At 37.6% G+C, this 144,179-nt stretch overlaps 1 protein-coding gene across 3 annotated transcripts; it reads right to left on the bottom strand.

Moving 5' to 3' along the window:
* Positions 1-56,459: 56,459 nt before the first annotated feature.
* Skint3 (selection and upkeep of intraepithelial T cells 3) lies at positions 56,460-124,683 on the bottom strand. 3 transcript variants are annotated; one of them, NM_001102474.2, is made up of 10 exons: positions 124,484-124,683; positions 121,112-121,192; positions 102,825-103,172; positions 101,028-101,309; positions 97,940-98,047; positions 86,857-86,964; positions 79,240-79,374; positions 76,609-76,734; positions 66,539-66,663; positions 56,460-58,789 (listed from the first exon to the last, which is right to left on the bottom strand). In NM_001102474.2, exons 2-10 carry the CDS (start codon positions 121,185-121,187, stop codon positions 58,721-58,723), a joined length of 1,377 nt encoding a protein of 458 aa, NP_001095944.1. In that variant the 5' UTR covers positions 121,188-121,192; positions 124,484-124,683; the 3' UTR covers positions 56,460-58,720. The 3 variants fall into 3 exon arrangements, with proteins under 3 accessions (NP_001095944.1, NP_001335283.1, NP_808246.1); NM_001348354.1 differs by lacking the exon at positions 102,825-103,172; NM_177578.4 differs by lacking the exons at positions 86,857-86,964; positions 97,940-98,047.
* Positions 124,684-144,179: the final 19,496 nt, after the last annotated feature.

Below are 144,179 nucleotides of genomic sequence, written 5' to 3'. Positions count from 1 at the left end.
CAAATGCATAAGGGACATACAGATTTGGCGGGATATGTCCGTCTTTGCACAGACATCGGGCCTACATGCGAGATCTCGCAGGGAACCCATGCGCAAGCAATGTTCTCGAGGAAACAAGGGAATAATGCATGCTTTAAATGTGGAAGTTTGGATCATTTTAGAAGTAATTGTCCTAAGAACAAGGGTGCTGAGGTTAGACAAACAGGCCACGCCCCAGGAATATGTCCCCGGTGTGGGAAGGGCCGCCACTGGGCAAAAGACTGTAAGGTCAAACCCAGGAAATGCAAGACGAGACCTCTATTCCACTGTCCATGTAGTATTAACCCCAGAAGTGGGAGTCCAAACTCTGCCTACCGGAGTCTTTGGACTGCTACCTGTAGAAACCTGCGGCTTTCTCTTAGGACGAAGCAGTTCTATTGTAGAAGGCCTGCAGATTTATCCAGGTGTTATAAATAATGATTATGAGGGAGAAATTAAAATCATAGCCGCTTTCCCTCATGGTGTTATAACTATACCCTCTAATCAGAAAATTGCTCAATTTACTTTGATCCCTTTATGCCAGTCATTGTATAAATTCTTTGAAAATGAGGAAGGACAAAATAACTTTGACTCTTCTGGCATAAATTGGGTGAAATCTATCACTAATCAGAGACCTAACCTTAAATTGATGCTTGACGGAAAAAGCTTTGAAGGATTAATAGATACCGGGGCCGATGTAACGATTATAAGAGGGCAGGACTAGCCCTCAAACTGGCCCTTGACTGATTTCTTGACTCACCTTCAAGGAATTGGGTACGCCAGTAACCCAAAACGTAGTTCCAAATTGCTAACCTGGAGAGATGAGGATGGGAAATCAGGAAAGATTCAGCCGTATGTTATGTCAAGTTTGCCTGTAACCCTGTGGGGAAGAGATCTGTTGTCACAGATGGGGGTTATTCTGTGCAGTTCTAAGGAGATGGTGACTGAGCAGACATTCAGGCAGGGACCCCTGCCTGGTCGTGGACTAATAAAGAAGGGACACGGATTTAAGACTTTTGAAGATCTCAAACCCCACTCTAACATAAGAGATTTAAAGTATTTTCAGAAGCGGCCACTATCTTGCCTGCATCCCATGCCGAAAAAATTCAATGGCGTAATGATATTCTAGTGTGGGTAGATCAGTGGACTTTACCTAAAGAGAAAATAGAGGCCATTTCTTTGCTAGTGCAGGAGCAGTAAGAAGGAGGACATTTGGTGGAGTCTCATTCTCCCTGGAATACACCCATTTTCATTATCAGGAAGAAATCAGGAAAATGGAGACTGTTACAAGATTTAAGAAAGGTTAATGAAACCATGGTACTTATGGGAACTTTACAACTAGGGCTCCCCTCCCCAGTAGCCATTCCTAATGGATATTATATGATTGTTATAGATTTGAAAGATTGTTTCTTTACCATCCCTCTGCATCCAGAGGATTGTGAAAGATTTGCTTTTAGTGTTCCTTCTGTAAATTTCAAGGAATCCATGAAAAGATATCAATGGACAGTTCTCCCACAGGGGATGGCTAATAGTCCCACCTTATGTCAAAGGTTTGTGGTGAAAGCAATTCAGCCTGTTAGACAACAATGGCCAAATATTTATATAATTCATTTCACAGATGATGTCTTGATGGCGGGAAAGGACCCCCAAGATTTGCTTTTGTATTATAAAGGCTTACAAAAGGCCCTAGCTGATAAGGGATTGCAAATTGCTTCCGAAAAGATACAAACTCAGAATCCTTATAATTATTTGGGTTTTAGACTCACTGATCTAGCTGTTTTTCCCCAAAAGATTGTTATTTGTAGAGATAACTTAAGGACCTTAAATGATTTTCAAAAATTGTTAGGTGATATTAATTGGCTTCGCCCCTATTTAAAGCTTACTACAGGGGAGTTGAAACCCTTATTTGATATTCTTAAAGGGAGTTCTAATCCCACTTCCCCTAGATCCCTAACCTCAGAAGGATTGCTGGCCTTACAGCTAGTGGAAAAGGCTATTGAAGAGCCGTTTTTCACTTATATAGATTACTCCTTGCCGCTGCACCTGTTAATTTTTAATATGACTCATGTGCCTACGGGACTGCTTTGGCAAAAATTTCCTATAATGTGGATACATTTGAGGATTTCTCCCAAACGTAATATCTTGCCATATCACGAAGCAGTGGCTCAGATGATTATCACTGGAAGAAGGCATGCATTGACTTATTTCAGAAAAGAGCCGGATATCATTGTTCAGCCTTACAGCATAAGTCAGGACACTTGGCTGAAACAGCATAGTACAGATTGGTTGCTTGCACAAATAGGGTTTAACGGAACTATAGACAGCCACTACCCCCAAGATAGGTTGATAAAGTTTTTAAATGTACATGATATGATATTTCCTAAAATGACATCTTTACTGCCTTTAAATAATGCTCTATTGATTTTTACTGATGGCTCCTCTAAAGGGCGAGCTGGATATCTTATTAATAATCAACAAGTTATCATAAAGACTCCTGGTCTCTCGGCTCAGCTAGCTGAATTAACAGCACTACTAAAGGTCTTTCAGTCTGTACATGAGGCTTTTAATACTTTTACTGACAGTTTATATGTTGCTCAGTCAATACCCTTATTGGAAACCTGTGGTACGTTTAACTTCAATATGCTGTCAGGATCTTTATTTTCAGAATTGCAAAACATCATTCTCGCCTGGAAAAATCCATTTTATATTGGCCACATACGGTCTCACTCTGGTCTTCCTGGGCCTCTGGCCAAGGGTAATGATCGCATTGACAGAGCTCTAATAGGAGAAGCCTTAGTTTTGGATCCTGTTGCTTTGGCCCAACGTGATCATGAAAGGTTTCATCTCTCTAGACATACCCTAAGGTTCCGACATAAGATCACTAAGGAGCAAGCAAGAATGATTGTAAAACAATGTCCTAAATGTATTACATTATCTCCAGTGCCACCTCTAGGAGTCAACCCTAGAGGCCTTATGCCTAATCATATTTGGCAAACGGATATAACCCATTTTGCAGAATTTGGAAAACTAAAATATATACATGTTTGCATCGATACCTGTTCAGGATTTCTTTTTGCTTCTCTGCATACAGGAGAGTCTTCAAAAAACGTAATTGATCATTGCCTACAAGCCTTTAATGCCATGGGAATGCCTAAACTTATTAAGACAGATAACGGGCCATCTTATTCTAGTAAGAACTTTATTTCATTCTGTAAAGAATTCGGTATCAAACATAAAACTGGAATTCCTTACAACCCCATGGGACAAGGAATAGTTGAACGTGCTCATCGCACCTTAAAGAACTGGCTTTTTAAAACAAAAGAGGGGCAGCTATTTCCCCCAAGGACACCAAAGGCCCACCTTGCCTTTACCTTATTTGTTCTAAATTTTTTGCAAACTGATATTAAAGGTCATTCAGCAGCAGATCGCCATTGGCATCCAGTTACTTCTAATTCTTATGCATTGGTAAAATGGAAGGACACCCTGACTAACGAATGGAAGGGTCCAGATCCGGTTCTAATTTGGGGAAGGGGCTTGGTTTGTGTTTTTTCATGAGATGAAGATGGAGTGCGGTTGCTGCCAGAGAGATTAATTCGTCAGATGAACACAGATTCTGACTCTTCTGAAGACTAAATTCCTCTTGTGCTTAGAATTCAGCTGGGAACGGAAGCTCCCAGAAAAGCTGTTTTCCTGCTACTCTCTGAGCCTGCTACCCAACAGGAGGCTGGAGATTAACCTCAGCTTTACTATTTGCATTTGAATAAAGTACCCGAACTTCCCCCAAAAGAATATCTGCTTTTCTACTTTCTCACTGTTGAGATTTAGTTTTTCAAGCAGGTTAATCAACATTCTCCAGCCAGACCAGCGGATGTGCATCCCTGCCCCCTAGAGCGCACAGGTGGCAGCTGCTATCTTCATTCCCAGGACATTCCAGCATGTGGCCTTCGGTCTGATTTGAAATTTAGGTTTACCAAGAGGGCTAGAAGAGCAGATAAAATATTGGGTTTTATTTTGATAGATGGGCTTAGTCCCTTAGCTGGCCTCTGGCTTTTCACCCTTGCTGTTACTGCAAGGTGTCCTTAGTTCCTCAGGCTATGGGAATAACAGGGATAAGGAGGAACGGCTTCCAGCTCCTATTTTAGCCACAAATCGTGGTGTTACTAATGACATAATTCTTGCCTAGGCCTTGCTAAATCTGAGGTTGATAATTCTCCTTTAGGAGCTGCACAGTATTCAGAACTGTGTATACTGGTTCGTGATCATACGAATACTGTATGGGTATTGCTTGGTGCAGAGAACTACTGCAGGGGAAGGTCCAGCTTGACCATTTCTGAGTTTCCTCTGGGTTATACCCGGTTTAAAATGGAGGTTGGTATCTAATTTTGGCTAAAAACCAAAAATATCTACGGCTCTGCCTCCCCTCCCCAAAAGATACCAAGAGCCACAGGTGTGGGTTGTGACAGCACCCATGGGAGGAATCAGGTGAATGTCCACACAAGCCAAGGTTAAAAGCCCGCTCATCTACGGATGAGAAAATCATTTGATCACCTCAGTTAAGTGTTGCCTTATTAAACTTAATTAATAGGGGGTAGAGATGTTGGAGACCGTACTGTCTTCACTGCCTCCCACCCCAAAATAAAAAGTCAATTAGCCTTGTACTACGGAGCCAGTCGTCACTCCCCTTCTCCCTGTTTCCCGCCTGTCATCCAAAAATGCGGAGGAATATCAACTCAGGGTTATTCTTAATATAGTGTATTTCAAATTTGTTCAGTCAAACTTAGCCGGCGTTCCAATGCCCTACTTAAAATTCAACTAGGAAGTTACCTATTCAGTACTAATTAGCATTATAAAGTCAGAGCCTACAGCTCCAGGCTTTTCTGTTAGTTGTTTACTAGGATAGAAAGAACAGTCTTAACCAGATACAGTTTACCATAAGAAAAGTTAGGGAATCCCACAGAGACAGGTTTTTTTCTTTAGCCCTAGAATTAAGGCAGAACTATTGAGCATAGATAAATTTTTTGCCTCAGGCCAGCTTTTTCTTTTTTTTTTTTTTATTTTTTGATAACAAAAGGGAGGAGATGTAGTCTCCCCTCCCCCAGCCTGAAACCTGCTTGCTCAGGGGTGGAGCTTCCTGCTCATTTGTTCTGCCATGCCAACTGCTGGAACCTGCCGCTTTGCTGTTCCGAAGCCATCATGTGCTCACCCTGCTACTTGGACCCGAGATTATTTGGCAGGAATTGGGTCCCCTCCCCCTTCCTTCATAACTGAGTGTTGCAACAGTAAAAATTGAGCTTTGATCAGAGTGAGTTTGACTCTCTTCTTTCTTCCGCCCAGTCTAGTTCCTCTCTTGCAGCCCCAGTTGCCATCTCAGTCGAACCGTTCGTTGCGAGCTGCTGGCTGGCCGCAACATGTTATAATAAAAATTCAAAAAATTAAATTTTAAATTTTGGATGAAATCTTTAAGTTTTATACAAGTTTATGTTGTTGCTCTTCTTCATTGAATGCTCTGTCCCATGGAATTCCATGATTTGTCTCAAATTTGTGGATTTTTCAAGCCATGTTCCTAAAATGTTACAAGAATAAAAAAAATCGAATATACATCTTTATTTTTTCTTAACTTTGAAATCCCACTTCAGACTTTTTGAAAAATCAATATTTTTTAATTGTCATACAATGGTTAGATATTTGACATTTGGATAAGATTCTATCTTTTAAAAATTAACTAGGATTATTCTCTTTTTTTAATGTAGCAAGAAAACTTAAAGCAACATTGAACAGATCATAAAAAACATATTGTCAAGGGTGACAGCAGACTACGTAAACAGAAGCATTCAAGTGCCAAGGCAATGGTCTGGGGCTTCTTTTATGGAATTCTAAGCAAAGATAGACTGGCTACAAAGGGACACAATTTAGAAAATTTTCTATTTTGATATATTATACAACATTTCTCAACTAAACATTTCCCTTCCCATAATGCATCTGGTTGTAACTATATGCATACCCCATTGTATCTACATAGTAACCTACAAACTATCTAAAGCCATATGAACATTCATACTCTAATTAGAACAAGGATTTCCTATCTCTGATTCTAAGTAGATTTTAATTGATTATCAAGCAGAGTGATGAGAAGCACAATCAAAATATTCTCATTAGATGATTCAGTAGGTGGTGAAAACAAGGCATGATATTACCTATTATTTTCAAGATTAAACAAGTTTTTCAACAAACAGAAATCTCACAAACATAAATATAGACTAAGAAAAATCATGTAACATTAGAGCTATAAGATTTGGAATTGATTCCTGAATACAGATTAGTAAAGATATGATTATTATGTATGTTTATTAATATTCCTTCTATAAATGTTAATTTTTTCAAGGTAAATAAATACAAAATATCTATAGATGGATCAAATTCCATCTAAGTTGCACAATACAATGCTCTGAAAATCTTTTGAAAATGTGAATGTCATTGCCAATATTTCTATAGTTCTCCAGTCTCTCAGTTTAGTTTTAAAAGAGGAGGGACATGAAGAAAATGAAATGTACAACCATGCCATAAGAACAAGGTTAAAAGATAAGGTTAAGATCTAGAGCAGACCTGGGGTGCTGTCTCCCCATCCATTTTTACAACACCCAGAGGAAGCCCAATTCCCAGGTGCTTTGGCACATCTAGGATAAGAGGTGAGGCCACAACATCTGGCCCAACACCTGGCATAACTGTGATTCGCACAGGAACCAGAGAAGCAGGAACACCTATCTAATCATAGGCATACATTCCTTTTCACTTGTACCTGTTCCTGGAGCAGACCTACATCTCTGATCCCCAGAAATAGTTGGACTTCCAGGAGTTCTGACACAGCTAGGATGACAGAAGCAGCATGCTCCAGTCAGAGACAGCATTAGAAAACCTGTTGCTCCCATGATCCAAGCTGTGTCAGAACTCCTGGGAGTTCAGGATCTTGTTATGTAACAGCTCCTGGGAATCAAGCTTTCTCTAGTTGTGGCACAGATGGCTGGGGATATGTGGACTTTTCAAGCCACATACCTAAAATATTGCAATTAAAAAAAAAGTGTGGTGGGAGAACTGTGTTCCAATGTTGTCAGGTAGAATTGGCAAAAAACAAGCACAAGACCATAAAAACAGAAACCAATACTACCTGACAACATCAGAACATCTCCCACCACACAATTTTTTTTTTATTCTTACAACATTTTAGGTACATGGCTTGAAAGGTTCACATATGTGAGACAATCCCTGGATACCCCAATACACGAGAAAAGCAAAATTCAGATCTAAAATCCCATCTCATGAATATGATAGAGTACCTCAAAGAAGGACATAAATAATTCCCTTACTGGCCAGCGGAGTTGCCTGACACCCGCAAGGGCCCACACAGGATTCTCCACGGGATCCTAAGACCTCTGGTGAGTGGAACACAGCGCCGGCCCCAATCCAATCGCACGGAACCTGAGACTGCGGTACATAGGGAAGCACACTGCCCGGGCCTGACCCGGGACAAAAGCCCCTTCCGCTTCACTAGAGCCGCGGGCTTCCTGGCCAGCGGAGTACCTGGCGCCCGCAGGGGCCCACACGGGATTCTCCACGGGATCCTGGGACCTCTAGTGAGTGGAACAAAACTTCTGCCAGGAGTCCTGTTCGAACACCAGATATCTGGGTACCTTCCCTGCAAGAAGAGAGCTTTCCTGCAGAGAATACTCTACCCACTGAAACCAAGGAGAGTGCTACCCTCCCAGTTCTGCTTATAGAGGCTAACAGAGTCACCTGAAGTACAAGCTCTTAACAGAGACAATTATAACAGCTAGCTTCAGAGATTACCAGATGGCGAAAGGCAAACGTAAGAATCCTACTAACAGAAATCAAGACCACTCACCATCATCAGAACGCAGCACTCCCACCCCACATAGTCCTGGGCACCCCAACACAACCGAAAATCTAGACCCAGATTTAAAAACATTTTTCATGATGATGATAGAGGACATCAAGAAGGACTTTCATAAGTCACTTAAAGAATTACAGGAGAGCACTGCTAAAGAGTTACAGGCCCTTAAAGAAAAGCAGGAAAACACAGCCAAACAGGTAGAAGTCCTTAAAGAAAAACAGGAAAACACATCCAAACAGGTAATGGAAATGAACAAAACAATACTAGAACTAAAAAGGGAAGTAGACACAGTAAAGAAAACCCAAAGTGAGGCAACGCTGGAGATAGAAACCCTAGGAAAGAGATCTGGAACCATAGATGCGAGCATCAGCAACAGAATACAAGAAATGGAAGAGAGAATCTCAGGTGCAGAAGATTCCATAGAGAACATCGACACAACAGTCAAAGAAAATACAAAATGCAAAAGGATCCTAACTCAAAACATCCAGGAAATCCAGGACACAATGAGAAGGCCAAACCTACGGATAATAGGAATTGATGAGAATGAAGATTTTCAACTTAAAGGGCCAGCTAATATCTTCAACAAAATAATTGAAGAAAACTTCCCAAACATAAAGAAAGAGATGCCCATGATCATACAAGAAGCCTACAAAACTCCAAATAAAATGGACCAGAAAAGAAATTCCTCCCGACACATAATAATCAGAACAACAAATGCACTAAATAAAGATAGAATATTAAAAGCAGTAAGGGAGAAAGGTCAAGTAACATATAAAGGCAGGCCTATCAGAATTACACCAGACTTTTCACCAGAGACTATGAAAGCCAGAAGAGCCTGCACAGATGTTATACAGACACTAAGAGAACACAAATGCCAGCCCAGGCTACTATACCCGGCCAAAATCTCAATTACCATAGATGGAGAAACCAAAGTATTCCACGACAAAACCAAATTCACACAATATCTTTCCACGAATCCAGCCCTTCAAAGGATAATAACAGAAAAGAAGCAATACAAGGACGGAAATCATGCCCTAGAACAAACAAGAAAGTAATCCCTCAACAAACCAAAAAGAAGACAGCCACAAGAACAGAATGCCAACTCTAACAACAAAAATAAAAGGAAGCAACAATTACTTTTCCTTAACATCTCTTAATATTAATGGACTCAATTCCCCAATAAAAAGACATAGACTAACAGACTGGCTACACAAACAGGACCCAACATTCTGCTGCTTACAGGAAACCCATCTCAGGAAAAAAGACAGACACTACCTCAGAGTAAAAGGCTGGAGAACAATTTTCCAAGCAAATGGTCTGAAGAAACAAGCTGGAGTAGCCATTCTAATATCAGATAAAATCGACTTCCAACCCAAAGTTATCAAAAAAGACAAGGAGGGACACTTCATACTCATCATAGGTAAAATCCTCCAAGAGGAACTCTCAATTCTGAATATCTACGCTCCAAATGCAAGGGCAGCCACATTCATTAAAGACATTTCAGTAAAGCTCAAAGCACACATTGCACCTCACACAATAACAGTGGGAGACTTCAACACACCACTTTCATCAAGGGACAGATCGTGGAAACAGAAACTAAACAGGGACACAGTGAAACTAACAGAAGTTATGAAACAAATGGACCTAACAGATATCTACAGAACATTTTATCCTAAAACAAAAGGATATACCTTCCTTTAAGCACCTCACGGGACCTTCTCCAAAATTGACCATATAATTGGACACAAAACAGGCCTCAACAGATACAAAAATATTGAAATTGTCCCATGTATCCTATCAGACCACCATGGCCTAAGACTGATCTTCAATAACAACATAAATAATGGAAAGCCAACATTCACGTGGAAACTGAACAACAATCTCCTCAATGATACCTTGGTCAAGGAAGGAATAAAGAAAGAAATTAAAGACTTTTTAGAGTTTAATGAAAATGAAGCCACAACGTACCCAAAACTTTGGGACACAATGAAAGCATTTCTAAGAGGGAAACTCATAGCTCTGAGTGCCTCCAAGAAGAAACGGGAGAGAGCACATACTAGCAGCTTGACAACACATCTAAAAGCTCTAGAAAAAAAGGAAGCAAATTCACCCAAGAGGAGTAGACGGCAGGAAATAATCAAAATCAGGGGTGAAATCAACCAAGTAGAAACAAGAAGAACTATTCAAAGAATTAACCAAACGAGGAGTTGGTTCTTTGAGAAAATCAACAAGATAGATAAGCCCTTAGCTAGACTTACTAAAGGGCACAGGGACAAAATCCTAATTAACAAAATCAGAAATGAAAAGGGAGACATAACAACAGATCCTGAAGAAATCCAAAACACCATCAGATCCTTTTACAAAAGGTTATACTCAACAAAACTGGAAAACCTGGACGAAATGGACAAATTTCTGGACAGATACCAGGTACCAAAGTTAAGTCAGGATCAAGTTGACCATCTAAACAGTCCCATATCACCTAAAGAAATAGAAGCAGTTATTAATAGTCTCCCAGCCAAAAAAAGCCCAGGACCAGACAGGTTTAGTGCAGAGTTCTATCAGACCTTCAAAGAAGATCTAATTCCAGTTCTGTACAAGCTATTTCACAAAATAGAAGTAGAAGGTACTCTACCCAACTCATTTTATGAAGCCACTATTACTCTGATACCTAAACCATAGAAAGATTCAACAAAGATAGAGAACTTCAGACCAATTTCTCTTATGAATATCGATGCAAAAATCCTCAATAAAATTCTTGCTAACCGAATCCAAGAACATATTAAAGCAATCATCCATCCTGACCAAGTAGGTTTTATTCCAGGAATGCAGGGATGGTTTAATATTCGAAAATCCATCAATGTAATCCATTATATAAACAAACTCAAAGACAAAAACCACATGATCATCTCGTTAGATGCAGAAAAAGCATTTGACAAGATTCAACACCCATTCATGATAAAAGTTTTGGAAAGATCAGGAATTCAAGGCCCATACCTAAACATGATAAAAGCAATCTACAGCAAACCAGTAGCCAACATCAAAGTAAATGGAGAGAAGCTGGAAGCAATCCCACTAAAATCAGGGACTAGACAAGGCTGCCCACTTTCTCCCTACCTTTTCAACATAGTACTTGAAGTATTAGCCAGAGCAATTCGACAACAAAAAATGATCAAGTGGATACAAATTGGAAAAGAGGAAGTCAAAATATCACTTTTTGCAGATGATATGATAGTATATATAAGTGACCCTAAAAATTCTAACAGAGAACTCCTAAACCTGATAAGCAGCTTCGGTGAAGTAGCTGGATATAAAATAAACTCAAACAAGTCAATGGCCTTTCTCTATACAAAGAATAAACAGGCTGAGAAAGAAATTAGGGAAACAACACCCTTCTCAATAGTCACAAATAATATAAAATATCTTGGCGTGACTCTAACTAAGGAGGTGAAAGATCTGAATGATAAAAACTTCAAATCTCTGAAGAAAGAAATTAAAGAAGATCTCAGAAGATGGAAAGATCTCCCATGCTCATGGATTGGCAGGATCAACATTGTAAAAATGGCTATCTTGCCAAAAGCAATCTACAGATTCAATGCAATCCCCATCAAAATTCCAACTCAATTCTTCAACGAATTAGAAGGAGCAATTTGCAAATTCATCTGGAATAACAAAAAACCTAGGATAGCAAAAAGTCTTCTCAAGGATAAAAGAACCTCTGGTGGAATCACCATGCCTGACCTAAAGCTTTACTATAGAGCAATTGTGATAAAAACTGCATGGTACTGGTATAGAAACAGACAAGCAGACCAATGGAATAGAATTGAAGACCCAGAAATGAACCCACACACCTATGGTCACTTGATCTTCGGCAAGGGAGCTAAAACCATCAAGTGGAAGAAAGACAGCATTTTCAACAATTGGTGCTGGCACAACTGGTTGTTATCATGTAGAAGAATGCGAATCGATCCATACTTATCTCCTTGTACTACGGTCAAATCTAAGTGGATCATAGAACTTCACATAAAACCAGAGACACTGAAGCTTATAGAGGAGAAAGTGGGGAAAAGCCTTGAAGATATGGGCACAGGAGAAAAATTCCTGAACAGAACAGCAATGGCATGTGCTGTAAAAGCGAGAATTGACAAATGGGACCTAATGAAACTCCAATGTTTCTGCAAGGCAAAAGACACCGTCAATAAGACAAAAAGACCACCAACAGATTGGGAAAGGATTTTTACCTATCCTAAATCAGATAGGGGGCTAATATCCAACATATATAAAGAACTCAAGAAGGTGGACTTCAGAAAATCGAACAACCCCATTAAAAAATGGGGCTCATAACTGAACAAAGAATTCTCACCTGAGGAATACCGAATGGCAGAGAAGCACCTGAAAAAATGTTCAACATCCTTAATCATCAGGGAAATGCAAATCAAAACAACCCTGAGATTCCACCTCACACCAGTCAGAATGGCTAAGATCAAAAATTCAGGTGACAGCAGATGCTGGCGTGGATGTGGAGAAAGAGGAACACTCCTCCATTGTTGGTGGGATTGCAGGCTTGGACAACCACTCTGGAAATCAGTCTGGCGGTTCCTCAGAAAATTGGACATAGTACTACCGGAGGATCCAGCAATACCTCTACTGGGCATTTATCCAGAAGATGCCCCAACTAGTAAGAAGGACACATGCTCCACTATGTTCATAGCAGCCTTATTTATAATAGCCAGAAGCTGGAAAGAACCCAAATGCCCCTCAACAGAGGAATGGATACAGAAAATCTGGTACATCTACACAATGGAGTACTACTCAGCTATTAAAAAGAATGAATTTATGAAATTCCTAGCCAAATGGATGGACCTGGAGAGCATCATCCTGAGTGAGGTAACACATTCACAAAGGAACTCACACAATATGTACTCACTGATAAGTGGATATTAGCCACAAACCAAGGATTCTCAAGATATAAGGTACAATTTGCTAAACACATGAAACTCAAGAAGAATGAAGACTGAAGTGTGGACACTATCCCCCTCCTTAGAATTGGGAACAAAACCCCCATGGAAGGAGTTACAGAGACAAAGTTTGGAGCTGAGATGAAAGGATGGACCATGTAGAGACTGCCATATCCAGGGATCCACCCCATAATCAGCATCCAAACGCTGACACCATTGCATACCCTAGAAAGATTTTATTGAAAGGACCCAGATGTAGCTATCTCTTGTGAGAATATGCCGGGGCCTAGCAAACACAGAAGTGGATGCTCACAGTCAGCTATTGGATGGATCACAGAGCTCCCAATGGAAGAGCTAGAGAAAGAACCCAAGGAGCTAAAGGGATCTGCAACCCTATAGGTGGAACAACATTATGAACCAACCAGTACCCCGGAGCTCTTGACTCTAGCTGCATATGTATCAAAAGATGGCCTAATCGGCCATCACTGGAAAGAGAGGCCCATTGGACACACAAACTTTGTATGCCCCAGTACAGGGGAACGCCAGGGCCAAAAAGTGGGAGTGGGTGGGTAGGGGAGTGGGGGTGGGTGGGTATGGGGGACGTTTGTTATAGCATTGGTAATGTAAATGAGCTAAATACCTAATAAAAAATGGGAAAAAAAAAAAAGAAAAAAAATAATTCCCTTAAAGAAATACATAAAATTGAACATAGTAGTACCAAAAAATCCAGTAATACCTCGCCTGGGCATATACCAAGAAGATGTTCCAACTTGTAATAAGGACACATGCTCCACTGGGTTCATAACAGCTTTATTTATAATAGCCAGAGGCTGGAAAGAACCCAGATGTCCCTCAACAAAGGAATGAATACAGAAAATGTGTTACACTTACAAAATGGAGTACTACTCAGCTATTAAAAACAATGAAATTAAGATATTATTAGACTAATGGAAGGGTCTGGAGGATATCATCCTGAGTGAGGTAACCCAATCACAAAAGAAGTCACTTGATATGCACTCATTGATAAATGGATATTAGCCCAGAAACATAGAATACCCAAAATACAAGCTACAAAATACATGAAACTCAAGAAGAAGGAAGACCAAACTGTGAATACTTCATTCCTTCTTAGAATGGGGAACAAAATACCCATGGAAGGAGTTACAGAAACAAAGTGTGGAACAGAGCCTGAAGGAATGACCATCCAGAGCCTGCCCCACTTGGGGATCCACCCCATAAACAACCACCAAACCCATCACTCCAACCTCGATCAGTCCAGGGCACCCCGACACACCCAAAAAGCTAGACCCAGATTTTAAAGCATATCTCATGATTATGGTAGAGGACATCAAGAAATATTTTCATAACTCACTCAAAGAAATACAGGAGAGCACTGTTCAACAGATAGAAGACCTTAAAGAGGAAGCACAAAAATCCTTTAAAGAATTGCAGGAAAACACGACCAAACAGGAGATGGAATTGAATAAAAGCACCCAAGACCTAAAAAGGGAAGTAGACACAATAAAGAAAACCCAAAGTGGGGCAACACTGGAGATAGAAACCCTAGGAAAGAAATATGGAACCATAAATGCGAGCATCAGCAACAGAATACAAGAGATGGAAGAGAGAATCTCAGGTGCAGAAAATTCCATAGAGAACATCAGCACAGCAATCAAAGAACATGCAAAATGCAAAAAGATCCTAACTGAAAACATCCAGGAAATCCAGGACAGAATGAGAAGACCAAACCTACAGATAATAGGAGTAGATGAGAATGAAGATTTTCAACTCAAAGGACCAGGAAATATCTTCAACAAAATTATAGAAGAAAACTTCCCAATCCTAAAGAAAGAGATTCCCATGAACATACAAGAAGCCTACATAACTCCAAATATACTGGACCAGAAAAGAAATTCCCCCTAACACATAATAATCAGACCAACAAATACACTAAATAAAGATAGAATATTAAAAGCAGTAAGGGAAAAAGGTCAAGTAACATATAAAGGCAAGCCTATAAGAATTACACCAGATTTTTTGCCAGAGACTATGAAAACCAGAAAAGCCTGGACAGATGTTATACAGACACTATGAGAACACAAATACCAGTCCAGGCTACTATACCCAGCCAAACTTTCAATTACCTTAAATGGAGAAACGAAAGTATTCGATGGCAGAACCAAGTTCACACATTATCTTTCCATGAATCCCACCCTTTAAAGGATGAAAAGAGAAAAAAAAAAAAAAAAAACAATACAAGGACAGAAACCACATCCTACAAAAAGCAAGAAGGTAATCCCTCAACAAACATAAAAGAAGACAGCCACAAGAACAGAGCGCCAACTTTAACAACAAAAATAATAGGAAGCAACAATTACTTTTCCTTAATATCTCTTAATACCAATGGACTCAACTCCCCAATAAAATGACATAGACTAACAGACTGGCTACACAAACAGGACCCAACATTTTTCTGCTTATAGAAAACTCATCTCAGGGAAAAAGATAGATGCTACCTCAGAATGAAAGGCTGGAAAACAATTTTCCAAGCAAATGGTCTGAAGAAACAAGCTGGAGTAGCAATTCTAATTTCTAATAAAATCGACTTCCAAGCCAAAGTCATCAAAAAAGACAAGGAGGGGCAATTCATACTCATCAAAGGTAAAATCTTCCAAAAGGAACTCTCAATTCTGAATATCTATGCTCTAAATATAAGGGCAGCAACATTCGTCAAATAAACTTTAGTAAATCTCAAAGCACACATTGCACCTCACACAATAATAGTGGGAGACTTCAACACACCACTTTCATCAATGGACAGATAATGGAAACAGAAACTAAACAGGGACACAGTGAAACTAACAGAAATTATGAAACAAATGGACCTGACAGATATCTACAGAACATTTTATCCTAAAACAAAAGGATATATCTTCTTCTCAGCACCTCATGGGACCTTCTCCAAAATTGACCACATAATTTGTCACAAAAAAGCCTCAACAGATACAAAAATATTAAAATTGTCCCATGCATTCTATCAGATCACCATGGACTAAGGTTGTTCTTCAATAACAAAATAAATAATAGAAAGCCAACATTCATGTGGAAACTAAACAACAATCTTCTCAATGATACCTTGGTCAAGGAAGGAATAAAGAAAGAAATTAAGGCCTTATTGGAGTATCATGAAAATGAAGCCACAACATACTCAAACTTCTGGGACACAATGAAAGCATTTCTAAGAGGAAAAATCATAGCTTCCAGTGCCTCCAAAAAGAAACTAGAGAGAGCAAACATTAGCAGCTTGACAACACACCTAAAATCTCTAGAACAACAGGAAGCAAATTCACCCAAGAGGAGAAGACTGCAGGAAATAATCAAACTCAGTGGTGAAATCAACCAAGTGGAAACAAGAAGAACTATTCAAAGAATCAACCAAAGGAGGAGTTGGTTCTTTGAGAAAATCAACAAGATAGATAAACGCTTAGCCAGACTCACTAGAGGGCACAGGGACAGCATCCTAATTAACAAAATCAGAAATGAAAAGGGAGACATAACAACAGTTCCTGAAGAAATCCAAAACACCATCAGATCCTTCTACAAAGGGCTATACTCAATAAAACTGGAAAACCTGGATGAAATGGACATGTTTCTAGACAGATACCAGGTACCAAAGTTAAATCAAGATCAGGTTAATGATCTAAACAGTCCTATATCTCCTAAGGAAATAGAAGCAGTCATTAATAGTCTCCCAACCAAAAAGAGCCCAGGACCAGATGGGTTTAGTGCATAGTTCTATCAGACCTTCAAAGAATATCTAATGCCAGTTCTGCACAAACTATTCCACGAAATAGAATTAGAAGGTTCTCTACCCACCTCATTCTATGAAGCCACAATTACTCTGATACCTAAACTACAGAAAGATCCAACAAAGATAGAGAACTTCAGACCAATTTCCCTTATGTATATTGATGCATAAATACTCAATAAAATTCTCAGTACCCGAATCCAACAACACATTAAAACAATCATTCATCCTGACCAAGTAGGTTTTATTCCAGGGATGCAGGGATGGTTTAATATACGGAAATCCATCAACGTAATCCAGTATATAAGCAAACTCAAAGACAAAAACCACATGATCATCTCTTTAGATGGGGAGAAAGCATTTGACAAAATCCAACACCCATTCATGATAAAAGTCTTGGAAAGATCAGGAATTTGAGGCCCATACCTAAACATGATAAAAGCAATCTACAGCAAACCAGTAGTCAACATCAAAGTAAATAGTGAGAAGCTGGAAGCAATCCCACTAAAATCAGGGACTAGACAAGGCTGCCCACTCTCACCCTACCTATTCAATATTGTACTTGAAGTCCTAGCCAGAGCAATTAGACAACAAAAGGAGATCAAGGGGATACAAATTGGAAAGGAAGAATTCAAAACATCACCTTTGCAGATGATATGATCGTATATATAAGTGCCCCTAAAATTCCACCAGAGAACTCCTAAGCCTGATAAACAGCTTCAGTGAAGTAGCTGGATATAAAACTAACTCAAACAAGTCAATGGCCTTTCTGTACACAAAGTATAAACAGGCTGAAAAAGAAATTATGGAAACAAGACCCTTCTCAATAGTCACAAATAACATAAAGTATCTTGGCGTGACTCTAACTAAGGAAGTGAAAGATCTGTATGATAAGAACTTTGAGTCTTTGAAAAAAGGAATTAAAGAACATCTCAGAAGATGGAAAGATCTCCTACACTCCTGCATTGGCAGGATCAATATAGTTAAAATGGCTATCTTGCCAAAAGCAATCTATAGAGTCAATGCAGTCCCCATCAAAATTCCAACTCAATTCTTCAACGAAGTAGAAAGGGCAATTGGCAGATTCATCTGGAATAACAAAAAACAAGGATAGCAAAAACTCTTCTCAAGGATAAAAGAACCTCTGGTGGAATCACCATGCCTGACCTAAGCTGTACTACAGAGCAATTGTGATAAAAACTGCATGGTACTGGTATAGCAACAGACAAGTAGGCCAATGGAATAGAATTGAAGACCAAGAGATGAACCAACACACTTATGGTCACTTGATCTTTGACAAGGGAGCAAAAACCATCCAGTGGAAAAAAGACAGCACTTTGAACACCTGGTGCTTGCACAACTGACGGTTATCATGTAGAAGAATGTGAATTTATCCTTTCCTATCTCCTTGTACTACAGTCAAATCTAAGTGGATTAAGGAACTCCACATAAAACCAGAGACACTGAAACTTAGAGAGGAGAATGTAGGGAAAAGCCTCGAAGATATTCGTACAGGGGAAAAATTCCTTAATAGAACAGCAATGGCTTGTGATGTAAGATCAAGAATCAACAAATTGGACCTCAGAAAGTTGCAAAGCTTTTGTAAGGCAAAAGACACCATCAATAAGACAAAACGACCACCAACAGATTGGGAAAGGATCTTTATCTATCCTAAATCAGATAGGGGACTAATATCCAATATATATAAAGAACTCAAGAAGGTGGACTCCAAAAAAATCAAATAACCCCATTAAAAAATGGGGCACAGAGCTGAACAAAGAATTCTCACCTGAGGAATACCGAATGGCAGAGAAGCACCTGAAATTTTTTTCAACATCCTTAATCATCAGGGAAATGCAAATTAAAACAACCTCACACCAGTCAGAATGGCTAAGATCAAAAATTCAGGTGAGAGCAGATGCTGTCATGGATGTGGAAAAAGAGGAACACTCCTCCATTGTTGGTGGGATTACATGCTTGTACAACCACTCTGGAAATCAGTCTGGCATTTCCTCAGAAAACTGGACATAGTACTGCCAGAGAATCCCGCAATACCTCTCCTGTGCATATATCCAAAAGATGTTCCAAGTGGTAAGAAGGAAACATGCTCCACTATGTTCATAGCAGCCTTATTTATAATAGCCAAAAGATGGAAAGAACCCAGATGCCTCTCAACAGAGGAATGGATACAGAAAATGTGGTACATTTACACAATGGAGTACTACTCAGCTATTAAAAAGAATGAATTTATGAAATTCCTAGGCAAATGAATGGACCTAGATGGCATCATCCTGAGTGAGGTAATCCAATCATAAAGGAACTCACACAATATGTACTCACTGATTAGTGGATATTAGCCCAGAAACTTAGGGTACCCAAGATATAGGATACAATTTGCTAAACGCATGAAACTTAAGAAGAACGAAGACCAAAGTGTGGACACTTTGCCTCTTTTTAGAATTGTGAACAAAACACCCATGGAACGTGTTACAGAGACAAAGTTTGGAGCTGTGTCGAAAGGATGGACCATGTAGAGACTGCCATATCCGGGGATCTATCCCATAATCAGCTTCCAAATTCTGACACCATTGCATACACTAGCAAGATTTTGCTGAAAGGACCCAGATAGAGCTGTCACTTTTGAGACTATACCGGGGCCTAGCAAGCACAGTAGTGGATGTTCACAGTCACCTATTGGATGGCTCACAGGGCCCCCAATGGAGGAGCTAGAGAAAGTACCCAAGGAGCTAAAAGGATCTGCAATCCTATAGGTGGAACAACAATATGAACTAACCAGTACCCCCCCTCCCCGTGCTCTTGTCTCTAGCTTCATATTAGTCAGAAGATGGCCTGGTTGACCATCAGTGGAAAGAGAGGCCTATTGGTCATGCAAACTTTACATGCCTCAGTACAGGGGAACGACAGGGCCAAGAAGTGGGAGTGGGTGTGTGGAGGAGTGGGTGGGGGAGCGTGTGGGGGACTTTTGGGATAGCATTGGAAACGTAAATGAAATAAATACCCAATAAAAAAAGAACACTAAAAAAAAAAAGAAAAGAAAAGAAAGAAAAGACATGTGGAACTTGTGGCTCTAGGTATACCTGTAGCAATGGATGACCTAGTGGAAGACCATCCTTTCAATGGGAGGAGAGGCCCTTGGTCCTTTGAAGGCTCTATGCCCCAGTATGGGGGAAATCTGGGACCAGGAATGGGAGTGGGTGGGTTGGGGAGCAGGGGGAGGGGATATGGAATTTTCAGAGGGAAAACTAGGGAAGGGGATAACATTTGATATATAAATAAAGAAAATATCTAATAAATTTTAAAAAAGAGAGAGAAATACAGAAAACCACAGTTAAACAGGTAAAAGACCTTAAAGAGGAAATATATAAATCTCTTAAAGAAATATAGGAAAACACAATAAAATAGGTGAAAGAATTAAACAAAACTGTCCAGGATCTAAAAGTGGAAATAGAAACATTAAAGAAAACAAAAAGGGAGAAAAGCATGGAGATGGAAAACCTAGGAAAGATATCAAAAGCCACAAATACCAGCATCAACAACAGAATACAAGAAACAAAAAAGAGAATCTCAGGCATAGAGGATATCATAGAAGATGTTGACAGAACAGTCAAAGAAAATACAAAAAGCCAAAAGCTCCTAACTCAAAATTTTCAGGAAATCCAGGACACAATGAAAAACAAAATTAGTAGGTATAGAAGAGAGTGAAGATTCCCAACTCAAAGGGCCAGCAAACCTCTTCAACAAAATTATAGAAGAAAACTTTGCTAATCTAAAGAAAGTGAAGCGCATAAACATACAAAAAGCCTACAGAACACCAAACAGATGGGACCAGAAAAGAAATTCCTCCCCACACATAATAAGCACAAAACATATAGAACAAAGAAAGAATATTAAAAGTGGTAAGGGGAAAAAGGCAAGGTAATATACAAAAGCAGACCTATCAGGATTATACCCCACTTCAAAAACAGGAACTAAAACCTAGAAGGACCTGGATAGATATCTTGCACACTCTAAAAAAAACCTACAGATGCCATTCCAAATTACTATTTTTACCAAAACTCTTAATCACTGAAAATGGAGAAAAGATATTTCAAGTCAAATCCAAAACACCAGCCCTATAGAAAAACACTTGAAGGAAAACTCCCACCCAGAAAGGATAACTATATCCAAGAAAACACAGAAAATAAGTAATTCCATACAAGTTAAAAAAAAAAGGGAAGCATACAAGCACACACAAACACACACTCTCTCTCTCTCTTTCTCTCTCTCTCTCTCTCTCTCTCTCTCTCTCTCTCTCTCTCTCTCTCTCTCTCTCTCTCTCTCCACCATCAAAGTATCAGGAAATTGTAATTACTGGGCATTAATATCTCTCAACATCAATGGACTTAATTTCCCAATAAAAAGACACAGGCTAACAGTATAGATACAAAACAAGATTCATCATTCTGCTGCATAAAAGAACACATCTCAGCCATAAATATAGACATTACTTCAGAGTAAAGAGCTGGAAAAAGATTTTTCAAGTAAACAGACCCAAGAAGAAAGCCAGATTAGCCACTCTAATAAAATAAAATAAAGTAAACTTTGAAGCAAAAGAAATGAAAAGAGATAGGGAAGGATACTTCATACTCATCAAAGGAAAAACCTACTAAGATTATATCTAAATTCTGAACATCTCTGCCCAAAACAGGGCACTCACATTTGTAAAAGAAACATTGCTGAAGTTTAAATCACACATTGAACTCCAATAAATCAGATGTGGGGAGAGACAAGAGGGTTGACCAGAGGGCCAGGACAATGAATGGAAATCTGCAGGTGGTGAGGGTAGGGAATGAGGGGGCATCTATATGTGTCAAAGATCTGAAAGGCAAGAAGTTACCCAAAAATCTTTGGGGGTAAACTTAGCTGAGATTTACACAGTGGGAATATGGGACCTGAAAATGCTACCTCCAATGGGAGGAAGCTCACTAGAGTTGTAGGGACACTAATTCACCCACAAAAACAAATTTCCACCCAATATTTATTTTATCTACAGGAAATACAGGGACAAGTATTGAGCAGAGACTGAGAGAATGACAAACCAATAAGTGGCCCAACTTGAAATCCATCCTATGAGCAAGCAACAATCCCTGAAACTAGTAATGATACTCTGATATGCTTGTAGACAATCCTTTGAGGGGCACTATTCAACAGCTAATAAAAACATATGCAGAGACTCAGAGCAAAACATTGGATGGGACTTGGAAATGGATATGGAAGACTTAGGGGAAGATTTTAGGTCCTTGAAAAGAATAGGATTTCCACAGCAAGACCAACAGAGTCAAGTAACATGTAATCTTGGAGGCTCTCAGAGACTGAATGAACAACCAAACAACATATATATCCTGGACCTAGGCCCCCTACAGATATGTAGCAGATGTGCATCTCCATCTTCACTTGGATATCCCCAAAACTGGAACAGGGATTATCCCTAAATCTGTTGCCTGTCTGAACAGTACCCTTCCATATCTGGGTTGCCTTATCTTGTTTCAGTGGGAGAGAATGTGTCTAGCCTTGCAGAGACTTTACATTTCATGGTGGGGTATGGTCAAGGGGGCCTCCATCCTTTCAGAGGAGAAAGAGGGAAGATATGGGCTGAGGGAGAAGGGGAAGTGGAAGGGAGTTACAATTGGATGTAACATGAATAAATAAATAGAAAAAGCAGAGACAAACAACTCAATCAAAATATATATCTGAAGAAAGTGTTAAAAACAAGAAATCAAAATAAGTAAATGTCCACAAAGGGTTTTCATGTTTAGGAATTAGGTGGACACAAACTAAAGTGGCTTTAAGATTTTATCTCATACCATTTAGAATGGCTAAGATCAAGAAAACAAGCAATAATGAATGCTGGTGAGGATGTGGGTAAATTGGTACCCTCATTCACTTTTGGTGAAAGAGCAAACTGGTCCAGCCAGTGTGGATGACTCTTATAAAATTAAAATAAATTTACCACATCACCAGGCTTTGGCAGTTCTTGGCATATGTCCATTGGATTTGACTATAAATAGCATAGACATTTGCTCAACAATGTTCATTTCTATACTATTCACAATATTTAGGAAATGGGAACAACCTATATGTCTTTCAACATATTAGTGGATAATGAAAATGTGAATATATATATATGCAGAATGTTATTCTACTATAAAGATATATTAACATTTAAACAGTGATTTAGTGACTTTCAGGTAAGTGTATGGAACTAGAAGAAGGTAAGATATAGACCCTGAAAGACAAATGCTACATATTCTCTCTTCATCTGTGGTGCCTAGCTCCAAATCCTCAGAAATGAATATGTAACCTAAAGTAACTTCAGAAACAAAGAAGGAAAAAAAATAAAAAAGATCATGGCATGGGCTTCAGATGAGAATAGAAGTATACAAATGATATGGGGGAGGAAATGGAAAAATGGTGAGGAGGAATTTAAATAGGGAAGGAAGAGTAATCCATATGGAACAGTGGAGAAGAAAGGATAAATAACACTAATATTTGAAAGGCCATGAAGAATCATGCTTTCTTACATTTACCTAAAACTACAACTAATATATTTCCTATGTATATCTATATCTTAAATGGAGATGCTACAAGAGTTGACAATGCTTTTCACAAGAGTCATAGAACATCTATGAAAGCCCTCAGCATCTGGCAAGGGAAACCTTATTTTCAATTGTTCATTATGGAAGTCCCAAGAGATCCTCAAACAATATAGACTACTGCTATTTCCTTTGGTTGTCTCACAGAAGTTGAAGAAAAAACCCTATTGGTAGAGAGATAATGTACTTTGGACATATGACTCAGAAGATTTGAGCTGGAACTAACTTGAATGTATCCTCCCTGTGGAATAACATTGATAGAGCCTGAAGGTGCTATGTGAGATGCCACAGGAGAAAACAATACCCTTTTGCAGCCATCATATCAATGAACTATAGTCATGACTAGAAAAAAAACCATAATGTGCAATACACATCTTGGCAGTAATCACTGGCTCTTTAATGGATTTAAGGCCCACTCACTAAGAGGAAAATCATACCTAGTATTGGAAATTTAGCCAACCACACAGGGCTAGTGAGGTCATAGATCTTACATGAGACTCTACCACTGCTATTTTACTATACCTGAATAAATCATAATTTCATTCTAACTGTTTCTGTGCACAGAGATAAGTGTAGATCTCACCATTCATCAAAGTTGTTTTCCTTTGCTTCAGAGGACCATTACAGAAAACTGGCAAAACATATAAGACAACTGATTATGGGATTCTAATCCCAAATAGATATATCTACAACATAACCCCAATATCTAAGGCTTAGAATATTTTAGAAATGTGCAATAGTCAGAGGATCTGCTCTAAGATTGTATCTCCTAGAAATGACGGAATAGCTATACAATTGACACCACAATATAGCTGCATAAACATTACCAGAACAATGACAACACTAATAATCATGCTGTTGTGGAAGGCAAAAATCTACAAGGACCCAGCTCTAGACAGAGAACTTCCAGCAACTAATGACTACTAAGAAAAGAATAATTAGTCTTTTTTGAGGATGAATTTCCTAATTGGTTACCCAATACCAAGTAGTCAGCCCTCAAATCATAAATATACAAGCAACACCAAATGTACCAAACAGATTTTATTTTTATATGTACACACACGCACACACACACACACACACACACACACACACACACACACACACACACATATATATATATACATGTATATATATATATATATATATATATATATATATATATATATATAGAGAGAGAGAGAGAGAGAGAGAGAGAGAGAGAGAGAGAGAGAGGCCATCGATTTGAGAGGGATTAGGAACAATCTAGGATAGGCTAAAGCTAGCAGATGGAATTCCTGGAAATGTCCCACAGTTTTTTGTTTGTTTATTTGTTTTTTGTTTGTTTGTTTGTTTGTTTTTGCATGGTGTGCAATGGATACGCTCTATGAGACAAGGTCCCAAAGAGCCTTCAGCTCAGAATTGCTTCTTGCAGCTGATATGTCTTTCCTGTCATTATTAAATTGATATAATAATCCCTGGGCATTAGCCTACTCTATTGGGAAGATTTACGCAGCACAAGGAAGGTCAAATAATGCTATATTGACAAATACAAGATTTTTTAATTCTTTTTAAAAATTCATTAATTTAGTTAATAATTTTCCTTATTCACTTTACATCCTGTTCACCACCCACCCACCTGGTCATCGTCTCCTATAAACCTTTCCCCATTTCTCTCCCCTTCTCCTCTATCTTGGTACACTACCACTTTGGCACTTCAAGTCTCTGGGAGGTTAAGTACTTCCTCTCCCACTGAGGTAAGACAAGGCAGTCCAGCTAAAAGAAGAACATATCCCATATATAAACAGCTTCTGGGGTAGCCCCAGCCTTAGTTGTTTGGAACCCACATGAAGATCAAGCTACGAATCTGTTACATAGATGTGGGGAGGCCTAGGTCCAGCCTGTTTATGGTCTTTGGATGGTGGTGCAGTCTCTGAGAGCCTCAAGGGTCTAAGTTAATTGATTCTATTGGTCTTCCTGTGGAATTCCTATCTCCTTAGGGGCTATAATCCTTCCTCCTATTCTTCCATAAAAGTCCCCAATCTCAACCCTTTGTTGGGCTGTGTGTGTCTGTATCTGTCTGAGTTGGTAGGTGTATGGAGCCTCTCAGAAGATAGTCATACTAGACTCCTGTCTGCAAGAATAACAGAGTATCATAAATAGTAAAAGAGATTGAAGCTTGCCCATGGAATGTGTCTCAAGTTGGGTTGGTTATTGTTTGGACATTCTCTCAGTATCTGCTTCATCCCCAATCCCTGCACTTCTTGTAGACAGGATAAATTTTGGGTCAAAAGTTTTGTGAGTTGGTTGGTGTCTCTGTTGCTCCACTGGAGTTTCTGTCTGACCACAGAAGACAGCCTTCCCAGGCTCCATATCCCTAATGCTGTGGGTCACAGTTAAGAACTCTCCCATTAATTATTAAGTACCTCCCCATCAAAGGTCTCTGTCTCTGTCTCTTCCTGCAGATGTCCCCTATGCTCCCCTCCATAAGTTGCAGAATTCCATTTATTCTCATGACTATCTAGCTATGTTCTTGCCCCTCCCACACCTAACCCTAACCTACCCTAGTCCTATCATGATTCCCTCTCCCACCTAGTTACTTCCATCTATCTGCCTTCCAAGTCATTCCATTTCTCCTTCCAAGTGAGACTCAATAATCCTTGCTTGTGCCCTCCTTTCTATTCAGTATCCTAGGCTTTGTGGAGTGTAACATGTGTATACTGAATTTTATGGCTAATATTATTTTATAAGTGAATACATACCAGGCATGTCATTTTGGAACTGGGTTACCTCACTCAGGATGATATTCTTAAGATTCATCCATTTACCTGCAAAATTAATAATGCCTTTGTTTCTTTTATAGTTGAGTAGTATTTTATTATGTAGTTATACCACATTTTTTTATCCATTCTTCAGCTGAGGGACATCTAGGTCGTTTCCAGTTTCTGGCTATTATAAGCAAAGCTACTATGAATATAGTTAGCAAGTGACTGTGGGAGGGTAGAGCATCTTTTTTTTAGGCATATGTCCAAGAGAGATATAGCCGGGTCTTGAGATATAACTATTACCCATTTTCTGAGACACTGCCAAATAGATTTCCAAAATAGTTGTACAAATTTGCACTCCCACCAGCAATGGAAGAGTGTTCCTCTTGCTCCACTTCCTTGTCAGCATGTGCTATCACTTGAATTTTTTATCTTAACCATTCTGATATGTGTAAGATTTGTTTGATTTGCATTTCTTTGATGACTAAGGATTTTGAACATTTCTTTTTTTTTGTAGTTGGATATTTTCTTTATTTACAATTCAAATGTTATTCCTTGGGGAACCCTCTATCCCATCCCCCTCCCACACTTATATGAGGGTGCTCCGCCACTCACCTACCAACTCCTAACTCCTAGCCCTGGCATTCCCCTACACCAGGGCAATTAGCCTTAACAGGACCTCTCCTCCTCTCCTCCCACTGACACCTGACAAGCTCATCCTCTGCTACTTATGTGGCTGGAGCTATGGGTCCATCCATGTGTACTCTTGTGTTGGTTTAGTCCCTCAGAGCTGTGGGAGATCTGGTTAGTTGATTTTGTTCTTCTGGGTTGCAAACCTCTTAAGGTACTTCAGTCCTTTCTCTAACTCCTCCACTGGAGACCTAATACTCAGTCCAATGGTTGGCTGTAAGCATCCTCCTCTGTAATTGTCAGGCTCTGGCAGACTCTCTCAGGAGACAGCTATGTCAGGCTCCTGTCAGCGTGTACTTCTTGGCATCCACAATAGTATCTATGTTTTGGTGATTGTATATGGAATGGATCCCCAGGTGGTTCAGTCTTTGAATGGCCTTTCCTTCAGTTTCTGCTTCACACTTTGACTCCATATTTGCTCCTGTATTTTGCTACCCCTCCTAAGAAGAACTAAACTACTCACATTTTGGTCTTCCTTCTTCTTGAACTTCATGTGGTCTGTGCATTGTATCTTGTGTATTCCTAGCCGTTGGGCTGATATCAACTTATCAGTGAGTGCATACCAAGTGTGTTCTTTTGTGATTGGGTTACCTCACTCAGGATGATATTTTCTAGTTCCAAACTTTTGCCTAAAAATTTCATTAAGTCATTCCTTTTAATAAATGAGTAATACTCCATTGTGTAAATGTACCACATTTACTGTATCCATTCCTCTGTTGAAGGACATCTGGGTTCTTTCAAGCATCTGGCTATTATAAATAAGGCTGCTATGAACATGGTGAAACATCTGTCCTTATTATATGTTGGAGCATCTTTTGGGTATATGCTTAGGAGTTGTATAGGTGAGTCTTCAGGTAATACTATACCTATTTTCTGAGGAACCGCCAGATTGATTTCCAGAGTAGCTGTACCTGCTTGCAATCCCACCAATAATGACTCCAGAGAATCAAATAACCCTATTAAAAATGGGGTACAGAGCTAAACAAAGAGTTCTCAACTTAGGAATATCAAATGGCCAAGAAGCACCTAAAGAAATGTTCAACCTCCTTAGTGATCAGGGAAATGCAAATCAATATCCACAAACCAGTCAGAATGTCTTAAGATCAAAAACTCAGGTGACAGTAGATGCTGGTAAGGATTTAGAGAAAGATGAACATTTCTTTAAGTGCACCTGAGTCATTAGAGATTCTCTAATTAGAAAATTGTCTGTTTAGCTCTGTGCTTCATTTTTAAATTTGTTTATTTTGGTTGTTGATATATAACTTCTTGAGTTCTCTATAAATTTTGGATATTAGCCCTCTGTCAGATTGAGGGCTGGTAAATATCCTTCCCTAGTCTCTATGATTTGCCTTATTGACAGCGACCCTTTGCCTTACCAAAGCTTTCCAATTTCATCAGGTCCCATTTATAAGTTGTTGATCTTAGCACCTGCACCATTGGTATTCTATTAAGAAAATTGTCTCTTGGACAAATGCTTTCAAGGGTATTTCCCATTTGTTGTCTATGAGATTCAGTGTGTCCAGTTTTACATTGAAGTTCTTGATCCCCTTGGACTCAAATTTTGAGCAGGGTATTAAATTTGGAATGCAGCTTGGCGTTAGTGTTGCATGCCTTTAATCCCAGCACTTGGGAGGCAGAGACAGGCAGATTTCTGAGTTCGAGGCTAGCCTGGTCTACAAAGTGAGTTCCAGGACTGCCAGGGCTACACAGAGAAACCCTGTCTCAAAAAAACAAAACAACGAAACAAAACAAAACAAAACAAAACAAAATTTTGGATCGCTTTTCATTCTTCTACATGTAGAAATGCAGGTAGACCACCACCATTTATTAAAGGTACTTTCTTTTATTACATTCTATGGTTTTGGCTTCATTATCAAAAATCAAGTGTACATAGCTATGTGGATTTATTTCTGGGTCTTTGATTCTATTCCAAAGTTCATTTTGTCTGTTTCTGTATCAATACCATGCAGTTATTAATCACTATTGCTTTGTAGTACAGCTTGAGGTCAAGGATGATGATTCCTTCCAAAGTTATTTTACTACTCAGGATTGTTTTGGCTATACAGTGTTTATTAATTTTCCATGTGATGTTGAGATCTATAAAAATTATTTTGGAATTTTGATAGGGATTACATTGAATCTGTAGATTGCTTTTGCTAGGATGGCCATTTTCACTATGTTATTCCTACCTCTGATGAGCATGGACAATCTTTCCATCTTCTGTTATCTTCCTGAATATTTTTCTTCAGGGTCTTTAAGTTCTTGTTATACAGATCTTTCTCTTGCTTGGTTAGAGTTACACCAAGAAACATTACATTTCTCATGTTTACTGTAATGTATGTTCCTTCCCTAATTTTCTTCTTGGCCAGTTTATCATTTGTGTAAAGGAGGGCTACTGATTATTTTGAGTTAATTTTGTATTCAGCCACTTTGCTAAAGCTGCTTATCAGGTGTAAGAGTTCTCTGGTAGAATTTTTGGGGAGGTCACTTATGTATACTATCATATCATCTACAAATAGTGATTCATGATTTCTTCTTTTCTAATTTTTATCCTCTTGATCCCATTTAGTTTTCTTATTTCTCAGGCCTGAACTTCAAGTACTACATTGAATTGATAGGGAGAGTGGGAAGCCTTGTCTTGTCTCCGATTTTAGTGGAATTTCTTTATATTTCTCTCGATTTAGCTTTATGTTGGATATTGGCTTGCTATATATTGCATTGTTTATGTCTATGTATGTGCCTTGCACCTTTCTAATACTTTTTACATGAAGGAGTGCTGTATTTTATCAAAGGCTTTTCAGCATCTAATGAAATGATTAATTGTGTTTTTTTTTTTTCCTTTTAGTTTTTTTTTTTCCTTTGGATGCTGGATCACCTTGATTGATTTTCATATATTGAACCATCCCTACAACTTTTGGATGAGACCTCCTTGATCATGATGGATGATGATTTTGATGTGTTCCTGGATTCAGTTTCAAGTATTTTATTGAGTATGTTCGAATCATTGTTCATAAGAGAAATCACTCTGAAGTTCTCTTTCTTTGTTGAGACTTTGTGTGGTTTAGGTATCAGTATAACTGTAGCTTCATAGAATGAGTTTGGCAGTGTTCCTTCTGTTTCTATTTTGTGGAATTGCTCTAGGAATATTAGTATTAACTCTCCTTTGAAGGTCTGGTAGAATTCTGCACTGAAACTTTCTGCCCCTGGGTATTTTTTGTTTGGGAGATTGTTAATGATTGTGTCTATTTCTTCAGCAGGGTTAGGGCAGTTTATACAGTTTACCTCATCTTGATTTAACTTTGGTAGGTGGTATCTGTCAAGAAAAATCATTGATTTCACTAAGATTTTCCAATTTTGTGAGGTACAGGCTTTTGAAGTGAGACCTAATGATTCTTTGAATTTCTTCATTGTTTGTTGTTATGTCTTATTTTCATTTCTGATTTTGTTTATTTGGATACTCTCTCCATGTCTTTTGATTAGTTTGGATAAGAGTTTATCTATCTTGTTCATTTCCTCAAAGATCCAGATCTGGTTTTCATTGACTCATTGACTCTTTCTATTATTTTCTTTGTTTCTAACTGATTAAATTCAGTCCTGAGTTTGATTATTTCTGCATTCTACTTGTCTTTGGTGTGTTTGCTTCTTTTTTCTAGAGCCTTCATGACCCATCCAGCAGGTCCAGTTATTTGAAGGTCTCAAGGGGACCTTCTCCTAAGAACCAAATGGGGGGAGAGAAAGATGGACACCAAGTGCAAGAACACACAGAAGCAGTCTGAGTAGCATCAAGGTGTCTCTGTATTCAGCAAGGCTCAAGGCTTAAATGCACAAGCAAAAGAGGAAGTACTTCTCAGCAGAAGGGATGGGCAGCAGAAATTTTTCTTTTGGCAACTACACAGGGAAGCAGGAACTTGGTGGTATCAGGGTACATCTTGTGGTCAGGACATCTGGTGGTGACTTAGGGCTGGAACATTCTGTGGTTGTTCTCAGAACGGTGCGTTGGTGACCTGCTTTTGACCCCCTTTTCTTCTCGGGGGGAGAGGCCCAATTCAGAAATCAAGACAATAGAGTTGTCTTAATAGCTCCCAACACCTTCAGGTATACTATTAAATGGCTGCCATGATAACTTTCTAATTCTTTATGAAGTCACTTAGTGCTTTGAAGTTTCCTCTTAGCACTGCTGTCACTGTGTCCCATAAATTTTGGGTATGTTGTACTTTCATTTTTATTGAATTTTAGAATGTCTTTAATTTCTTACCTGACACAAAGATCATTGAGTGGGCAGTTGTTCAATTTTGATGGGTTTATAAGCTTTCTGGTATTTCTACTATTGTTGAAGTCCAGATTTAATCCATGGTGATTTGTTATGATACAAGACATTATCTGAATTTTCATGGATTTGTTGAAGCTTGTTTGTGACCATAATGGAGAAAGATGTGACAATTTTGGAGATGGATCCATGAAGTGCTGAGAAGAAAGTATTCTTTTGTGTTTGTATGTAATATTCTTTATATGTATATTAGGTCCATTTGATCATAATGTCTGTTAGCTTTATTATTTCTCTGTTTAGTTTTTGTCTAGATGACCTGTCAAATGTTGAGGGTTTGATCCTGAAGTCTCCCACTATTAAAGTGTGGGGATCACTGTGTGATTTAAATTTTAGCAATGTTTCTTTTACAGATGTGGGTTCCCTTGTATTTGAAGCAGAAATGTTCAGAATTGAGATATCATCTCAGTAGATCTTTCCTTTGATGAGTATGAAGTGTCCTTCCCTGTCTCTTTTGATTGATTTTGATTTGAAGTTTATTTTATTAGATATTTGAAAGGCTACTCCAGCTTGCTTCTTGGGTCTGTTTGCTTGGAAAAAACTTTTTCCAGCTCTTTACTGTGAGGTAATGTCTATATTTATGACTGAGGTTTGTTTCTTGTAAGCAGTAGAAATATGGATTCTGTTTTTGTATCCATTAACTTAGCCTGCACTTTTTTATTGGGAAATTAAGTATATTGATATCAAGAAATATTAATGCCAAGTGATTGTTATTTCTTGTTACTTTGATATTGGTGGTATTAGTGTGTGTGTGTGTGTGTGTGTGTGTGTGTGTCTTTGTTGGTATAGAATTACATATTTCCTGTGTTTTCTTATATGTAATTATCCTCTTTGCATTGGAGTTTTCCTTCAAGTGTTTTCTATGGGGCTGGGTTTGAGGACAGACATTGTTTAAATTTGGATTTGTCTTGAAATATCTTGTTTTTTTCATCTATGGTAATTGAGTATAGCACTTCGTATATTACTTTAACTTAGCTTCTGTGGATTTTTAGATGTTGCAAGATATTTGTCTAAGCCTTTCTAGCTTTGAGTCTCTTTTGAGAATTTCAATATAATTCTGATAGGTCTGCCTTGGTATGTTCTCTTCTCTGTTTCCCTTGGTGCTTCTAATAATCTTTCTTTGTTCCCTAGATTTTATGTTTTGATCATTATGTTATGACAGGATTTTCTTTTCTGATCCAGACTATTTGGTATTCTACAAGCTTCTTGTATGTTAATAAGCATCTGTTTTTTAGGTTGTTAAAGTTTTCCTTTATAATTTCATTAACAATCTTTTCTGGTCCTTGGAGCTGGGACTCTTTACATTCTTCTATTCCTATTATACTTAAGTCTTTTCATGATACCTCAGGTTTCCTGGATATTTTGTATCAGGAATTTTTTAGAGTTAAAAATTTCTTTGACTAATGTATCAATTTCTTCTATTGTATATTCCGCACCTGAGATTCTCTCTTCCATGTTTTGTATTCTGGTGGAGATGCTTGAATCTGTTGTTCCTGTTACCTTCCCTAAGTTTTCCACCTCCAGGATTCATTTTGATTGTATTTTATTTATTAGTACTATTTCCACTTTTAGGTCTTGAACTATTTCATTCATTTCCATCACCTGTTTGATTGTATTTTCCTGTATATATCTAAGGATTTATTTATTTCCTCTTCCAAGTGCTGTATCTTCTTTGTAAGATTGGATTTAAGGGGCTCCACCTGGGCATCTATTCCATATAGTCACCACACTCAGACACTATTGTAGATGCCAACAAGTTCTTGCTGACAGAAGCTGGATATAGCTGTATCTTGAGAGGCTCTTCCAGTGGCTAATGAATACAGATGTGGATGCTCTCAGCCAACCATTGGACTGAGCACAAGGTCCCCAATGAAGAAGCTAGAGAAAGGACCTGTACTGGCTAGTTTTGTGTCAACTTGACACAGCTGGAGTTATCACAGAGAAAAGAGCTTCAGTTGAGGAAATGCCTCCATGAGATCCAACTGTAAGGCATTTTCCCAATTAGTGATCAAGGGGGAAAGGCCCCTTGTGGGTGGGACCATCTCAGGGCTGGTAGTCTTGGTTCTATAAGAGAGCAGGCTGAGCAAGCCAGAGGAGGCAAGCCAGTAAGGAACATCCCTCCATGGCTTCTGCATCAGCTCCTGCTTCCTGACCTGTTTGAGTTCCGGTCCTTACTTCCTTGGTGATAAACAGCAGTATGGAATTGTAAGCTGAATAAACCCTTCCCTCCCCAACTTGCTTCTTGGTCATGATGTTTGTGCAGGAATAGAAATCCTGACTAAGACAAATTGGTACCAGCATAGTGGGGGTATTCCTATGACAGCCTGGCCATGTTTTGGGGAGGACTGTGGAAGGACTTTGGAACTTTGGACCAGAATATCCATTCAGTGTTAAGAGCTCTGTCGAATGCTGTGTAGGAGCTTGGAAGATAATGTTGAGAACAGTGCAGAGGATGGAGGCCTGGGTTGTGAAATTTTAGAGGGAAGATTAAAGACTTTTCAGGGCCATTGCTGTTTTGATTGTGAAGATTCTGTAGTTCTGGTTAGCTGGGGCTGAAGAATCAGCTGTGATTAACAAGATACCAGAACTACTAAAGTGAAAACTTTGCATTACTGGGACTATTGATGCTGGTTAGCTGGAGCTAAAAAATTAGCGGTGATTAAGAAGAGACCAGCATCGTTGAGGTGACATCTTCTGGGAAGTGTTTTCTGAAAGCACAAAGAGGCTGTGTTCCAGAGATAGCCAAGGTTGTACTCCTGCTGCAGTGGGACTTGGTAATGTGTAAGGGTCACCCAGATGGTACTGGTTTTGAAGGCATGAAGGGGTCATGCAGAGCAGCTGAGGCTAGGCACTCTGAGAGGCCATGGAAGGCCAATGGTGAAGGTGCAGCCTCAGTTGCAATTGACGGCCCAGGACTGAAGGGGTCATGCAGTATTTTGGAGATGCCAGTACCATGAGATGACCACTAAAAGCAGCAGCAGTGGAGTACAGGCATCTGGAGCCTAGAGGATGACACGTGTGCTACAAAGGGCATGGCTGAAGAAGTGACCCAAGCCCTTGGAGGAGCCCAGAAGATTGTGAGTTGGAACCCAGACATTGGATGGTTGGAGATTGATTTTTGCTTTTGATTGTGACTGTGCCCTGATATTTTCCCTCTTGAAGGAAGAAACTATTTTAGTGGAGCCCACAGTTAAGAGACTTTTAATTGTAAAAAGACTTTGGAGTTTTAAAAGAGATGGATATTTTAAAGAGATTGAAATTTTAAGAATATGTAAAGACTGTGGGATGTTTAAAGTTATTTAGACCTTGGGGATGAATAAGAATGTAAGGGTTGAGGCTTACTAGTGATGTGTTTGTGTGTCAAGTTGACAAGGGGTCAGTTGTACTGGCTAGTTTTGTGTCAACTTGACACAGCTGGAGTTATCACAGAGAAAAGAGCTTCAGTTGAGGAAATGCCTCCATGAGATCCAACTGTAAGGCATTTTTTCAATTAGTGATCAAGGGGGAAAGGCTCCTTTTGGATGGGACCATCTCAGGGCTGGTAGTCTTGGTTCTATAAGAGAGCAGGCTGAGCAAGCCAGAGGAGGCAATCCAGTAAGGAACATCCCTCCATGGCTTCTGCATCAGTTCCTGCTTCCTGACCTGTTTGAGTTCCGGTCCTTACTTCCTTGGTGATAAACAGCAGTATGGAATTGTAAGCTGAATAAACCCTTCCCTCCCCAACTTGCTTCTTAGTCATGATGTTTGTGCTGGACTAGAAATCCTGACTAAGACAGGACCCAAGGAGCTGAAGGGATTTGCAGCCCCATCGGAGGAATAATATGAACCAACTAGTGCCCCCAGAGCTCCCAGGAACTAAACTATCAACCAAAGAGTACACATGGAGGGACTCAGGGCTCCAGCTGCTTATGTAGTAGAGGATGTACTTGTTGATCATAAATGGGAGGAGAGGACCTTGGTCCTGTGAAGGCTCTATGCCCCAGTGTAGGAAAATGCCAGGGCCAAGAACTGGGAGTGGCTGGGTTGGTGAGCAGAGGAAGGGAGGAGGGGATAGTGGTTTTCAGAGGGGAAAGCAGAAAAGGGTATAACACTTAAAATGTAAATAAAGGAAATATCTAATAATAATAAAAAAAGGATTGGATTTAAAGTCATTTTCTTGTGTTTCAGATAGCCAAGGCCTGCTGTCATAGGATATCTATGCTCTAAAAATGTCACACTGCCCTAGCTTTTGTTGATTGTGTATTTTCAAGAAGCTTTAGCTATCCTGGTGGCCTTGGTTCATGGATGTTCCTGTTGTAGTAGGTAGTATGTGTGTGTGTGTGTGTGTGTGTGTGTGTGTGTGTGTAAACCTCGATGGTACTTGTCTGACAGGCCTCTGTGATGGATATCCTTGGTTTGTATGGTTCAAAATATATGTCTGTATGTTTCAGGAGCTGCTGGTCCGATGAAGTAGGGCAGAGAAGTGGTGGGAAAATGTAGGATTCCCCTGGGATATCAGTCTGCTCAGGGCAGCTCTGCCTGCTCCAGAGGACTCAGGAAGCAGAGAAGCTGGGTAGGGGAAGGGAAGCTTACCTGTATTGCTTGGTCTCAGCAGTTCTGATGAAGGTCAGAGGAGCAATTACAGGGGAATGGAGGTCCCCCTGGGCTATCAGACTGCTCATGGCATCTCTGCTTTCTAAGGAGAACTCAGCAAGGTGGGGAGATGGGTGGGATGAGGGAAGCTTACCTGTATGATTTAGTCTCAGCAGTTTTGTTAAAGGTAGTAGAATTGGTGGTAGAATAGAGCCCCCCCCCCAGATAGCACGCTGCTCCAATTTCTTAACTCCTAATAATGATACATAAGAATTCCTAAAATTATACTAGTAATTGTTAAGCCCTTTATAAAAGGACTGTTATTAAAGCCCTCTCTGATATGAAACCTGCAATTAGAACTCTGTCTGTCTTCCCATGTCCCTATTTAATTGATTCTGAGATAGAAAGTAGTCATTTGCATCTTAGAACATACTCCAAGAGGTTGTAAAACAATTAACCAATGGTCATAAAAGGGAACTGATGATCTAGGTGCAAGTACAGAAGATATAATACTGATTGGATTTATCTATACAAATCTTCAATGATAATTTAGTCAAAAGAATTATTTAACTCTCCTTCACTTGTGGAGTTAGTGTCAGAGAATTATTCTTTAGTCAAATATTTACTCTTAATGGAAGTATGTGTAAATATCTCTTGTAAACTTCGTATGCAAATCATGCTTTGAATTTATGTTTGAACTTTGGTGAACCTTTGTAAAAGGGTTGTTTATAAAAACATGTGATCTGTTCCTTTAGAAAAGGTACAAAAAAAAAAAGAAAAAAGAAAAAAAAAACAACCACAAAAATCTAGGCACTATTACATTACAGACATCTACAAATCGGAGCAGTAGGAGAGAGAAATTTAAAGAGCATGAGTCTGATAGATTTTTCCCCCTTTTACTTTCCCTTAGAAATAAAGAGGACATTAGGGCAGGAGCAGAAGAAGAGAGCAACATGTAGTATGTAGAGAGAAAGAGGGACAAAGAAGGAGCTGCAGAGAGAGCAGAAACAGCAGGCAGGCTTCTCTACACCATAGGACAGAACAGGTCTTTTCACAGCAAGACAGGCTTAGTGTTACTAAAGAAGATTGTTGCATGGAATAATAAAAAGCAACCCATGCTATCACCAGCTATGTTGTAGTATGATATTTCCCTGCCCCCAGGGTCCCTATGTTCCCCATGTGGAAGCCTATCTTTCTGCAGATCCTGCTTGCGTTGCCAGCCCTGTGGTTAGCTGTCACTAATCCCTGTAACATGATAAAATAAAAACTCTAGAGGACCAGGCTTGGTGGCACACGCCTTTAATCCCAGCACTCGGAAGGCAGAGGCAGGCAGCTTTCTGAGTTCGAGGCCAGCCTGGTCCACAAAGTGAGTTCCAGGACAGCCAGGGCTATACATAGAAACCCTGTCTCAAAAAAAAAAAAAAAAAAAAAAAAAAAAAAAAAAAAAAAAAAAAAAAAACACATTCTAGAGGCTTGTAATTTATCAGTCAGATTTATATCAGTAAATTCTCAACCCACATAAGACCCACACAAAGAATTTGAAATTCATTTGATAGAAACACAAGCTGCACACCTAGATGGGGCAAATACAGTGTACTTTCTATTAGATTCCATCTTGTCTCCTCATCTGTGCCCAACTGCTGTCTCTCTGTACTTGTCTCTAAAATTCTCAGCTCACCTTTTATTTTTCTACTGTCCAACCATAGGCTCTAGCCTTGTCTTGTGTCTGCCCTCACCTACATATAGACAGGCTTAATTCATTTACCAATAAAAGAGTAGAAGCTCTTTCTTTCCCTATGTAGCTCATTTTTTATACAGAATGAATAAGTTATTTCTTCATTATCACTTGGGCTTTTGCTATGTGTGTGTGTGAGTGTGTGTGTGTGTGTGTGTGTGTGTGTGTGTGTGTGTATGCAAAGGTTTAGTTGCTAGGGCTTTTTTCTCTCTGGCCAAGAAGCCTTACCTCTCATTTGTTAGGCAGTAGGGAGGTTTGGGATAATAAACTTTCTTTTTTTTTTAATTAGATATTTTCTTCATTTACATTCCAAATACTATCCCCTTTCCTAGTTTTCTCTCCAAAAGTATCCTATAGCCTCCCCCCACACCCTGCTCCCCAACCCATCCACTCCTGCTTCTTGGCCCTGTCATTCCCCTGTACTGGGGCATATATCTCCTCCCATTGATGGCTGACTACCCCATCCTCTGCTACATGTGCAACTAGAGACACAAGCTCTGGTGGGTACTGATTAGTTCATATTGTTGTTCCTCATGTAGGGTTGCAGACCCCTTAAGCTCCTTGGGTACTTTCTCTAGCTCTTCATTGGGGGCCATGTGTTCCATCCAATAGATGACTGTGAGCATCCACTTCTGTATTTTCCAGGCACTGCCATAGCCTCATAAACTTTCATTGAACCAGAAGAAGAGAGTCACACACAGAAGGAAAAAATTTGGCACAAGCAAATATGTATTAACTCATATATTCATATACAAACTCATACATATAAGTTTATACATCTTCACACATTTCAGTTGGTCCCACCTGCTTACTTATTTCATAATTACATTCTTACAGATATGCACACATGAGGTGCTAAATACTAGAGACTCTCCTCAGAGGAACTCAGGCAGGTCAGCCAGCTACCACTGCAAAGTAACTTAGAATCAAGACAATTACTATTATATTAAAAAGAAATGCTAATTTCTTGTAAGACGAAGTTTTGCCCCAGTCAATCCTTTCCTGCCCCCAGCTACTTTCAAGAGAGACCAGAGCTCCAGATCTGGCCTCTGGCAAGTAGTAATAAGGGATGGACATAAGAGGGACTAGAAGTTAGAAAGTGAAGAAAAGAAATTAGACAATTATGTTTTATCAGAAAATGCTTTACATTGAATTATAATTAAAATTCAAGAAGGTGTCATAAACAGTTTGGTTGTGCTTGAAGAAAAAGTACAACAGAAGAAGCAGAAGTGAACTATTTGCTGTCCTCAACTGTCTTGCATACAGCTCTCCCTTTCTTTCAGATGAGGTCTATAGGGACCCAGGAACATCCAACTTAGACCCCTCCCAGAAATCCCTTGCTTTCCAGGTCCACCTGGAGCACACTCAACAGAAGTAAGTAGAGATCCATTTTAATCTCACCTCTGTTACTTTGTTGTTACCTCTCTGACCAAGACTATTAACAGCTTGCAACCAAGCTCTTTTAAATGACAACAAACATTTATCACCCTATGAACAAACAAAACCCATCTGCATCATTTTTTGAGAGTCAGAATCTTTTTCTTGAAATTGTGCCCTGCTTTTCCAGGGCATCTCTCTCTCTCTTTTTTTTTTTTTTTTTTTTTTGAGGCGGGGTGTCCAAAGAAAATTGGGATATTGGATAGTCTTAAGAAAGTTGGATGTAACATTTGTTGTCCAGTCTCTGTGTACTGTAAAAGTACAGGGCCTCAGTGAAGTCCTACTTGGAACACTCTGAGAGGCTTAACTGATTGGATTTAGCAACTATGAAGCTTTCCCATAAGCAAGTATTGATGAAACAGCCATTGAAATACTCTATGGCTGAATGAAGGAAGCTGGAATAAATGTTCTTCAGTGTCTCAGCATCTTTTTCAGCAAACTGAAGGCAAATCTTCTCAGGGTTAATTTTCTGTTTTTTTTTTTTTTTTTCTGTGTGAAAACATAAAATTTCATAGGCAATAGACATTTCTGCATTAATAGGTGTATGGAATGTGTGGTGTGCATAATGAGCTAAATATAATTCTCTGTTCTTTGAGCAGCCAAGTAATCTGCCTTATTTTATAAGTTAATTTGGACAGCATTACCAAACTACAATATAAATTGTTTATCTATGCCATTTGAAAGGATGGTATAATTAGTCCTGAGGATTCTCTAGCCAACAAGATATATTGGCCATGTTTAACCGAAATTCTGTCTTGAGATCTTTTCATGTCTCAGCTAGTCTCAGAGCTATTCCCATACAGAGGGAGCAGCAATATATGTTACCTGTTCCCATGTAGAGGGATCAGCAGCAATACATATTACCTGTTTTTTTTTTTCTTCTTAATTTCTTTCTTCCAGTCTTTAGATAGGATCTTCATGAAGCCCCCCTTGGTCAAATCTGATTTTTATTAATTTTGAAGCAATCCAGTAGCCAAACATGACTCCTAGAGGTAGGGTAAGAACACCAAACCACCCACAAAACCTTCAACCCTAAATGTGTCATGCCTACAAGATATGTAGGGGCAAAGGTGAAATGGAAATCAAGGGTATGGCTAACCAATGACTGGCCCAACTTGAGACCTACTCATGGGCAAGAACCAATCCATGACACTACTAATGATACTCTGTTATGCTTGCAGACTTAAGCCTACAAAACTATCTTCTGAGAGCTCCACTCTGCATCCAATGGAAACAGATACAGAGACCCATAGCCAAGCATTAGCTAGAGCTCTGAGATTCTTGTGGAAGAATTGGGGGATGGATTAAGTGACCTGAAAGAGATAGGGGCTCTATAAGAAGGCCAAAAGAGACAACTAACCCGAACCCTTGAGTCCTCCTAGAGGCCAGAAGCACCAATTATCCAGAAACACCAATCAAATAGCAAGCTTCAGCTGGACCTAGGCTCTGTGCACATATGAAGCACTTGTATAGATTAGTTTTCATGAGGGTCCACCAACAACTAGAGCAGAGGCTGTCCCCGAAAGTGTTGCATGTCTGTGGATCTTGTTCCCCTATCTGAGCCACACTGTCTAGCCTAAGTGGGAGAGGTTATGCCTAGCTCAACAGTGACATGATGGGCCACAGTATGATACCCAGAGGATAAGGGAAGTGGTTGGGGAAAGAGACTGTATGAAGGAAAACTGAAAGGAGGGGGGCTGTGATCGGGATGTAAAGTGAATAAATAAATTAAATGGAAAAAGAAAATTAGTAAACAATAATATAAAAAGCGACTACAAAGAACCAAAGAAATAAAGAATTGGCACTTTTCAAAATTTTATCTTTAGTTTTGAGAATTTTACACATATACATACACATATATATACTTACATCCATATCTATAGAGAAATATGATCATATATTTTTCTATTATTCCAAACTCTCTTTTCTTTCCCCCATAATTTTATATCTTTTAAAATAACCCACTCATTCCAGTTAGAATTATCCATATTCACATTGGTGCAGGGTTATAAAATGAAGAACAGGAAATCAATCTGTCACGTCTTCAAAACAGAATGACCAGTTCCAGTATTTTGACTGCCTTGATCTTATACAGGTCTTGTTCTAATAATCATACCTGTGGTAAATTAATGAATATAATGTCCTTATCCAGATGACATCATTCTACAGCACTCTTTCCACCACCCACCTCTTAACATTTTTTCTGCCCTTTGTGTGATGTTTCTGGAGCCTTGTTGTTGGCATTTAATATAAATGTCCTCATGGGGCTAAATACTCAGTCTCTGATGGTCAGAAATGTAGGCAGGCAACCATCTCTCCATTGACTATTGTCCTTTGGGGAAAGAAAGCTTTATTGACCAAAACTGAGAGGCATCAGATCTACTGGTCTAAACATAAATATTTAGAAAGTAATTTGACAGCATGACCACTTAGCAAAATAATTGCAGGATCTACTCTGAAATCTCTGACCTCCCTAGCCATGGGCTTTTCACCAGGTTTACAGTACCTGCAAAAAGTTCTCCCTTGCAAATCACACCCTACAAATAAGACTCAATTCCAAATAGAGAGCAATTGGTTGTCCAATAATATTCTTGTCACTATTGTAGCAGTAGGCATACCTAGTTAATTCGCATTCAATAACAGGCAAGTAGTTGAGATGAGAATGGGTTGAAAACATAGAGATCATAAAAATCTTCTGTGATTTAAAGGTTTCCTATGTTATAAATAAATTAGAAATAAAGAAAGAAAAGCTACCCCCTTAAAATCTGTTAACAAAGAAAAAAATACTAAGAGAAGTCCATTAAGCGTAAAGGCATCCTAGAAAGTCTGATTTAACTTGCACATTATATTTTTCTATATAGAGTCAATGGGTTAATTTTGAAATGTAATAAAATGATATCTTCTCTCCCCGCCCCCAGCATGTCTCTGTGTACATGCATGTTTATTTGGCTATGTTTATATTAAACAACTAATAATAGAATATCATTTAATTACATATTTTGTTTAGAAAAGTCTATTCTAAAATACTTTTTTAAAATATCAGAAATATCAAATTTTCTATGTGTCTTTTTCAGTTATCTGAAAAGTTTTACATTCTTTAATGCAAGCTGTGTGGAACTAAAGAAATAAAACAATAAAGAGTTATAAATGAGGCATGCTGTGATTCCAACACTGGGGAGCTTAAGATAGGTAAATTCAAATCTAATTCAGTTTGAATTATATATTGATGTCTTGGCCACACTGGTCTATATAACATGACTGGGTATTAAAACATGAAAAAGGGGGGGGGGAAGGGATGTCAAATGTATGTAATTGAAAGATATGACTTTCTTTCTTTCTCTTTCTCTTTCTTTCTTTCTTTCTTTCTTTCTTTCTTTCTTTCTTTTCTTTCTTTCTTTCTTTCTTTCTCTCTTTCTTAAAACAGATTATTTATTTATTTCAGTACATATCTCTTCTTTCTGTTTGTTTTCCAATAATTTAATTTTTTATTCACTTTAAACTTGGTTCACAGCCACCACCACCCCCACCCCGTCCCACTCCTGCCCTTACAAATTCCTTCACCCATTATCACCCTTCCTGTCTTCTCAGAGTAGGGAAAGCACATGTTACATACAATCCTATGCTGGGATATATAGTCCCAGTAGGACTAGGCAAATCCTCTCCTACTGAGGCCCCACAAGGCAGTGCAGGTAGGAGAGGATGATCCAAAGTCAGAAAACCAAATTTGAGAGATCCCCTGTTCCAATTGTGAGAGGTCACACACGAAGACCAAGCTGTATATCTGCTACAAATGTGTAGGGGGGCTAGGCCCAGCAGCTACATGCTCTTTGATTGGTGGCTCAGTATCTATGAGCCCCTTGGGTCCTGATAAGTTGACTTCATGGGTTTTCTTGTAGTGTCCTTGACCACTGCAACTTGCTCAATTCTATTGCCCACCCTTCTTCAAGACTCCCCAAGCTCCACCTCTTGTTTGGCTGTCAATCTCTTCATCGGTTTCCATCCACTGTTGAATGAAGACTTTCAGGAGGCAGTTAAACTAGGTTTTTGTTGTGGATTGCACTGGGGCTAATTATATTTGATGTTAATTCCATCCTCCTGTTGTGAACAAGAAATCAGTCAGCACTCAGGTGATTTCCTGTAAACCTACTTCCCACCTTAATTTGTAAAATAAAGGAGAGCTGATGATTGGGCAGATAAAAGTGAAGGTGGAGCAGAAGGTGGGGTGAATAGAAGGAGAAATGGAAGGAGAGAATACAGAGGAGGAGTAAGAAGGAGAAAAGCGGGGCAGAAGCACATGACCTGGAGAAACTGCATGTTCTAAGGGGTCTCATAAGCTGTGGAAGATGGTAGTGTAGTGGTAGATCTGCCCAATCTACACACACAGCATGTAATCATATTAACTGTGTTGTGTTTTCATTGCTGGAGCATATTTGGGTGTATATTTACCACAACAGGTTCCTGTCTGCAAGCATAGCCAAGTATCATTACTAGTGTCCATGGCTGGCTCTCTTTCATGGCATGAGTCTCAATTTGCGGTTGTCATTGGTTGGCTGTTTCCCCAATCTCTGTTCTATCTTTATCCCTGTGTATCTTGCAAGGAGGACAAATTTTGGGAGAAAGGTTTTTGTGGGCTTAGATTTTTCAAAACCTACTTTTAATAAGGGTTCTTAAATGTTTTAGCCTCCACCCACCACCCAGTAGTAGTGGAAAGGAAAGGTTAATAGAGTAAAACACGATGTGGACCTGTTTAGAAATACTTCTTTGGAGCAATTCAATCTGCATTGTCAGGATATCAGCAGTTTAGTTCAGCAGAAATCAGAATTTGCCAATCAATCCATTTCCAGTTCATGAATTAGCAACAACAGGACTGTCCAGAAGAAACTGATGGGCTCTGCCAATCAGCCCAAGTCTGTGGAAGTGGCAAAAAGCTGCCAGACCACCACTGGAAATTCTTTGGTGGCATTTCTTTCTATGAAGTCACAACAAATGATGACCAGCAAACAAGGGCAAGGTGAAGCAATACTATACAGTGTCCTTAGCCAAGACCAGCATCAACAAAATTCAACAATGACAAGCAAAGAATGGTAAGGCATACCAATATCACAAAAGTATTGCCCACTGTCTGTTGAGTTATACTTACATCCTTTTGAGACATCATGTGTTCCCTCAAACATCCCTTCTAGCAAAATATCACATACCCCCTTTCCAGGCTGCTTTCATAAAGACACCATGTGTATACTTCAGCAAAACACCCTCTCATAAGACAGTTTCCAAAGAAACATCACATGACACAACTAAATCTCCAAAGAAACCAGAAATTTCAACTTCAGAACTAGTGAATGGGTTGATTCCATTGCAAGTCCTGCCTCCTACAAGAGGTGGCCATTTCAGACTCTATATCCCCCACTGATAGAAACCTTAGCTAGGGTTACCCCGTAGACAGCTCATAGCCTCCTCGGTCTCAGGCCTTGAGCTAGTCCCCCTCTCCCCACAATCTGGTCTGATCCCTGTTCTCCTCCTCATACCCTTCACATTCCCTCTCTACAATTACCTCTCATGACTATTTTGTTTCCTCTTCTGAGTAATATTCATGTATCCTCCCTTGGACCTTCCTTATTACCCAGCTTCTTAGGATCTATGGATTCTAGAATTCTCCATGGTTATCCTACACTTCATGGCTAATATTCATTTATATGTGAATATATGCCATATGTATCTTTTGGGGTCTGAATTACCTCACTCAGGATAATATTCTATAATCACATCCATTTTCCTACAAATTTCATGATGTCTTTGTTTTTAATATCCATTATGTATATGTACCACATTTTCTTTATTTTTTCTTTATTTGAGGGACATCTAGGTTGTTCCCAGTTCTGGGCTACTACAAATAAAGTAGTTACTAACATAGTGAACAAGTGTGGTGTAATGGGGAATTTTATAGGTATATGCCAGAAGTGGTATGTCTGGATCATGGAGTAGAATTATTTTTGATTTCTTGAGAAATTTAAAAATTGGTTTCCAGAGTGGTTGTACAATTTTGCACTCTTACCATCAATGGAGGAGTTTCTCCTTGCTTCACATCCTCTCCAGACTGTGCTGTCACTAAAGTTTTTAGTCTTAGTCATTGTAATGTGTTTAAGATGAAACTTTAGAGTTATTTTCATTTTTGTGTCCCTAATGACTAAGAATGTTGAACATTTCTTTAAGTGCTTCCCAGTGTTTTAGAATCATTTTGGGTATTCTCTCTTTAGGTCTGTACCCCATTTTTCAGTTGAGTTACTTGATTGGTTGATGTGTAATTTCTTGAATTCTTATATATTTTGGATATTAGTCCTCTGTCAGATGTAGGGTTGTTGAAGACTTTCCCTCTTCTGTACACTGCCATTTTGTCATATTGATGGTATCCTTAACCATGCAAAAGCTTTTCAGATTCATGAGGTTACATTTTCTAATTGTTGATCTTATTACCAGAGCTATGCTATTCTGTTCAGGAAACTGTCTCCTGTGCCAATGAGTTCAAGGCATTTTGTCACTTTTTCTTTTATTAGATTTAGTGCATCTAGTTTTAGGTAGATATCTTTGATTCACTTAGACTTTTATATCTCATGATGAATATGAATCTATTTGAATTGTTCTACATGCAGATACCCAGTTATTCCAGCACCATTTGTTGAAGATGCTTTCATTTTTCCATTGTATAGCTTTTCCATTGTCCTTGCTCACTATGTTAGGAATTTTTTTTTCTTTTCTTTTTTTTGTTGTTTTTTTTTTCTGTTTTTTTTTTTTTTTTTTTTTGGCTTCCTTATGAAATATCAAGTGTCTATAGGTGTGTTATTTTATTTCTGGGTCTTTATTTTATTCCATTGATCAACCTAGGTCTTTTTTATATCAGTACCATGTGATTTGTGTTACTATTGTTCTGTATTACTATATCTTGAAATAAAGCATGGTGATATCTCCAGAAGTTCTTTTGTTGTAGAGGATTATTTTAGCTATCCTGAGTTTTTTGTTTCTCCATATGTAGTTGAGAATGGTTCTTTAAGATCTGTAAGAAGTTGTATTGGAATTGTGATGCAGATTGTTTTGAATCTATAGATAGCTTATGGTAACATGGCCCTTTTTACTATGTTCATACTACCAATCCATAAGCAATGGAGATTTTTCAATCTTCTGATATCTTCTTCAATTTCTTTCTTCAGAGACTTGAAGTTCTTGTTATACAAGTCTTCCACTTACTTGGTTAGAGTACTTCTAAGATATTTTATATTATTTCTGACTATTGTGAAGGACATGGTTTCCCTGATTACTTTATCAGTCCATTTATTATTTGTATAAATGAGGTCTACTGATTTTTTTTGTATGCAGCAACTTTGCTGAAGGTGATTATCAGATGTAGAATTTCTCTGGTATAATTTTTGAGGTTACTATATATACTATCATGTCATCTGTGAACAGTGACACTTTGATTTCTTCCTTTTCAAATTGTATTTTATTGATCTCCTATTATTGTCTTATTGCCCGAGCTAGATCTTCAAGTAATATATTTTCCAGATAGGGAGATGAGTGAACAGCCTTGCCTTTTCCCTGATTCTAGTAGAATTGCTTTAAGTTTGTCTCCATTTAATTTCATATTGGCTATTGGTTTGCTCTTTATTGCCTTTATTGTGTTTATGTATGTGCTTTGTAGCACTGATCTCTTCATGACTTTTTCAAAGAAGGGGAGTGGGATTTTGTCAAAGGATTTTTCCACATATCAAGAGATGATCCTGTGTTGGTTCCTTTCTTTTTTTTCAGTTTTATTTTTGTGGTTGATTGCATTCACAGATCTTTATCTTGAACCATTCCTGCATCCCTGGAATAAAGCCTACTTTACTGTGGTGGATAATGTTCTTGATGTGTTCCTGAATTCAGTTTGGGAGTATTTTACTGAGTAATTTTCTATCAAAGTTCATAAGGTAAATTGATCTGCAATTCTCTTTCTTTGTTGAATACGTATCAGGAATTAGGTATCAGGATGTTTGTAGCCTCATAGAATAAGTTTGGCAATGCTCTTTATGTTTCTAGTTTGAAAAGTGTTGGTATTAGGTGGTTTTGAAGGTCTGGTAAAGTTTTGCACTTAAACCTAAAGCCATTTGGGCATTTATTTATTTATTTATTTATTTATTTATTTATTATTATTATTATTATTATTATTTTGGTATCTATCTAGAAAATAATCCATTTCATTAAGATGTTCTAATTTTGGGGAGTATAGGCTTTTGGTGTAAGACCTAATGATTCCTTGAATTTCCTCATTGTCTGTTGTTATGTTTCCATTCTCATTTTTTATTTTGTTTATTTGGATATTGTCTTTCAGTCGTTTGTTGAGTTAGGCTAAGGGGTTGTCTATCTTGATGATTTTCTCCAAGAACCAGCTTTGGATTTTCTTGATTCCCTGTACTTAATTCTTTGTTTCTAATGTATTGATTTCAGCACTGAGTTTGATTATTTCCTGGTGTCTACTCCTCTTGAGTGTGTTTGCTTCTTTTTTCCCCTAGAGCTTTCAGATGTATTTTTAAATCATTAGTAAGAGAACTCTCCAATTTCCTTATGAATGTTATATGAACTTTCCTCTTTGCACTGCTTTCATCATGTCCTATATATTTGGATATGTTGTACATTCATTTTTATTGAATTCTAGAAAATCTTTAACTTCTTTTTCTTTCTTTCTTTCTTTCTTCTTTAAGTGATCATTGAATAGAGAGTTGTCAGTTTCCATAAATATGTGGGCTTTCTGTTGTTTTTGATGTTCACTTTTAAGCCACAGTGATCTGTTAAGACACAAAGGGTTATTTCAATCCTCTTGCATCTGTTTAGATTTGCTTTGTGACTAAGTACATGGTCAATTTTGGAGAAGGTTCCATGAAGTACTGAAAAGAAATTATATTCTTTTGTGTTTGTGTTTGGGTAAAATATTATGTAGATATCTTTTAGGTCCATCTAATTCCTAACCCTTGTTTATTTCATTTTCTCCCTATTTAGTTTCTGTTTAATGACCTGTTCACTGGTAAGAATGGGGTGCTGAAGTCTCCCCTATTAGTGTCTGGGGTTAGATTTGCAATTTAAGCTTTAGTAACATTTCTCTTAGGAATGTGGGTACCCTTGCATTTAGGGCATAGATAATCAGAACTGAGATAATCTCGGTAAGTTTTTCCTTTGATGAGTAAGAAGTGTTCTTCTCTATCTCTTTTGATTACTTTTGGTAAAAAGTCTATTTTATTTGATAATAGAATGTGTACTCCAACCTGGTTCTTTGGTCCATTTGCTTGGAAAACATTTTTTCAAACCTTTATTCTGTGGTAGTATCTATCTTTGTTCCTGAAATATGTTTCTTGTATGTAGCAGAATGATGTATCCTATTTTCACATATACTCCATTAACCTTTGTCTTTTTATTGGTGAATTGAGTCCATTGATGTTGAGAGATATTAATGACCAATGATTATTACTTCCTGTGTGTGTATGAGTTTCTCCTCTTCTGTTTTTTCTATGAAACTATTAATTTCTTGTGTTTTCTTGAGACCAGTTACCTTCCCTATGTTGGAGGTTTGTTCTTGTTTTCTATGTAGGGCCACATTAGTGGGAAGATATTGTTTTAATTTGGTTTTGTCATGGAATACCTTGTTTTGTCCATCTATATTGATTGAAAATTTTGCTGAGCATAGTAGTCTGTGTTTATATCTGTAGTCTTAAAGCTATTATGAACATAGTGGAGCATGTGCTCCTGTGGTATGGTGGGTAATCTTTTGGATATTTGTCCAAGAGTGGTATATCTGGGTCTTTAGGTACATCTATTTCCAATTTTCTGAGGAACCTCCAGATTTATTTTCAGAATGGTTTTAACAGTTGACAATCCCAACCAAAATTCAAGTCTCTCCTGGAAGAAATTGAAAAAGACCTCAGAAAGTGAAGAATTTACCCAGGCTTGTGGATTGGTTTAATTAACCTAGTAAAAATGATGATCCTACCAAAAGCAATCTAGAGATTCCGTGCAATTCCCATCAAAACTTCAACAAAATTCTACAAAGACATAGAAAGAGCAGTTCTCAAATTCATCTGGAAAAACAACAACAACAACAACAAAACCTAAGAGGATGAAAAAAATACAGAACAATAAAAGAACTTCTGAGGGACTCACAACCCCCAACCTCAAGCTCTATAGACCATTAGATTTAAAAACTGAATGGTATTGATGTAGAGACAGACAGGTTGATCAATGGAACAAAATTGAAGCCCCAGAAATAAATCTACAAACTAACAGATACTTAGTCTTTGACAAAGAATCCAAAAATATAGTATGGGAAAAAAACATCTTCAATAAATGGTGCTAGTCTACCTGGCCATCTATGTGTAGAAGATTGAAAATAGATCCATGTTTTTCACCTTGCACAAATCATAAGAGCAAGTCGATCAAGGATGTCAACAAACACCAGTTCTACTGAATCTAATAGAGGAGAAAGTGCAAAAGAACCTTGAACCCACCGACAAGGGGGAAATTTCCTAAACAGGACTCCAATGGCTCATGATTTAAGATCAAGAATTGCTAAATGGAAGCCGGGCATGGTATTGCATGCCTTCAATCCCAGCACTCCGGAGGCAGAGGCAGGCAGATTTCTGAGTTCGAGGCCAGCCTGGTCTACAAAGTGAGTTCCAGGACAGCCAGGGCTATACATAGAAACCCTGTCTCAAAAAACCAAACAACAACAACAATAATAATAATAAATAAATAAATGGGACCTCGTGAAACTGGAAAGATTTTATAAGGAAAAGGACATTGTCAATAGCACAAATCAGCAATCCACAGATTGGGAAAAGTCTTCACTAACCCCACATCTGAAAGAGGGCTAATATCCAAAATATATAAAGAACTCAAGAAGCTAAACATCCAAAAACCAAATAACCAAATTAAAAATAATGGGGCTAGAAAAAAAAAAAACAGAGAATTCACAACAGAGGAATCTCAAGTGGCTGTGAAGCACTTAAAGAAATATTCAAAGTTCTTGGTGATGAGGGAAATACAAATCAAAATGATCCTGAAATTCCACCTTATACAATTTAGAGTGGCTAAGATCAAAAACTCAAGTGACAGCACATGGTGGTGAGGATGTAGAGAAAGAGGAACACTCCTCTATTGCTAGTGGGATTGCAAACTTGTACAGCCACTCTGGAAATCAATCTAGAGTTTCCTCAGAAAATTGGAAATAGAAGACCTAGTTATACCAATCTTGAGCATATACCCAACAGTTGCCCTACCATGGCACATGGGCACATATTCCACTATGTTCATAGTGGTTCTATTCGTGATAACCAGAAGCTGGAAACAACCCAGATGTCCCACAATGGAATAATGGATACAGAAAATGTGGTTCATTTAAACAATGGACTACTACTCACGTATTAAGAATGAGGACATCCTGAGTTTTGTGGGCAAATAGATGGAACTGGAAAATATCGTGAGTGAGGTAACTCCGACCCAAAAGGACATGCATGGTATGAACAAACTAATAAGTAGATATTCACACACACACACAAGAGTAAGGAATACCCAGGATACAATCCAGAGAACTTAAGAAGCTAAAAAAGCTGAGGGGTCCAGGTAAGGATGCCCCAATCCCACTTGGGAGGGAGAATAAAGCAATTGTGGTGGGCAGCAGGAGAGATGGAACTGTTTTGGAGAAGAGAAGGGAAGGGAAGGGAAGGAAAAAAGAGGAACAAGATCAGGCATGGGAGGGAACAAAAGTGAAGCCTTGAGGGACAGCAGAAAGAATGGAAACAGTCAACCTGGGGAGGTAAAAGGTGGGGACCCACTAGAATGCACCAGAGACTTGGGAGCTGAGAGATTCTCAGGACTCAAAGGGACCTTAGATGAAATGTCCTACCATTGAGAGAGGGAAATTATGGAGTCCTCTTCCAGTAGAGGGATGGGTTTGACATCCCACATTTAAAAGATCTGACCCAGAATTGTCCCTCTCAGAAAGTACTGCAAAGACAGAACTGCAGAAGAGCCTGAAGGAAAGGAAGTTCAGTGATAGGCCCAAGTTAGGATTCAGCTCAAGTGGAGGCCCCAAGGCCTGACACTATTACTGATGCTATGGTGTGCTTACAAACTGGAGCCTTGTATGACCGACCTCTGAGAGGTTCAACAAGCAGCTGAATGAGTCAGATGCAGATACCTACACTCAAGCAATGGACAGAAGTCAGGGACCATTGTGATTGAATTAGGGAAAAGCTGGAAGAAGCTGAGGAGGAGGGTAAAACCTATAGGAAGTCTAGCAGTCTCAACTAACTTGGACCCCTGAGAATGCTCAGACACTGAGCCACCAAATAGGCAACATACACCAGCTGATATGAGGCCCCCAACACATATACAACAGAGGACTGCCTGGTCTGGACTCAGTGAGAGAAGACGTACTAACTCTCCAGAGATTTAAGGTCCCAGGAAATAGGGAGGCCTGGTGTGGAGGGGTTGGGGAGATTTGGAGGCTGGGGGGGGGGGTTGGGATCATGAACAGTCAGAGGACAGACCAGCAGGGGGACAAAGACTAGACTGTAAAAAAAGGATTTAATAATAAGGAAATAAATGAAGCTAGGAGGTCCAATGGGAGACAAAAATAATGATAATAATTCTTACCCAGATGTGATTGCTATGAGCTACAATAGTGGTCTAACAAGCAACACATACCCACAAGTACAAAAGTAGAACTAATGTCAGTTGCTGATATTGGGAGCAATAATCTGTGTCTAGACAAGTCCTAGACATTATGGAGAATATGCTACTATTACTTTGATAATGAGACATAGATTAAACCAACTCCTAATGACTCATCATTACATGCACAAATTTATCCAACTTTCTAGTTCAACAGAGAAGCCTCTATTCCCCATTTTCGTTTGTGATTATCATTTAATTAATTTATCCTATCCCCTTTCTCTTTTTAAAACCTTCCACATAAACCCTACCATATCTCCTTCTAATTCATGTACAATTTTACTAGCTCATATTGCATACATATATGTATATGTACACACAAACACAAAACACAACATATCTATATGTTCATATATATGATATATATGTATTTATATGTATGTATACATATATGTGTATATAAATATATTTATATATTTTATATAAATACATATATAACATATATATGCATATATAAGACGTATGAATATAATATATGAGTAAATAGTCTTTATCTTATGGAATATTCCTTAGAAATATATGGTGTATATAAGTGGCAAAGACCAGCTTTGACATTACAGGGAGGAAGGAAAAGGGAATTAGCAACTGTGGTGGTGCTGATGGCATATGATTCCCACCCGCACCCCGCTGACTGTGGTGGGAGATTTAAGGGGTCAGCAGTACTTACAGAATAATATTTAATCATATGGACCTGCCTTGAATACCCAGTGAGAGAAACTCTGAAATCTTTTAACTCTTAAGTGGCTGGTGAAAAAGAAAATGATCGTGATGTCATGAATTCTTCCCTCCCCCACCCATGGCTGGTCCCACCCACCTGTTTCATTAATTTCACTAGTGAAATTGCATACTTATATACATACATATATGCCTTCATATATATGTAGTGCATACAATGAGACAGACAGACATAGATACATCTGGTCAATGGAACAGAGCCCCAACAGTCACACTTTATTTTTTTTCTCAGACCTTTTATACCTTTTTAGACAAAAGTTCTTTATAAAACTACTTCACAGATAGAATGTTACACAAAAAGGAGTAATAGAAGGATATTGAAAGTAACATGATAGCTTCATTCTATAAGCTCATTATGGGATGTTTTTCCAGGAAAATATAATAAAAATAGAACTCAAGAGTAGAATGTGCCTATCTGTGTAGAGTACTGAGAGCTGCAAATGTTAGAATAGGTAAAGAGATTTTGTACATTACAGGTACATAACTGTAATTGTAGAAGAGAAAAAACTGGTTGAAACAGCATAATTATTAAAGAAAAGATTACAAGAACAAATAGAATAAAATATAATTGAATATTAAAGTTGTGGAAGCTTGTTGAGCTTGCTTTACCCATTGTGCGTATGTGTGTGTGTGTGTTTATGTGTGTGTTTGTATAATTTTTCCCATTTCACCAGTTCCTGGGCAACTTTTCTCTAGATTCAAAGAATTAAGTCTTACCACCCCCCAAAAAAAGGTTTATTGATTGATTAATTGATGCATTCAAGCTTCCCTTCAGTTTATCAGACATGTCTGACCTGGTAAACTCCACACATGTCCAGGAGGTTTACACACTGTCAGCAGCCATCTCTGAGAACTGAAAGGCTAGCAGCTGATCATCCAAAGATAATTAACTGTGTAACCATGATAAGTGAGACCTTGGAGAAAAGGCCCAGGGGACAAATCTCAGGAGAGATTCCTGCTATTGATATGCATTTCCTGTTATTATTAAATTAATATAATTCCTGGGCATTAGCATACCCTATTGGGCATATTTTCTGCAGATCAATGAAAATGTGTTGTCTTTGACTGATGTTGAGCTAAATAAAGGATTTTTTTAATTCCTAATGGATGGAACACAGGGCCCCTAATGAAGGAACTAGAGAAAGTACCCAAGGAGCTAAAGGGCTCTGCGACCCCATAGGAGGAACCAGTACCCCCCAGAGCTGTGTCTCTAGTTGCATATGTAGCAGAGGATAGCCTAGTAGGCTATCAATGGGAGGAGAGGCCCTTGGTCTTGTGAACATGATATGCCCCAGCACATGAAAATGCCAGGGTCAGGAAGCAGGAGTGGGTGGGTTGGGGAGCAGGGGGGAGGGAGGGTATAGGGTGCTTTGGGAATAGCATTTGAAATGTAAATGAAGAAAATATCTAATAAAAAAAGAAAATAACAGGTTAAAAAAAATTAAGGCCTTTTTGTAGGACTGCAAATAAGGCCCTCAGTGGTATGATAACTGCAGTTTGAACTCTGCCAGTCCTCATGTGTCACATATTAATTAGTGATGTTATAAATCAGGTATTGAAACAGTTTACAACTTAAGAATACATTCCTATAAGCTGTAAAACTATTAACCAAAGGTAATAAAAGGGAACGGAAGATTTATAGCAGGTACGAGGACAAAAGATAAAATATTAACTAGATTTATCTATACCAAATTTCATTGTTAACTTAGACACAGAATTATGGTTTTTAACTTTCAATGATCTGTAGGGTTAGTGACAAATAAATGTCTAGTTAGATAACTAGTCTTAATGAAAACACATGTAAATATATTGGCTGTAAACTTCTTGTTCAATTTATGCTTTGAATTTATGTTTGATCTTGTACTGAACCTTTGGTAATTGAAATACCATATGATTATGTATCCTGGAAAGTAAAAAACTAGGACCAATGACTTTAAATACACACAACAAATAATGCATAACACAAAATGCCAAAAGAGAATTGGAAAACAAGGCAGAAGGGGAGAAAAGAATTGAAGAGGCAAAAGGAGAGTAGGATAGAAGCATTACAGAGATTGTTGCCTGTTCCCTGGAGAGCTCTCCATCTGACCCTATCTGCCCTTGTGGGTTCTGAGTTGGCACCAAGTCAATGACAGACTCTGGGAGCCGGTGAGAAATGTTGCAGCAAGCTCATCTGAACAGTGCCACAAAATCCTTTAATACCCTTCACCCTTGCCAACATTGGTTCCAAGAAAGTATCTATTCTAAATAGCAGTTCCTGATTGGCAGGTATTATTTGCACTAGCAATCCTTGCTCTCTCAGGCAGTCTTCAATTGGATTCTGCAGGAATGCTGGTGTCACAGGCAGTCCTCAGTTAGGTCCTCCTGCAAGAGATGCTTCTGTGACTGCCCACCCCCCCAGCATTTACATACGGGAAGCTGGACTGTTCATGATACAAGAGATGAGAACCCACAATGAAGAGTAGAATTAAAGATGCAGAAGGAAAAGACAAGGCAGATTAGAACAGAAAGAGACAGTGGAAAAAGCTGCAGAGAAAGCAAAATGTAGTAGGCAACCTTCTTCTTACCATGAAATACATTTGCTTTTTCTAACAGACTTCGCTTTTAATTCATTTAGCAATAAAAGAAGCAGAGAATCAACTAATCATAGAATACATAAATATGGATGACTTTGCAGTCCCAATCAAGTGTTGAAGTTTTGGAAAATCCATGGAAAGTTAGCAATACTCAGTCCAAATAAGAAGACCAAAGATGCTTGAGAACGTCATCCGAGGATAGTGGCAACAGCAGTGATAGACATACATTCTCAGGAAAAATAAAGGCAGGAAGATGACAATCCTTATTCTTTAGACTCTGAAAGCAATACCCCATTTTGAGGACAGGTCTCTCCCTTCCACAAATCAGTTAATTTTTTTTCTGTAAATCCACAGGCTAGCCCATTGTTTCTAGGCATCTAATGGTCAGGAGACAGTACATCATGGAAGGAGTAAATGGCAGGGCAAAACTGCTTACACAATGGTTACAAAAAAGAGTGAATAAAAATAAGAGGTCATGTTCTCCTTATGTCCTTGAGTGTATGCACATGATAATCATCTACTAGTCTTTACTTGTCAAAGGTTTCACTGTCCTTCAATATCACTATCCAAGGGACCAAGGTCTAACTACTTGTACCATTAGAGGGCATTTAAAATGTATACAAAAGCAGTAGACATGGTTTTAAATTTGGCTTACATTGTAGACTCTTCTGTCATCCCATTTTCTTAAAGCAAGCTCATTGAAGAATCTGGAACATAAATCTAAACTTTTCTGGTTGCACTTCTGTCATTTTTGTTCAGTATGTTCTCTTTTTCTTTAGTGTAAATAGAGTTTAGAATGCAGAAAAAAATCATTTTTCTTACTGATGTAAATTGAGATATAGTTTATTTATTTTAATTAGCACACAAAGTATTGTTTCATTATGGTATTTTCTTTTATTGGCATTAAATAAGTTATTTATTCACTTGTCCTCCTGATCAATGTTCCCCCTTCTCCAGTGCCCCTTTCCAGAGTTCTTTTCCCCTTCCCCATCCCTCTTACTTCTGATAGGATAGAGGATTTCCCAGGTTTCTCCAGACCCTATAACATCAAGTCTCTGGAGGAACAGGCACATCTTCTCCCACTGAGGCTAAACTTTTCTAGCCCTACATCCAACAGAAAACTAATACCCAAAATTTATAATAAAATCAAGAAATTAGACAGTTCCAAATTCAAGCAATCCAATTAAAAATGGGGTTCAGAGTTAAAGAGTATTTTCAACAAAGGAATCTTGAATGGCTGAGAAGTACTTAAAGTCACATTCAACATCTTTTGTCTTCAGAGAAATGCAAATCAAACTGAGTTTGAGATTTCACCTTACAACTGTCAGAATGACTAAGATAAAAACCTCAAGTGATACTACATGTTGGCAAGTATGTGGAGAGAGGGGAACATTCTTCCAGTGCTGGTGGAATTGCAAACTTGTACAATGATTTTGGAAATCAATTTGTGTGTTTCTCAGAAAAAGTTAGGTTCTACCTAAGAACCTAGCTACACAGTTCCTGGGCATATACCCAAAAGATGTTCCATCATACGACAAGGACACATTCTTCACTGTGTTCATAGAGCTTTATTTGTAATAACCCGAGACAGGAAACAACTCAGATGCCTCTCAACTTAAGGAAAATTGATATATAAAATGTAGGTTTATATAATAGAATACTACTCAGCTATTAAAAACAAGAACATCATTAATTTTTCAGGCAAATGGATGGAATTACAAAATATCATCTTGAGTAAGGTAAGCAGACCCAAAAAGAATACATGGTATTTACTCACTTATCAGTGAATATTAGCCATAAAGTACAGAAAATCATTGTATTTCAATTTCTCTCATCAGTACAATAGGTAGATTAGTTATCTTATATCCATTAAACACAATCTCTGTTTTTTTATAGTTCCAGATATTGATGATTATTGACTCTGACATGAATATAGATCTGGGGAATTATATGTCTTGATGTCCATGGAATATTGATTCCCAGACAGTATTGCTATAATTCCTTCACATAGAGAGACATTTTAAACAACATCTACCAACTCTGTTAAGGTCCCAAAATTATCCTGAGCAACAAATAAATTTATTTGACTTCCTAAGACAGTCTAGGTTAGGATTTGCTTGTGGGGATGTAGTTGCTCCCTTATAACTGAAGCAGGCTATACTTGGAGAGCCTTTACCAAGAAGAAATGAGGACTTTTTCTTAGTCACATAGGTAGAGTCTTCTCTTTGGTCTATATATTCTAGCCCTGTGCAATCAAGGAGGAGTTTCTACAACACGTGGTGAGCAGCCTTTTGTGACCCTCTTCATCCCTCCAGAAGGTGGAATAAGCAGTAAACAAATGTGAGTAGGGAAATTATTTTGAAAGGGAGTACAATTAAACTGCCCAAGATGGGTATCCCTTGGCTTATCTATGAGTACAAAAGGATGCTCAGTATTCAAATACTATATATAAAATGATACAGAATTTATTTATATCAAATAATCATTCTCATATATATTTCATAAGTCAAATCATATCGGAGTATTTTTACTACCTACTAAAACTGAAGTGCTAAACAAGTGTTTTATGATACTTTTTCTATTTTTATTTTTACTTATTATCTCATACAATACATCCAAGCAATATACTTTCCTTCTTTGAAGGTCATGATATTATTTAGGGATTTTTTATCAGTTTTTAAAATGTTTTTTATTCATTTTTTGAGAATTTTGCATATCTTTTATTATTTATCCCCAACTCTTTACAGATCCATCTCTTTATCCTTAACCACCTAAATTTGTGTCTTTTGGCTTTTCATTCAGGACAATTTGTGCTTCCAAAATATGTTTGTTGTGTGGCCATCCACTCCAGCATGAGCAACTTATTGGCAGCTATTATATTAAAAAATCAAAACAACAACAAAAAAACTAACCTTCCTTTCCAAACACCTAACACCAGTCAATAACTTTTATGCCAGGGATGAGAACTCATGCTAAACTCTTCTCTGATTGCCAAGATTTCATCTGACTTAGAGTTGGACAAGTCTTATTCATGGTGTACAAACCATTGTGAGTTCATATGTGTAGCTACCCTTGTGTATCCAAAAAGTATTATTTCCTTGTAATTATCTCTTGTTTCTGGCTTTTGTACTCATTTCTCTCCTCTTTCTAAATAATCTGTGATCCTTTAGTGGAGGTAGCATGCTTTATGTTCTCTGCTTAGTATTCTATAGATTTTTATTCTCTACCCTCTTTCTTGTTTCAGTTATTAATTTTTATATTGACAAGAAAATAATGTCCTCACATATTTAGTGTAAGCACAATGTAAGATTTTTACATTCATTCTTCTCTCATACAATACTCCTGACCAGTTTCCCCTTACTCTACTACTCCCAATCTAACCCATTTATCTCTCCTCTGCAACTAACTCTTCAGAAACAAACAGGCCTCCCAGGGATATCTACCAAACACACCAAGCATAATAAGTTACAATAACACTGGGCACAAACCCTCCTACTGAAGTTGGCAAAAGCAATACAATGGGAGAAAAAGGATTTCAAGAGCAGGCAAAAGAGTCCCCATTTCCTCACATAAGTGCACTTTTAGGGTTAGGAGTCCCATTAAAAAAAAAAAAACAAGTTAAATAAACAATACATATATGCTGAAAACCAACCATAGACCCGTATAGGCTTGTAATTTTCACTTCAGTCTTTATAATCCCCTATGAGCCCTGCTTAGTTGATTCTGTGACCCATGTTCTCATGGTGTCCTCCACTCCTCTGGCTACTACAATTCTTCTGCTCCATCTTTTGCAGGATTCTCCAGTTCAAATTAATGTTTATCTGTGTCTTATTGCATCATCTTCTCTCATATTCTCTTGGCATAACCATATGGGCTTTGGAACAGTCTATGAGTATAGGAGAATATCATTAAGAATCATTTCATTAATTTTCTTTTACTAGTCATGCTTGGTTCTATTCTAGAACTCTGTGCTATCCAGCCTCCAGTTCCTAGCCACCCATGCATTTTCAGGCATATGTTCCCTTTTCTGGCATGACCCACTAGCTAGACAAGTCATTGGCTCTCACTCCTACAAATTGTGTGCATATATTGCCCCAGCACATCTTATAAGCACAGAATGTAGGTGAAAGGGGTTGTGCCTGAGTTGCTGGTCCAGGCAAGAACAGTATTTTAAAAATATTTTTGATCCACATTTGGTTAAATATGAAGAGGTATATTATTTAGATTCAGAGAATCACATATGCATTTACATTGTGCCATTTAAATAAGCATAGTTTATGTTACAATATAATTTTACATTAATATTTCAATAATTTATTTTTGCATACTTATATTTCATATTTTTATCTTTTTATTCTTGTTTAAGGTAAATATTTCCTAAATGATCTCATAGATTTAATTGTAATAGCGGTTTTAAAAAAATCATTGACTATTTTTTTGCACTTACAAGAAACTATTTGGAATGGGTAAAATTATGAGCTGAAAACAACTTTCTTCTCAGAATTTCAGACATTATTTTTTTCCTAAAATGTATTGATGTGTATCAGCTACTCAATATTAATTTAAAGAAATTCTAGTGAGGAAAACAATGGAATAAAAATTGACATGATAAATTACCATTTGAACATGTGAAGTGTTGGTGAATATACTATACCTAAAGACATTGACTCCTATTATATCTCAGATACAATATATTGATGATAAAATTAATGACATCTGCAACTGAATATCCATTACCATAGATTCTCTGGATGAACAACAATGGAAAAGAGTGAACTTTCTTCACATATGTTGTAAAATAATTAAAGAATGTCCAAGGAGAACTAAATCTTTGTAATTTTCTGTTTTATTAATGTATTCACTCATATATTATATCTGAAAGCAATTTCATCTCTCTCCCCCAGCATCTCCACATACTCCTTTCCCTTCTACTTCCTCCCACCCTCTGATTCCTTTCAGAAAAGGCCAGTCTTTCTAGGGATATCAATCAAATATGAAATATCAAGTTCCAATATGATTAGGTACGTTGCCTCATATTAAGGCTTAATGGGGCAATTCAGTAGGAGGACAAGGATCTCTAAAGCAGGCAAAACCTACATAAGCAGCCCCAGCTACATTTGTTAGGAGTCTCACAAAACATCAAGCTACACAAATATAACATCTATAATGAGTTCCTAGGTTATATCCATACAGATGCCCTTATTGTCAGTTGAGTCTCAGTAAACCCCTATCCAGGTTTGATGATTCCATGAGTTTTCTCGAGGTGATGTTGAGCCTTCTGGATCCTACTATCATTCCTCTCCTTCTTGAACAGAATGTCCTAAACTCCACCTAATGCTTTGCTGTAGGTCTTTGCATCTTTTTCCATCTGTTGTTGAATGAAGATGCTCTGATAACAATTGGATCAGGCATCAATCTATGGGTTCAGTAGAACATAATTAGACATCATTTCCTTGACACTTTTTTTTTTTTTGCTAGTGGAGTGTTGTTTTATCCTAGGTCCCTGAGTGATCAGTATATGGATTCTGTATCCATCATGACTAGAAGTATTAGTTATCCTGAGACATTAGTCATCCTGAGACATACCTGGGAATTTCTATTGCACTAGGTTTCTACTGAGCCCCTAAATTTGATTATCAATTTCAGTTCTCTCTCCCATTACTCTCCCATTCCACCCTCTCCAAACATAATCCTTCCTGTTTCTGACTCCACTGGCCTCCAGTCCATCCACAATATCTATTCTATTTAGCCTTCCTAGGGAGATCTGTACATCCCCCTTTAACCTTCTTTGTCACTTCATCTCTCTGGGTCTATGGATGGATTGTAGTATGATTATTCTTTCCTTCATAGTTAATATCAACTTATAAATGAATACATACTGTGTTTGTCTTTATGAGTCTGGGTTACCTCATTCAGAATATTTTTTCTAGCTCTATCCATTTGCCTGAAAATTTTGTAATAGTATTTTAATAGCTTTATAATATTCCATAGTGTAAATGTCCCACATTTCTTTATCCAGTCTTTGGTTGAGAGCAATATAGGTTCTTTTTCATTTCTGGAAATTATAAATAATGCTGCTATGAACATAATTGAGCCAGTATCCTTGTAGTAAGATGGAGGGTTCTTAGGGTATATGCCCAATAGTTTTATATCAGAGTCTTGAGGTAGTTTAAGTACAAGTTTTCTCAGAAACCATCATATTGATTTCTAAAGTAGCTGTACAGCTTTGTACTCCTATCAGAAGTGGAGTAGTGTTCCCCTTTGCTGTTGTAGGATATTTGGTCACACTGTGATCCCCAGGATTCTGCAATTTACTGAAAATAGATGTATCTAGTAGTGTTGTGCCTCAGACCTTAGCATACACCATTAATCTCCCTTGCTGAAATATAGACTTGCCCTTATCACACTTCTTTATTCCCCAAATTTAAGGTAAAATTAGTTTGTGGAAGGAAAATTCATGTTTGAAGGTAATTTCTAGTTGAATGGCATGCAAATTAATGAATCAGAGAAACATTTGAGAGAATAGGATATGCCCAGCTCCCAGAAGAGAGAGAAAAGAGGGTTGACTTAAGGGTAGGTGCAGAGAAAAAGGGAGGAGGCAGCTTTACTTGGAGAATCTTAGAGATACTTTGAAGAGATAACAAACTAGATATAGGAAAAGACTAAGCATGCCAGAGAATGAGTCAAATTAGAACATATTGACAAAAGTTAGTATGAAGTCATGCAGAGCAACTCAGGAGAAACTGAGAGAGAAGCCAGATTAAATCAGTTAAGTTGGAGAGAGTATGAGCTAGAAGAGTTGAGTTGAACCATGCAATGATAGGTCAGAAAGAGTAAGAAAGGGTGACCTTATTCACCATTAAATCTCAGAGATTGATCACATTCTATGCCCAAATAAGATGCCTAGAAGCATCCAGGATTAGGCCTAAGTAAACATACTGAGGCAATAAGCCTTGGAGATGACAGTTACTTTAGGCAAATAAAAGATACTTGCTCCACATCCTTGCCAGGATGAGATATCACTGGAATTTTTAATCTTAATCATTCTGACAAATATAATGTGGAGTCTCAGGGTCATTTGATTTGAGTTACCCGGATAACTAAAGATGTTGAACATTTCTTCAAATGCTTCTTGTTCATTTGAGATTTCTGTTGAGCATTTTATACATTGTTCTTTATATCTATACCACATTTGAAGATTGGATTTTTGGCTTGTTGACATCTGATTTATTGATGTATTGGAAATCATCTCTTTATCATAGGGAGTTTATGAAAATTCTTCTCATAATGTAGGCTGCTCTCTTTTTCCTTTTGACAACCTCCTTTACCTTACAAAACCTTTTTAGTTTTATAATCTTCCATTTATCAACAATTGACTTTCATGCCTGCAGTATCAGTACTCTGTTCAGAAAGTTGTCAAATGTTCCAATCTGTTCAAGGTTATTCTCCACTTTCTCTTCTATCAGATTTTGTGCACATCGTTTTATGTAGAGGTCTTTGATTCACTTGGACTTGACTTTTGCATGGAATGTTAGGTATGGATTTATTTGCATTCTTGCACATATCAACATACAGTTATACCATCAGTATTTTTTGAAGGTGGTTTCTTTTTTCTATTTTATAATTTTGGCTTCTTTATAAAAAAACAAAAGCAAAACAAAACAAACAAGCAAACAGGCATCCATATGTTTGTGGATCTACATTTGGGTCTTCAATTTAATGCCATTGATCAAGCTTTTTTTCTTTTTTATGTTGATAGCATGTGGCTTTTATTACTACAGTGTAGACATACTGTTTTTGTCCACTGCATAAAGGTTATCCTTGCTTTACTCAAATGCTGATTTCTCTGTCCTCATATATTATTTCAATTGGAACACCCCAGTGTAATATTTAGATCAAGAATCTCCTGTCTCCAGTCGTGTAAACAATTCTTAGCACTTATTCACTGCTATGTCAATAAATGCTGATCAGCCTGTGGCTGGGTAGAAGAGAAAATAAGGCAGAAACTTCCACTAATCAAGGAAAAAATAGAAAGAGGGGGGCGGGGACGACTCAGATCAACAGGATGAAGGCGTCTGAGAAGACACCATTGAAAGAAATATCTCAATCACTGAGATCTAGAACAATATTAAATTCCAAGTATCAAAGAGATAGGACTGAGATGTAGCAAATTAGCACAGGAGGGTAAGTTATATCTTTTAATTACTCAGATATTGAGGTGTAGCATGAAATAAATCTTGGTTTTTCTGCGTGGTTATTGAGAACTTGAAAAGCTAAAGAAATATAGCCTCTGGATCAATTCACTATTTACATTTATAGTACAGTAATTCATTTTACATTACAATTCTGTAATTGAGCTTAAAATCAAGGATGATGATATCATCAGGAGTTTCTTTTTCTTCTTTTGTTTTCTTTTATTTTGTTGTTTACTTGTTTGTTTTTCATTATTTGTTTTTATTTAAATAATACAATTTATTTTAAAATATACAACTCAGTATTGACATTTTTAAGTCATCAAAATAATTTATAACAGTTACTTCACTCTTAAATATACATATCATCTGAAGTTAAAAGTAATATGCACTCAATGAGTTTTTAAAATCTATGAGTTTTGAAAAACTAAACATGATAGAAATCAATCTCTTATGAAGTCCTCTATGAAAGGAAATTGTGAAAAATTCCTGATTAGACATAAACCACTCCATCTCCAAGGTAGAATACTCAGCATAACTGTGGCTTCATAGAATGAATTGGGTAGTGTACCTTCTGCTTCTATTTTGTTGAAAAGTTTGAAGAGTATTGGAATCAGGTCTTCTTTGAAGGTCTAACAGAATTCTGCACTAAACCCATCTGGTTCTGGGCTTTTGATTTTGATTGGTAGACTTTTAATGACTGCTTCTATTTCTTTAGGGGTTGTGGGACTGCTTAGATGACTTATCTGATCCTAATTTAACTATATGATATTTGTTATCTATCTAGAAAATTGTCCATTTCATCCAGATTTTACAGTTTTGTTGAATATAGGCTTTTGTTGTAGGATCTGATGATTTTTTTTTTTTTAAGTTCCTCCATTTCTGTTGTTATGTCTCCCTTTTCATTTCTGATTTTGTTAATTTGGATACTGTCTCTGTGCCCTCTGGTTAGTCTGGCTAAGGGTTTATCTATCTTGTTGATTTTCTCAAAGAACAACTTGCTGGTTCTGTTGATAACTTGTATAGTTCTTTTTTTTTTTTTTTTTTTTTTCTACTTGGTTGATTTCAACCCTGAGTTTGATTATTTCCTCCTGAACATTCACTCCTCTTGGGTATATTTGCTTCTGTTTGTTCAAGAGTTTTCAGGTGTGCTGTTAAGCTGGTAATGTATGCTCTCCTTAGATTCTTTTTGGAGGCACTCAGCTGAGTTTTCCTCCTAGCTATGTTTTCATTGTGTACCCTAAGTTTGGGTATGTTTTGTTTCGTTTTCATTAAATTCTAAAAAGGCTCTATTTTCTTTATTTCTTCCTTGACCAAGTTATCATTGAGTAGGGTGTTGCTCAGCTTTCATGTGTATGTGAAATTTCTGTTGACTTCTTGCTATTGAAGACCAGACTCAGGCTGTGTTTATCTGATAGGACGCATGGGATTATTTCAATCTTCTTGTATCTGTTGAGGCCTGCTATGTAAATTCTTCAGATCCATGAGAATGTGAGATCTTTCCATTTTTAAATATGTTCTCAATTTTTTCTTTTCAAAGACTTGAAGCAGCTTTGTATAGGTCTTTCACTGGCTTTATTAGAATTATTTGTAACTATTGTGAAGGGTATGGTTTTCCTGATTTATTTTTCAGCCAACTTGTGTTTTTTTATAAAGAAGGGCTACTTCTTTGTTGAGTTAAAATAGTATCCTCCCATTTCATTTAAGGTGTTTATCAGGCTAAGAGGTCTCTGGTAAATTTTTTGGCATTACTTATGTATAATTGTATCATCTACTATAATGATAGTTTAACTTTTTTCTTCCCAATTCTATTCCAATTAAGTCCTTTAGTTGTATTATTGCTCTAGGTATAACTTAATGTACCACCTTGAATAGATATGAAGTGGACAGCATTATCTTGTTCCTAATTTTCTTAGAATTTCTTTGAGTTTCTATTGGTTTAAATTGATGTTGGCTATTGGCTTAATGTAAAATGCCTTTACTATATTTGGATATATTCCTTGTATTTCTCATCTCTCCAAGACTTTTATCATGACGCGGTGTTATAGATTGTCAAAGGGTTGTGTAAGCATCTAAAGATCATCTGTTTTCTTTTATTCCAGTTTGTTTATATGGTGGAATACATTGACAGATTTTTATGTGTTAAACTATACCCCTGTATCTAGCATGAATCCTACTTGATCATGATAGTTTTGATGTGTTCATGAATTTACTTTGCAAGTATTTTATTGAATATTTATGTATCAAAGTTCATTGTGGAAATCTGTCTATAATTCTGTTTGTTTGTTTGTTTGTTTGTTTGTTTATGAGTCTTTGTGTGGTTTAGTTATCAGACTGACTGTGGCCTCATATAATAAATTTGGCCATGTCCTTTTGTTTCTATTTTGAGTAATAATTTGAGGAATATTGGTATTAGCTCTTTGAAAGTCTAATAGAAGTTTGTGTTAAAGCTATCTGGCTCTGGGTCATTTTTTGGTTGAGAGATTTTAATGACTGCTTCTATATCCTTGGAGACAATAGGTCTATTTAAAATTTCTGCCAGATCTTGATTTACCTCTTTGGTAAAAGGTATCTGTCAAGAAAATTGTACATTTTCTATAGATTTTACAATTTCATGAAGAATAGGTTTTTAAAGTATAACCCCAAAGTGAGTTACTGAATTTCTTCAGTGTCTGTTGTATTTTCCCCTTTTTATTTATGATTTTGCTAATTTGGATATTCTTTCTCTGTCTTTAATTTGCTTGGATGAGGTTTTATCTATTTTTTTTCATTTTCTCAAAAAAAAAACCACTTAGTTCTAATTAATGAGTGGAACAAAATAATCTTTCTGATATATATATTCAATATATCTTTGAAGTAGCAACACTAGTTTAGAAGACTCCAAAAGTGTCAACAAAAAAATTGATTCATTCATCCAAGCATAGAGTAAGAAAATATAACCAACACAGTCAGTGTCCTGCATGCTATTAGAAAGAGAACAAAATAAACCTACTACTTTAACGTTGTCATCAAACTTGTTGTTCTATTGTGTATGTTTTGGGCTGCATATATGTTTGTGTACCATATGATACCTACAGAAGTCAGAAGAAGTCATCAGATCCTCAGAACAGGCATGGCATACAGTTAAGAGCTACCATGTGTATGCTGAAAATCAAACCCATGCTCATTGGAAGTGCAACAATTAATCTTAACCGCTAAGAAATATTTCTACTCCAAGCTTTTTAATTTTGATTGTGCAATTGAAATAGAAATTCAATCAGGAGAAATTTACAACTTTATCATAAAATTCTAATGTATAACATTAAAAATGAATCTAAGAATTAAATCATCTTCTCTCTAGAAACTAAGTTAACCTCAGTTATTAATAAATTATAAAGGGATACATTCAAGAAGAGAAAAGGCTTGTATTAGTCTTAACATAATAATGCTTCTTATGTACTTACTTTTATGAATTGCGAAAATTCTATTAAGTTTATAAAAGTAGGAAAGAAGACCAGAAATACTCCCAGCATTTCCATATTCACAAGCCAGCTAGTGTAGAAGTAATATAAGGGATCTGGAATAGAAACTAAACAAAATTAAACAATTAGAAAATTGATGGTGCTGTGTTCTAGTCAACGAGATATGAAATAATATCATTTAATAGAATTTCATTACCTCTTTGAATTCTTCAGAGATGAATGTGGGGATAAAAGCCTGTAGTCAAAGGAAGAGGCAAGAGGATTGTATCCAGCCTCTGTTATATAATGAAACTTTGTATCCAATAAAAAGACAGAAAGAAAAAGGGGCAGAGAAGGAAAGATTTAGCCTACAGAGACTTTTTAGTGCTCACTACAATGTACTGATTCAACTACTTCTCATAGCTGGATAAAATTGATATTTTATATCTTTATGCTATTATTATTTATTGCCAACTTTGATTTGATGCTGCCATAGGATGAACAATTGGGAAAACGTTGGACTGAGATGAATGATTTTTGTGTTTACCAGAGCCATACTGTAGTGAGCAGAATTGACCTCCAAAAATATCAATACCTACTCCCTGAATACTGGTAACTTATTATAATACATGTGAAAAGGTATCTTCTGGTGTAATTCAGACACATTGATATATGGGAAATTTTCCTAAACAAAACACCAGTAGCTCATGCTCTGAGATCAACAATTCACAAATAGAACATCATAAAATTGAGTAGCTTCTGTAAGGCAAAGGACATTGTCAATAAGACAGAACAGCAACCTATGGATTGATAAAAGATCTTTATCAACCCTACACAAATAGAGGGCTAAATAACATCCAAAATATACAAAAATCTCAAGATGGTAGAATCCAAAGAACCAAATAGCCCTATTAAAATGGGGTATACAGCTAAACAAAGAATTCTCAACTGGGGAATCTTAAATGGCTGGAAAGCACTTAGAGAAATGTTCAACGTCCTTAGTCATTGGGGAAATGCAAGCCAAAATGACCCTGAGATTCTACCCTATACCAATCAGAACAGGTAAGATCAAAAATGCAGGTGGCAGCAGATGCTCCAAGGATGTAGAGAAAGGAAGACTCCTACACTACTGGTGGGACTACAAGCTGTTAAAACTCTTTCGAAATCAATCTGGCAGTTCCTCTGGGAGGCAGAGACAGGCAGATTTCTGAGTTCGAAGCCAGCCTGGTCTGCAAAGTGAGTTCCAGGACAGCCAGGGCTATACAGAGAAACCCTGTCTCAAAAAACAAACAAACAAACAAACACAAAAAAAGAAAAAAGAAAATTGGAAATAATCATACCTGAAGATACAGCTATACCACTACTGGACATATACCCAAAAGATGTTCCAACATATAACAAGCACACATGGTCAACTATGTTTATAACAACATTATTTATAATAGCCAGAAGCTAGAAACAACCCAGATGTCCTTCAACGGAAGAATGGATACAGAAAACGTGGTTCATTTACACAGTGGAGGACTATTCAGCTATTAAAAACAATGACTTCATAAAATTCACAGACAAATGGATGGAAATAGTAAATATTACCCTGAGTGAGGTAATCCAGTTACAAAAGAACACACATGGTATGTACTCACCGATAAGCAAATATTGCCCCTAAAGCTTGGAATACTCACTATACAACTCATAGACTATGCGAAGCTCAAGAAGGAGGAAAAGAAAAGTGTGGGTGCTTAAGTCCTCCTTAGAAAGGGGAACAAAAAAAGGGGAAGTAGAGAAGGGAGGGGCGTGGGAGGAAGCAAGGAGGGTGGGGAGAAAAGGGGAACAGGAACAGGTTTGGGAGAAGACAGGAGAGAAGTATAGGAAATTGAATGGAGGTGTTTAGCAGTGGGAGATGGGGACCTGGGGGTAGCCGCTAGAAAGTCCCAAATGTCAGGGAAGCAAGAGGTTCTCAGGACCCAACAGGGTTGACATTAGCCAAAATACCCAACAAAGGGGAGATAGAACCTGTAGAGACCATATCTAGTGGTTAGATAGCCCCTGGATTAGGGATGGGGCCACCCACCCATCTCAAAAATATTAAGCCAGAATTGCTTCTGATGGAAATGCATGGGCAAAGAGAGGAAAGACCACCCAGAGACTGCCCCACCTAGGGATCTATCCCTCCTGCAGACACTGAATCCAGATACTATTGCTGATGCCAAGAAGTGCCTGCTATCAGAAGTCTGGTATAGGTGTCCCCGGAGAGGCTCTGCCAAGAGCCTGACCAATACTGATGCAGATTCTAGCAGCCCACCATCTGATTGAGCAATAGGTCCTCAGTGGAAGTTCACCGGGCCATAGGTGTAGGAGAAGAAGAGAGTAGGAGAGTGCCAAGTCCCACCAGAGTTCTCTTGCTCTGGGCAGGCAGACAGGGAGGACTGCTGGAATCTTGCCATGCAGCCCTGGGTGGACATATGGCTGTGTGAAGCCACTGACCCCACACAGCAGGGGGTGGACAAAGGGCAGTCCCAGATACCAGGTTCTCAGCCTCCGGCATCCCACACTGGATAAGGAGGAAGACCTGAGAACAGAATAGGGGCCCCAGTGTGGCACTAGGCTCCCGGAGATTAGGGAAGGTGGGGGAAAGGGCACTGGGTGGTTCCCGTGCAGGCAAGGTCTGTGGCTGGGGCGTAGGAAGGCCTTCTGACAGGAGGTTAGAAGTGGCTCGTTAGAAGAAAGCCTATCCCATCGTCCAAGCACGGAGGGTCTTGATGAACAGAGACTGTCTAGTCTAAGTTTAGAGCTTTATTGTAGAAAGGCAGTGGTAAAGAGAAAAGATAAAAAGAGAGAGACCGGCCATGGCCAAGAGAGAAGGGGGAAAGAGAGAGAGAAGAAAGGCTAGAGAGTAAGAAAGGTAAAAGCTTAGAGAGAGAGAAGTGGGCAGGGAAAAAGAGAGAGAAAGGAGGGCTAGAGAGTAAGAAAGCTTAAAGGGAGCGAGGAAGGGCCAAACAGCTCCTCTTATAGTGGACTTTGTTACCTTGCTGTTGCTAGGTAACTGTGGGGAGGAGTCTCACCAGAAGGCCAGAAGCTTGGGAAAATGTCCTGTGGGGGCTGTTGGGGCAGTAACTTTGACAGGAACTAGGGATCCAAGAGACATGATCGAGCGTCTTCTGTCCCATGTAGATGGAAATTACTACCCTCCTGGTCTCACCAGGTTTCCGACCTCAGCTTCACTGGAGACCAGGCTGTCTGTGCATAGCCCATTGCCCCACAGAAGTTTTAGGGGAAGGACTGAAGGAGCTGAAGGTGTTTGCAACACCATAGGAACAAGAAAAATATCAACCAACTGGATCCCTGAGAGCTACCAGGGACTAAACCACCTACCAAAGAATACACATGGAGGGACCTATGGCTCCGGCTGCATATGTAGCACAAGATTGCCTTATCTGGCATCAATCAGAGGGTAGGCCCTTGGTCCTGTATAAGCCCAATGCCCTAGTATAGGGAAATACTAGGGCTGGAGTGACATTGGAGTGGGGTTGGAGTACCCTCTTAGAAGCAGGGAGAGGGGGACAGGGTAGGGAGTTTGTGAGGAAAAACTGAAAAGAGGAACAACATCTGAAAGGTAAATAAATAAAACAATTTGAAAAAAAAGAAAATATAGACACACACACACATATATATATACAGACATATAAATATATATATATATATATGTGTGTGTGTGTGTGTGTGTGTGTGTGTGTGTGTGTGTGTGTGTGTGTTCTGGATAGCCTGAGGGCTAATTATATTTGATGTTAATTCTGTTTTCTTGTGAGTGGTTGAGAAGAAGGAATGAGTCAGCACTCAAGTGATTTCTGCTTCCACCTTAATTTGTAAAATAAAGGAGAGCTGTTGATTGGGCAGATTAAAGGGAAGGTGGAGAGGAAGGTGAGGAGAGAGATAAGGAGGAAAGGGAAGAGGGGGAGGATGCAGAGGAAGAGAAAGAAGAAAAATGGAGCAGAAGCACATGGCATGGAGAAAGCACAAGTTCTAAGGTGTCTCATAGATGGAGAAGGTGGAGGGTAGTGGTATATCTGCCCAATATAGGCACACAGAATATATTCATAATAACTGAGTTGTGTTTTCATTCCCAGGGCATATTTGGGACAGAGAATTTACAGCAAAAAAACTGGCACCCAACATTGATTTGATTTGATTTGAATTAAACTAACCTGAGATAAAAATTCACTGCCCCCCAACCCCAGAATGGGGCTTGGGCAGTGACCTAGGCTATAGCAGTATGGACTCAAAACTGACTGGGTTTGAGGGGCCTACAGAAAAAGCAGAGAGTATCTACACCTGAGAGAGCCTTTCTGTGTTTGCTTCCCTGTATCCTTTGATCCCTATTCTGCCTTCCCGACCCCCAAACAGGGACACAGACAATGTGTGCCATTTTACACTCAGCTTCTCCCTGTGAATAAAGAATTGGGAGACAAAAGTACAAAGGGCTTTGGACCAAGTAATTCACTGAAATAAAGAGAGTAATATGACCTTTTGATATGTAAAGATAGTATAAAGATATATTGCTCTAATAAGTCTTCCAGGATACTCATATTCTGTCAAACGTGGGCCCAATGGGAATTTTGGGTTTAAATCCTGGTTTGAAAAGCTGCCTCTTATAAGCAGGTATAGTAATTAAAGATAGGAACTTTCACCTGCAGTTCAGAACTAGATAAGGACTATTAGTCACTGACACTAAGCAGAGAGAGCAGTGGTAATTGTCTGTTACAAACAGGTATTAATTAATAGAAGTCTGTGCATCCTGGTAGCGAGCATAACAGATAGATATTATAAAAGGCACTGATTAGATAAATGCCTGTGGTTCCTGGTAGAGAGTACAACAGATAGATGGTATAACAGGATGGGATGGCTGCTCTAGGCAGAGAGCTTAGCAATTTAAAACTATCTTCTTCCTATAGGCATATACTAGTGGAAGTTTGAATTATGTGCTTTAAAGATGGTATAAAAATATATTGCTCTAATAAGTCTTATAGGATACTCATACTCTGTCTAACATGGGCTCCACGGGCTTTTTGGGTTAATATCTTAGTTTGACAAGCTGATTCTTATAAGCAGCTATAAAAAGGAAAGGAAAGGAAAGAAAAGGAAAGGGAAAGGAAAGGAAAGGAAAGGGAAAGGAAAGGAAAGGAAAGGAAAGGGAAAGGAAAGGAAAGGAAAGGGAAGGGAAGGGAAGGGGGAGGGGGAGAGGGAGAGGGAAAGGAAAGAGGAAAGGAAAGGAAAGAGGAAAGGAAGGAGGAAGGGAAAAGAAGCGAGGAAGGGAAAAAAGCGAGGAAAGGAAAGAGGGAACGAAAGAGTAGAGGAAAGAAAAGAGAGGAAAGAAAAGAGGAGAGGAAATGTTAGGAAAATAGAAGTGTGAATCAATTGTTTTAAAGATGGTATAATAAAGTCTGCAGGAGACTCATATTCTGTCTAATGTGGGCTCCACAGGAATTTTGGGTTAATATCCTGACATGGGAAATAGGAAAGGCTAAATGTGTGTGATATGAGTATTGTGGTTGTTTTATCATTTCTCTGGGACATAAGGCAAGCTACAGGTTTCCCTGGTTACTCGCTGAAGGATATGCTGATTTGGGGAAAAGATTTTTTTGGAAAAGGTGATTAAGGTATTTACAACTTCCAGAGTTATATAGATCAGATTTGATAGAGGGAGACCCCTTCAGAACTAGATTTCAGAGAATCAAACAAAAAGGTTATCTTGATGATACTAAAAGTTTGTTTTGAGATTTATATATTATAGAATATGCAGCCTTGGTGAACTTCATCCGCAGACATACTGAACTGACCTGCCTGAACTCCTAATGTCTTGGCTTTACATCCAGATCCAGTCAGGACACAGACATCAGAGACTAATAAAATTATTGGTGTGGCCTTCTTAAGGCTAACCAACTCCCCCATTTCCCTTCACTTCCCTTCCCTTCAAAAATATCTCAATGCCCATATTCAGTTTGAAGAAGTTATGAAGAGTCGTCATCCCATTTTCCTAAGCTTTGGGGTTTGGGGTGGTTATTATAGGTTGTCTTTGATACTAAAAATTTTGAAGTACAGGGCTTGGACACTGTCCAAACTAACTATTGCTGTTATTATTAACAGATCTTAGATGTTTAAGCCTGTGAGTTAAGAGCCAAATAGGAAATTCATGGCTTTGAGGTTATTGTTAGGGTCTTTTTAGTTATTTTAATTAGAGATTGCTGAGAGTAGTTAACAGAGAACAGTCTAGATTACTTTACATAGATAGTTTTCAAAAATGTCAGAAGTCCACAGATTGTGATGTTTAATGATTATTTATTCACTTGTTGAGACTAGTCTGCTCCTGACAGCTTTCCATATCTTAGATTCAAAGAAGAAACTGAACATCTTTGAGTTACTCCACTTGTGGCAAAACAACCACTAGACAAGAATTGTCTCATCTTATCTACAGACATAATAATGTCCAGAGAAAGGGCACAATTACAGATTAGGACAGCTTGATTCTGCCTAGACAGAGTAGTCTAGTCCTTAATATTCATGTTTCTATAAGTCTGTCAGATGACCCTGGCCAGTAGGCTGAAGACTAATGCTCCAACCTGTTGAATTAAGGGACTGTCCAGGTGATAGCAGTCTCTATGGATTGGCTAAGTTTTGGAAGCTGTGTTAGGCTTCCTATATATTTTCAGTTAATATCAGTCGTTCTTGGATTTCTGATGGGGTTGAAAAACTCCATAGTCTCTTAGGTAACCCAGGCTTTTTACTTTGAGAGGAACAGGTTTGAGAGGATGGTTTTCAGATGACATTCAATCTAAAGCCAAGGCATAGCCAGATGTAGAATTGTAAGTCTTTTAAGTAAGGATAGATGACAGAGGTTCTGTTTAATTAACAAAGAGGATGGACTGGGTGTTAGGTCTCTTGTACATTATAAATTACAAAATGATAGTTATGTTCAATTGTATCTGAGGTAAAATAGTCTTTTAATTGCACAGAAAGGGGGAAGTGGTTGAGAACAAGGAATGAGTCAGCACTCAGGTGATTTCCTGTAAGCTTGCTTCCCACCTTAGTTTGTAAAATAAAGGAGAGCTGATGATTGGGCAGATAAAAGGGAAGGTGGAGAAGAAGGTGAGAAGAGAGATTAGAAGGATAAAATGGAATAGGAAGAGGATGCAGAGGAGGAGGAAGAAGAAGAAAAGTGGAGCAGAAGCATGTGGCCTGGAGAAAGCAAAAGTTCTAAGGTGTCTCATATATGGAAAAGATGGAGAGTAGTGGTATATCTGCCCAATATAGGCACACAAAATATATTCATAATAACTGAGTTGTGTTTTCATTGCTGGAGTATACTTGGTATGGAATATTTACAAAAACACACACATACACACACACACATATACACATACACAAATTATGTATTGGAAAGGACCGGAGAGAAACACAGAGGGTCAAGAAACTGAACAAAAATATGTAGCTGTGGGAGATGAGGAACTGGTAGTAGCCACTAGAAAGTCCCAGATGCCAGGGAAGTGAGAGGCTCCTAGTACCCAATGGGGTCACTTTAGTGGAAATATACAGCAAAGGAGAGATAGAACCTGTAGAGACCACCTCCAGTAGATAGCCACAGCCCCCAGTTGAGGGATGGGGCTAACAACTCATCTCAATTTTCTTTTAACCCAGAAATGTTCCTGTCCAAAGGAAAGACAGAAACAGAAAATAGAACAGAAACTAAAGGAAAGACCATACAGAGACCTCCCCACCTAGGGATCCATCCCATTTTCAGATAGCAAACACTTGAAAAGTCATTAACAGTGATGATGATGATGATGACGATGATGATTATTGTGGTGGTGGTGGTAGTGGTGGTGGTGGTGAGGATGATGGTGATGATAATAGTAAGAGAATCCAAGAAAGATGTATAAAAATGGCCAGTATAATGTCCTCCTAAAATTAAGAAACACAACTAGAAATGGGTATTTGTATTACAGTAGCTAAAAGAGAATATGTGAACTAAGAAAGTGAGAGGCTGGAAAATTTCAAGCCAAAAAGACTTGGAACAGCAGCAAGGACAGAGGTATAGACAGTCTGGACTGAAGCTATATTGCATTCCACTGTCTGGTCTACCAACTATTCCAACACACTTGTACAGCAGGCTGTAGTCTTACAACACCAATCATACCTAGTAGTGCAACACAGTCCCCAAAATACAGGAAAACAATCCTAAAATGTCTTCAACTTACAATATGTTTCTCCAAATGCAAAAGAAATTATGAGAAAATAAATCACAAATTTTAAGGCATCACACTTCTTAAATGTCAAAATACACAGTGAAAAATAATAGAAAAACAGTATAATTGGCATTAAATCAGACCTATAGGAACAAAATGGAGATGTCAGAAACAAACGCATATGTATATGTATGTGTATGTGTTTATGTATGTGTATGTTTACATGTATATGTTGACAAGGCACCATGAACACAAATAGAACAGAACTGTTCACTGTTCTGAAACTGATTGTCCACATGAATGAAGTTAAATCCTTGTGTTGTAACTTATACAAAAATCAACTCTTTAAATTAAATATGTAAACTTAAGACCTTAGAGTATGATATTACTAAAAGAAATATAGGAGCAACGCTTAGGAAAAATTTTTAAGTATGACCTCAAAGGCACAGTAGACAAAAGAAAGATTAAGTAGAACTGTGGGAAACTAAAATGTGTATGCACAATAAAGAAAAATGATCAACAGAGTATAAATAAACTAAGACTTTCAGAATCCCAGAAAAGCATTTTATGACCCATAGATCTGATAATAAAACACACACACACACACACACACACACACACACACACACACATACATATGTCAATAGTGCTTTCTTATCCATGGTTAGTAAAATTTAAAGTGATACCATAATCAGTTGCTTATAAAGTATTCATGTACCAACATATGATCTACCAACACTCATACATCCAAAATAGCCAATTACAGCTATGTACATATTAACCTTGAAAAACCTCATATAATGAGGAATTAAATGCAGATGGCTCTTGAAATGGCTAAGATGACTTGTATCCTTTCTCTCTGCTTCCCATATTTTCTCTTGAAGAACCTTTAGAGTTTATCATAAGCAGTTACTTGAAAAACAATATTCAGAGTAGGCTGGGATTAAGTGCTTTATTTTCTGGATAGTTGATGATGAATATGAATGTGAATGTTTACCTTTGGTGATTAAAGCATGGGGAAACTCATTTTCAGGTGTCATAAATTCTAAGAAAGAAATTTTCATTGGAATGATAAAATACAGGTCTATGGAAGCTAGGATCAAAAGGCTATCTTGCAAAATGTAGGTAAATAAGAACAGAGAAAGTTCTGCTGGAGAGCACTGTAACTCTGATATTGCCTTTTGTGATTTGAAAGAAATGTGTATACTAAAAAAACAATGTTGCTATGCACAGATGCTACTAACCATCCTGCATATACACTTCCCCTATAAGCTTTTAAAGAATAAAATACTATTTAATGTCAAAATAATATAGTGTCATTACATTCATCACAAAATATACTTCAAAACATTGACCATATTTCATGTTTAATATATCTACAGGAAGATTTCACAGTTTAAAAGCTCCTCATGAAATTACATATATGTAAAATATTAATATTGAAATAAAATAGAATTTATTTATGTTTTATATAATTTCCACATAGATTCTAAGATAAAAACTGATAAAATTTCTGAGCTATGGTCACAGTGACAATTAAATGATAAGAAAAAATTTAAAGTCAATGAGAGTTGATTCAATATTATCTTATGAAGCTATGTATCATCCTTCTTGTAGCAAGAAAAAGGGATATGGTCCCCAGTATAGCTAAAAAACACTGGAAGCTTTAGTTGTTTCCTCCCACATCATTGTGTACGATAATGATCCTTTGGGATTAAACCCAAACCTCAGAGTATCATGGTGATGATAAAAATTTCAGATAAATTAAAAATCCCATGGAGACATACATCTATGAAACAGAACTAAAGATATGTTACCATAATTAGCACTATTTACCTTTTTTCTGTAATTGATGATATTTTAAAAAGATTGCATTATAGCACCCAAAGGTAAACACGAATGGCAATATTATTATTATTATTTTTAATATATAGAAGCATGCTTTGCATCCAGGTGTACATCCTAGAACAAAGAAAGTTAGAATTAAAAAACAATTATGTTAGAAGTATGAAATAATAGCCCAAAAACAGCCACCTGAAAAGCTAGGTGGTATTATTTCACTTCTACTTATCTTGTAAGTAGAACTTAAGCATAAGATTATTTTGTAAATAGGACATCTCAGATGAATTTTTAAGAGTAGTGGTGATAAGAGGTTCCTTTTCTGACCCTAACAACCTTAACCTATGACAAAATTAGTAGCATGGAAGAGTGGAGACAGCTCAGCTCATAGGAGTCCTCATAAGATTCAATCTTTAGTAAGAGTAGCTATGAGAACAGTACTGGCTAAAATGAGGGAACAGAGTTGCATCCACAGATTCTGAAAACAGAAGAGTTTGGTTTATTCAGCAGTGCAGGAAACACACTCTCATATTTAAGATGTTAAGGCCTTGTCCAGAGAGTCATTTCCTAAGGACAGGCAGTATACAAGTGTTGCTCTATATACTACAGAGTATGAATCAATAAAATAGTTAATCTTCATATCACCTTCTATATGTACAAGATTTTTGATGTACTAGAAATATATTTTAGATGAGATAGCACAGTTTTGACTTTAGCCTCTGGAAGACAGAGAATCAGAATATATTTTCTGTTTCTTCAAGAAATGGACACATTATGTAGAAAGTACATGTTATCAAAGTAGAATAGGCTTCTTATATCTACTGTGGAATAGATTGTTACAATGATTAAGTGTTCTCCAAATATGGGAGATACACAAGAAAAACTTTAAATCAAGTACTTAAATAGCATAGTGACATGGTGACAAACTTACCTGCAGATTAATATCCTGAGAGGGTGTAAGCAATACATTACTATATTCCAGCTTTCAAAATAATTGACAAGGATTTTATCTAATCTTTCATGAGCTCTCTTCATCAGCTCAATTCTTGTTTCCAATTACACATATATCTATGATTCCTTGTTTAGGAAACCAAGGATTAGATTTTACAATCACTTGTACAAAGTTACAGAACTATTTCTGTGATTATTTTGCTCCACTGGATCTTAACAAACATTTAAATAATTTTAACAATGCTCATCTCAAAGGACTAAAAAGAAACCATGTTTATTTTGCTCTCCCTGGTACTTGTGTGTGATCCTTTGGGCTAGAGGAACAAACTCCTACCTCACACTCCAATTCAAAGAAAATTTTCTTTTTTTTTTCTTACTTCCCCTGAGGGTTGAGACCCTCACATTGGGCATTAGTTGTGTTGGTTGGTTCAACAGGACTCAGTATTCCAGGTTGGTACAAACTTTGAGAGTCTGACACAAGATAGTTTATCTCAGGGATGTGCATGGACAGCACAATTTGGAAAAATAAGTTTCCTTGGAGATAATTAATGCCATATGCACAACAAATATGGTTACAACAAACTCTTATAGAATACAAATAGCATTGTCCATAAATATAGGTTTTGTACATTAATTAAGGAAGCAGGTTCAAGGTAAACAGAGATTGTGATAAGTGTCTGGTGGAGAACAGTGCTACAGATTAACTGAAATAACAGGGTCAGGGTAGGAGTCTTGATGATCTATGCTGCCTGGACATTTGGATAGCACAGAGGTCACCATTCTACTAATCACCTCAGCTTCCAAATTTTAGATACAAACAGGTAGCACACATTTTCCTTTGAAGGGTTAACACTGTGTCTTTAACATTCTTGCTTTCTCTAGTGCTTATCTGAGAGCACTGGTATCCTATAGAAAATGACAAAAAATATAATACTCACGTATAAAGTTCTCCAAACTTATAATTTAAAAAACTGTAGAAAGTTCTCTTATCTATTGAACAGTCACTCCAGCCACATGTGTGTACATTTATAAGGGAACATTTTAGGACTGTATGTTATTGATAAATCACAGTCTATTGTGGAACTTTTTCTTCATGGGTTCTCAATTCTATTCTCTGATCCCTGTACATATGGAAACTATGATTGCCCAATAAAGGCAAGACTTTTAGCTTTAGACATGAGTTAGAGGATGTTCCAAAGATGTGGCATTCATGAATACACATTTTTACATATTATTAACATGGCCTGTAAGGTCATTCACATGGTTGGAAAAGAGAAAATTTTTAAAATGTGAATGTTTATATCCTTTAAAATGTGTTGCAAACTGTCATGGTTCAATTTTTTTTTAAATCATTTAGTCCATGTAAAGCACTCAGGATACAGACGATTTTCAGGATGTGTAGATGAAATGACAGCCTACATGTGTGTACCTGGGAGGAACATCATAATTGTGCAGCAAGAACTGGGACAGGCATTAATCTGAGAGGCACAAACACTCTTATCAGTGAAAGCCCCAGTAGTCCCAAGAAGGAATGTGTAATCTACCATCCATTATAAAGCACACAGGTCTTCATTTGGTTTTTCTTATAGTTTCAAACACAGAAAGTACCAGATGTCTACCTTGTAAACATCTGAGCATTAGCTACAAGAAACAGATCTTCAGTGTTGCTTCCATTACCATCATATTTACGTTCCAATCTGTAGTAAGTAAGTAAATTGAGCTTGAGGTTAAACACAATCACCACACACAGGATCACACTAATATCTTCCAAGTATAAAGTATCCAATTCAAAATGTTGATCTGAAATTGGGACTGTGAAGAGAAGGAGACAAGACAGTTTTAGCCAACAGAGAAAAGCTAGATTAAATACTGTTTTTCAGATTCTTGTTGCTTCTTGCCCCTTCATGCACAAGAACAACAGAGAAGAAATATGTTCTACTCCGTTTTGGGAATGAGCACGTTTTGTCAAGCTTAGAAGAGGCTTTTAGGAGGCAGTGCCCATTCTCCTCAAACAGCATGGCTCTTGGTTTTACTAATCTGTCTGAAGAATAAATGGATATTTTAGGTTTTCTGTGTTTTCCTTAGTGATAAGGCTCTTCAGGAATTCCAGCCTACATAGAGTATAGTGAAACAGAGTATTCCTAGATGAAGAAGATCTCAGAAATAGAAGAAATCTTACAATTCTCAAGCACCATTTTCCCTAGGATATATGATCACTCCATTTTCATCAGCTTCTCTATTGTCACATTCCTTCAGCTACATATCTTCCCAGATCCTCATGTATACCGTCTCACCAAGGATATCTGCTCAAGATCTACTCATTGACAGTCTATATTATTGAAAAGAGGTTAAGTGTGGTAAATCCTCATCTAACTACACATATAACCTTCAGTGCACAGAGATCCATTCAATATCACAAGGCCAACCAATTTAGGATGTTTGGCAGCTTCTCTTTTTTTTTTTTTCCCCTCTGTGATGCATGAAAGATCTCTTCTTAAATGTATCTACTACACCCTACTTCCAAAGGCAGGCAATAAAATTCCTGTCTGATTAGCTCTTATAACCAAAGGTCAGAAAGTGAAAGCCAGGTCTCCAGTTTAGGAAGAAAGATGAACTAGGTTCCCAATCCAATTTGGAAAAGGGCAATTCTAGATTTTGGGCTGCCTTGGAAGAAAATGAGAGAAGGAGAAAGGTTAGGGCACAGAGGGGGATGGCTTCTACTAATGCTATTTGTGGACTCCTTAGTTTATAAATGCACAATGTGTTGAAGTGTTATACTGTATTATCATGCTCAGAATCTCCACAATTCCCAGTGAACAGCAGATATTGCTTCAATATACACTGAAACAAATTGTAAGTTGAAAAATGGCATTCATTTGGAGTAAAGTTAACAAAAAGACTATAGGTTACTGGGGATAGGAGTGCAAAAAGGCAATAAAATGTCAAATGCTAGAAAGTGCATAAAAATGGGCATTTTTATGCAATATAGGTGGCAATGTCAAATGATGAGGGCATGATATACTATCTTCTCAAAATAAAATAGAATTTTCATGTGCTCCAGAAACTCCATTTTTTAAAAATATGCCCAGAAAAAAAGTAAAACACATTTAGAACAGATTTTTTCTACCTGAATTCATAGAAGCATAATGGCCAATAATGAAGAGATGCACAACCACACTTACTCTTTTAGGCCCTGTCTAAAGAATTGGAGGCTACAAATTTACAAGCAGAAGTCAATAAAGCATGTGAAGGAATTGATAATTAGTCCCAATTGTCTTGTGAAAGAAAAAAATATTCTAGATTTGTTTCATTTGTCAATATGTTTATAATTTTTCCAGCCCATAACTGGAGTTTCTATGTTTATCAGAGGATTTCTTATAGAGAAAAATATTTATTTTAATTATAGCAAAAGGTATCTAATATAGTTACCATATTCAACTTTTCCTACTTTATATAGTTTTCTGATATTAAATACACTCATACTGTATGAGTCTCATCTCCATTCATCTCTGTATATGCTTTCATCTCCCCAAACTGAAATTCTAGATCCACCTCTTACACACATTCACGACCGGCCAGGAAAGACGCAACAAACCGGAATCTTCTGGGACAAAAGCTTTATTGCTTACATCTTCAGGAGCAAGAGCCAGAGCAAGAGAGAGAATGGCGAAACCCCATCCCTTTTAAGGAGAATTATCCTCCGCCTAGGACGTGTCACTCCCTGATTGGCTACAGCCCATTGGCCGAGTTGTCGTCACGGGGAAGGCAGAGCACATGCAGTGGAGAACTACCCTTGGCACATGCGCACATTATTTGTTTACCACTTAGAACACAGGATGTCAGCGCCATCTTGCAACGAGGAATGTGAGGGCGGCTTCCCACATCCACCAAACAATAATTTTATCTCTTCTCCTACCTCTATAAACCTTCACTCTATTTACTATATGTAAGATCTGAAGTACTTTAAGGAATACATTTGTATACATTATATTTAAAAAACATTATATTAAAAAGCATATTGCCCAATTTGTAACTTACCCCCATTCGTTTTAAGCTATGTTAATTTCACAAGAGAAGATTAATGAAAACCTCCCCTAAAAGTGTTCAATTCCGCCCTAGATTTTTGAATTCTGTTTGGGGCTATAGCTCTGGCTTACTATAATGCAGCAGTTTTCATCTTGTGGGTCATAACCATCAAAAATTTCATATATTCAATGGTCTTAGAAACCAGTAACCTAATATTTATTTTTGCTTCTACTTCATAACTATAATTTGGGCACTGAATGGTGTCGCACTTCCTAAGACCACTGGAAATATGTACCAATGGTTCCCACCAACATGTTGAGAAATATTGCAGTGTAAAGGATCACTTTATATCATTTTTCTGAGACTTGTACACATAATTTCTTTTTTTAAAGATTTATTTATTTATTATATGTAAGCACACTGTAGCTGTCTTCAGACACACCAGAAAAGGAAGTCAGATCTTGTTAGGGATAGTTGTGAGCCACCATGTGGTTGCTGGAATTTGAACTCTGAACCTTCAAAAGAGCAGTCAGGTGCTCTTACCTGCTGAGCCATCTCACCATCCCCGTACACATAACTTCTGTGAGGGCCTTGAGGACAAGTTGAGAGCAACACATTTCAAATGTTCCCCCTTTTCTTAAAACTTTCATTTTGATTTCACCCTCTATGATGTATGAAAATAAAGTATGACTTCCAGCTGTCTATGAACACCAATAAAAGTCAAATAAAATTTATTGTAATGTAATTTTGAGAAGAGTATCATTTGCTTTACATTAGTCTCTAAAAGAAATATTTGAATTTAAAAGTATCTTTTCACAATGGACATTTTTTAGTATTCAGAATATACAAATTATTGCTTAAGAATAATATTTTACTTTGACAATTATTATTTGAACTTATTTTTCTTTATGAATATATTTGTTATGTTTTGAATTTATTCTTTGTAAAGTTCATTTTAATAGAAAATATTTTTCTTATAATATATTTTGATTATGATTTCCATTCACTCTGTTCTGTTCTCAGTTCCTCCTCACCTCTTGATGCATCCAACTTTAGGCCTTCCTCTACTCTCTCACTTTACAAATCTTCATATTTAATATAATGTATCTTGATCATATCCTTGCCCTAACACTCTCTCTCCATCCTGTAACCTCTCCAAGAGAGCTCCCTTTCAACTTCATGTCTGCATTTATTTTTTGGTATACTAATTAGTTTAAATGGCTGTTGCACATATGCAGGGGTTATATATTGAGGCAAGGGTACTCTACCAATGACTATACATCCAAAGAAAACTGACTAATCTTCTCCCAGCATTCATTAACTACTAAAGGCTCCTAAACTATAGTTGTATTCTCAGGAACTGGAACATTTTTTTAATTTAATTTTATTTTTAATTCATTTTTATACTCTATTTTCTACCTCCCACCCACCCCATCCACCCTCTGACTGTTCCACACCCCACACTGCCTCCCTACCCCAACCCATCTCCAGTGTATGCCCCCACCATCACCCCACCTGACCTCTAAACTCCCTGGGGCCTCCTGATCAAGAATTGATAAATGGGACCTCATAAAACTGGAAAGCTTCTGTAAGGCAAAGAACCTACTTAATAAGACAAATTGGCAACCTACAAATTGGGGAAAATCTTCACTAACCCACATCCAGTAGAGGGCTAATATCCACAATATATACAGAACTCAAGAAGTAAATCACAAAAAAAAACCAAACAATCCATCAAAAAATGTGGTATAGAACTAAATGGAAAATTCACAACTGAGGAATCTCAAATGGCTGAGAAGCACCTAAAGAAATGTTTAATATCCTTAGTGATCAGAGAAATGCAAATCAAAACAACCCTGAGATTCCACCTTACACCAATCAGAATGGCTAAGATCAAAACCTCAGGAAACAACACATGTTGGAGAGGATCTGGAGAAAGAGGAAGACTCCATCATTGCTGGTGGGATTGCAAACTGGTACAATTACTCTGGAAATTAATCCAGAGATTCCTCAGAAAATCGGGAATAGATCTACGTGAAGATCCAGCTATACCACTCTTGTGAATATACTCAAAAGATGCCCCACCATGCCATGGGGTCACGTGTTTCACTATGTTCATAGTGGCCTTCTTTGTGATAGCCAGAAGCTGGAAACAACCTATATGTCCCACAACAGAAGAATGGATACAGGAAATGTGATTCATTTTACACAATGGAATACTACTTAGCTATTAAGAATGAGGACATCCTGACTTTTGCAGGCAAATGGATGGAACTAGAAAGTATCATCCTGAGTGAAGTAACTCAGACCCAAAATGATGTGCATGATAAGTACTCACTAATAAGTGGATATTAACCAAAAGAAAAAAGAAATAAAATAAAACATACAAATTACACAAGATACTATCCACAGAATTTAAAAGGCTCAACAAGCTGAAATGCCTAAGTGAGGATGCCTCAGTCCCACTTGTGAGAGAGAAGAAAGCAATCACAAGTGGGGAAGGAGGGAGGGACTTGGGAGGAAAAGTGGATGGGTTGGGGGAGGGCAGTGGGGGAGAGAATGGAACCTGATCTGGTATTGGGTGAGGGAAAAAGACTGAAGCACCTAGGGCTCGCAGAAAGAATCTGAACAGGCAACCTCAGGAAATAGGAGGTTTGGGAGAACCCCAGAATGCACCAGAGACCTGGGAGGTAAGAGACTCTCAGGACTCACAGGAAGGGACCTTTGATAAAATGCCCAATAATAGGGAGAGGGAATTTATAGAGCCCACCTCCAGCAGGAAGAAAGGACATCAAGTGAGGGATGGGGTTGCCATCCCACAGTCACACCTCTAACACAAAATTGTTTCTTTATGAACAAATTACAGGAATGGAAATGGAGAGGAGCCTGAGGACAAGAAGGTCCAGAGACAGGCCCAAAATGGGATCCAGCTCAAGGGGAGGTCTCAAGGCTTGACACTATTACTTAGGCTATGGAGTACTAACCAAAAAAAAAGGGAGGGGGGGTGGATCTATCATGACTGCCCTCCGAAAGACCCAACATGCAGCTGAAAGATGCTGGTATTTGTATACAACCAATGGACAGAAGCAGATGACCTCTGTTGTTGAATTAGGGAAGGCTGAAAGATGGTCAAGAGAAGGGGAATCCTGTAGGAGGACCAGCTGTCTTAATTAATCTGGACCCCCGAGATCTTTCAAACACAAGACTACCAAACAGACAGCATATAGCAGCTGATATGAGGCTCCAAACACACATTCAATAGATGACTTCCACGTCTTTGTTCATTCAGAGATGATACACTTAACTCTCAGGAGCTGGAATTTTTAATGGTTTGATATTGACTTTAAAAGTGGAGGATCTAGAGAAAGTATCCAAGGAGCTGAAGGGGTCTGCTACCCTATAGGTAGAAAAACAATATGAACTAACCAATACCCCCAGAGCTCGTGTCTCTAGCTGCCTATGTAGCAGTAGATGGCCTAGACGGCCATCACTGGGAAGAGGGACCCCTTGGTCTTGCAAACTTTATATGCCCCAGTACCAGGGAACACCAGGGCCAAGAAGTGGGAGTGGGTGGGTAGGGAAGCAGATGGGGGGAGGGTACAGGGAACTTTCAGGATAGCATCTGAAATGTAAATAAAGAAAATATCTAATAAAAAATAAAATAAAATAAAAAGTTTAAGATACTAGAACAATTAGTGAGTGGTCCAGTAGTTAAGCGAGAGCACTAACTGCTTTTTCAGAGTACCTAGGTTCAATTCCCAGGACAATCATTGTGGCTAATAACAGTTTGGAGAATTTAGTATCAGCTTCTGGTTTCCATAGGCACTATACATGAAGTCAAACTATATATACACATACACAAAAAAAATTAAAGAAAAGAATAGCAGTTTAAGATACTAATTTAAGATGAAAGTAGAAATTTAAGATACTAAATCATTATCTCCTTTATATTAAAAATATAAAGCCATCAGAACAGTTTATTAGGTAGATGCTAATGATTGCTCAGTCACTGCAAAAAGAAAAAGAAAAAATAACTAGGAATTTGAAAGAAATTCATTCTCTTGGAGCAGAATAAGATGAAATTATTATTAAGACTATAAAATTCAGAGCTTTGTATTCTAGACATTGTGGTTGTGTTTCAATAGCTTAATGACCTTATATTTCAAAGAACAGGTAACAATCACACTTCCTTTGGTAAATGTCTTAGTAGGCAGTTGGGAAAGACTTTTACAGGAGACACCAGCTACTTGCTTGCAGGGCATTGGACTGTTAAAGTAAGCTTAGTAAGACCAAGCTAAGGCTGGAAGCCACGAAGTACCTGGAGTGATGTTCAGAGTTTTGCCTGCTCCCAGTAGAGACACCCTTGTCACTTAGACACAGCTCCCTCTCAACACCTTCTCGAGTAGAAAAATTTGTGGCCATCAGTCATATAAGAGCAATGCCTCAAGCCCTTCCACATGTACATGAGACATCTTTAACATCTCAAACCAAGCCTACAAGAAGTACCTTCTGTCAGACTCTAACTCACCCCCAAACTGTGTATAAGATCCTATCCAGATAGAAGAAAGGTGTGTGAGAAATACTCTATTGTCTGTGAATGTTTGTCATAAGAGCAATAACACTGCCAGGAAAGAAAACTTCTCTCCTGAAATTTTCACCACAAGAAACTCCTCTGCACTCTGCTCCCTGGCTAGCCAGCCTTCCATCATAGCCCAGCTTGGCTCACAGTGAAGCCAGTGTGGTAGGAAGGGCAATAGTGCACACAAGAAGGAAAATTATACTTCCCAGAAAGCAAGAAAAAGAGTTATTAGGCCAAATCCACAAATGGGCTCTTTTAGCAGATAAAAAAGCTTGTCCAAGCAGCTAAGAGATCTAAAGTATATATAATTGGCCTCAGGTTTTGGGCCAGAGATAGTAGAATAGCATAAGGTAGACCAGCAAGTGAATGCTTATGCAGCCAAGAGTAAACAGGGCAAAATGTCTAGGGGAGAATGGTTTGAAATATATTGTGAGGTTGATTTTACAGAAGTTAAGCCAGGAAAATATGGTTACAAATACATTTTAGTGTTTGTGAATGCTTTCTCTGGATGGGTTGAAGCTTTCCCTACCAAGGAACAGCAGCAACAGCAGCAGGAGAAGTGGAGAAGGCAGAGACAATTCCCCCTCTGTGTTTTATTCCTTTTCCTTTCACTTGTACTCATCCAGCTAGACAGGCCAGAGATCTCCTTGTTAAGCCTCCAGTACACAGGCCCACTCTTGTTTACATACCTCTTTGTTTTAGATGCAAAATAAGCATGGATCCTATAATTGCAATCACTGAACTCATGCATACCATTGCATTCTTTCTCCAATGATGTGATCTCTGAGAGCAGCTACCTTAAGAAAAAATAAATAATGTTATATTCACTTGATGTTCACATTGAAGTATTCTAAATTGGAAAAATACATTAAGAAAGTAAGAAACCTCTAAAGGGGCAAGACTTACTCTCCAAGATCGTGGCCCAGATACACTTCCTGCCCTGAGGGGACTCAACTAACTGGCCCAAAAAGAGAGCAGATGGGTGGAGGAAAGACCTCTCCAACTGGCCCCTGCTGGGAGTCAAGGATACTTGTTTTAAAGAAGGAGCAGTTTTCTCCATGAAGGTCAGAAACAAGTGGGTGCTGCTGTAGTGGATGGCACAAATGTCATCTGGGCAGAACCTCTACCCCACTGCATAAACTGGAGTTAATTACCCTCACCAAGGCCTTGGAACTTGAGGATGGCAAGAAAATTAACATCTACTCGGACAGCATTTATGTTTTTGCCATAACCCATTGGGATCCTGTGCTCCTTCCAATGAATGGCTGTGAGCATCCACTTCTGTATTTGTCAGGGACTGGCAGAGCCTCTCAGGAGACAGGGTTAGAAAGGGCAATTTGCAAATTCATCTGGAATAATAAAAACCTAGGATAGCAAAAACTATTCTCAACAATAAAGGAACTTCTGGTGGAATCACCATCCCTGACCTCAAGCTGTACTACAGAGCAATTGTGATAAAAACTACATGATACTCATGCAGTGACAGACAGGTAGATCAATGGAATAGAATTGAAGACCCAGAAATGAACCCACACACCTATGGTCACTTGATCTTTGACAAAAAAGTTAAAACCATCCAGTGCAAAAAAAGACAGCATTTTCAACAAATGGTGCTGGCACAAGTGGTGGTTATCATGAAGAAGAATGCGAATTAATCCATTCTTATCTCCTTGTACAAAGCTCAAGTCTAAGTGGATCAAGGATCTCCACATAAAACTAGAGACACTGAAACTTATAGAGGAGAAAGTGGGGAAGAGCCTCGAAGATATGGGCACAGGGGAAATTTTCCTGAACAGAACAATGACTTGTGCTGTAAGATCAAGAATTGACAAATGGGACCTCATAAAATTGTAATCCTTTCAAAATCTCCTCTACATCAGAAAGATTTAATCCTATCATGGGGCTCCACAAAGATGCTAAAGTTCAAAACCAAGAACAGAACTAACTTTTCTCCTGTAATTTCAGTAAGCAGAATCTAGCTAGCATTGCAAACTGGACACTGATCACCTCCTGTATAATAAAATTCCTTGGCAAAATCTGTCCTTCCTTTATTGTGTATCAATCCCTAATACTTATGGGCATTTAGGTAGAATAAAGTCCCTAGTGTCTCTTGTGAGCCTATCCATCCAAACTGATGTCCTTCTGTTACCTCGGGTTACAAATAATTGATAGGTACATTAGTTTTTCCAGTCGTATGATACCAACATTGATTCCATCTGATTACATATCCCACAGCTTCACAATCCTATTTTGAAAATTTTTTATTGTTTTAATGTAGTTATAGTTTTGAGCTGTTCCCATTCAGAATGTTCCCAAAATATTGTAATTTCATGGCCTTTCCATTGCTGATATTGAAAATGATGATTACATTGGCACAGGGGAAATTTTCCTAAACAGTACACCAGTGGCTCAGGTTCTAAGATCAGCAATTGACAAATAAGACTTCATGGAACTATGTATAGGTTGAAAACAAGAAAATAAACTTGTTTTAAGTACTGCCATTATGTTTTCTATTTAATAATAGGGAAAACTACGTTTAAGGTTCCAGGCCCTAAGGAAGCTGGGGAATCCCTAATAGCTGAACATCTGTTGTAAAGAAACAGTTGTCTGAATCCAACAATACCAGGTAAAACTTGTAAGGAGATAGTCATCTAAGTCTAGTTATCTCAAAAACAACTTCTCCATCTTGCTGGAAGGGTCAAATACGTTTATTTTCTCAGGCCCAGCAACAAAATCCTATCCTGACAGGTAGAAAAAAGTGACAATAACTTAGTACAGATATTTGTGCTTTGAAACCCTGAATGTTATTTGTGATATTCTGGCTTGGAGTTTGAAGGTCAGCTCCAAAGTCTATTCTGTGGCAATGATCAATCAGTAGCAGCTTGATTACAATATTTTTTGTCATCTGCACTGACCTAGTATTTGTGTTATGATAGATTTAATTACTCCATAACATTTGGTACATTGGCTGGAAATTCAATCACTCTACCCAGGTCCCTGTTTTGTAATCATCCCCATTTAGGAACTTCTTTTTGAAGTCTAAAACCGTTGGAGGTAAGCCTGACTTCTGTTTTTAGTTTGATGCCTGACTGAAAGCCCCCAAAATAAAAATTGAACATTGATTTTCTCCTAGGGTGAGAGAAAGTCAGGAAGCATTGTACTTCCTTTCTGGTTCCTACAGGGTGACACTTGTTTCTGGTTCTGCATCCTGCTGATATGATACTTGGAATTCCCTAATGGGGCACCTGATTCTCTTCCTTCTCCTCCCCAATTCTATTGGTTGTACTTGGCATGCCTTTCTGTGTGTGTCCTGTCAGTTTATATCTACAGTTTCATTTATTTGCTTGATTGATACTCTGTGTTTCATATTTAGAGAAAGAGCCAAACTGGCCATTATTATCTCTTGATTTAGTTTTAACTTATTTCAATGATTTCCAGGAAAAAAAAAGCACCTGAATTATGACAACAAAAACTAATAAACTGGCATTGCACTTTTAGCACTGCAACCTTGGCTAGGAGCCCAGCACTACTACTACATGTTTGTTTGTGAATGGTTTTAAATGTATCAGTTTACTATGTTGGCTTATGAATTATTGAGTATGATTAAATATTTGTAACATCTATTACAAAAAGTTAGATTAAAACTCATATAGGTGCCTTCTGGTCTGGCCAGCACCTGAGTAGCTAGGGTGCAGAGTCTGCTGACACCTGCCAGCTACCCACAAGACACGCCAAGGGATCTTAAGACCTCTGGGGAGTAGAACACAGCATCTGCTTCAATCCAATCGCGCAGGACCTGAGACTGCATTAATTAGGGAAGCAGAAAACCTGGCCTGATCAGGGACACAAGTCTGTTCTGGTCCAGCCAGCACTGGAGTAGCTAGGGCGTGGAGTCTGCGGACACCAGTGAGGTATGCACAAGACCCTCCATGGGATCTTAAGACCTCTGTGAGTGGATCACAACTTCTGCCAGGAGGCAGGTTCGAACACCAGATATCTGGGCACATTTCCTGCAAGAGGAGAGCATAACTGCAGAGAATACTCTGAACACTGAAACTCAGGAAAGAACTAGTCTCCCAGGTCTGCTGATAGAGGCTAACATAAACACCTGAGGAAAATCTAACCAGAGACAACTACAACGACTAAGTTCAGAGATTACCAGATGACAAAAGACAAACGTAAGAATCTTACTAACAGAAACCAAGATCACTCACCATCATCAGAACGCAGCACACCCACCCCACCCAGTCCTGGGCACCCCAGCACACCTGAAAAACTAGAACAGGATTTAAAAGCATATCTCATGATGATGGTAGAGGACATCAAGAAGGACTTTAATAACTCACTTAAAGAAATACAGGAGAACACTGCTAAACAGGTAGAAGACCTTAAAGAGGAAGCACAAAAAATCCCTTAAAGTATTGCAAGAAAACACAACAAAACAGGGGATGGAATTGGATAAATCCATCCAAGACCTAAAAAGGGAAGTAGACACTATAAAGAAAACCCAAAGTGAGGCAACACTGGAGATAGAAAACCTAGGAAAGAAATCTGGAACTCTAGATGCAAGCATCAGCAACAGAATACAAGAGATGGAAGAGAGAATCTCAGGTACAGAAGATTCCGTAGAGAACAGCGGCACAACAATCAAAGAAAATACAAAATGCAAAATGATCCTAACTCAAAACATCCAGGAAATCCAGGCCACAATGAGAATACCAAACCTAAGAATAATAGGAGTAGATGAGAATGAAGATTTTCAACTTAAAGGGCCAGCAAATATCTTCAACAAAATTATAGAAGAAAACTTCCCAAACCTAAAGAAAGAGATACCCATGAACATACAAGAAGCCTACAGAACTCCAAATAGACTGGACCAGAAAAGAAATTCCTCCCAACACATAATAATCAGAACAACAAATGCACTAAATATAGAGAGAATATTAAAAGCAGTAAGGGAGAAAGGTCAAGTAACATATAAAGGCAGGCCTATCAGAATTACACCAGACTTTTCACCAGAGACTATGAAAGCCAGAAGATCCTGGACAGATGTTATACAGACCCTAAAAGAACACAAATGCCAGCCCAGGCTACTATACCCGGACAAACTCTCAAATACCATAGAAGGAGAAACCAAAGTTTTCCACAACAAAACCAAATTCACACATTATCTTTCCACGAATCCAGCGCTTCAAAGGATAATAAGAAGAAAAAAAAACAATACAAGGACAAAAACCACGCCCTAGAAAAAGCAAGAAAGTAATCCCTCAACAAACCAAAGAGTAGACAGCCACAAAAGCAGAATGCCAACTCTAAAAACAAAAATAATAGGAAGCAACAATTACTTTTCCTTGATATATCTTAATATCAATGGACTCAATTCCCCAATAAAAAGACATGGACTAACAGACTGGCTACATAAACAGGACCCAACATTCTGCTGCTTACAGAAAACCCATCTCGGGGAAAAAGACGGACACTACCTCAGAGTGAAAGGCTGGAAAACAATTTTCCAAGCAAATGGTCTGAAGAAACAAGCTGGAGTAGCCAGTCTAATATTGAATAAAATTGACTTCTAACCCAAAGTTATCAAAAAAGACAAGGAGGAACACTTCATACTCATCAAAGGTAAAATCCTCCAAGAGGAACTCTCAATTCTGAGTATCCATGCTCCAAATGCAAGGGCAGCCACATTCATTAAAGAAACTTTAGTAAAGCTCAAAGCACATATTGAACCTCACACAATAATAGTGAGAGACTTCAACACACCACTTTCATCAATGGACAGATCCTGGAAACCAAAAATAAAACAGGGACACAGTAAAACTAACAGAAGTAATGAAACAAATGGACTTAAAAGATATCTACAGAACATTTTATGCTAAAACAAAAGGATATACCTTCTTCTCAGCACTACATGGTACCTTCTCCAAAATTGACCACATAATTGGTCACAAAACAGGCCTCAACAGATACAGAAATATTGAAATCATCCCATGCATCCTATCAGACCACCATGGACTGAGGCTGATCTTCAATAACAACATAAATAATGGAAAGCCAACATTCACATGGAAACTGAACAACACTCATCTCAATGATACCTTGGTCAAGGAAGGAATAAAGAAAGAAAGTAAAGACTTTTTAGAGTTTAATGAAAATGAAGCCACAACATACCCAAACTTATGGGACACTATGAAAGCATTTCTAAGAGGGAAACTCATAGCACTGAGTGCCTCCAAAAAGAAACTAGAGAGAGCACACACTAGCAGCTTGACAACACACCTAAAAACTCTAGAACAGAAGGAAGCAAATTCACCCAAGTGGAGTAGACAGCAGGAAATAATCAAACTCAGGGGCGAAATCAACCAAGTGGAAATAAGAAAAACTATTCAAAGAATCAACCAAAAGAGGAGCTGGTTCTTTGAGAAAAATCAACAAGATAGATAAACGCGTAGCCAGACTCACTAGAGGGCACAGGGACAGCATCCTAATTAACAAAATCAGAAATGAAAAGGGAGACATAACAACAGATCCTGAAGAAATCCAAAACACCATCAGATCCTTCTAAAAAAGGCTATACTCAACAAAACTGGATAACCTGGATGAAATGGACATGTTTCTAGACAGATACCAGGTACCAAAGTTAAACCAGGATCAAGTTAATGATCTAAACAGTCCCATATCCCCTAAAGAAATAGAAGCAGTCATTAGTGGTCTCCAAACCAAAAAAAGCACAGGACCAGATGGGTTTAGTACAGAGTTCTAGCAAACCTTCAAAGAAGATCTAATTCCAGTTCTGCACAAACGATTCCACAAAATAGAAGTAGAGGGAACTCTACCCAACTCATTCTATGAAGCCACAATTACTCTGATACCTAAAGCACAGAAAGATCCAACAAAGATATAGAACTTCAGACCAATTTCCCTTATGAATATTAATGCAAAAATACTCAATAAAATTCTCGTTAACCGAATCCAAGAACACATCAAAACAATCATCCATCCTGACCAAGTAGGTCTTATTCCAGGGATGGAGGGATGGTTTAATATTCAAGAATCCATCAACATAATCCATTATATAAAGAAACTTAAAGACAAAAACCACATAATTATCTCTTTAGATGTGGAGAAAGCATTTGACAAAATCCAACACCCATTCATAATAAAAGTCTTGGAAAGATCAGGAATTCAAGGCCCATACCTAAACATGATAAAAACAAGCTACAGCAAACCAATAGCCAACATCAAAGTAAATGGTGAGAAGCTGGAAGCAATCCCACTAAAATCAGGGACTAGACAAGGCTGCCCACTTTCTCCATACCTATACAACATTGTACTTGAAGTCCCAGCCAGAGCAATTCGACAACAAAAGGAGATCAAGGGGATACAAATTGGAAAAGAGGAAGTCAAAATATCACTTTTTTCAGATGATATGATAGTATATATAAGTGACCCTAAAAATTCCTTCAGAGAACTCCTAAACCTGATAAACAGCTTCGGTGAGGAAGCTGGATATAAAATTAACTCAAACAAGTCAATGGCCTTTCTCTACACAAAGATTAAACAGGTTGAGAAAGAAATTAGGGAAACAGCAACCTTCTAAATAGTCACAAATAATATAAAATACCTTGGCGTGACTCTAACTAAGGAAGTGCAAGATCTGTATGATAAGAACTTCAAGTCTCTGAAGAAAGAAATTAAAGAAGATCTCAGAAGATGGAAAGTTCTCCCATGCTCTTGGATTGGCAGGATCAACATTGTAAAAATGGCTATCTTGCCAAAAGCAATCTATAGATTCATTGCAATTCCCATCAAAATTCCAACTCAATTTTTCAACGAATTAGAAAGAACAATCCTCAAATTCATCTGGAATAACAAAAAACTGAGGATAGCAAAAATTCTTCTCAAGTATAAAAGAACCTCTGGTGGAATCACAATGCCTGACCTAAAGCTTTACTACAGAACAATTCTGGTAAAAATGGCATGGTACTGGTATAATGACAGAAAAGTAGACCAATGGAATTTAATTGAAGACAACAGAAATGAACCCACACACCTCTGGTGACTTGATCTTGGACAAGGGAGCTAAAACCATCCAGTGGAAAAAAGACAGGATTTTCAACAAATGGTGCTGGCATAACTGGTGCTTATCATGTAGAAGAATTCGAACTGATCCATTCCTATCTCCTTGCACTAAGGTCAAATCTAAATGCATCAAGGAGCTCCACATAAAAGCAGAGACACTGAAACTCATAGAGGAGAAAGTCGGAAAAGCCTTGAAGATATTAGCACAGGAGGAAAATTCCTGAATAGAACAGCATTGGCTTGTGCTGTAAGATTGAGGATTGACAAATGGGAACTCATGAAACTACAAAGCTTCTGTAAGGCAAAAGACACTGTCAATAAGACAAAAAGACCACCAACAGATTGGGAAATGATCTTTACCTATCCTAAATCAGATAGAGGACTAATATCCAACATATATAAAGAACTGAAGAAGGTACACTCCAGAAAATCAAATAACCCCTTTAAAAAATGGGGCTCACAGCTAAACAAAGAATTTTCACCTGAGGAATACCGAATGACTGAGAAACACCTGAAAAAATGTTCAGCATCCTTAATCATCAGAGAAATGCAAATCAAAACAACCCTGAGATTCCATCTCACACCAGTCAGAATGGCTAAGATCAAAAACTCAGGTGACAGCAGATGCTGGCGAGGATGTGGAGAAAGAGGAACACTCCTTCACTTTTGGTGGGATTGCAAGCTTGTACAACCACTCTGGAAATCAGTCTGGTGGTATCTCAGAAAATTGGACATGGTACTACCTGAGAATCCTGCAATACTGCTCCTAGGTATATATCCAGAAGATGTCCCAACTAGTAAGAAAGAAACATGCTCCACTATGTTCATAGCAGCCTTATTTATAATAGCCAGAAGCTGGGAAGTACCCAGATGCCCCTCAACAGAAGAATGGATACAAAAAATGTGGTAAATTTATACAATGGAGTACTACTCAGCTATTAAAAATAATGAATTTATGAAATTTCTAGGTAAATGGTTGGAACTGGAGGGCATTATCCTGAGTGAGGTAACCCAATCACAAAGCAACTCAAATTATATGTACTCACTGATAAGTGAATATTAGCCCAGAAACTTAGAATACTCAAGATATAATTTACAATTTGCAAAACACATGAAACTCAAGAAGAATGAAGACCAAAGTGTGGACACTTTGCCCCTTCTTAGAATTGGGAACAAAACACCCATGGAAGGAGTTATAGAGACAAAGTTTGGAGCTGAGACAAAAGGATGGACCATGTAGAGACTGCCATATCCGGGGATCCATCCCAAAATCAGCCTCCAAACGATGACACCATTGCATACACTAGGAATATTTTGCTGAAAGACCCTGATATAGCTATCTCTAGTAAAACTATGCCTGGGCCTAGCAAACACATAAGTGGACATAAGTGGACGCTCACAATCAGCTATTGGATGGATCACAGGGCCCCCAATGGAGTAGCTAGAGAAAATACCCAAGGAGCTAAAGGTATCTGCAACCCTATAGGTGGAACAACATTATAAACTAACGAGTACCCCGGAGCTCTTGACTCTGGCTGCATATGTATCAAAAGATGGCCTAGATATATAAAGAACACTTCATCCTAAAACAAAAGAATATACCTTCTCAGTACCTCATGGAATCTTCTACAAAATTAGCAATATAACCAGACACAAAACAAGCCTTTACAGATAAAAGAAGATTTAAATAATCCCATGCATCCTATCACATTACCATGGACTAAGGCTAGACTTCAATAAAAAACATAAACTAAAGAAAACTCACATACCCATGGAAACTGAACAACTCTATACTCAATGATAACTTGGTCATGGAAGAAATAAAGAAATAAATCAAAGACTTTTTAGAACTCAATGTAAATGAATGACACAATATACCTAAACTTATAACACACAATGAAAGCAATGTTTAGAGAAAAATTCACAGCTCTAAGTGCCCTCTTAAAGAAATTGGGGAGATCACTACACTAGCAACTTAATAACACATCTGAAAGACCTAGAACAAAAAGAAGCAAACACATGGAATAGGAGTAAAAGGAAGGAAATAGTTAAATTCAGGGCTCAAATAAACTAAATTAAAACCAAGGACAAGAATATAAAGAATCAACATAACCAAAAGCTGAACCTTTGAGAAAATCAGGAAGACAGATTAAAAACCTAGCCAAACTAACTAAAGAACAGAGAGACAGTAACTAAATTAGCAAAATCAGAAATGAGAAGGGAGAGATAACAACAGAAACTGAGGAAATTCAAAAAGCTATACTTCAAAAGATTATACTCAATAAAACTGGAAAATCTAGATGAAATGGATGACTTTCTAGACAAATAACAGGTACAAAGTTAAATAGAAAGGAGGCAAACTATCTAAACAGGCCCATATCCCTTATGGAAATAGAAGTACTCATTAAAACCTGCCCAAGCAAAAACAGCCCTGGACCAGATGGCTTTAGTGCAGAATTCTACCATATCTTCAAAGAAGAACAAATACCAACACTCCTCAAAATATCCCATAAAACAGAAACAGAAGAACCACTACCTAATTCATTCTATGATGCTATAATTACTGTGATGCCTAAACCATACAGAGACCTAGCAAAGAAAGAAAACTTCAGACCAAATTTACTTATGAATATTAATGCAAAAATATTCAATTAAATTTTCTCAAACCAAATCCAAGAACACATCAAAACCATCATTCACCATAATCAAGTAGGATTCATCCCAGAGATTCAAATTTGTTTCAATATATGAAAATCCATGAATGTGATCCTCTACATAAACAAACTCTAAGGAAAAAACTCACATGATTATTTTATTAGATGCTGTAAAAGCATTTGAAAAAAATACAAAATCCCTTCATCATTGTAGGAGACCAGACTGTGGGAAACCAGACCTTCAATGGCTCCCTCCCAGAAAACCAAAAGGTCCTTTGTTGGGAGACAGTGCCACCCCCTCCATGCAAGGCTGACCCTGAGAGCTGGCCAACACTTATCTTAGATGAACACCTGGGGCTGTTAGCCAACATTCAGAAACAAATCTACAGGATGTCCTTTGCCCTGCATCCTTCCATACAGGATGTATTAAAACCTGCTATCAGCATCCTCCCCAAGATGTCCTTCTCCCATCTGCCTCAGATGACCTTCGCTCTGAAGTCTTTGTTCTCCCTTCTCAGCACCTCCTTATTCCTTTTTTTTAAAAAAAAAAAACTGTGTGTATATAACTAGGCTTTCAGCCTCACTAAAAGCAGACCTTGAAAGGAATCCTCCTTGGTCTCACTATCTTTTCTCGCCCATTTCTTTTTCAGGCCTCTGTCCTCCTCGACCCATGGAATAACTAAGTCCTGCTGGATGGGACACTTCATGTTAAAAGTATTGGAGAGGTCAGAAATTCAAGGCCCATACATAAACATAATAAAAGCAATATACAGCAAACTAACAGCCAATATAAAATTATATGGAGAGATACTTGAAGCAATCCCACTAAAATCAGTGAAGAGACAAGGATGCCCACTCTTCCCATATCTATTAAATAGCACTAAGAGTTTCTAGCCAGAGTAAGAAGACAACATATTTATATATATAATGTGACCCCCACATTTAGGATTTACTGGGAAACTAGGCTGAGAAGCAATCCTTGGTAGTGGTTTAGCTACTTCTCTTTTCTTCACTTCTGTTTCGAACTTACCATGTATGAGATGTTGTTGAAGATAGGAAGTCATGGAGTAGGGTATCATCACACATGCTATTATACTCAAAATCAATATCCAATCAATTTTCCATGAAAAAAGATCACCTGAAATAGTGAGTCACAAATCTTACCCTTGAAGAAACTTAGTGTGGAACCACTTAATTAGGAATGGCAATTCATCTGAAGTTTGTTACAATTTGAGAGACTGGAATATTAGTTCTGAGAAAGTATTGGGAGGAAGTTATAATGGGCTGGGTAAATAGCTGAACATGATCAGAGCCTGGTAGAATTTATAGTGAGGCTAATATAAAGGTATGTAGATGTTATCTCCTTCATTTCTTTCATTTTATCCTGGCTCATAAGTTTTGTGGTTGAAAAGACAGAGACTTTCCATCTCTTTTAGAGCTTATTAAGTTGTAAAACTTACCAAATACTCATAAGTAGGCTTTCAATAATTACTACAAATTCAGTCCAACTCATTGCTGTAGTACCATCTATGAAGTGTCACAATATGTGCATTACTCAATTTGATGTGCTTTTTGAATTTGGGAATTCTGAGCCTTAATTTATCTAGAGACTTAAGTTTATGTGTTCTTATTCATATGAATTTTTATATCTTTCTTCTCAGATCAAAACATCTACATTATTAAAGACATGATATTAAGTCTAGCAAGAGTGTTTTAGAGATCACCACGATTCTTATATATACACATTTGTGTTCAACAGATATCACACACATTCAACACACACACACACTAATGCACATACACATGTGCATGCACATGCGTGCACACACACACACACACACACACACACACACACACACACACACGTACCTTCCCACCAAATCAATGACTTTTGTCCTTTTAAGAAGTTTCTTCTAGAAAGTATCTCACTAATTTCATGGATGGATACCAATACTGGTACAATACATTCTTTTGGTTAAAATTAATTTGTTATTAAGTTTTGGTTGTTTAATTACAATGTGGCATCCAACATTTAAACAGTTGGGTAGGTTACTGTGTAAAATCACCAGGGATTTATTTTTTGGAAAGGATACAGATGTAGAAAAATAGTATAATACTATGTTTGCATAATAGGTTTAAAAAAGAAATATTAAGAAAGGAAGAAGAGTTAAAAGGTAAGGAGTCAGGCACTTCCATATGTATGGAGGCAGGAAGGTTGTATGTTTCAGGTTGTTTTTCAAGGTAATACTTATTAGGAAGTAAAATGTGAGTATGCAATTGAAGGAGAGAAACAAAGTTAGTTGAACTTAAAATATCCTTGAAAATGAAACAATGAGATAAACTATCTGAAGGCAGAGCTCATCTAAATGGATATGTAAATAGACAAAGGACAAAAGGAGAACACTAGGATTGGAGGTAAGAAAGTTAACAGAGATACTGATAACTTTAATAAAAACAAGAGATATTCAACTTTAACTAAACAAGAAGCAATTTCAGGGTATTTAACAAGATGATATTTTAAACAAGTCATCATATCTCAATGTACAGAATACACTAGAATAAACTAGATAAGAAATAAGGCACTATTTCTAATCATAAACCATCGTTCAGATTTAGATGGCAATATAAAAGTGGTGAGAAGTAATAAGCAAGGAGGATCCTATTATTAATCTAATTGTTTCTCTGACTCATTTCTTTCTGAATTGTTCCATTTCTTGTTAATCATAAAGTCTATGAATGTAGTTATACACTAAATGCAGAGTAAATCCCAAATGCCCACATGCAGGAACCTTCATGGTATGAAGTACATTCCATGTGCTATGCAAAACGTCACAGCTCTAGCTTTTGTTCATTCAAATCTGTATAATCTCAAAGCATATAGTGTCACTGGGAGAACATCCTTAGATTTGATCTATCAGTCATTATGACCAGAATGATATTAAATTTCATTTTAAATTTTTATCAACAATTTTTAAGTCACATACACACAGATGGATGATGAGGATGAGGATGATAGATAAATAGATGGTAGATAGATGATAGATAGATGATAGATAGATAGATAGATAGATAGATAGATAGATAGATAGATAGATAGAGATTGATATTAGATATGTGACTAAATGTGGATGATTGGTAGCACTATAATCTGAGAACCTGAACGAAATATCTGACGTGAAACTCCAGAACCAAACAAGACCCAGGATACATTTTAAAGGTACATGTAGCATTATTTCTCTGTATATGTGAGTTTGATAGAAAATGAAAGCCAATGGTGACTTTAATGATTTGGTTCTAAGAAACAGAAAATATAAAATTCTACAATAAAATAGGAAATTCTGCATGTTTGGGAGTAACCATGAGATTAGTTTTTGATATGCTTATATTATGATATTCATCTGCCTTTTGGGTTGACTTATGTGTTTTCAGATGAAAGCAGAAAAGAGATGATATAATTTGAAGAACCCTTAGAGCTCTGGTTGTATTTAAAGGCATGAGAAAAAGGAAATCCAAAGAGAACAAGAAGTCAAAAGCTGTGACTTGGAATCTACAATGTCAATATACCAATTAGTTTTGTTTACTTGATACAAACTAGAACCATCTATGAAGAAGAAATGCCGATTGAGGAGGTTCCTCCATTAGATTGGCCTGTGAGCATGTTTTGGGAGACATTTTTTGATTGACATAATAAGACCCAGGCCACTGGGTGTATGCAGTATTATCCTTTGGCCGATGATTCTGGGCTATTTAAGAAAGCCAGGGAGATGAAGGAAGTGAGCTATTCTCCGTGTTTACTATTTCAGTTTCTGCCTCCTAGTTCCTAATTTGAGCTGTTTTCACTTCCCTGCGTGCTGAACTAGTAGTTTAATCCAAATAAACTCTTCCTCAACCCAAACCTGTTGATTATCATGATGTTTTATCACAGTGACTGAAATAGAAACTATAATAGTCAAGGACATAGAGTGATAAAATAAATACATCAAAGAAAGTAAACGACACCACACTAAGTTATGAGTAAGGCCACGAGAAATTAAAACTTTAAGATTCAAATTAAGGACAAAGTGAATAGTACGTGTGTGTGACAATGACTGTTACTGAAGTACAACTACATACTTTACCTGTTAGGACAATACTTATGCTTTCTTCTTGATGAGTTAAAAGGTTTTGAATGTAGCAAGTGACAATCTGGTGTAGGCCAACATCAGCAAAAAGGTTCATTGTCATGTTGAACAATTTGTTTTCATCCTGTGACTGGGATTTTGATGTAGCTGGAATGACCTGTCCATTGCTATCTCTCCATTCCATATGAGGCTGAGGGAACCAACCTCTTGAATGACACTCAAGCATCACACCTTTAATATTCGGGGGATGCATTATAATCTTTATATCTGAGCTTGTGGCTGAATGAGAAAAAGAAAAACAATATTGTTAGGTATAAATCCAAGGGCAAATGATAGATCAATCAAGAGCTCTTTTCAATTTTAATTCCAGTTTCAAATACACATTAAAAGTCAAACCTCTATAGGACTCTGGGTGCCATTAGAAGCTCATGAAAATGGCAAACATCAAATAGAAAGGTTATAACACACAGTCAAAATTTGTCCAAACTAAGTCATCTGAAGAAAGATCTGTTTTCATTTGTTTTTTTTTTTTAATTCATTTAACATACTTTTGGTAGTCACTAAATCTAAGAAATTAAGCTTTTTTTTTTTTATTATGATGAACAGAAATCAATATTTGGCTTTCATAGAATTTATCATTTAATTTTTAGCATTTTATCTTTGACACTAATTACTTTTGAGTCATTGTAAATTGACTATAAAAATGTATTTCATTATAACACTAGAAAGGAACTTTAAACTCTGAGTACTTCTATAGTAGGTAATTTTATAAAACATATTTCATATAAAATAGTTAGTACAGTAATAATATGAAAATGCTTATTAGTTTAGTACAATAAACATCTCTGTGATGATTTTTGGTATTTTCTAAGACATACACGTGTATAGGGAAAGAAAGAAGTATGAATATTTAAAGCAATATATGAAAAATGAACTGTTTAATAAAATGTTTCTGGAATAACAAAACATTATATATCTTTGTTAACATTCTAGGTCTTTGTTCCATGATACTACTAAAAATATAAATGAGCTTCATTTCACATAGCTTTGTTCTAGAATATGGAGTTGAGTGTAAGATGGCATAAGTAAAGATTAATGTCCACACATTTATAGATTTGTTCAGTTTCCTTTAAATCCTCTAATTATCTCCCACTTATTTTTCATCCAGAATAATTTGGAGTAACTGAAGCATCATAAATGTCACACAGTTACTTATACTTCATATACAGTATTATATTTGACAATAGTGATGATTGCATTCCAAAAGAATTTAGAAAAATTAATTGGGCACTAAATAGTGGTTTGAACAGAAATGGAAATAAGCATTATCAGTAAAAAGAATTCTTGTTAAATTAAAAAAACCTTCATATAGTATGTTTTGATCAGTTTTTTCTTCTCCTATCTCATCTCTTATCCTCCCCACCTCCATACATATCTAATTTTATAGTATGAATAACATTTTTAAAGTCAGTTAATTTGAAAAATTGCTAAAGTTTTGTCAGAAATATTTGAAAAATATTAAAACAAGCAAAATTTATTCTGATGATATGTTAGAAATTGAACAATGCATGTAGATATTACAAGAAAGTATTTATTGATCAAATTTCCTCACTGTTGTAATTTTCAGTTTTGATCTTCCATAGTATATAGTTAAAAAAAACTAAAGGGTTAGACTTCAGCTTGATAATCAAATCATGCAATAAGAGCTAAACACTAAGAATTTTCCAACCATTCAACCCTAGATAGGCTTTGAATCATGGGCACACAACAAATCTCAGTAGAATCCGTGCCTACCAGTGACCTTGACCTCTGTGATATGCTCTTCATAGAATATACCATCTTTGAAGACACAATGGTATGATCCATCATCATCAACTGTCACTTTAAAGACCCTGAGGGTCACTTTCCCTTTTCCAATGTCATGTTTTAGGAGTTCTGTCCGCTCCACATACTTGGAGATAGTTTCTCCATGCAGGTCTTTACCATTCCTGTACAGGTACACAGGTTCTGTATAGCGATTCCGGAACCAGCGAATCTCCATTTGTTGTGCATTTTGTGGTGGGGACAACTGACAACTGAGTTCAAGGATTCCACCTAATGGGGCAAGGACTGGCCTCTCTAAGCCAGTAATTGTGAACTGCTCTGTAGGGACAACAGTAATCATAAGAGAAGAGTATAAATTAGTAAACATGGCCATACTCTTTGTTAAAATCTTTCTCTTCTGTTTATCCCTCTTTTGACTTCCTCCTCCTCTCTCTCAAACATTTACACATATTTCACTTAAGATCACTTTTTTTATTCTGAAGACATTTCAGTTACAGATTATTAAACTGATACAGAAGCATAAAGTGTCCCAACAAATGGCTAAGTGGCCACTTCAAGACAGGGTGGATTCAATGCTAATACAGGCAATGTGCAAGAATGGGTCAGGGAAAATAAAAATATGAGTTAACCATGGTATATAGTGGAAAATTGTATATAAAACCCAATGGTCTTAGGGTATATGCAAGATGATTTTAGATGAGAATGTGGCAATCATTGCTGTACATTTGTGTTAAAACCACAACTATCTATATAGGCCTTGTGTCCAGGTGTTCCTTATTTACCATTATTATCTAATAGGTGTTATTTGCTTTACTTTTTGATTGATTTATTTATAATTTTGCTTTTCATAATTTATATTGTTTTTGTGAAGATGATCACTTGTACAAATGTATACAAGCATTCTGACTCATCATATTCACTCAAAATGTAGGTAACTGCTATAGGGTAAAGTGAAATCACACAGGGCAAAAAAAAAAAGCTTTCAGCTTAAAAGCTACTGTTCCACATGGTATAGAGTAAAGCAGAGCAAAACAGTACTGTAGAACAGAAGTCTACAATAAATTTAGAATAAAAAATAGCTTAGTATCATTTCATTAGAATAGTATGAATCAAAGACAGAATAAGCTATCAACCTATTAGAATAGCTGAAAACCACACTGTCTGAAACCCTCCTAGGAGTTTTGCTGCATGCAGAGCAATGGGTGAAAGACCTTCTCAAATAACTGCAACATCTGGGATCTCCAAAGAGCACAGCAGACTCGGGACACATCATCTCCCCCACACACCCCAGTTCTGTCCCTGAATTCCACACCACCTTCTGGCTTTCACCTTCCACTGGGGCAGATTAGCAGCTTGTTTGCTCCTCTGAAGATCCAACAATAAGGAGGGTAATAGGAAAGGACTATAACAAAAAACTGCATCAGCTGGGAACTCTGAGGAGCACAGCACACTCTGGACCTATCACCCCACCCACAAACTCCACCCCTTTCTGGTCTGTGACTTCCTCCAGGGTAGATCATGAGCTTCTCTGATCCTCTAAAGACCCCAGAGTCTGAAAGTCTCCCAGGAGTTCTCCTGCATGAGGGCAACAGAGCCTAGTCTGAAGCCTTCCCCACCCCCCAGTAGAACAGCTGCATAGAGGTGAACAGCATGTCTGCTCTTCTAAAGACTCCAACAGTCTACAGGTCTCCCAGGAGATCAACTACATGTAGGACAACAGATCAGCAGTTGATTGGCCCACCTGAAGACCACACAGTCTGAAGGCCTCACAGGAAGACTGCTATAGCCAGGGTCACAGGCCTCCCAGGAGACCTGCAGTAATCCAAGGACACAAGAGGCAGGCTCCACACAAGGACACCCAAGCCATCTAACAACTGTAAACAGATGGTGAGAGGCAAGCACAACACCATAAGCAACAGAAGTCAATCAACTTTGGCATCATCATAACGCTGTTCTTCTACCACAGCAAGCAATGAATACACTAACACACCTGAAAACAAGGATACTAAACTTAAAATCCTATCCCATGAAGATAATAAAGTCATTTAATGAGGAAATAACTCACTTAAAAAAATACAGGAATCCGGGCATGGTGGTGCACGCCTTTAATCCCAGCACTCAGGATGCAAAGGCAGGCGGATTTCTGAGTTCAAGGCCAGCCTGGTCTACAAAATGAGTTCCAGGACAGTCAGGGTTATACAGAGAAACCCTGTCTCGAAAAACCAAACCAAACCAAACCAAAAAACAAAAACAAAAACAAAACCAGAACACTCAGGTAAACTGGTAGAGGGCCTTAAAGAGAAAACAAATAAAACCCTTAAAGAAATACAGGAAAACACAATCAAAACCAGTGAAGAAATTGAACAAAGTGGTCCAAGACCTAAAAATAGAAGTAGAAACAATAAACAAAACTCAAGTGGAGACAACTCTGGAAATGGAAAATTTAGGAAAAAAAGATCAGGAAATACAGATGTAAGCATCACCAACAGAATACAAGAGATAGAAGAGAGAATCTAATATATAAAAGACACCGTAGAAGATATGGACAGAAAGGTCAAAGAAAATTCAAAACAAACAAACAAGAAAGCTCTTAACCCAAAACATCCAGGATATCCACAACACAATTAAAAGACCAAATCTAAGAGTAGTAAAAATAGAAGAGAGCGACGATGTGCAGCTCAAAGGGCAAGAAAACGTCCTCAACAAAATCATAGAAGAAAAATTCCCAAGCCTAAAGCAAGAGATAGCCTTGAATGAAAAAGAAGCCTATAGAACTCAAATAGATTTGACCAGAAAAGAAAATCGTTTTGTCATGTAATAATCAAAACACTAAATGCCCAGCACAAAGAATGAATATGAAAAGCTATAAGGGGAAAGGGCCAAGTAACATATGGAAGTAGAGCTATCAGAATTACACCAGACTTCTCAATAAAACACTAAAAGCCAGAAGTACCTGGTCAGAAGTCATGCAGACCCAAAGAGAACACAAATGCCAATCCAGGCTACTAAACCCTGTAAAATTCCCAATCATTATAGATGGAGAAACCACAATATTCCAGGACAAAACCAAATTTAAACAATATATATCTGCCAATCCACCCCTACAGAGGATTCTAGAAGAAAAACTGCAACACAAGGAGGGTACCTACACCAAAGAAAAATCGAGATATTAATCATCTCACAACAAAGACAAAAGGAGAGAATTACTCACACATAATGCTACCCACACAGCAAACATAACAAGAATCAATAGGCATCTGTCTTTAAAAATCTCTCCATATCAACAGACTCAATCCCCCAATAAAGAGACATAAGGTAACAGATTGAATACACAAATAGGAACCAGCATGTTGCTGCATACAAACAACAACAACATTAATAATAACAACAACAAGTGGAAGATCCAGGGCCTGACATTATTACTGATATTATGGTGTGCTTACAAACAGAAGTCTAGAATGGCAGCCCTCCAAGGGGCCCAACAAGGAGTAGGCAGCAGGAAATAGTCAAACTCAGGGCAGAAATCAACCAAATAGAAACAAAGAGAATAATACAAAGAATCAACAAAACTGAAAACTGGTTCTTTGAGAAAATCAACAATATAGATAAACCCCTAGTCAAACTAACTAAAGGGAATAGAGACAGTATCCAAATTAACCAAATCATAAATGAAAAGGGAGACATAACAATAGAAACCTAGGAAATTCAAAATTTCATCAGATCCTACTACAAAAACCTATATTCAATAAAATTGAAAAATTTAGAAGAAATCTAGAGCATCAAGTAGAGGGATCAGGTTGAAATCCCACAGTCAAAAACTCTGACCCAGAATTGTCCTTGATTAAAGTACAGGGACAAAACTGGAGAAGGGACTGAAGCAAAGGAGGTGGGTGCAGTGACTGGCCCAAATTGATACACAGTCCAAGTGGAAGATCCAAGGCCTGACATTATTACTGATACTATGATGTGCTTACAAACAGGAGCCTAGCATGGCGGCCCTCCAAGGGGCCCAACAAGCAACTGAAAGAATCAGATGCAGGTAGTTAGACCCTGTAGGGCAATAATGGGGTCCCGTGTCTACTCAGGGCTAGGTCCCTGGGGTGGGGGAGGCTCAATCTTAGGTCCCTGAAAACCTGCTATAGTAGGGATCTGATTCTCAGGCACCACAAATGCAGCTGAGTGCCTTGGAAGAGCCAGCTCTGGGTCCGTAGGCCACACAAAGGCCATGAATGTCATGTTCTCACTCTCAGACATCCCAGACACTGCTGCATGTTGTGGAAGAGCTGAGAATGGGTGGGGACCCTTGGGCAGACTCTGGCCCAGGGGCTGAAAGGGAAAGGGTAGGAGGAAAGAGCTCCAGCTGCGGGATGAGGGTCCTTGTCTTGCTGGGGGTGGGGGTGCTAGCTTGATTTGGTGGAAGCTATGGCTGGAAAAGCAGACAGGTCTCCCTGCAGGAGGTTAGACAGGAGGTTAGACATGCAGCTCTTTGGGGGTAGACCTGCTGCATTACTCCAGCACAAGAGATCCTGATAAGAAGAAGCAGTCCATGGTTTTAAGGTATTTATTTTAGAAAGGCAGAGAGAGGTAGAAAAATCGAGTAGCAATGGCCAGCCGTGGCCATGTTGATAGAGAGAGGAAAGGAAGGCAGAGAGGAGGAGCAATGCAGCAAGAGTAAGAGCAAGAGAATACAAGGTAAAAGAGGAAAGAGAATGAGAAGGGGGCAATCAAATCCTTTTATAGTGGGCTGGGGCTACCTGTCTGTTGCCAGATAACTGTGGGGAGGAGCATACCTGACTGTTGCCAGGTAACTGTGGGGATGGAGTCCAGAGAGAATACCAGGAATTTGGGGCTTTGCTTACATGACTGATGGCCACACACCTCTCTGCGGGGGGTGGGGTGGCTTTGGGAGGCTGTAGCTGTGACAGGAGCCAGGGGCCCAGAAGGCGTGGCCAAACACATTCTGTTCCTTTGGGTCACCCTGGACTGGGGACCAGGCTGTCTGTACACAGCTCACTACCCCACAACATCCAACCAATGTACAGAGAAGCCAGGGAAAGCTATGATTGAATAAGGGAAATGCAAGAAGAAGTTGAGGAAGAGAGTGATTCCATAGGGAAAACAGCAGTCTCAACTAACCTGGAGCACTGAGATCTCTTAGACACTGAGCCACCAACCAGGCAACATACACTAGCTGATGTGAGGTCCCCAAAATATAAACAGCCAAGAACTGCCTAGCCTGGTCTCAGTGAGAGAAGATACATCTAACCTTAGAGAGACTTGGTGCCGCACAGAGTGGGGAGATTTGATGGGGCAGTGGGAGAGGGGTGATACATCTTCTTAGAGATGACTGAAAATACATCTTCTTAGAGATGACTGAAAAGGAATAGTATTAGGAACTGTTGAACTGTGGATGAGGAGCATGATAATGCCTTGACTGTAAAAAATATTAAATAATAATAATAATGATAATAGATAAAGAATAGCTGAAATCCAAAACATTGACAACAAATATTAAGGGAAAATGGTTGCAACCATGCCTCTGTTTCAGGAAACAGTGTTGGAGTACTGTGTAGGTACTACTTCTCATTGTGTGCAAGTTTTTTCTGGTGACTATCTGAGGCAGTTGTTCTTTCTCTTTAGCATAATATGTTATTTTTGATAGGTGTTTGTTTTTTTTTTTTTTTTTCATCTTGACTGTGATGGAATGATATCTGTACAGTATAAATCTCTTAACTCCAAATAATTCTGAGCTGAATTTATTAGAAATACAAGTAAAATTTGATAGGATGACTCTTGAAGCAACTTGAGACCCAAGAACGTTTGGAGACGCACATATAGAAATCATATATTCTCCTGAATCACATAATTATTCTCATAAAAAGTACATCATATAATCTCAAAGAAAATAGTTTTTATAAAGGTGTATTCAAGAATTTATGAGTATCTCTGAGGATAAAGATATTAGTTCATGAACAAGGTCCCTGTCTCTTTGGTGCCAAAATCTTAGTCAGTCAGGAAATAGGAGGTGCCAGCTAAGAGTCAAGCAGGTCTATTGCCAACAGTTAAATCACCTTATGTTGGCTACATGGGTCACTGGAAATATAATTAGATATCAGAAATTGTCCTGGTGGGAACATCCGATAGGATCTGGTCCAAGGTATAGGGTTTCTGAATAAAGGAGATCCTTATGCACACAGCTTCAGTGAACCTGGTTACAGTTCAGAGTAGATTGTAAGTAGTTTGCAAGACAAACATATAAATGAAGTGCAAAGAGCAGTAACCTTCTTTCCTAGGGGAGGGAAAAACAAATAAATAGCTTTACCTTATCAAGTTTTAAAACAATGAACTTTTTTCCCTCTATGTTACTGTAATGGTAGATGTATGACATTATAAAACTACAGAATAAATATCAGAATTTTGGGGTCTGATCATGGAAAAAGACAAAATCATATGATAAATGTAGCATTTACAACTCATTTGAGAACCACATTAGAAGTTTTACAAAAGACAGTTCTCAAAGCTGAGGAATCAGGACTGCCATTCTGAAGAACAGAAGGACCAAGGAAATCCAATAGTTAAAGAGAAATCATATTTGTACAGGTGTGGTGTGTGTGTGTGTGTGTGTGTGTGTGTGTGTGTGTGTGTGACACCTTTACACAGAACAAAAGAGGATGTGTGTGACACCTTTACACAGAACAAAAGAGGATATCTGGTAGAATTCTGTCCATCTTCAGAGCTTTGTTAGTGATTTTTTGTTTTTTGTTTTTTTTTTTCACAATGAGGGAGTTTACCTTGTCTCTGTCTAGCAGTCTACAGATGGTTTTGAGCTATCTTGTGTCTGTTGGAAAATTGAAACCATGTTTTCTGAAAGACTAGCAGTTGTTCTAACAGATGGACCATCTCTTTAAAATCCATGAACTTTGGTCACTTGATCTTCGACAAGGGAGCTAAAACCATCCAGTGGAAGAAAGGCAGCATTTTCAACAAATGGTGCTAGCACAACTGGCTGCTATCATGTAGAAGAATGTGAATCGATCCATTCCTATCTCCTTGTACTAAGGTCAAATCTAAGTGGATCAAGGAACTTCACATAAAACCAGAGACACTGAAACTTATAGAGGAGAAAGTGGGTAAAAGCCTCAAAGATATGGGCACAGGGGAAAAATTCCTGAATAGAACAGCAATGGCTTGTGCTGTAAGATTGAGGTTTGACAAATGGGACCTCATGAAACTGCAAAGCTTCTGCAAGGCAAAAGACACCGTCAATAAGACAAAAAGGCCACCAACAGATTTGGAAAGGATCTTTACCTATCTTAATTCAGATAGGGGACTAATATCCAATATATATAAAGAACTCAAGAAGGTGGACTCCAGAAAATCAAATAACCCCCTTAAAAGATGGGGCTCAGAGCTAAACAAAGAATTCTCACCCGAGGAATACTGAATGGCTGAGAAGCACCTGAAAAAATGTTCAACATCCTTAATCATCAGAGAAATGCAAATCAAAACAACCCTGAGATTCCATCTCACACCAGTCAGAATGGCTAAGATCAAAAATTCAGGTGACAGCAGATGCTGGCGAGGATGTGGAGAAAGAGGAACACTCCTCCATTGTTGGTGGGATTGCAAGCTTGTACAACCACTCTGGAAATCATTCTGGTGGTTCCTCAGAAAATTGGACATGGTACTACCGGAGGATCCCGCAATACCTCTCCTGGGCATATATCCAGAAGTTGTCCCAACCGGTAAGAAGGACACATGCTCCACTATGTTCATAGCAGCTTTATTTATAATAGCCAGAAGCTGGAAAGAACCCAGATGACCCTCAACAGAGGAATGGATACAAAAAATGTGGTACATTTACACAGTAGAGTACTAATCAGCTATTAAAAAGAATGAATTTATGAAATTCCTAGGCAAATGGTTAGACCTGGAGGGCATCATCCTGAGTGAGGTAACACAATCACAAAAGAACTCAAATGATATGTACTCACTGATAAGTGGATACTGTTCCAGAAACTTAGTATAGCGAGATATAAGGTACAATTTGCAAAACACATGAAACTGAAGAAGAATGAAGACCAAAGTGTGGACACTTTGCCCCTTCTTAGAATTGGAAACAATCACCCATGGAAGGAGTTACAGAGACAAAGTTTGGAGCTGAGACAAAAGGATGGACCATCTAGAGACTGCCATATCCAGGGATCCATCCCATAATTAGGCTACAAACGATGACACCATTGCATACACTAGCAAGCGTTTGATGCAAGGACTGTTATATAGCTGTCTCTTGTGAGACTAGGCCGGGGCCTAGCAAACACAGAAGTGGGTGATCACAGTCAACTATTGGATGGATCACAGGGCCCCCAATGGAGGAGCTAGAGAAAGTATCCAAGGAGCTAAAGAGACCTGCAACCCTGTAGGTGCAACATTATGAACTAACCAGTACCCCGGAGCTCTTGTCTCTAGCTGCACATGTATCAAAAGATGGCCTAGTCGGCCATCACTGGAAAGAGAGGACCATTGGACAGGCAAACTTTATATGCCCCAGTACAGGGGAACACCAGGGCCAAAAAATGGGAATGGGTGGTTAGGGGAGTGTGGGGAGGGAGGGTGTGGGGGTCTTTTGGGATAGCATTGGAAATGTAATTGAGGAAAATATGTAATAAAAAAAAATCCATGAACTTCTACTAGCAGTAGTACTAGATGGTAAGTCCCTATTATCAGTAACATAAAACATCTTTGATAAAGAACAAAAAGAAATCAAATTGGGACAGATCTGGAAACTCTTTCCCAACTAGATAGCTTTCACAAGGATGTAAATTTCTATGAAAATCACTAGGGAGAAGTGCCATGCATGGACTTACACAAAAGTGGACTCTCTCAATACTTACCTTCAAAAAAGATGTACCTACCTGTGTAATAGTGACAATACTATTTATCAGGTAATCAGTAATTTCCTTATTTGACTTGAAGTTTCTATCATGCCAAGCAATACAATGTCTGGTATTGTGAACCTGGCCAAAAGGCCATGATTTTGGAGGTCATAAATTAGTACTGTTTTATTCTTGGTTCTAAGAGCATCTTTTTTTAGTAGTGGGTAGTGGGCAACTAAGAGGATTATAATTGTTTGTCCTCACCTCAACCCTGGAAGACTTCCACTGCCCACATTCAGGCCACCCCATTCAAAAGAACAGGTGAGTGACCCTCTTATTTGTGTAACTGCTCTAGTTCCTTGATTTGGTTCCTAAAGACTTATTCCATTTATCCACTCTATCCTATCGCAATGTCATAACCTCCTGTTTTAGTTCCCCCCAGTCCTAACTTGGCAGTGCTTTCACTGCTGATGTGCAGGCCAAGCCAGTCACAATGGGTGAGTGACTTATTCACCTGTGGAGCTCCCCTATTCTAAATCACCACTTGCTGTGCTACCATGCATCTAGTGAACTTTTACTGCCTAAGTATAGGCCAAGCAAATCAGAACTGCTTAAGCTTGTCACATAAGTTTGAAGAGCAGGTGCAGGCCAAGAAAAACAGAAAAATCTAGAAAAACAGATATGGGAACTCAGGCAGAGATTTCCTATTGGACCATACACTGCCAGAACCACAGATAGGCAGCCCACCAACTGACCTCCTTCATTCACTCAGTGTTTCCAACCCCCTATTCATTACTTTACTCCACCCCTCAACCTAGACACAGATTCCCTGCTATACCAAAGACCAAGCTAAGTTCCATTATGTTCAATCCTCAACTTAGAAGGAGACTTGCTATTGAATCAGAGGTCATGCCAGCTGACCCAGGTCTGAGCCACAAAGAAAATAATACCAATGAGGAAACAGAAATTAAGGAACAAAGACAAACTCACAAATCAGCATCTAGACCTATAAACATCCCAAACCCAGATGCCTAAGGTTGTGCAAGAACACAGTTAACAACATCCGGGGCAATACTGCACCACAATGCTTAGTCATCTTACAACAGCAAGACTTGAATATTCCAACATGGTACGTGTAAGTATGCATGCATGCTTGCTCACACACATACACAAAGACACACACACACACACACACACACACACAAACAAACAAAAAGACAATCGCTTTAAAACCAAATTCATGAAGATGATAGAGATCATTAAAGAAGAAATAAAACTCCCCAATAGAAATCGAAGTTTTTCTTCTGGGACAGACTGCTAGCTGGTCTGCTCCTGGGAAGACATGATATCCTGACCCATACTTGTAGATCCACAGTTAACATCATATCCAGAGCCATCCCAGAAGATCCTCTGCACCCAGAACAGTCAGGCAACTGACACCACAGCCTGAGGCATCCCAGGAGATCTGCTGCACACAGGGTAACAGAGCAACTGATTGTCAGCTTGTCTGCTCCTGTGAATAAACCACAGCTTGAAGGCATGCATGGCAACTGACCAACAGACTGAAAGCATCCCTGAAGTTCTGCTTCAAACAGGGAAACAGAAACCACAATCTGTAGCCACTCCCCACCCCCAAGAACGGCTTCACAAAGGACAACAGCTTGACTGCTCCACTGAAGACCCACAGTCTGAAGGCCTCCCAGGAAATCTACTGCAACCAGGGCAACAGATCAGCAGTTTTTCTGCCCCTCTGAAGAGCCCCCAGTTGGAAGGCTCCACAGGTGGTCTGCTACAGCCAGGGCCAAAGGCCTACCAGGAGACCTAAAGCAACCCATAGACAAAAGAGGCAGATTCCAGACTGAGTCACCCAGACCAACAAACACCAGGGATATCCAGATGGTAAGAGGCAAGCACAATATCATAAGCAACAGAAGCCAATATATGTGGAAATCATCAAAACCCAGTTCTCCCACCACAACCAGCCCTGAATACACCAACACACATGAAAATCAGGAATCTGTCCTAAAATACTATCTCATGAAGATAATAGAGTCCTTTATGGAGAATATAAATAACTCACTGAAAGAAATATAGGAAAACACAGGTAAACAGGTGAAGGAATTGAATAAAGTAGTCCAAGACCTTAAAGTAGAAGTAGAAACAATAAAGAAAACACAAATGGAGCCAAACCTGGAAATGGAACACCTAGGAAAGAGGTCAGGTGTCACAGATGTATCAAGAACAGAATAGAATAGAAGATAGAAGAGAAAATCTCAGGTGTACAAGATACAGTAGAAGAGATTGACACAACTGTCAAAGAAAATTCAAAACATAAAAAATCCTAACCCAAATCATTAAGAAAATTCAAGACACAAGGAAAAGACCAAATCTGAAAATAATCAGAAGAGAGGAGAACAAAGATTCTCAGCTTACAGGACCTGAAAATGTCTTCAACAAAATCAGAGAAGAAAACTTCCCCAATCTAAAGAAAGAGATGGCCATGAAAGAACAAGAAGCCTATAGAACACCAAATAAATGGGAACAGAAAAAATTCCTCTCATCAAAACAATAAGTACACAGAAAAAGAAATAATATTAATATTTTCAAGGGAAAGGGCCAAATAAAGGGTCTAAAGAAGACCTATCAGAATTACACCAGGCTTCTCAACATAAACTATGAAGGTCAGAAGAGCCTAGTCAGATATGGGGATGTGAAAGGCAGCCTGTTTTGGTTGAATGAGGCTTGCTCTAGAGACCCAGTAGAGACCCAGTAGGAAACTCTACAAGGGATAGAACAGTGAGCCACATTCCCACAGACAGGTTCCTAAAACCACAGAGCCCCCAACTCCATAATTCTGTGACTATAAGTATGCAGACAATGTCTCAAGCTTCTGGCACTCTGGCTAGACTCCACCCCTACAGTTACCTAACTATAGCCAGGTATGCTCCTTCCCACAGTTACCTGGCAAAAGCAAGGTAACCCAGCCCACTATAAAATGGGATGCTTGGCCCCTCCTCTCTCTTTTTCAGCTCTCACCTTTTTGCTTTCATCTCTAGCTCTCCATTTCCCCCTCCATTCTCCCCTTCTCTCCACATGGCCATGACCAGCATCTCTCTTTCTTTTACCTTCTCTCTTTCTCTCTGCCTTTCTACAATAAAGCTCTCAAACCACAGACTGGCTCTGCTCATCAAGGCCCACCATGCTTGAATAATGGAATAGGCTTTCCCCTAAAGAGCTGTATCTAATCCCCCACCAAAAGACCTTCCTGCACTCCAGCCATGGCCAGACCAAGGACTCTTGCCCCCATGGGAACCACTCAGTCCCACCTCTTCCCCTTCCCTCTCTTCCCTTTGGCCCCAGGTATGACAGAGCTGCTCCATAGGGCCTACACTTTGTTCTCAGCTCTTCCATGGTGTCCAGGGGTGTCTGGGATGCCCAAGACTAAGACCCTGTTATCTCTGGCCTCTGTGAGGCCCAGAGAACTCAGACTGCCCCTTGTTCACCCCCTGGGAGGCTGGATTCACTGGCTTCCCAGGGCCAGACACCCAATAATGTTCAGTCTTTAGTGATCAGAGAAATGCAAATCAAAATAATCCTGCTATTCCACCTTATACCTGTCAAAATAGCTAACATCAAAACCTCCAGCAACAACACATATTGACGAGGATGTGGAGAATGGAACACTCCTCCATTGCTGGTGGGATTGCAAAGTGGTACAACCACTCTGAGAATCAATATGGAGATTCCTCAGAAAATTGGAAATAGATCTAATTCCGGAAGACCGAGAAACACCAATCTTGTGACTATACTCAAAAGATGCCCCACCATGTCACAGGGGTTCATGTTCCGCTCTGTTCATATAGCACTTGTTTGTGATATCCAGAAGCAGGAAACAACCCAGATGACCCACAACAGAAGAATGGATTAAGAAAATGTGGTTCATTTACACAATGGACTACTATTCAGCTATTCAAAACAAGGACATCCTGAGATTTGCAGGCAAATGAATGCAACTAGATAATATCATCCTGAGTAAGGCAATTCAGACCCAAAAGGACATCCATTGTATGTACTCACTAATAAGCAGATATTAGCCAAAAAGAAGAAAAAAAAACATTCAGAATACCCAAGATATAGTCCATAGAACTCAAAAAGTTCAACAAGCAGAATGACCCAAGGCAGGATTCCTCAGTGCCACTTGGAAGGGAGAAGAAATCAATTACAAGTGGGGAGAGAGGGACCTGGGAGGGAAAGTGGACAGGGGCTTGGAGGGGAAAGGGGAACCTGATCGGGTACTGGGTGAGGGAAAAAACTAAAGCCCTGAGGGCCAGCAGAAAGAAATGAAAGCAGGCAACCTTGGGATGTAGGAGGTTGGGGGAACCCTCCAGAATGCACCAGAGACCTGCAAGTAAGAGACTCTGAAGACTTAAAGAGAGGGACCTTAGATGAAATGCTGGACAATAAGAAGAAGGAACTTATAGAGTCTACCTCCTGCAGGAAGACATGGCATCAAATGAGGGAGGGTGTTGCCATCCCACAGTCAAAACTCTGACCCATAATTGTTCCTGTCTGAAAGAACTACAGGGATGGAAATGGAGAAACACCAGACGAAAAGGAGGTCCAGTGGCAAGCCCAAAGTGGTATCAAGCTCAAGGGGAGGTCCCAAAGTCTGACACTTTTACTGAGGCTATGGAGCCCTCACAAAAAGGAAACTATCAAGATTGCCCTCTGAAAGACCCACTAAGCACCTGAAAATCAGGGGCAGATATTTGCACCCAACCAATGGACAGAAGTTGCTGACCCCTGTGGTTGAATTAGGAAAAGCTGAAAGAAGCTGAGGAGAAGGGTATCCATGTAGAAGGACAAGCAGTCTCAATTAATCTGAAACAAGATCTCTCAAACATTGGATTACCAAACAGACAGCATACACCAGCTGATATGAGGCTCCCAACAATTATAGAGCAGACAACTGCTTAGTCTGTATTCAATCGGAGATGTTGCACCTAACCCTCAAGAGGATGGAGGCCCCAGGTTGTTTAGAGATCAGGTGCGGTGTGGGGACATTGTGATGACAGGGTGGGGAGGAGGTATGGGATGAAAGGAAGGAAGGAAGAAAGAAAGAAAGAAAGAAAGAAAGAAAGAAAGAAAGAAAGAAAGAAAGAAAGAAAGAGAGAGAGAAAGAGAGAAACAAAGAAACAAAGAAAGAAACAAAGAAAGAAACAAAGAAAGAAACAAAGAAAGAAACAAAGAAAGAAAGAGGGAGGGAAGGAAGGAAGGAAAGAAGGAAAGAAGAAAGAAAGAAAGAAAGAAAGAAAGAAAGAAAGAAAGAAAGAAAGAAAGAAAGAAAGAAAGGGAGAAATGAAGGAAAAAACAAACAAAAGAATTGAAATTTATAAATAAGTCCCTTAATTAATGACAAAATAAATGAAGAAAGCAACAGCAGCAGCAGAGGCAGCAACACCTCCAAAACAAAAGCAACAAAACCAGAAACAAAAAACAGGTGAAGAAAACTGTTCAAGTCCTGAAAACTTAAAGAAAGCCTGGGGGACTCTGAAAATGGCAAATAGTGCTAAGCAAACTGGAACTACAAATACAAGTCTAACTAACAGAATAAAAGAGATTGAAGTGAAAATCACAGACATTGAAGATACAATAGAAGAAATAGATACATTAGTCAATACAATGTTAAATTTAAATAATTTCTAACACAAAATATCCAGGAAGTCAGGGACACCATGAAAGAGCCAAATCTAAGAATAATACGAATAGAAAAAGAGAAGAATCATAGCTCAAATCCCAGAAGATACATTTAACAAAATCATAGACTCTTTCCAACCTAAAGATGGATATTCCTATGAACCTACAAAAAAGTTACAGTACACCAAAAACACTGGACCAGAAAACAAAGTTCCCATACCACATAGCAATCAAATACTAAGCATGCAGTTGAAAGAAAGAATATTGAAAGCAAGAATATTAAAAGCTTCAAGGAAAATATGCCAAGTAACATGAAGGCAGACCTATTAGAACGTATACCAGTCTTCTTAATGGAGACTCTGAAAGCCAGATGAGCCTGGAAAGATTTTTCTGCAGATTCTAAAAGACCACTGAAGCCAGTCCAAACTATTATACCCAGAAAATGGAGATACCATAGATGGAGAAAAACATTTCATGTCAAAATTACATGTAAGCAAAATACGTAAACAAATCCAGCTCTACAAATAGCACTTGAGAAAAAACTCCAACTCACAAAGTTTAACAGCACAAACACAGTCAATAAATAATCTCACACCAGGAAAATCCAAAGAAGGCTTGTAGACACACACACACACACACACACACACACACTGCCATCACTCAGTCACAAAGCTATTTTCTACATATAGAAGAAAAGTGGAAAAAGCCCGTATATCTTGTCAGACCCCATGGATTAAAGATGTATTTCAACAACACAAACAACAGAAAGACTATAGACTCATAGAAATTGAACAAGTCCCAACTGAAAGTCTACTGAATGTAAGTAGAAATAAAGAAAGAAATGAAAGACTTCCTGGAATTCAATGAAAACAAATGCAGAGTGTACCTAATCTTATGGGACACAATGAAAGTGGTGCTAAGTGGAAGATTCATAGCATTATATGCCTATGTAAAGAAAATAGAGAGGTCTTATACTAGTAATTCATCACCAAAACTTTAATCTATAAAACAAAAAGGAATAAACTCATCAACAAGTTGAAAGCAGGAAATAATCAAACCAAAGCTCTAATCAATAACAAGGAAAGCAATATAAAGAATCAGCTAAGCAAAGAGTTGGTTCATTGAGAAAACCAAAAGATAGAAAAAATCCTATCCAAACTAACTAAAAGACAGAGAAAATATATCCAAATTAGCTAAATCAGAAGTGAAAGGGGAGACATAACAACACACATTGAGAAATTCCAAGGAAAGATTAGGATTTACTTCAAAAATGTGTAGTCCACAAAATTGGAAAGTATAAAAGTAATGGACAAATTTCTCAATAGATACCACTTATGGAAGTTAAATCAAGACCAGATAAACAGCTTAAATTGACCTATATCCCTGGAGGAAAGAGAAACAATCATTAAAAGTCCTCCCCCTAAAATAGTCCAGAGCCAGACCACCTTAGCACAGAATTCTACCAAATTTTCAAAGTACTTATATCAATATGCCTAAAATTATTACATAAAATATAAATACAGGGAACATAGCCAAATTCATTTTATGAGTCTGTGGTCATCCAGATTTTTAAAAACTGCAAAGATTAAAAAAATAAACAATTACAGACTAATTTCCCACAAGAATACTGATGAAATAGCACTCAATAAAGTACTCACAAATCAAATTCAAGAATACATCAAAATATTTGTCATTATGATCAAGTAGGCTCCATTCCAGAGATGCATGGATGGTTCAACATGTGAAAATTTGCCAATGTAATTTATCATATAAACAAACTGAAAGAACAAAAACCACATTATAATCTCAATAGATGCTGAAGAAAATCTTGAAAATAGTCTAACACACCTTCATGATAACAGCTTTGGAGAAATACAAGAAACATACCTAAATGTAATAAAGACAATTTGCACCAAGCCTATATCTAACGTAAAATTAAATAGAGAGAAATCTAAAGCAATTCCAATAAAATCTGGAATAGGGTAAGGCTGTCTAATCTTTCCCCATCTATTCAATATAGCACTTGAATGTCTAACTAGATAAATAAGACAACTAAAGGAAATCAAGGGGATAGAAATTGGAAAGGAAAAATTCAAAGTATCATTATTTGCAGGTGATATGATAGTACACATAAGCGATCCCGAAATTTCTTCCGGAGATCTATAGCTGATAAACACCTTTAGTGAAGTGACTGGATATAAAAAAAAAAAAAAAAAATCTCAAAATAATCAGTAGCCCTTCTATAAAAAACCGCAAATAAAGTGAGAAAGAAATCAGAAAAAAACACTTTTCACAATAACCAAACCTTAATATACATCTTGGGACAATTCTAACCAAGTAAGTAAAAGACATGTATGACAAGAACTTCAGGTCTTTGAAGAAGGAAACTGAAGAATATATTTGAAGAAGGAAAAAACTCCCATGCTCGTGGATTTGTAGAATTTACATAGTAAAAAGGACAATCTTACCAAAAGCAATGTACAGAGTCAATGTAATGTCCATAAAAAACTTGAAGGAAATTCTTTATAGACCTTGAAAGAACAATGGTCAACTTCATATGAAAAAAATAAAAGGATAGGTATACAATAAAAGAATCCTCTGCAGGTATCATCATTCCTGATTTCAAGCTCTATTGCAGAGCTGTAGTAAGAAAACCACATGGTATTGGCACACAAATGAACAAGTTGATCACTGTAATTGAATTGAAAATACAAACAGAAATCCTTGCAACTATGAACACCTGGTTTTGATTGAAAAAAAAAAAGCTAAGGAAGAGACAATAGAATTTAAAGCTATGGATTGACTGGGAGGGGGAATCCAAAGGAGAAGGGTTATGAAGAAGGGCCAAGAGAGGAAATACAGAGACTAAAACTAAGACCCTTTTCAAGGGTCATATACAAACCAATACAGTAAGACATTAATGTAAACCTAATACAGTAAGATATTATGAAAATGTCTTTATATATACATACACATATACACATATACATGTAGACACATTTTCACATATACTCATACACACACACACACACACACACACACACACACACACACACACACACACTGCACAACTGGACATCTCTTCTAACCCAATGAAGCTACCAGTACAAGAAATAATTCTAACCAGGGTGGCACCCAAGCAAATGTCAATTAGTGAGGTTTTATTATTGAGCAATCAGCTTTTGCTAGAATATTTTACATCTTTTATATTATTTGATATCCAAAAATTTTAAATGTCTCTAAGTACTCTTTATTCATTTGTACTTTGCATAAATATCCGTACAAAGTCAAAATTCCATTCTCCTATCCTATTTTATTTCCCCTCATCTTTTCCCCTTATTGTATTCTTAACTCAGAGGGATTCTAATTTGTATTTGTAGTCTGCAACAATTCCTCAGTGTAAAAGTCATCCATAAGTCCTATGAAATATTGAGTCCTCCAGGCTTTTTTTTCCTCTTTCAATATACTTTCTTCCTAGAAGATAAAATAAAACCAAGGAAAAGGTATTTGCTGGTTAGAGTTACTAATTTCTCTAAGATAGAAACTCATAACTTTCTTCACTTCATTGCTACATTCAAACTTTAGAAAGAATGGTTTAAATATCCTTTCCTTTCTACTCTACCTCAATTTTTCTGGGATACTTGACATTGGTAAGACTCATAAGAGTGAGTGAGAGGTTCATACCTGAACTCAGTACTAACATCTGGAGGACGCACAAGACAACACAGTATGCAGCAAAAATTATTTGTATAGATCCCATCACACCTGTAATGAGACACAAGTTATTGACCAGTGAAAACATAAGCAAAAGTTGCAAAAATCAAATACCTCCATATTTTTCTACAACTGGTTTCCAAATAGAGTTGTCATTACGCCTCAATTTTAGATAATGAATAACATTACCACAATTAGTTACCTCATTCTATTTATTATCATGAAATTTGTATTTGCTAAATTTGACATTTATAGTAATGTTCCATCTAATGTCTAGATCCTCCTAGATGTTTCTACCCCATTAGAAGATCATATCCTCCCAAGAGTGCTGTTGTCTACTGGTTTTGGAAACCTTATCAGGTCACTTGTTTTTCCAGACACGATTATGGCACTTCCAAATAGATTCAAGTCTCAAAGGTCCTGTAGTGTAAGTGTCTGTCACATTTAGCTATATTTAATTACATGAAACAGATAGATGCTTAAAATTATTAGAGTAATTGTAGTATCTTTTTAGTATCAATTATACTCATTATTCTGAGTTTTATTCTCATGAACAACTCATAATTACAGACATATTTGTAGGATATTGTGGTTGGTAAAAATTTAAAGTGAAAAACAAATTCTCATAGTCAAATGTAAATGTTTTAAATCAGTTATTTAGTATTTTGAGTTTTGATCAACAATCAAATTTGATAGTATTTTACTGCTATTATACATATAGCAGGCTATATATTAGGGTTATAAAGAAGTGGGAAATTGAATGCAAATTTAAAATAAATCTGATCCATAACTCTGTAGATAGATAGATAGATAGATAGATAGATAGATAGATAGATAGATAGATAGATGATAGATAGATAGAGATAGAGATATCAATATCGATATAGATATAGATTAGATATAGATAGATAGATAGATAGATAGATAGATAGATAGATAGATAGATGATAGATAGATAGAGATATCAATATCGATATAGATATAGATTAGATAGATAGAGAGAGAGAGAGAGAGAGAGAGAGAGAGAGAGATGGTAGATATCGATATATATTATTTTAAGAAAAATAAAAATATTTATGATATGACCTTGAACTTGGAATAAATAAAATAAAATATTAAATATATATCAGTTATGCTATACAATATTTCAATGTTTTGCAAAGGTGTGTATGTATTATACTTATATTTGAGTGGTTGTCAACCTTTCTAATGATGTGACTGTTGAATACAGTTCCTCATGTTGTTTTGACCCTTAACCACAAAATTACTTTTGTTGCTACTTCCAAACAGTAATCTTACTACTGTTATGAAGTCTAATGTAAAATTCTCTGTTTTCTGGTGGTTTTAGGTGACCTCTGTGAAAAGGTCATTCTATCTCCAAAGGAATATTGACCCACAGGTTTAGAACTATTCATGTGTGTACACCACTTACTTTTGTGGTACTTATGAAGGTTAGGAGAGTGTGCTGGATCTCCTGGAACTAAAATTATAGAAGGTTGTGAAGTACCACATCGGTGTCAGAACAGAACCTGGATCTTCGGCAAGAGTAACAAGTACTCTTAACTACAAAGATGGCTCTCCATCTCTTTTAAAATATATTTTACTAGTATATGCCAATTATGTATAATGATTACCATTTTGATATCATCATACTTGTATCTAGTTTGTACCCACTTCTATTTCACTATTGTGCCTTTCTGTTCTGATTAATCTCCCTCTTCTCAATTACTTTCCCTTATACTTTCACATTTTTAATTTTTTGGATAAAATTTGAGTTTGATTAGGATATGTTACACAACCAGGTAAAGTTTTCTTCTGCAGAACATGACTCACTAGGCATTACACCACTTAAATAAACAAATCTTTTTCTACCTGTCAATAATTGGCTTCATATAAAAACAGGATGGGATGAGGTTTTGTGAGTTTTTCCAACTTTGTCAATGGCAAAATGTGGGAGTAATCCTATTTAGGTCTTGTGCAGGTAATAACAATTGATATGAGTAAAAATGTATGGAAGGATAATTTAATGTTCATTCAGAAAGCGTGATATTCATTTGGTTCAACATTCTGTTAACTGAAATATGTCAACTGTAAATTTAATGTGCTACAGCATGGTATTTTCATAAACTTTCAAGTTAGAACCTATTGTAGGTATCTTCCATTTCCCTTAAAAATAATCAGTAATTTGTTTTAAAGTTATCTTACTATAACTATTTCTCTTCAATAAATACCTTATTAAAGACCAAATATCTGTATTTCTTCATCTCCTTCTTGTTCCAGACTCTAATAAAAATTATTTTAATATGATATTAACTCATTAAAATACTTTTATTGAAATATAATTGTATTAATTTCTCTCTCTCTCTTACTTATTTCAAGCCTCTCTAACTTCACAACCTGTCAAGCAAACCATCTCGTTTTCTTTAATTATATTACATACCTGGAGAATGCACATGCACACACATATATGTATGTGAGTGTCTATGTGTATATAGAACGTATAGAATGTATATATGTAAATATGTATGTATGTTTGCATATATATATCCTATTGAGTCATTTTTTTTCTTGTTTGTGTTCATGTTTCCAAAGCATCCCACGCTACATTGTAAAACTAATAAGGGGGCTCATTCTTAGTCCAAGTTAATTTTCCTTCCCTCAGGAGTCATTCGTTATCTCTAGTTTCTTGTCTAGGGGTAGAATTCCTGAGAAATGCCCACATCTACATGAACATGTCCAGTAATTCCACTGTTCTGGTCTTATATATGCAAATTCATCCAGAATATCAAACTTTTAAACTTCCACGCACAACTAAGACATGGAATATTTTTCTTTTTGTGCTGATGTATTTTAGAAATTGAGTCTTTAAAGACATACTTTAAAAACTCAACAGGCACATAGTACATATAATATACCTTTCTTATTTTGTGTCTCACAGCTATATACAAGAAAGAAGTTCTTTGGTTTGAGAAGAAAGTAAATGACCACAAGTCTCACTAGTATGTGGCTGAGAAATTATAGTCTTAGGGATATATTTTCTTTAGTTATTTTCAAACCACACTCCAGAACCTGAGCTCAGTGTCTACTAGGATTCAATGTTAGTTTTCAACTGACCTGTACAGAAAACGTAGATTTTTCTCCCTAAGAAGACAATACTTTGTCCTTCTGAACCTCAAGATTTACTAATCTTTAAGTGTACTGTTGTCTAAGTCCTTGGAATATCTTTTTAGTGCGACAGAATTCCTCTCAGAAGACACATAGAAAAAGAAAAAGTAGAAGAAATAAAAATTATCTGTGAAAATAGAACTATATACAAAAGTCTTACCCAATTCCCTCACTTACCTGAGATGGATGATCCTAAGTCAGCTCTCTATCGCGTCTGTGAATGTATCAGTTAGGTCACTTGAGTTTCTGATAATACTTCCACAGTTTTCTTGAAGCCATAAAGTATATCAGAGTTATATGGAAATCAGGAAAATTAAATATTAATGTCCACTCTCCTACTCTGAAAGTCTGCCCCTATGATTCTGCAAGCCTGATATGTAGATCTCTTTCACAGGAAATTTCAAATAGGGCTGGTCATATCATCCCACATATGAAATCTTTGCTTACCTTAGTGACTGCATCTGGTATTACTCAAGTACTGGCAAGACTTGACTTATCCAGGGAAAAACCAAACCCAAATCTGACCCACACTTGTAATATACTTAATGCCAAAATAAAGAAATGACGAATGCATTTTGAATGCTTAACTTATACATAGAAAGTGGAGAGAGTTGTAGCAACCCAATAAATGATTTTAAGTTCAGATGAGACATTCAATGAAAGTTTCAATTGGTTAATGACAAAGGAAAATAATCTTGAAACAAAACAACCAGTTAGTCCAGTTAAACAAAGGAACACAGTACTTTCCCAGGCTGACAGCCCAACTATATTTTGATGACACAAAAGATATTAGATGATTCAAAATAAATCTGGTAATTTGTAATAGCTTGCTTGGGAAAAAGGACAAGGAGGAAGATAAAGAACTTATGAAACATTAGGAAATGTATATGACATACATGTAAGTGTATGTGTATATATGTACATTCACATCTGTTAAGATATTAATGTATTTTAATGTTCAATATAGATGGCATATTTTATAAGTACAAATGAGTTAGGAATATGAATGCATATATACCTTATATACATACATATATTTATTGAATATTATAGATATTTTCACATACATGTATGTATGTAATTTTATATGTACAGATGCCTATAAAATTAGAGTTCATTGAATGTGAAATTATATCTCACCAAATATAATATGTATACTTATAACATGTATAAATGATGATAAATGTATACATATAAATATTTTAATATATGTATTTTCTAGTTTTCTTTAGATTTTTGTACAAAGTAGTTTGATCATATTTATTTCCAATTCTTCCCATACCATTCCCAATCAATTTTGTCTTTTATTTAAATAACAAAACAGAAAAAACAAAGCACAACATTTTTAATGATGTAGTAAAACATTGTGATTAAATAAAATATGGGGAGGAAAGAGATTATTTCAGTTACAATACAGGTCAAATTTCATTACTGACAGACACCAGATTGGAACTCAAGAAATACAGACACCTGGAGGCAGGAAGTGAATTAGAAGTATTGGAGAAAAACTGCTTCGTGGCTTGCTCCTATTATTTCTTATTACAGACTGAGAGTTGGCTACACTGAGAGTATTCTGGGATCTCTAACAGTACTACACAGTCTTGTCTACAGGAAGATTATATGGAGTCATTTTCTTAATTAAAATAGTGATTGCTATATCCAGGGATCCATCCCATAATCAGCTTCCAAACGCTGACACCGTTGCATATACTAGCAAGATTTTGCTGAAAGGACCCAGATATAGCTGTCATTGTGAGACTATGCCGGGGCCTAGCAAACACAGAAGTGGATGATCACAGTCAGCTATTGGATGGGTCACACGGTCCCCAATGGAGGAGCTAGAGAAAGTACCCAGGGAGCTAAAGGGGTCTGCAACCCTATAGGTGGAACAACAATATGAACTAACCAGTTCCCCGGAGCTCTTGTCTCTAGCTGCATATGTATCAAAAGATGGCCTAGTCGGCCATCACTAGAAAGAGAGGCCCATTGGACTTGCAAATTTTATATGCCCCAGTACAGGGTAATGCCAAAGCCAAAAAGGGGGAGTGGGTGGGTAGGGGATTGTGGGGGTGGGTATGGGGGACTTTTGGGATAGCATTGGAAATGTAAATGAGGAAAATACCTAATTAAAAAAAAAAAAGATTCCCTCTTCCACCTTCCAGTTGGTGCCAGCTCCCAGCCCCCTTGGACATGAATGTGACAGACAGTCTACAGTCCCCAGAGGACTCTCCACCCACCAGGTGCCCTAGCACACCCAGGATCTTAGGATCACTGGTGAAAAGAACACATCTGTTCCAACACAACTGGGAATGCCTGGGACCAGAAGAAGCAGGGACACAGGAACCCTGCCCTACCAGTGGCTTGGGTTCCTTCCATTCAGCACTGGTCTACCTTGGTTTTGAACTCAGTGGACAGCCCCACCACCCACAGAGTAGGTACCACTTCCAGGCACGCTAACATGCCCAGGATCTTAGGATACCAGAATATCAGGAGCTTGGTCACACCAGAATCTCAGGGGCTCAGAGAAAGTTTGACTGCCAAAAATTCTGATGTACTCAGAATCTCACGATCACAGGATCCTGGAAGCACATGATCACAGAAAAAGCTGGACTCTGAGGAGTTTTGACTCAACCTGTATTACAGGAAGGACAGGCTCTAATCAGATGTATCAAGGGCAGGGAACACTTGAGACAATCAATGGCAGGACGCAAGCATAAGAACAGAAGCAACAGAAACCAAGGGTACTTGGCATAATCAGAACCCAATGCTCCCACCATAGCAAGTCCTGGATATATCATCACACCAGAAAAGCAATATATGGATGGATAGAGGACTATAAGAAAGACATAAGTAACTCCTTTAAGAAATAAAGGGGAACACAGGTAAACGAGTAGAAGCCCTTAAAGACAAAACACAAAAATTCCTTAAAGAATTACAGGAAAACACAACCAAACAGGTGAAAGAATGGAATAAAACCATCCATGATCTACAATTGAAGTACAAACAATAAATAACTCACAAAGGGAGACACACCTGGACATAGAAAACTTAGGAAAGAAGTAAGGAGACATAGATGCAAGCATCACCAACAGAATACAAGAGATAGAAGAGAGAATCTCAGGTGCAGAAGACACTATAGAAAGCATTGACACAACAAACAAATAAAATATGAAATGCAAAAAGATCCTAACCCAAAACATCCAGGAAATCCAGGTCACAATGAGAAGACCAAACCTAAAGATAATAGATATAGACAAGAAGGAAAATTTCCAACTTAAAGGGCCAGTAAATATCTTCAACAAAATTATAGGAAACTTCCCCAACCTAAATAAAGAAATGCCCATGAACATAAGAAGCCTACAGAACTCCAAATAGTTTGGACCATTAAAGAAATTCCTCCCATCACATAATAATCAAAACACCAAATGCACAAAACAAATAAAGAATATTAAAAGCAGTAAGGGAAAATGGTCAAGTAACATATAAAGGCAGACCAATCATAATTACACCTGACTTCTCCCTACAGAGTATGAAAGCCAGAAGATCCTGAGCAGATGTCATACAGACCTTAAGAGAACACACAAATGCCCTCTCAGGCTACTTTACCCAGCAAATCTCTTAATTACCATAGATGGATAAAGCAAGGTATTCTATGATAAAACTAAATTTACACAACATCTTTCCACAAATCCAGCCCTTCAGAGGATAATAAAGGAAAAACTCCAACACAAGGAGAGGAACTACACTCAAAGAAAAGCAAGAAAGTAATCTTTCAGCAAACCTAAAAGAAGATAGCCACATGAACAGAATTCTGCCTCTAACAACAAAAATAACAGGAAGCAACACCGACTTTTCCTTTATATCTCTTAATATCAATGGACTCAATTCCCCAATAAAATTTGACAAAGGAGCCAAAACCATCCAGTGGGGGGAAAATAGCATTTTCAACAAATGATGCTCTTTCAACTGGTGGTCTGCATGTAGAATAATGCAAATTGACAAATTCTTGTCTCCTTGTACAAAGCTCAAGTCCAAGTGGATCAAGGACCCCCATATAAAACTAGACACAGTGAAACTAATAGAAGAGAAAGTGGAGAAAGAACTTCAAACACATTGGCATAGTGGAAAATTTTCTGAACAGAACATCAATAGCTTATGCTCTAAGATCAAGAATTGACAAATGTGACCTCATAAAATTGCAAAGCTTTTGTATGGTGAAGGACACTGTTTTAGGAATGTTCCATGTAATGATTAGATTACTCCAGATATTTCTTCCCCATTAGAGGATCTCATCCTCCCAGGCATGATGTCTTCTGAGCTTGCCAACTTTATCAGGTCACCTCTCTCTACAAGGTTATGGAACTGCCAAAGGGATCCAAGTTTCAAAGACCCTGCTGTGTAAGTAAGTGTCTGTCACATTTAACTCTATTAATTCACATTAAAAAGTATGAAACAGATTTGTCCTTACAATTATTAAAGTAATCATGTGACCTTTGACAAGGGAACATGTCATTTTTTGCACTCATTGTTCTGAATTTTAGTCTTATGAAAAACATATAAGTAGCAACATGTTTCTGGGACTTTATATTTAGTAAACATTTAAGGGGAAAAATTGTCATAGTCAAATATGAAGGTCTTTTAACTATTACTTTTATCCAGTAATCAAATGTGTTAGTTTTTTAATTCTGTCACACACACAATAGGTTGTATACTAGGGTTATAGATTAATGCTAAATTGAATAGAAAGTTAAGAGAAATTTGATCTATACCTTCATCTATTATATGTACTACTCTACAAGATATAAAAATGTCTGTGGTGTATCTTTCTTGAATTTTGAGTAAAATTTTTTTTCATATATATATCATAGGTTTTACAATCTTTTTTATAAATCATTTCATTTATATGCGTGTGTTTTTCTTGCATATGTATATGTCAGTGGTTCTGAATCTTCCTAATATTGTGGCCCTTTAATAATGTTTCTAATATTGACCCTCAAACATAAAATTATTTTTGTTTGAACTTCATAATTGAAACCACCATATGGGTGCCAGAACTGAACCTGGACCTCTGCAAGATCAACACATACTCTTGACTACTAAGTCACATCTCCATCCCTCGTTCTTTTACATTTTACTAGTATATATAAATTATACATAGTTGGTGCCATTATGACATTTTCATGCATGTATATATTTTGTATTCACCTCCATTGCTATGGTAAAGGTTTGTTTATGGGAAAATGACTCATTGTGAGTATATCTCTTCCCTGCCCAGCAGTTATTAGTTTCCTATAAAGCCACAGAATGGGATTAGGTCTTGTGAGTTTTTCTGACTTTCACAATGGCAAATGGTGGGATTAATACTGTGCAGGTCTTATGTTGGTAATCACTTGCTGTGAGTTAAAATAATTTCAAGGAGAATTAATGTTCTACTCAGAAGGTCTAAACTTCATTTTAACATTCTATTAGTTGAAATATGATAATTGTAATTTATGTGCTATAGTGTGATATTTCAATATATAACCTTTCAAGTTAGAACCTATTCCTGATATATTCCAGTTTTTGAAAAATACAGTAGATAGTTTTTAATTAAATTTGCCCTATTAGAATTATCTCACCTAGATAACTATATTTCAGTGTATTTTCAGAAGATTAAATAACTCATTTCTTCATCTTTCCCTTTTCTAAAGTCTAGTGATGATGATACTGATCTCTACTATGAAATCAATTTTAAATTTTTAAAAACTTGATATAGAATTATATTATTCTCTCTCATTGTTTCCTCCCTCCAGGTTCTCTCATATCATCCTACTCTCAAGATTACAGCAGATTTTTCTTTATTATTTTTGTATATTCACATATGCATGTATAATAATTATATTTATATATAATATATAAGATGTGTACATATATAATATATGTGTGTGATATATAAACATGTGTGTGAGTGTACTTGCATTTCTATATACACAATGCACAAATAAGTATAAACCCTGCATGCTGAGTCATTTTTTTCTAGTTTTGTATGTTTTTAAGGCTGACCACTCTTCATTGGATAATTATATAGGAACACATCCTTGGGAAAAACAATCTAATTTTCCATTTCCCAGGTACCATTATCTGTATTTCCTTGCCTAGGATGGAATCCTGGAAAAATTCCCCCCTTCTACATTAAAATGTCAAATAAATTGTATTGTTCCAGTCTTGTTTATGCAGCTATTTCTAGAAAATCAACTTTTTAAACTTCTATGTATGACTGAGAACATGAAGCATTTATCTTTTTCTGCTATTCTGATTTAGAATTTGAATTTTTTGTTTTTTGTTTTGATTTTGGTTTTTTTCGAGACAGGGTTTCTCTGTATAGCCCTGGCTGTCCTGGAACACACTTTGTAGACCAGGCTGGCCTCAAACTCAGAAATTTGCCTGCCTCTGCCTCCCGAGTGCTGGGATTAAAGGCATGCACCACCATGCCCGCTTAGAAATTGAATTTTTTAAAACTGTATTTATTTGTTTGTTTGTTTCACATATAAAGGCCACAATTAATTCGGGCTGGGATACAGGTTCAGAATTTCAAACCATTCTCATCATGGCAGGAAACATGGAAATGTCCAAGCAAGCATGGTGCTGGAGGAGCTGAGAGTTCTACATCTTGTTCAGAAGGTAAACTGGAGATGATTGGCTTCCCTGCAGCTACATTCCCAAAGTAGCATACTTCCTCCAACAAGGAGTAGTCCAACAAGGCCTTGCCTCCTTATAGTGCCAGTCCCTGGGTCAAGAGTATTCAAAACACCACTCAAGGTAAACATTTGAAATTCAACACACACACAAACTTCAGCAATTTTCAGGAATCTAACTTTTAGCTTCAATCAAAATAAAGAATTATTACATTATTTAATTAAATGGGCATCCCTTCAGTTGGTGCATTTCACAGGATTAGAAAAGAGCGTGACCATCTGCAAGTAAATGACAGAAATTGAATTTTTAAAGACATATTTTATAAAGACTCAGCAGGGACAACTCATACATCCTCATTCTGTGTTTGTTTGTTTTGTTGTGCTTTTTATCACATCACATCACAATGTGGGTGTTATTCTGTTTGAGAAAAATCATGGGATGTGCGCAAGTTGCATTATTATGTGTCTGAGAAATAGCAGTTATAGGAATACATATATTTCTTTAGCCCTGTTCAAACCAAACTTAGAACCCTACTTCTGTATTTGCCCAGATTAAATTTTCAATTCACCCTTGAAGAAAACTTGGGAATTTTCCCCCCTTGAAGAGATTAATTCTCCATCCTTTTGAATCCCATGATTTACTAATTTTAAAATACTTCTGCCTAAGTCCTTGAAACTTGTTTCACAATATTCCCCTCAGGATATACAAGGAAGAAAAAAAGTAAAAGAAATAAAAATTATTTATGAAAGTAGAGCCATATCCTAAAACTTACTAAATCCCCTTACTTACCTAAGCCAGATGATCCCACCTCAGTTCTCTGTTGTCTCCATGAAAGTATCAGTTGAGTCATCTGAGTTTTTGATAATACTTAAGCAGTTCTCCTGAAGCCATAAACACATCAGAGTTAGATAGAGATATGGAAAATTAACTCTCAACACCGCTACCCTGAAACTATCTCTCCTATCCTGAAAGTATGGCCACAAGATTCCACAAGCCTGACAGTTAGGTCTCTTTTCCAGGGAAGTTCCTACAGGGTTGGTCTTATCAACTCACAAATAAAATCTTTGTTTATCTGAGTGATTGCATCTAGTGTTACTCAATCACTAGCAAGACATTCCTTCCCCAGAGAAGAAGCAAAATGTAATCTGACCCATACCTGTCATACACTGAGTGCTAAATAAAAAGTTATTATGAATTTTGAATGCTGGACATGTACATAGAAAAGAGAATTTTAGAAACACAAGTAAATGTTCTTAAGTTCAAATGAGGCACTCACTCAAGGAAGCTTCATATAGTTAATAAATGATAATAACCTCGAAACAAAACAACCAGTTAGACAAGTTAAGCAAAAGATCACAGTAATTTCCCAGGCTGACAGAGCAACTATATCTTGAAGGCACAGAAGAAAGTAGTAAATTCAAAAATAGCTAGCCCCAGTAGTTTGCAGTGGCATGACTACACATAAGCTTGGGAAGAAAGAACAAGATGTAAGCTTCAGGAAGAAATAAGAGAGCTTATGAAACTTTAGGAAATATATATGATACAATAATTAAATCTACGTGTATATTTACTCATATCTTTAAGATAAAGATTTACATATTAATGTCTAACATAGATGACATATGGACATTGGGAAGATAGATGTTCTAATAAGTTGTGCTGGAAAAATTGAATATATCTGTATATCTCTATCTCTATCTCTATCTCTATCTATGTGTGTGTATATGTATGTATATATGTATAATAACAAAACTAGATGCAGATCATTCATTCTGTATAAAACCCAACTTCAAAAGATCAAGGACTTTAACTTTATCATCTGATAAACTATATTTGATAGAGATCAAGTTAGGAAGTATGAATTTTATTATTTGTAAGCAGATGAAAGGACGTTTTGGATAGGACTGGAGTGAGTCAGGCATTAAGATCAATGCCAATTGATGAATGGGGCCTCACAAAACTAAACAAAAATTCTATACAACAAAGAACATCATAATTCTAAGGTAAAAACCACTTAGAGAATGGGGAAGTCTTTACTACTTTTGCATACAGGAGAGGCCTGTTATTGATAATACTAAAAAAAAAAAAAAACTATAAAACCTAAACATGAAGAAGACAACTCAGCTCCACCATGTCTGCCTACACACACCCATGATTTCTGCAACAATAAAGGACTAAACCTCTGAAACCATAAGCCAGCACTGATTAAATGTTGTCCTTGGTAAGAGTTACTTGCTCATAGTGTCTCTTCATAAATATGACAACTTCTTAGCTTCTGATTACTGTGATTATTTGTGTTGGAAAGAATTGTGCTTTAAATGCAAAAATTATAATTCTATGGAAATGTCATGAATGCTTTTTGTCTAAATAAAAATATTACTTTTATCAAGAAAAAGGAAGACAACTCAATAAAAACTCGAGACATAAGTACACAGAAAAAAGAAAAAAGAGAAGAAAAACAGTAAAAATGGTAGAGATACTTTCCTTAATATTCAACATTCTTTGTCATCATAGAAATGTAAATTGAAAGTACTGTGAGAAGCTGGGAAATGGCTCAATTGATACAAACACTGGTTGCCTTCCTAGATGATCTGGGTTCAATTTCTAACACTCACATGGTACCTTACAGCCATCTATACCTCTAGTCCCAGGGATCAAAATCTCATTTGGTCATCATGGATACAAGGCAAAACACGTATACACATAAAACAAATGAATAATAAATAACCTTCTTTGAGACTTTCACCCTTCTAAGTAAGACAGAGGCATTCATACTCTTTTCTTCATTTTTCTTGAGCTTCCCTTTTCATGATCTATGAGTTGTATCATGTGTATTCCAAGTTTTTTGCTTAATATCCACTTATCAGTGAATACATACCACATGTGTTCTTTTGTGTCTGGGTTACAACACTCAGAATGATATCTTCTAGTTCCATTCATTTGCCTGTGATTTTCATGAAGTCATTGTTTTTAATAGCTTAGAAGTACTACATTATATAAATCACCACAATTTCTGTATCCATTCTTCTGTTGATTGGGTTTCCTGCCTTCTGGCTATTATAAATAAGGCTGCTATAATGCACATGGTAGAGCATGTATCCTTGTTATATGTTGCAGAAACTTTTGGATATATGCCCAGGAGCGGAATAGCTGGGTCCTCAGGTAGTACTATGTCCAATTTTCTAAGGAACTGCTGAGATTCAATTCAATCCCCATTAAAATATCAACTCAAGTCTTCACAGAGATAGAAAGAGCAATTCTCAAATTCATTTGGAATACTAACAACCCAGGATAGCACAAAATATTCTCAACAATAAAAGAACTACTGGGGAATCACCTGAAGCTATCCTATAGAGCAATAATGATTAAAATTTCGTTATCTGTACAAAGACAGGCAAGAAGATCAAGGGAGCAGAATTGAAGACACAGAAATGAACCCACATACCTGTGGTCATTTGATCTTTGACAAAGAAGCTAAAACTCTTCAGTGGAAAAAAGACAGCATTTTTAACAAATGTTGCTGTTTCAACTGGTGGTCTGCACGTAGAAGAATGCAAATTTATCCATTCTTATCTCCTTGTACAAAGCTCAATCCAAGTAGATCAAGGACCTCGACAGAAAACTAGATATGCTGAATCTATTGTAAAAGATCATGGGAAAGAGCCTCATCGAATACATTGGCACAGAGTAAAATTTCCTGATATAACACCAATGGTTCAGATTCCAAGACCAACTATAGACAAATGGGATCTCATTAAATTGAAAAGCTTCTGTAAGGCAAGGGACACTGTCAACAGGACAAAATGGTAACCTACATACTCGAAAAAGATCTTTACTAACCCTACATCGGATAAAGGGCTAATATTCAATACATACAAAGAACTCAAGAAGTTAGATTTCCAGAGAACCTAATAACCCTATTAAAAATGGGTACAGTGCTATACAAAGAATTTTCAACTGACAAATCTCGAATGGCTAAGAAGAACTTTAAGAAATGTTCAACATCCTAAGTCATTGGAGATATGCAAATCAAATTGACCCTGGGATTCCACCTCACACCAGTCAGAATGGCTAATATCAAAAACTCAGGTTACAGCAGATTCTGGGAAGGATATGGAGAAAGAGGAACACTTGTCCATGGGAGGAAAAAAGGAGACCTGTCCTCAAAGTGGGTATTATTTTCTATTTCTGGAGAAAAAGCATTCAAACCTGTATGTCATTGCTGTTACTGAGCAAGTTTGTCTGTTATCGCTGCTGCTGCCATCTTCTGATGACATACTCAAACATCTTTGATCTTCTAACATGGACTGAGTATCAGTAACTTTCCATAGAATATTCAAAAGTTTCACACGGGATTACAACTGAAACAGAGTACAGATTTGTAGATCAAGAGATTAGTCAATTTTCTGCCTTTCTGGATACTATTGTGAACACAAATTTAATAAATGGCATTTTATAATATTAATGTTGTCTGTTAGTTTTGAGTATAGACCTCCTCTCTTCCTCCATCGGCTAGTTTACTCTGTAAATGTAGGTGGGAACTTTGTTACATGACCTCTATTCAAGAGGCTGTACATCATAGGAGGAAATGGCAGACAAACCCCACTTGCACAGTGGTTAGAAAACAAAATAAAGAAATGAGATAAGACCATGCTTCCCTGAATGTATACCAACAATGATCACCTACTAGACATAACTAGCTCAATGGTTTGTTCTTTGTTTTTTAATTTATTTGATTTTTCATTAGATATTTTCTTCATTTACATTTCTAATGCTAACCACAAAGCCCCCTACTTACCTCCCCCAACCTGCTCCCCAACCCACCCACTCCCCCTTTCTGGCCCTGGCATTCCCCTGTAGTGGGGCATATGATCTTTGCAAAACCAAGGTAGGTCCTCTCCTCCCACTGATGGCCAACTAGGCCATCCTCTGATACATATGCAACTAGAGACACAACTCTGGGGGAACTGGTTAGTTCATATCCTTGTTCCTCCTATAGAGTTGCAGACCCCTTCAACTCCTTGGGTACTTTCTCTAGCTCCTTCATTACGGTCCCTGTGTTCTATGCAATAGATGATTGTGAGCATCCACTTCTGTATTTGCCAGGCATTGGCATAGACTCACAGGAGAGAGCTATGTCAGAGTCCTGTCAGCAAAATCTTGCTGTAATATGCAATAGTGTCTGGGTTTGCTGCTTGTATATGGGATGGATCCCCAGATGAGGCAGTCTCTGGATAGTCTTTCCTTCCCTCTTAGTTCCAAACTTTGTCTCTGTAACTCCTTCCATGGGTATTTTGTTACCCATTCTAAGAAGGAACAAAGTATCCACACTTTGATCTTCTTTCTAGAGTTTCATGTGTTTTGCAAATTGTATCTTGGATATTCAAAGTTCTAGGCTAATATCTGCTTATCAGTGAGTGCATACCATGCGTGTTCTTTTGTGATTGGGTTAACTAACACAGGTTGATATCCTCCAGATACACCCATTTGCCTAATATTTTCATGAATTCATTGTTTTTAATTGCTCATTAGTACTCCATTGTGTAAAAGTACCAAATTTTCTATATCCATTCCTCTGTTGAGGGACATCTGGATTCTTTCCAGCTTCTGGCTAGTATAAATAAGGCTGCTATGAACATAGTGGAACATGTGTCCTTATTACAACTTGGAATATCTTCTGGGTATATGCCCAGGAGTGGTATAGCTGGGTCCTCAGGTAGAACTATGTCCAATTTTCTGAGGAACCACCAAACTGATTTCCAGAGTGATTGTACCAGCTTACAATCCCACCAACAATGGAGGAGTATCCCTCTTTCTCCACATTCTAGCCAGCATCTGCTGTCACCTGAATTGTTGATCTTAGCCATTCTGACTGGTGTGAGGTAGAATCTCAGGGTTGTTTTGATTTGCATTTCCATGATTATTAAGGATGTTGAACATTTTTTCAGGTGCTTTTCAGCCATTCGGTATTTCTCAGGTAAGAATTCTTTGTTTAGCACTGTACCCCATTTTTAATAGGGTTATTTGATTTTTCTAGAGTCCATCTTCTTGAGTTCTTTATATATATTTGATATTATTCCCCTATCTGATTTAGGATAGGTAAAGACCCTTTCCCAATCTGTTGGTGGCATTTTTGTCTTATTGACAGTGTCTTTTGTCTTACAGAAGTTTTGTAATTTTATGAGGTCCCATTTGTCAATTCTCGATATTACAGCACAAGCCATTTCTGTTCGGTTCAGGAATTTTTCCCCTGTGCCCATATCTTTGAGGCTTTTCCCCACTTTCTCCTCTATAAGTATCACTGTCTCTGGTTTTATGTGGAGTTCCTTGATCTATGGAGACTTAACCTTAGTAAATAGAGATGAGAATGGATTAATTCCCATTCTTCTGCATGACAACTGCCAGTTGTGCCAGCACCATTTGTTGAAAATGCTGTTTTTTCACCGGATGGTTTTTACCACCCTTGTCAAAGATCAGGTGACCATAGGTATGTGGGTTCATTTCTGGATCTTCAATTCTATTCCATTGATCTAACTATCTGTTGATGTACCAGCACCATGCAGTTTTTATCACAATTGCTCTGTAGTACAGCTTGAGGTCAGGCATGGCGATTCCACCAGAGGTTCATTAATCATTGAGAAGATTTTTTGCTATTCTAGGTTTTTGTTATTCCAGATGAATTTGAAAATTGCCCTTTCTAATTCGTTGAAGAATTGAGTTGGAATATTGATGGGGATTGCATTGAATCTGTAGATTGCTTTCAGCAAGATAGTCATTTTTACTATATTGATGCTGCCAATCCATGAGCATGGGAGAACTTTCCATCTTCTGAAGTCTTCCTTGATTTCTTTCTTCACCAACTTGAAGTTCTTATCATACAGATCTTTCACTTCCTTAGTTGGAGTCACACCAAGGTATTTTATACTATTTGTAACTATTGTGAAGGGTGTTGTTTCTCTAATTTCTTTCTCAACCAGTTTATCCTTTGTGTAGAGAAAGGCCATTGACTTGTTTGAGTTAATTTTATATCCAGGTACTTCACTGAAGCTGTTTATCAGGTTTAGGAGTTCTCTGGTGGAATTTTTAGGGTCACTTATATATACTATCATATCATCTGTAAATAGTGATATTTTGACTTCTTCCTTTCCAATTTGTATCCCCTTGATCTCCTTTTGTTTAATTGTTCTGGCTAGGATTTCGAGTACTACAATAAATAGGTAGGGAGAACGTGGGAGCCTTTTCTCATCCTGATTTTAGTGGGATTGCTTCCAGCTTCTCTCCATTTATTTTGGTGTTGGTTACTTCTTTGCTTTATATTGCTTTTATTGTGTTTAGGTATGGGCCTTGAATTCCTGATCATTCCAAGACTTTTATCATGAATGGGTGTTGGATTTTGTCAAATGCTTTCTCCGCATCTAAAGAGATGACCATGTGGTTTTTGACTTTTAGTTTGTTTATATTGTGGATTATGTTAATGGATTTCCATATATTAAGAAATCCCTGCATCCCTGGAATGAAGCCTACTTGATCATGATCGATTATTATTTTGATGTGTTCCTGGATTCGGTTAGCAAGAATTTTATTGAGTATTTTTGCATCGATATTCATAAGAGAAGTTGGTCTAAAGTTGTCTATCTTTGTTGGGTATTTATGTGGTCTAGTTATCAGAGTAATTGTAGCTTCATAGAATGAATTGGGTAGAGTACCTTCTGTTTCTATTTTGTGGAGTAGATTGAGGAAAATTGGAATTAGGTCTACTTTGAAGGTCTGATAGAATTCTGCACTAAAACCATCTAGTCCTGGGTTTTTGTTCGTTGGGAGACTATTAATGACTGCTTCTATTTCTTTAGGGGATATGAGACTGTTTAGGTAATTTATCTGATCCTTATTTAACTTTGTTACCTGGTATCTGTCTAGAAATTAGTCCATTTCATCCAGGTTTTCCAGTTTTGTTGAGTATAGCCTTTTGTAGTAGGATCTGTTTTGGATTTTCTCAGGTTCTGTTGTTATGTCTCCCTTTTCATTTCTGATTTTTGTTAATTAGGACACTGTCCCTGTGCCCTCTAGTGAGTCTTGCTAAGGATTTATCTATCTTGTTGATTTCTCAAAGACCCCAATCCTGGTTTGGTTGATTCTTTGAATGTTTCTTTTTGTTTCGACTTGGTTGATTACAGTCCTGAGTTTTATTATTTCCTCCCTTCATTCTCTTGAGTGAATTTGCTTGCTTTTGTTCTAGAGCTTTTAGATGTCCTATCAAGCTGCTAGTGTATACTCTCTCTAGTCTCTTTTTGGAGGCACCCAGAGCTATGAGTTTTCCTCTTAGGAATGTTTTCATTGTGTGCCATAAGTTTGGATATGTTGTGGATTCATTTTCCTTAAACTTTAAAAAGTCTGTAATTTCTTTCTTTATTTCTTCATTGACCAAGGTATCACTGAGTAGAGTGTTCTTGAGCTTCCACGTGAATGTTGGCTTTCTATTATTTATGTTGTTATTGAAGATCAGCCTTACTCCATGACGATCTGATAGAATGCATGGGACAATTTCAATATTTTTGTATCTGTTAAAGGCTGTTTTATGACCAATTATATGGTCAATTTTGGAGAAGGTGCCATGAGGTGCTGAGAAGAAGGTATATCCTTTTATTTTAGGATAAAATGTTTTATAGATATCTGTTAAATCCATTTGTTTCATAACTTCTGTTAGTTTTAATGTGTCTTTGTTTAGTTTCTGTTTCCAGGATCTGTCCATTGATGAGAGTGGGCTGTTCAAGTCTCCCACTATTATTGTGTGAGGTACAATATGTGCTTTGAACTTTGCTATAGTTACTTTAATGAATGCAGATGCCCTTGCATTTGGAGAATAGATATTCAAAATTGAGAGTTCATCTTGGAAGATTTCACCCTTGATGAGTATGAAGTACTCCTCCTTTTCTTTTTTGATACCTTTGTGTTGGAAGTCAATTTTATTGGATATTAGCATGACTACTCCAGCTTGTTTCTTCGGACCATGCGCTTGGAAAGTTGTTTTCAAGCCTTTAATTCTGACGTAGTGTCTGTCTTTTTCCATGCGGTGGGTTTTCTGTAAGCAGCAAAATTTAGGTCCTGTTTATGTTGCCAGTCTGTTAGTCTATGTGTTTTTATTTGGGAATTGAGTCCATTGGTATTAATACATATTAAGGAAAAGTAATTGTTGCTTCCTGTTATGTTTGTTGTTAGAGTTGGGATTCTGTTCTTGTGGCTCTCTTATTTAGGATTGTTGAAGGGTTACTTTCTTGCTTTTTCTACAGTGTAGTTTCACTCCTTGTGTTGGTGTTGTCCCTTTATTATCCTCTGAAGGGCTGGATTCATGGAAAGATATTGTGTGAATTTGGTTTTGTCATGGAATATTTTGGTTTCTCCATCTATGGTAATTGAGAGTTTTGCTGGGTATAGTAATCTGAGATGGCATTTGTGTTCTCTTAGGGTCTGTATAACATCTGTCCAGGATCTTCTGGCTTTCATAGTCTCTGGTAAAAAGTCTGGTATAATTCTAATATGTCTGTTTTTATATATTACTTGAACTTTTTCCTTTACTAGTTTTAATAGTCTAAGTTTATTTAGTTTATATGCTGTATATGCTGTTCTGATTATTATGTGTTGGGAGGATTTTTTTCTTCTGCTCGTCTATTTGGAATTCTTTAGGCTTCTTGTATATTCATGGGCATCTCTTTCTTTAGGTTAGGGATGTTTTCTTCTATAATTTTGTTGAAGATATTTACTGCCCTTTAAGTTGAAAATCTTCCTTCTCATCTATACCTATTATCTGTAGGTTTGGTCTTCTCACTGTGTCCTGGATTTCCTGGATGTTTTGGGTTAGGGTCTCTTTGCATTTTGCATTTTCTTTGATTGTTGTGTCAATGTTCTCTATGGAATCTTCTGCATCTGAGGTTCTCTCTTCCATCTCTTGTATTTTTTTTTTCTGATGCTTGCATCTATGTTTTCTGATTTCTTTCCTAAGGCTTATATCTCCAGAGTTGCCTCCCTTTGGGTTTGCTTCATTGTTTCTACTTCCATTTTTAGATCTTGGATGGTTTTGCTCAAATCTATCACCTGTTTAGTAGTGTTTTCCTGCAATTCTTTAAGGGATTTTTGTGTTTCCTTTTTAAGGTCTTCTACCTATTTAGCAGTGTTTTCCTGTAATTCTTTGAGGGATTTTTGTGCTTCCTCTTTAACGGTCTCTACCTGTTTAGCAGTGTTCTCCTGTATTTCAAGTGAGTTATCAATGCCTTTCATAAAATCCTCTACCAGCATCATGAGATATGATTTTAGACCCAAATCTTGCTCTTTGGGTATGTTGGGGTATCCAGGACTCGCTGTGTTGGTCGTATTGGGTTCTGAAGATACCCAGTTGTCTTGGTCTCTGTTAGTAAGATTCCTTCATTTGCATTTGCCATCTGATAATCACTGGTGTTAGATATTCTAGATGTCTCTGGCTGAAGCTTGTTCCTCCTCTGAATCTTTAGCCTCTGTCAGAACTCCTGGGAGATCAACTCTCTCCTGCTTCCCAGTGGTCAGCACACTCTCTGCAGGCAAGCTCTCCTCTTGCAGGGAAGGTACACAGAAGTCTGGAGCTCAGATCCACCTCCTGATTCCTGGGGTCAGAGCCCTACCTGGAGGTCAACTCTCCTCAGGCATGGAAGGTGTCCAGGGGTCTGGGCCTCAGCTCTGTCTCCTGGCTAAAGATGAAGGCCTAAAGGGACCCTTCCAAGAAGCTCCATTGCTTCTGCTGCCCACGTGCTGTCCTGCGTAGACTGGTCTCAGTGATCCCAAGATTCTGGGTGTGCTGGAGCCTGCCTTTGTCCTTTGACCCTGTTGATGCTAGCACAAGACCCTCTGGGTTTTTGGGAACTGAAGTTGTGTTCTACTCACCAGTGATCTCAAGGTCCCAGCTGTGCTACAGTTCCTGCAGCATGGAGAGACCTCTGGGGACCTTGGAGCACTCCACCAAGATCGCCCTGAAGATCTAGTTCAATGGTTTCATTATCTACCATACTGGGGACAAAGCTTTCACCACATAAATACTTGGACGGCACTTAAAATCCATACAATAATAGTAGATATGCATTTATATTTGGCTTAATTTGTAGACTCTTCTCTCACACTATTTTCTAGGATCAAACCAATTGAAGAATCTGAAGTAAGAATCTAAACTTTGTTGGTTACATCTCTGTTTTTTTTTTTTTGGTTTGTTTGTTTGTTTAGTAAGATTTTTTTCTATTTAATGTAAATAGAGTTTAAAATACAGGATTAATCATTATCCTCCAAGTGCTCATACCAGAAGACATAATAATTAGGTATATTAGTTATCTTATCTCTATTAAAACCATAATCTCTATTTCATGATAATAAAGGTTATTGATATTCATTGACTCTGTCTTGAATAAAAATTTACCTATTGCTATCCATGGATTATTGTTTCTAGGACTGAGTTGATAAAGTTTCTTCAAAGGGAGACATAAAGAACATCTACCCAATCTCTTAAAGTTTCAAAGAAAACCATGGCATGTTCCCACCAAATTTCTTGGTGGAAAAGCAATGAGTTTATTAGGTGTCTTAGTTATGGTTTTACTGCTTTGAGCATACACCATGGCCAGAGAAACTCTTATAAGGGACAACATTTAACTGGGGATGACTTATAAATTCAAATGTTTAGTCCAGTATCATCAAAGGGGGAACATGTCAACATCTAGGCAGGCATGGTACGCGTGGAGCTGTGAGCTCTGCATCTTCATCTCAAGGCTGCTTGCAGAATACTAGCTTCCAAGTAGCTAGGAGTAGAGTACTAAAGCCTATACCCACAGAGACACACCCAATCCAACAAAGCCACACCTCCAAATATAGTCATTCATTAGACTGAGCATATACAAACCATCACATTAGGCTTCCTAATAGAGTCTAAGTAAGGAGTCATTTTTAAAGATATGGCTGCTCTACTTACCCAACCCCAATGGACTGCACTTTAAAAGCCTTTATCCTACAGGAATGGAGGATTCCCCTTAGCCACATAGATGGAGTTTATCTCTTTTCATCTCTCCTGGACTGTATAGTCTAGCTCTTTGCAATTAAGAAAGTGTTGCATACAACATATGGTAAGGTCTCAGGATACTCAAATGAGGGTCTTATGACCCTCTTCATATATCCATAAGAAGGCATAGGTGGTAACCATGCTCGGCTAGGAAAAAACTTTGCAAGGGGACACAAAAAAAGCTCCTGAAGATGTTCAACGTTAGCTTATAAGTTAGTCTACTCACAAATACCTACATAGATAGAAAATTCTGATGAATGTTAAGTACTTTAGATAAAATGGTATATTATTTGCTTATATTAAGCATCCTTCTCCTGTACACTTCATAATTTTAAACATCTCTAATTTCTTATAATACCTAATATAATTGAAATGATAAACTTATTTTCTATGATTTTTTCTTACTTTTTGAAATTATTTTTCTCTCTTGTCTCTTTATTACCTTCCCACCCTCAATTGTCTATGATATTTTTAGAAATTTTATCAGCTTTTAAAATATATTTTATTAATTCTTTGAGAATTTTGTACATATATTATTATATTCGTTCTTTTCCCACAATTCTTCCCAAATTGACACCTTTTATTGCCAAGAGCCACCAAGAAGAAGCTAAAAACTAACAGGTGATCTTCCTGAGATGGTTCTGTCATAGACTGTTATAGATAATGATGAATTTGCTTCCTTAGGCAAGGCTGAGGAGATTTTGTTTTAGGAAAGGCTCCTGTATTAATATGCTTTTTCTGTTATCATTAAATATATATAACAATCACTAGGTATTAGTCCACCCTTTTTAGCATATCTCTGCAAAACAGCAAAGATATACTTCCTTATACTGTACACTGTCTTATAGTGATGCTATATAGACCAACAAATAATTTCTTAATTCCCAAAAGCCTATAAAAATTCCTAAAATTATGTTAGTAATTACTAAGCTCTTTAATAATAGGACTGCCATTAGTCCTGTCTGATGTCAAAACTGCAATGAGAACTCTGCCTGTTGTCAATTGTCATGAGTTAATTGCTTCTGAAGTAGCAAGCAATAATTTACACCTTAGAGCACATTCCAAGAGGTTGTAAAACAACTAATCATAGGTCATAAGAAGAGAAGTAACGATTTGCTATATGTAAAAGGACAG

This window comes from Mus musculus, chromosome 4 (assembly GCF_000001635.26).
Source record: "Mus musculus strain C57BL/6J chromosome 4, GRCm38.p6 C57BL/6J".
Taxonomy (NCBI): Eukaryota; Metazoa; Chordata; class Mammalia; order Rodentia; family Muridae; genus Mus; species Mus musculus.
The sequence above is the reverse complement of the archived record's forward strand: the minus strand, read 5'-3'. Positions and strand labels throughout refer to the sequence as shown.

Coding starts and splice junctions, on each gene's coding strand:
- Skint3 (NM_001102474.2), bottom strand. CDS start 121,187: ATGGGATCTATACAAATAATTTTTGCTGCATACTGTGTTGTCTTGTGC. Junction 86,965..97,939: donor TCAACAACATCTCATACATG/GTAAGTTCGAAA, acceptor TTTTTTCTTAAG/GTAGCTGCTCTCAGAGATCA. Junction 58,790..66,538: donor AATTTTCGCAATTCATAAAA/GTAAGTACATAA, acceptor CTATACTCATAG/ACTGTTCCAAAGCCCATATG.